The sequence below is a fragment of the Equus asinus genome, chromosome 20 (genome assembly GCF_041296235.1).
Source record: "Equus asinus isolate D_3611 breed Donkey chromosome 20, EquAss-T2T_v2, whole genome shotgun sequence".
Classification (NCBI taxonomy): Eukaryota; Metazoa; Chordata; class Mammalia; order Perissodactyla; family Equidae; genus Equus; species Equus asinus.
Genome location: NC_091809.1, coordinates 93,066,453 through 93,183,517, shown reverse-complemented (window position 1 = coordinate 93,183,517; position 117,065 = coordinate 93,066,453). Strand labels below are relative to the sequence as shown.

General features: G+C 44.3%; 2 protein-coding genes across 8 annotated transcripts; both read left to right on the top strand.

Moving 5' to 3' along the window:
* Positions 1-19,815: 19,815 nt before the first annotated feature.
* Positions 19,816-80,206, top strand: SCUBE2 (signal peptide, CUB domain and EGF like domain containing 2). 7 transcript variants are annotated; one of them, XM_070491078.1, is made up of 24 exons: positions 19,816-20,185; positions 21,506-21,628; positions 28,077-28,202; positions 33,160-33,294; positions 37,862-37,987; positions 40,437-40,553; positions 41,285-41,374; positions 44,650-44,766; positions 45,717-45,839; positions 48,271-48,387; positions 49,732-49,854; positions 50,286-50,402; positions 50,662-50,748; positions 52,485-52,589; positions 55,036-55,191; positions 55,568-55,774; positions 68,644-68,814; positions 70,936-71,103; positions 71,825-71,986; positions 72,586-72,783; positions 73,848-74,000; positions 78,045-78,124; positions 79,285-79,415; positions 79,616-80,206. In XM_070491078.1, the coding sequence occupies exons 1-24, from the start codon at positions 19,930-19,932 to the stop codon at positions 79,644-79,646; spliced, it is 3,219 nt and encodes a 1,072-aa protein (XP_070347179.1). In that variant the 5' UTR covers positions 19,816-19,929; the 3' UTR covers positions 79,647-80,206. The 7 variants fall into 7 exon arrangements, with proteins under 7 accessions (XP_070347179.1, XP_070347178.1, XP_070347176.1 ...); XM_070491077.1 differs by lacking the exon at positions 37,862-37,987 and having other exon boundaries at positions 19,838-20,185; XM_070491075.1 differs by lacking the exon at positions 52,485-52,589 and having other exon boundaries at positions 19,841-20,185.
* A 14,163-nt stretch (positions 80,207-94,369) lies between these two features.
* NRIP3 (nuclear receptor interacting protein 3) lies at positions 94,370-116,051 on the top strand. The gene is made up of 7 exons (XM_014844200.3): positions 94,370-94,610; positions 108,434-108,595; positions 109,123-109,205; positions 111,408-111,547; positions 112,210-112,262; positions 112,376-112,473; positions 113,030-116,051. The coding sequence occupies exons 1-7, from the start codon at positions 94,455-94,457 to the stop codon at positions 113,043-113,045; spliced, it is 708 nt and encodes a 235-aa protein (XP_014699686.1). The 5' UTR covers positions 94,370-94,454; the 3' UTR covers positions 113,046-116,051.
* The last annotated feature ends 1,014 nt before the right edge of the window (positions 116,052-117,065 follow it).

Genomic DNA, 117,065 nt, shown 5'->3' with positions numbered 1-117,065 from the left:
TCTATGCATGCCTATCTTTTTAAAGAAGTCTCTCCTGGACCCTCAGACCCCCTCCAGGTGGACGGTGGCTGCCTGGGGCCCACTCTCCTCCTTGGCTCTCCTTTCACCATCATCCTGGGCTCCAGGACATCCCATTGCATAGAGATTCTGGTCACTGGACTCACCCGTCGTGGATATTCTGTTTTCCTGGGTCCCATGCCTTCCTCTCTCTTCGTTTATTCCCTTGTCCTGGTGGAGTGTATCTTCCAGTAACAACCCTAGAAAGTAATGGGTTGTAAGTTTTTTGAGATCTTACATTTATACATAGGTTCTTACATATATAGGATCTTACGTATATAAAGGGTTGTTATTCTATCCTTATAGGTTCCTAGTTTGGAAAAAAACACACTTCTAGCTTGGAAATATTTCTTCTCAATTTTAAATGCATTGCCTCATGCCTTCTAGCTTCCAGTGTCGCTACTGAGAAGTCCAAAGCTGCTCTGATGTCTGACTCTTTGTATGAGAACCTGTTTTTTCCTTCTAGAAACTTGTAAGATCTTTTTGTTTCTGATGATGAAATTTCTCTAGCTGTGTGTGTATTTTCATCCATTGTAGGCACTTGATGGACGCTTCCAATTCATTTGGAAATTCATGGGCTTCAGTTCTGGGAAACTTTCTTAAATTATCCCTTGAATGTTGTCCTCCCCTTCTTTTTCTCTGTTTTCTCTTTCTGGAATGTCTATTCTTGAGATACTGTATGCTCCATATCTCATCTTACCACTTTCTCATTTATCCATCTTTTTGTTTTTGTTTTTGGATGATTTCCTCAGTTTTATTATCCAGCACTTTTCTCGTAAGTTTTTAAAATGAAACATAACACACAAATCTCAAAGTGCACAAATCACAAGTGTGCATATAGCTCAGTGAATTATCACAAACTGAAAACACTCATGTAACTCCCACCCAGGCCAAGGAGTAGAGCTTCACTAGCACCCTGCAACCCTCTCATGCCCTCCCTGCCCGCATATATACATATATGATACAGCAGAAGGCACAGAGCAAGACAAAGAAGAAGAAATGGACGTAGGAATTGATGAAGAAGAAGAAGAAACAGCAAAGAAATCTACGGATGAAAAAGACGAATTGTAAATTATACTCTCACCGTTATTATCTATCATAATTATCATTCATAATTCATAATTGTCACTCATAAGATGAATTGTAAATTATCTATCACCATAATTATACTATCACCATTTAGATCCTGTGTGGAGAGGGAATGTGAAATTTAAGTCATTTCTTTTGGGACCAATGACTATGGCCAAGAAGATGGAATGTGCTCATTTATCTCAACCAATTAGGACACACTACTGGAGATGGAATTGGGTCACTTTTCCAAAGTACCATGGGTTGCTTAGGGGAGAGGCGGATACCTGAATGAAAATCTGCTCATTGTTAGGAGATAAGGAGCAATGGATGCTTAGGAGGCAACTGAAAATATCTGCTACATTCTCCAGAGAGCACAGTGAGCTTAAGCCTTGTCTACTCTTGGAGGCCCTGTAGCACAAACAGGTGTTGGTGGACGGTGCCCTAATTCCCCAGGAACTAAATCACTTTTTCTGTGATGGATTTGTTTGTTTGGTCATCAGCACTGACTCCAAGTCCGTCTAGTATGCCTTTCTGCACTGCATAGCCTGACAAGCTAAACAAACAGCATAAACAGCATTTTCAGGCTCCTTGCCAGCTGCAGTCCTGGATGTGACTTGTATTGTGTTGGTGAAATGTACTCATGTGAGATTTGGAAAGTAGGAGTGAGGCACAGGCTGTTTTCCAATGCTTTTGTCCTTGTTTGTTTGTTTAAGCAAGGTTGTGGAGATGAGTCTATCAACCGGTTGATAGGTGTTGAGAAGCAGTTGCTGTGATGGCACCCTCCTTGTCTTGATCCTTGAGAGGTTAAGTAACTTGTCCAGGTGACATAGATAGTAAGTGGCGGAGTTCAAGCTCAGGTGTCTGAATTTGCAGCTACTCAGAGAGTCCTTGAGATTTGCCCCAGTTGTGCAGAAGTAGTGGCTTTCCTGATGGGTTAGTTTTGGTGTCTTCTGGGAAGGTGCCTTCGGGAAGGAGGCCCAGCCTGGAGCTCACCCCTCCAGCTCTTCCAATCATCTTGTAAGCTCTCCGTTCTCTCCATTATACACTTTTCGAGCCATTTCATTTCCTGCACTGAAACTTTCTCACTAGCATGATAAGGGAAACACCCTTCTGGGATCTGGACAGAGCAAGCTTATCTCCAAAAATTCCAGGTTTCCTAATTACAATCACGCCATGGCTATGGATTGATAGCCAGGTTTCTCCCAACAGGCAGGGGCAAGTTCCTGTGCTTTGGCACAGCTGTAGAAGAGCCTAAGTAGAGGAACTCAGGAAATATGTCACCAGCCAGGTTTGGCTGCCATGGGTCTGGCTCCACCCGGCGGGTGCGGAACGAGAACCTCTTTTACTGAAGGCCCACTCTGCGGCCAGAGCCTGCGCTCAGCGCTTCCTGAACGTCTCACCCGCAACTCACTACAACCCTGCACAGTGGAGTGATCACCCTCAGTTTACATCTGGGGAAACTGAGACTCTAAGAGGTTAATGTGACCTGACCCAGATCCCACAGATAACAAATGATGTGATCAGAGTTAACCTTCAGGTCTGTCTGCACACTCAGCCGATACTTGTTTACGTTTCTTAAATCTCTTCTCTTTTTTTAATTGTACAAGTAGGACATGTTCATTGTAGAAACTTTGTCGTCATCCCTTTGGTGTCATGGCAGCAAGATGCAAGCAAGGGCTGCTTTTCTTACAAACGTATTTACGTAATTATAAAGTCCCTGCTTCTTCTATCACGTGTGCTGCCCAATTTTTGATATAAGATGTGTGAACTCTATTTTCTTTCTTTTCTTTTTTTTCCCTGTGAACACTGGCATGAACAGTATTTCAGAAATAAGAAATAATTGATAAACTGGCTTGTGTTGACCTATACATAAATGAAAGGGCATTGCTAGTTACCTGCAATAAAATTGCAAAATGGATCAACAGACGATTGCAAGGAATCTTAACTTATTATCTTGTTTATGGACTCAATGAGCTAATCTAAAAGGATTACAGCATCTCTAATATCAGTAATCTTATATGACGATTTTAATAACTGACCAGAGTGTGTTTGTACTTTGATCGCCCATTCTCTTCCCACAGGCTTTAGGCAATAGTTACCAATGTGGCCACAAGAATTTCACAGATGTTATCTTTTGTCTGTTTAGCCTCAATTGGTCCAGGACGATAATTCATCATAATTGGGTGTCAACAATTCTAAGGCAGCAGGAGAAATTCAGTGATACTCTGTGGCTGAAAATGAACTATGAGCAAGCCTCACACTGAAAATTCCCATGATTTTCAAAAATGTTTGCCATCTAGATTTCATTCAATTTTAAGTTACTGTGGTGGTCATGACGAAGGCCACCTCCATTCCGTTCTCCCACTCCTTCTATGGCAATATCATCACATGGTTCAACAACTGAAAAATATACAAAGATAAGCACTGAAAACCTCCCTCCCATCCTGACCTCCATCTACCCAGCCTTCTTAATTTCTTATCTACCTTTCTAGAGATTTTTGTATATATGCAAGCAAATACGAATGGAGACTCCTGTTATTCTTTCTTCTTTACACAAAAGCTAGCAAAATATACACGTTGTTCTGCACTTTGTTTTTTTCATTTAAGAGTATATCTTGGAGATTTTTCCATATTAGAACATATAGAGCTTCCCCATTCCTTTTTCCAGCTGTGTAGTATTCCATTTTGTGGATGTCACATGATTTATATTTTCCAGCCCCCTATTGATGGCTGAGTTGTTTCTAATCTTTTGCTGCTACAAACAATGCTGTGATGAATAGCTTTGTACATATGCTATTTTGCACATGTGAAAGTCAATCTGTATTAAATATATATATATTTATGTAATTTAAATAGATATCTTAAGATTGATTTTTGTAGAACTTATGTCAATATACACTCCTATCATTAATGTTTGAAATGCCTGTTTCCCTAGCCTTGCCATAAGAACTGTGTTATCAAACTTTGGATGTTTTTTTGCTTCATATGTTGAAGTTTCATTTATATTTATTTTAATTCATGTCCTTTGCCCATTTTCTATTGGCTTATTGGTCTTTACTTATTGACATTTAGTGGCTCTTTACATATGATGGAGATTACTCCTTTGTGATCTTATATGAAAATATTTTTCCCAGTTTATTATTTATTCTTTGACTTTATAATGTCTTTTAAACATCAGAGGGGGTTTTTTTTGGTATGGTTGAACTTATTAATATTTTATGGCTTCTGGATTTTGGGTGATAGACTTCCCACACTACAAGATGAAAAGTATTTTCCCATTTTTCTTTCAGTATTTTTGAGGTTTTAAAAAAAAGTTAAATGTCTTATCCAATTGAAGTTAACTCATTGAGGCATGAGGAATGAATTTAACTTCATGTTTATCTAGGTGGCTACTCATTTGTCCCAATACAATTTATGTAATGGTCTATATTTTCTCCAATGACTTGACATATCAGCTATATTATATTGTATCTAAGTATGTTTTCGTGGCTATTTCTGGATATTAGTGCATCTGTCTAGGTATATGCCAGCATTACTCTGTTCTGATTACTGAGGCTTCGTAATAGCTATTAATATCTAGTAATGTTGATCCGTCTCCCCCACCATTGCTCTTTTTTTCCCCACACTATTCTTGCTCCTTTCTTTTTCTACATAAACTTTAGAATCAATTTATCTAGTAAAACAAAAAAAGAAAGCCTGTTGGATCACATTAAAATTTTAAATTAAGCTGTGGAGAGCTGACATCTTTATGATTTTGAGTATTCCTACCCAAGGGCATATTACATTTCCACCAGTTGAAGTTTTCTTTTGGGTAGTGTTTACTAGGGTTAAAACTTTTTTCTTCTCACAGGCCTTGACTATTTTCTGCTATATTTATTCCCAGGTATTGATTTTTTTTGTTGTTGCTATCATAAATAGGGTCTTTTCTTCCATCCCATCATTTATATTGAGAACACTTGATTTCTGTATATTAGTTTTGTTGCCTACTAGTTTGCTGTGTTTTCTTATTGCTTGTGGTAGTTTTTCCGTTGATTTTCTTGGGTTTTCTAGATATACAATTAAATCACCTCCAATATTCCCTGTCTTCCAATTTTTATACCTCTAATTTATTTTTGTCTACTTAATTTGACTCCTATCTCCTGTGAAGTGTTAAATAATATTGGAGTGATCATCTTTGTCTTGTTTCAGAGTTTAGTGGAAATGCTCCTAATGTTTTCCCATCAAGTTTGATGCTGGCTTTGGATTGAGATAGATTTTTTTTCACTTTAACGGATTTATCCCTATTTTATAGAATGTTTTAATCAAGAATACTTATTGTTTAAAATGTCCTTTAGCATCTATGGAGGTGATCATATGATTTTCTTCCTCAAATCTACTTATTATGATTAATTATGTAATTAGATTTCGTAATATTAAACTATCCTCGCATCCTGAAATATATCCCACTTAATTATGGTTCTGAATTCTGACTGCTAGTTTTTTTGTTTAAGGTTTGTTTTTTTTTTTAAGATTTTATTTTTTTCCTTTTTCTTCCCAAAGCCCCCCAATACATAGTTATATATTCTTCGTTGTGGGTCCTTCTAGTTGTGGCATGTGGGACGCTGCCTCAGCGTGGTTTGATGAGCGGTGCCATGTCCGCGCCCAGGATTCGAACTAACGAAACACTGGGCCACTTGCAGCAGAGCGCGCAAACTTAACCACTCGGCCACGGGGCCAGCCCCTGTTTAAGGTTTTTTATTGATGGTCATAAGTGATATTGATGTATAGTTTACTTTTTTTGTGTACAATATTACCAAGTTTTGATATTAACGGTATACTTGCTTCATAGAATTTGAACATTTTTTCTAGGTTCTGGAACAATTTAAAAAACTTTGGAGTTACCTGCTCTTTAAAAGTTTGTTAGACTTTTTCCTGTGAAATTAGTGGGGCCTCCTGCTTTTTCAGGAGGCTCCTGGACAAGCTTTATTATTTCTTCCATACAAATGGGTCTCCATCATTTCTCTCTCTTCCGAGGCCAGTTTTGTGTGCATGGCTCTTTTGGTATTTAGAAATCTTGGATTTTTCTTTTTGTAGCTGCCTTTATAATTATAACCTTCTATGATGTCCTTCACCCTCCATTTCTTTGGGTAGTATCTACGATTTGCCTACTATGAGAATCATAAAACTAGCTCAGATCCTAACACAGGGGCCAGACTGGCAGCAGAGGCTCTTCAGAAGAAAGGAGATTCTCTGCACGGGGGCAGCTTTGAGACTCGCGGCAGCCCATCCACCCCCAGAGCCCATTCCTCTGCCGTCTGCATAAATATTAACTCCGGCCTGAGCCCTGGGACAGGAATTGCCGACCCTCAGGCAGTAAACTTTGTCAATAAATCATTACAAAATAAAAGCAAACACGCGCACATTGTAATCAAGCATAGCAGGGAGTTAGAAAAACTCTTTGAAGAATTTAGAATCTCTGTTTTTTAAAACTGCTGCAACATTGCGAAACAAATATCCACAGGCTTAGAAAGAGAAACTAAACATAAAAGTCATTCCATTAGATGGAAAAGAACACTATTTTCACATGAAGCTTCAGGTTAACCAATTATTAAGATAATTGAATTTGATCATTGTAATTGAAGATACAGCGATGAATACATAAACAGGTGTTTTGAATTATGTACACACCATGAAGCCATTTTTGGTTGCTTATATGACCTCGACAAATTATAGGAAATGTCAAAGAAAACATTGAAATGCCATTGTATAAATTTACATTTTAAATTAAAGTTGGCTTTATCCAAAAGTGATTTGTATGAAGAGTTAAATCTTTTTAGAAAAGTTGTTCCATAAGAATTATCAGGTCTAGAAGTACTAAAATTTATATTTCAAAATAATTTATCAAAAATTTATTCCAGTGTGTTGCAGCCTAGAAAATACTCTTAGATCCAATAATAGCTGTAGCAGAAAGAAAGATCCTTCTCAAAATTAAAAATTATCCAAAATTATCTGTGACCTTTCACTTGCCAAGAACAATGGACATTCCTTCAGTTATATTGATTGAAAATGAAGATCCTAAAAGTATAAATTTGATGACCTAATAAATGAATTTGCAGAAAAATGAGCCAGGAAACAATCTTACGGTCAATCAAGATATCACATTAATAAAGTATTATTATTTATTGCATTATATAAAATTATGGTGCTAAAATATTATCTTTTTGCAGTTTATATTGTTACTCATATATCACTATTATTCCTATTATGTTTTACAAGTAATAAAATATTTATAAAGGAAAAAACTATTTTTAGTAACTTTGATGGAACTTTTCCCTTGCTTTTTGAATAAGGGGCCCTACATTTTAATTTTGCCCTGGGCCCTGCCAATTATGTAGTTGGTCTTGTCTGTGAGGTTGGCCTACAGTACAGGTAATGCAGGCGGGGGAGCATCCAAACGTTTTTAGACAAGAATGATCATATTTATACTCTGGAAGAGCTGTTGAGGATGAATATTCATTATGTCTCCTTTCTGTTGGCCTGTAAGCTCTTTGAGGGTGGGATTTGCCTCTAATTCATCTCTGTATCTCCCATAATGCCTAGCACTGTGCCTGGCACACGCACAGGCTGTGTGGAGCAGGGGTTAAGAAGGAGGGTCTGATGCCAGACATCTTGGCACTGAGTCCTGGTCTGCCACCTCCTAGCAAGTTACTTAACTGCTCTGCACTTCAGTTTCTACGTCTATAAAATAAGGATACTGATGTCATCTGCTTCTCAGAATTTCTATGAGGGTTAAATGAGCTAATGCACATGAAGTACTTAGAATAGTGTCTGATATTTAGTATTCACTCAAATGTTAACTATTATTTTTTTTTAGATTTTTTATTTTATTGATGTCATAATATAGTGTTGTGAAATTTCAGTTGTACAATATTATTTGTCAGTTACCCTGTATATATGCCCTTTAACTCCTTATGCCCACCCCCAAACTCCCTCCCTCTCTGGTAACCACTAATCTGTTCTCTTTGTTCATATGTTTGTTTATCTTCCACATATGAGTGAAATCATATGGTGTTTGTCTTTCTCTATCTGGCTTATTTCATTTAACATCATACCCTCAAGGTCCATCCATGTTGTTGCGACTGGGACGATTTCGTCTTTTTTATGGTTGAGTAGTATTGTATATGGTTGAGTATCCGTTGTATGTATATCCCACAGCTTCTTTATGCAGTCATCAGTTCTTGTGTACTTGGGTTGCTTCCACATCTTGGCTATTGTGAATAATGCTGCAATGAACACAGGGGTGCGTAAGTCTCCTTGAATTGCTGATTTCAAGTTCTTTGGATAAATACCCAGTAGTGGGATAGCTGGGTCTTACGGTATTTCTATTTTTAATTTTTTGAGAAATCTCCATACTGTTTTCCACAGTGGCTGCACCAGTTTTCACTCCCACCAGCAGCGTATGAGAGTTTCCCTTTTCACCACAACCTCTCCAACTTCCTGTTTTTTGTTCAGATGATTATGGCCATTCTAACAGGTGTAAGGTGAAATCTCATTACAGTTTTGATTTGCATTTCCCTAATGATTAGTGACGTTGAACATCTTTTCGTGTGTCTGTTGGGCATCTGTATATCTTCTTTGGAAAAATGTCTGTCCATATCCTCTGCCCATTTTTCGATCAGGTTGTTTGTTTTTTTGTTGTTGAGTTGTATGAGTTCTTTATACATTTTGGAGATTAACAGCTTGCCAGATATATGATTTGCAAATATTTTCTCCCAGTTGGTGGGTTGTCTTTTTGTTTTGTTCCTAGTTTCCTTTGCCTTGCAGAAGCTCTTTAGACTGATGTAGTCCCATTTGTTTATTTTTTCTTTTGTTTCCCTTGCCCAAGTAGACATGGCATTCAAAAGACACTTCTAAGACCCATGTCAAAGAGTGTACTGCTTTTATTTTTTTCTAGGAGTTTTATGGTTTCAGCTCTTACCTTCGAGTCTTTAATCCATTTTGAGTTAATTTTTGTCTATGGTGAAATATAATGGTCTACTTTCATTCTTTTGCATGTGGCTGTCCAGTTTCCCCAACACTGTTTATTGACGTGACTTTCCTTTCTCCATTGTATGTTCTTGGCACCTCTGTCAAAGATTAGCTGTCCGTAGATGTGTAGTTCTGTTTCTGGGCTTTCAATTCTGTTCCATTGATCTGTGTGTGTCTGTTTTTGTACCGGTACCATGCTGTTTTGATTACTATGGCTTTGTGTTACATTTTGAAGTCAGGGATTATGATGCCTCCAGCTTTGTTCTTTTTTCTCAGGATTGGTTTAGTTATTCAGGGTCTTTTGTTGCCCCATATAAATTTTAGGATTCTTTGTTCTATTTCCATGAAGAATGTCATTGGGATTCTGAGTAAGATTGCATTGAATCTGCAGAGTACTTTAGGTAGTATGGACATTTTAACTATGTTTATTCTTCCAATCTATGTTCATGAAATATCATTCCATTTCTTTATGTCATCATTGGTTTCTTTCAGTATGTCTTATAGTTTTCATTGTATAGGTCTTTCACCTCCTTGGTTAAATTTATTCCTAGATATTTTATTCTGTTTGTTGTGATTGTAAATGGGATTGTATTATTGAGTTCTCTTTCTCTTAGCTCTGTTAGAGTATAAAAATGCAACTACTTTTTGTAAGTTGATTTTGTACCCTACACCTTTGCCATAGTTGTTGGTTATTTCTAATAGTTTTCTGATGTATTCTTTAGTATTTTCCATATATAAAATCATGTTGTCTGCAAACAGTGAGAGTTTCACTTCTTCCTCACCAATTTGTATTCCTTTTGTTTCGTTTTCTTGACTAATTGCTCTGGCCAAAACCTCCAGTATTATGTTAAACAAGAGCGGCAAGAGTGGGCACTGTTGTCTTGTTCATGTTCTCAGAGGGATGGCTTTCAATTTTTCCCCATTGAATATGAGGTTGACTGTGGGTTTGTCATATATGAACTTTATTATGTTAAGGTACTTTCCTTTTATACCCATTTTATTGAGAGTTTTTTTTTTATCATAAATGGATGTTGGATCTTGTCAAATGCTTTCTGTGTGTCTCTTGAGATGATCATGTGGTTTTCATTCCTCCATTTGTTAATGTGGTTTATCACATTGATTGATTTGAGGATGTTGAACCATCCCTCACATAAATCCCACCTGATCATGTTGCATGATCCTTTTAATGTATTGCTATATTTGGTTTGTCAATATTTTGTTGAGGTTTGTTTTTTGTACTTTTTTGTGAGGAAGATTTGCACTGAGCTAACATCTGTTGCCAATCTCCCCTTTTTTTTCGCTCAGGGAAGATTAGCCTTGAGCTAACATCTGTGCCAGTCTTCCTCTATTTTGTATGTGGGATGCCTCCACAGCATGGCTGATGAGTGGAGCTGGTCCATGCTCGGGATCCAAACTCGCGAACCCCAGTCACGAAAGTGGAGCTTGCAAAACTTTAACCACTCAGCCACAGGGCTGGCCCTTATTGAGGATTTTTGCATCTGTGTTCATCAGTGATATTGGCCTGTAATTTTCCTTCTTTGTGTTGTTCTTGTCTGGCTTTGGGATCAGGGTGATGTTGGCCTTGTAGAATGTGTTAGGAAGTGTTCCAGCTGCTTCAATATTTTGAAACAGTTTGAGAAGGATAGGTATTAGATCTTCTTTGAATGTTTGAACGAATTCTCCAGACAAGCCATCTGATCCTGGACTTTCATTTTTTGGGAAATTTTTGATTGTTGTTTCAATCTCTTTACTCATGGTTGGTCTATTCAGATTCTCTATTTCTTCTTGATTTCAGTCTGGGGAGGTTCTATTAGTCTAAGAATTTATCCGTTTCTTCTAGATTGTCCAATTTGTTGGCATATAGTTTTTCATAGTATTCTCTTACAATCCTTTGTGTTTCCGTGGTATCCACTGTAATTTCTCCTCTATCATTTCTAATTTTATTTGAGATTCCTCTCTTTTTTTCTTAGTGAGTCTGGCTAAGGGTTTGTCAATTTTGTTTGTCTTCTCAAAGAATCAGCTCTTAGTTTCATTTATCCTTTTTACTGTTTTTTTGTTTGTTTCAATTTCATATATTTCTGTAATATTTATTATTTCCCTCCGTCTGCTGACTTTGGGCATTGTTTGTTTTCTTTTTTCTAGTTCTGTTAGGTGTAGTTTAAGATTGCTTATTTGAAATTTTTCTTGGTTGATAAGGTGGGCCTGTCTTGCTGTGAATTTCCCTCTTAGGACCACTTTTGCTGCATCCCATATGAATTGATATGGTTTATTTTCATTTTCATGTGTCTCCTGATTTTTTTTTGTCTCCCTTAGTTTCTTCATTGATCCATTGGTTGTTCAGTCTCTACATATTTGTCACTTTCCCAGCTTTTCTTTTTGAAGTTGATTTCTAGTTTCATGGAATTATAGTTGGAAAAGATGCTTGATATGATTTCAATCTTCTTAAATTTATTGAGGCTTGCCTTGTTTCCCAGCATTATGGTCTATCTTTGAGAATGTTCCATGTGCATTTGAGAAGAATGTGTATTTTGCTGTTTTTGGATGGAATGTTCTATATGTATCATTAAGTTCATCTGGTCTAGATTTTTGTTTAATTCCACTATTTCCTTGTTGACTTTCTGTCTGGATGATCTATCCATTGATGTAGGTGGAGTGTTAAGGTCCCCTACTATTATTGTGTTGCTGTTAATTTCTCCTTTTATTAGGTCTGTTAATAGTTGCTTTATGTACTTTGGTGCTCCTGTGTTAGGTGCATATATGTTTATAAATGTTATGTCCTCTTGGTGGAGTTTCCCTTTTATCATTATATACTGCCCCTCTTTGTCTCTCACTGCCTTTTTTATCTTGAAGTCTATTTTGCCTGATATAAGTATGGCAACACCTGCTTTCTTTTGTTTACTGTTAGTTTGGAGTATTGTCTTTCATCCCTTCACTCTGAGCCTGTGTTTGTCTTTAGAGCTGAGATGAGTTTCCTGGGGGCAGCATGTTATTGGGTCAGGTTTTTTAATCCATCCAGCCACTCTATGTCTTTTAATTGGAGAATTCAATACATTTACCTTTAGAGTGATTATTGGTATATGAGGGCTAAATACTGCCATTTTACCACTTGTTTTCCAGTTGTTCTGTATTTCCTTCATTCCTTGTCCTGTGTGTTTCTGACTGCCAATTCAGTATGGTGCTTTTCTTGGTTTTCTCTTTATCATTTGTGTCTCTGTTCTGATTTTTTTTAGTGGTTACTATGAGGTTTGTATAACAGATCTCATAGATGAGATAGTCCATTTTCTGAAAGCCTCTTATTTCCTTAGTCTAAGCAGGTTCCATCCCTTTTCTCTTCCCCATCTAAGTTATTGTTGTCACAATTTATTCTGTTTTGTGTTGTGAGTTTGTGATGAAAATGACATGGTTATAGTTATTTTTATGCTTTCCTTCCCTTTATGTTTAGTGTTATAATTGTGTTTGCTAACCCGTTCTAATAGAGAGCTGCAATTTTCTGATTTTGTCTTCTGTTTATCTCCTTGCTCAAGGCTTTGTAAACTCTTTCTTTTTTTTTTTTTTTTTTTTTAGGTATGAGGACCTTCTTGATCACCTCTTGTGTGTGGGGGGTCTTGTGGCAATGAACTCCCTCAGCTTTTGTTTATCTAGGAAAGTTTTTATTTCTCCATCATATCCGAAGGATATTTTCACTGGATAGAGTATTCTTGGCTGAAAGTTTTTGTCTTTCAGAAGTTTGAATATATCATTCCAATCTCTCCCAGCTTGTAAAGTTTATGCTGAGAAATCTGCTGAAAACCTGATAGGGGTTCCTTTGTAGGTTATTTTCTTCTGCCTTGCTGCCCTTAATATTTTTTATTTGTCATTGACTTTTGCCAGTTTTACTACTATTTGCCTTGGAGAAGGTCTTTTTACATTGATGTAGTTAGTAGTTCTGTTAGCTTCATTTACATGTAATTCCAGCTCCTACCCCAGGTGTGGAAAGTTCTCAGCTATTATTTATTTGAACAAGCTTTCTATTCCTTTCTCCTTCTCTTCTCCATCTGGAATATCTATAATCCTTATGTTGCATTTCCTAATTGAGTCAGATATTTCTCAGAGAATTTCTTCATTTCTTTTTAGTCTTAGTTCTCTTTCCTCCTCCATCTGAAGCATTTCTACATTTCTGTCCTCTAAATTACTAATTCTGTCCTCCATAATATCAGCTCTGTTATTTAAGGACTCCAGATTTTTCATTTCTTTCATTGTGTTTTTCATCTCCAACATTTCTGTTGGTTCTTTGAACAGTTTCAATCTCTTTTGTGAAGAATTCCCTCTGTTCATTAATTTTATTCCCGAGCTCACTGAACTGTCTTTCTGAGTTACCTTGTAACTTGTTGAGTTTCTTTACAATAACTATTTTGAATTCTCTGTCATTTAGATTGAATTTCTGTGACTTCAGGATTGATTTCTGGGTACTTGTCATTTTGCTTCTGGTCTGGAGTGTTAATATACCTCTTCATACTATTTGATGGGATGGACTTGTGCTGTCATATAGCGGTAGTATCTGGTCGCAGATTCCACCTGCTGCCACTGAGGGGAGTGGGGGCTGGAACTGTGTATTCTGAGCCCACTGTGATCCCTGGCAGATCCATCTGCTTTTGCCCGCTGGCTGCTGCTGCTTTACAGACATAGACACACACAGGTGCTCTGGTGAGGGTCCCCTGCTCTGGCCAACCAGCTGAGCTGGTATGCCGGGAGGAGGAGGGGCACTTTCATTTGCTCACATTATCCCCAGTGTCCCCACTCTGCACTTGTCTGCTCTCCTGGGCTGCTTGGCTTGGTGTGGATGCCCCTGTGATTGCTTAGTCTGCTTGGTGTGGAGCATTCCTATGGACTGAGAGGCAATTCCAAGAGTGAAGGCATTCCCACAGAGGGCTGCCCTTTCTCCCCTCTCCTCTCAGAGTCGCACACCACCACACGAGGTCGTATGCCCTAGATCGCTGCTGTTCAGGAGGGAGAGAGATCCCCTTACTTCCTTCCACTGCCTCCCAGGGGGTCCAGCACCTCTACCTTCAGACATGTGACTGCCTGGATCTCTCAGGTGTCTATTGTGTTGTGTGAATGTCCTCTGTTGGTTTATGAACATTCTTTTTGTTGTATCTTTGAGGGGAGAGGCTAAGGGAACAGCTCACTCCACCATGATGCTGACATCACTCTCCTATTATCATTGTTAAGTAAATATATATTGGAAGGACTTTTTTTTTTTGAGGAAGATTACTCCTGAGCTAACTACTGCCAATCCTCCTCTTTTTGCTGAGGAAGACTGGCCCTGAGCTAACATCCATGTCCATCTTCCTCTACTTTATACATGGGACGCCTACCACAGCATGGCTTTTGCCAAGTGGTGCCATGTCCGCACCCGGGATCTGAACTGGCAAACCCCAGGCCACTGAGAAGTGGAATGAGCAAACTAAACCGCTGTGCCACTGGGCTGGCCCCTATTGGAAGGATTTTTAACCCTCTGTAAGTAAAAGAGAATGTTGGTGCAATTTTTAGAACCATTGAAGAAATAAATGGAGTTCTGGCGTTTACATCAAGATGGAATCAGCTTTGTGAGTAAAATAATCATTTATTATTTAGGCTCCTGAGAGGATTCAACCCCACCCAACTATCTTTCTCCCACCTTACTCAGAAGATCCAGCCAAAGTTTCCTAATGGAGGATTAAGTGGAACTAAATAGGAATGTTTTTGGCTGTGAATAACAGAAAGCCAAATTCACAAAACCATAATGAGATACCACTTCACATCCTTTAGGATGGCTGTTATTAACAAAACAAAACAATAACAACCCAAAGCAAAAAGTAAGTGTTGGTGAGGATGTGGAGAAATTGGAACACTTGTGCATTGCTGGTGGGAATGTAAAATGGTGCAGCTGCTATGGTGAACAGTACTGCAGTTCTGCAATTAAAAATAGAATTACCATATGTTCTAGCAATTCCACTTCTGGGTATATACTCAAAAGAATTGAAAGCAGGGACACAAATAAATATTTGTACATCCATATTCACAGCAATATTACTCACGATAGTCAAAAGGTGAACGCAACCCAAGTGTCCATTGACAGATGAATGGATAAACAAAATGTGGTATACATATACAATAGAATATTATTCAGCCTTAACAAGGAAGGAATTTCTGACACATGCTACAATATGGATGAACTTTGAAGACATTATGCTACATGGAATATATATGTATGATTCCATTCACATGAGGTACTTAGAGTAGTCAAATTCATAGAAATAGAAAGTAGAATGGTGGTTGCCAGGAGCTGGGGTAGGGTGGAGAATGGGCAATTATTGTTTAACGGCTATAGAGTTTCAGTTTTGCAAGATGAAAAAAGATCTGGTGATAGATGGTGGTGATGGTTGTGCAACAATGTGAATGTACTTAATGCCACTAAACTGTACATTTAAAAATGGTTAAAAGAGTAATTGTTATGTTACATATGTTTTACCACATTTTAAAAAGTATGGATAAAAACTCAGTTTAAAAAAAGCAATTCAAACAATAAGGAAGTGTGCTGGCACATGTAACTGGAGGTCCTGATTGGGGGAATGCCTTTGGGTTGGCTTCTCAGTGTTTCTCTTGGCTTACCCTCTTCTGGTTGGTATCAAGATCATGGTTTCTCACACACCACAACCACATCACAGAAAGAAAAAAGAACCCTTTATTTCAGCCTTACAAGCAAAGTGTCTGAGGTTCACTCTGAGGGGAGTGCTGTCACATGCATACCCCTGAATCAATGACTATTGCAAGGGGAATGTAACGAAAGATATTGATTGTTAAGCCAACTCCAGAGCCTAAAGCGGAGGGTGGAGCACTTTCCCTCCTAGGAAGTGGGCTGCCTGGGGGCAGGGTGAACACCTGTTAGGGTGGAGGAAAGGGGAGATGGAATGGGTAAGCAACCAGGAAAATTTACTACTTCATATGCAGCTAAGACATATTGAAAAAGCTTTCCAGGAGATGTGAAAGCCAGCCATGGAGGAGAAATTAACATGTGTGCCAGAGAAGATGGGTTTTCCTTTCTGCATTAGTTCTTCTCAGGACCTGCTCACCTGCAGACTCTAGTCCTTTCACACAGGCCTCACTGCTTTTTGGGGGAAAGGTAAAATGGGATCAGATCATAAAAGTCTTTGGCAGTTCTTGTTTCAACTTGTTTATCGCGGTAAAACACATACAGTCAAGTGCGTTAAGTTTAAGCCAACATCTCAACAAATTTTTCCATAGGTATACATCCATATAATCACCACCCAGATCAAGATGTAGAACATTTCCAACATCCCAAAAGGTTCCTTCGTGCTCCTTTCAGTCAATACCCATCCCCAGAGGGAACTACTATTCTGGCCTCTATTGCTATTAATTGGTTCTGCCTGTTCTTAAACTTCACGGAAGTGGAATTATACAATAGGTACCTTTTGTATCTGGCTTCTTTCAATATAATGACCATGAGATGCCTCCATGTTGTTGCATGTATCAGAGTTTGTACATTTTCTTGCTCCTTAGTATTCCATTGAATGAATACTTCATAATTTGTTTATGTATTCTCTAGTTGATGGACATTTTGGTTATTTCCATTTTTGTGCTAGTGTAAATACAGCTATAAGGAACATTCTTGTACATGTCTTTTGGTGCACTTATGCGCTCATTTCTCTTGGGTAAATACCTAGAAGTGGGTAGGCATGTTTTGCTTTAGTAGATACTGCCCCACAGTTCTCCAGAGCAGTTGCATCAAGGGAGTTTTGACTTTAAGCTGAAGAAGACTGGGAATGGTATGATGAAATTTATTTTTACTCTGGCAGCCACTGCGGAAGATAAACTAAAGAGGGATAAGTGCTAGACAAGGAGACCAGTAAGGAACCCACAGACGAGGAGCGATAGGCTGGGTAAGGGGTGATGGGGCCCTGAACTCAGGCAACCTGCGTGGAGGAAGAGAACAGTTTTGAGAGTTGGTAAGAAGGTAGAGTTGGTGTGATTGTTTTGATGTCATGGGAGGGAGAAAATGGAGTCCAGGATGACTGCCAGGTCTCCAAGTTGGTGTTGGCAGAATGGTGGTGCTCTTCTCTAAGAGTAATTGGGAAGCAGCAGGTTTGGGGAAGAAGATGAACTCTGTTTTGAAGATCTTGACTCTGAGGGACCTGTGGGAGATCAAGATGGTGGTATCCAGTAGGCGATTGGCTACATGGGACTGAAGCTCATGGGAGAGATCCAAACAGGAGATTTCTATTATGGAATCAAGGAAATGAGTGAGCCATCAGGGAGAGGGTAGAGAAGGATCCCAAGAAGTTGATGGAGAAGGAATTTCCTGAGAGGTAGGAGGAAAACCAGGAGCTTACCTGCTGTGACGAAAACCCAGGGGAGGGAGAGTTTCCAAAGGCTGCTGAGAAGTCAGAACAGATGGGCATTGAAAGGTGTCCGGTGAACAGAGTTTACCTAGTCAGACATAGTGCCGGGGCGCCCAGGGGCCTCCCCTTCCACAGTCTTTCTGGAGCCAGAGCCCGCACCAGTGAGACGGGGCTGGCCGGGCTGCCTCTCCCCTCAGGCCTGGTTCATGGCCTCTCAAGTCTGACAGGGCAGGAGAGGGGGCGAGAGACTCACCCTCAGACCAGGGACAGTGCCTGCGGTCTTTCAGAGAGGTTTGTGGGGACCTCAACTGGACAACAGAGGGCAGACAGCAGCTAGCGCAGGGCCCACCAAGTCCCTCCCAACATCGGAACGCTGAAAACATCGACATTTGAACACACGTTTCCCCTGGAGCCTTTCCCCTGTGGAAATTCCCAGTTGTAAACCATATTGACTTTAATCTGAAGCGTCAGAAAGGTTGCCCAGGAGTCTGGGAGCCAACCAGCTCAAAGGACGTTTGTGTGGAACTTGGGGCAAACAAAATAGGATTCAGAACACTTTCTGAGATCTGCGCTAGAGTGAAGTTTTCCCGGAAACATCACAAAAACAGACTCCCTTGGGCAAAAAAGTACTGGGTCTTATCATTATTAATTTGTGTTCTGACTGAAATACAAACTTGGGGAAACGGTGGAGGGAAAGAAAAGCGCATGTCTTATTTCTTTACCAGGCACAAGGGGCTGGAGGAGGCTCCCGGAGCGGTCAACGGGCAGCTTTATGTATTTATATGCTTTGACTGGAGCTAAAGGGGTCTGTGCCACACAATGGGCAGTTTCTAGTTGGATTTTCAAAGAAAATAACTTTGATCATTTCAAAAGCAATGAAGCCTGATGCAGTGGAGAGAAAAGAAGGCGGTAATTTATGGCTACCATTAAGGCCACAAAGACAAAGGCGGAGGGAACGTTTCCCTAAGTGAAGATTTACAAATGTGTAAAAAACACCCTTATGACTAGAAATAGCTGAGTGTCTCTCTCTCGGCACCCAACAAAAGGGGTGGAGGGAGGGGCAAAGACAGAAAAAGGATGCAACCTGCCTGCCTTCACTGGGGATGAAAAGGTCAGAAGAAAAACAGCCACAGAAAGGTTATTTTCTCAGATTCTCCATCAGGCAGCAGCACCAGCAACCAAGGGCCAAAGAGGCGGTCTCAGCCCCTGTGCCAGGGGCTTGGGCGGGGAAGGGGCCGCAGAGGAGGGGTGCAGCGGCGAGGGGAGGGGTGGTGGGGGAGGGGGAGGGATGCAGCCCAGGAAGATATGTTTTTGTGCACAAGCTAGGTGGGGATTTTTTGGTGATGTTTGTTTTTTTCTGGTTACCAAAATGAATACACATATATATATACACACGTGTATGTATGTGTATGTTCACAAGAGAAAACTGAACAGATAGAGAGAAGCTCAAAGAATCTTAAAATCTCTGAGTGTGGTGTTTTGTTGCATCTCGAAACTGTTGCTACACTCGCTCCTGGAGTGGCGCTGGGTGTAGTGGGCTCCAGTCACCTGTGCCTAGGGTGTTTTCCGAAGGCCTTGTGCCTGTGTCTTGCCTTTGAAGGATGTCTGGCTTGGAGGGCCAGGTGACAGGCATTGCCTGTGTTTGTGGTTGACCAGACCTATGTTTATGAGTTCAGGTGGTCATGGTCACCACCTGTGCCCAGGCAAAGTTGGAGCTGTCTCTTGTCCCTGGTGGCTCACCGTGGACCTCTAGTCCCCTTTCCCTTCACCCCTTATGCTGCCCTGAAGATACATTTAACTGGATTTTAGCGAAGTGAACATTTTCTGTTGTGATTCTGGACCCAGCAGTGTGCCAGAGAGACGGACAGCCTCAATGCGCCCCTCGGTGGGACAAGTGGGACAAGTGGGCCACTGCCCTCAGAGTGCTGTGGGGTGGCCGTCAGAGGGCCTGGGTGGGGCAGAACGGAGAAGACTGCAGACTGGGTGCTGAGATGCGCAGAGAAGCTGGGGTCCCCCTCTTCGCTGACTTCTCCCGGGGATCAGAAGTCTGCGGAGTCCCTCCCACTCCAGCCACACTGCCCTCTCCCAAGTGGAGAGGTGGGACAGGCCCATAGGTTTTTTTGAGGTTTGGGGTCTCTAGGACTCTGAGCTACACAGGACACTTCCCGGGCGCCCCCTCTGAAGATTTCAGCCTAGAAGGGCTGTTTGTCCTCACAGGACGGACTGGGTCAAGTTGTAAGACGCAGCGAACAGGCGGAGCACGAGGCTCTCGGGGGCCGGCGGGGGCCGCCCCCTCCGGGCTGACAGCCGCCCTGGCCGCCGCCGCGCCCCCTCCGCGCGGGGCCGGGAGGAGGAGGGGAGGGCGCGGAGGGCGGCACTGCCCCCGCCCGCCCGGCCCGGGGAGGACCGTGTGAAAATGAGGCCGGGGCTCGGGCCGGGCGGGGCCGGGCCGGGCCGGGGGTGTCGGCGCGGCGGGCAGGGCGCCCGCACACACCTCCCGGCGCCGCCGCGCTCGCCGCCGCCTCCACCGCCCGCCGCCGCGCCATCCATGGGGGTCGCGGGCCGCGGCTGCCCCGGGGCGGCCCGGCCGCTGCTGCCGCTGCTGCTGCCGCTGCTGCCGCTGCTGCTCACGGCCGCCGTCCCGCCCGGCCGCGCCCCGGGGCCGCCGGAGGGTGAGTGTCCGACCGCGGGCGCACCTGGCTGGGCGGGCGGCGCCGGCGCCGCCAAGGGGTCCCGGGTCCCCGCGGGGTCGCCCCGAGCCGGGCGGGCCGGGCCGGGGTCTCGGCGGCGGGAGCTCCGCGTGGCCCCTGCTCCCCTGGCGCCGTCCCCCGCCAGCCAGGCCGAGGCGCCACCACCGTTTGGGCTAAAGGCCCGGGGCCTGAGCGCGCGGCCCGGCCTCGGACCCGGGGCTGATGACAGTTCCCGCCCGGTCCCCGCCGCCGGGGTCCGCGGAGAGCGCCTGCCGGGCGCACCCTCTCCGGCTGAGCAGGAGGGAGGGCACCGGAGTCTCGGGGGCCAGCCCCTCCTCGTGCCGATGGGGAAACCGGGGCCCCCCGGGGCGCAGCGCGAGGTCCGGCGGCTCGCTCCTCTTTCTCCGGGGGCCGGGCAGTTCCCCCGCGGCTGCAGGGCCGCCTCCAGGGGCTTTTCCGTGTGCGGAACAGCCGCGGTTTAAGGATCCGGGAGGGAATCCCGTGAGCGGCCACAAGCCTTGGGGCTCGGCCCGGAGATGAGTACTCTGGACGTTCTGCCCTAACTGGGCTTGCGATACTTTCAAAACTCTTTTGTTTTAATTAGCATCCTGGAGCGGTGTCAACCCAGGAGATACTTCTGCCAAGGCCGGTTTCGAGGTTGAGAGGGTGGGCAGTTGGGAAGGGGGACACCGGTCCCTCTTTGCACCGTCTGAGAGCTCGAGACGGTGTGCTTACCACCCAGGGCAAGCTTTTCCCCCCCCCCGTACCCCAGACCCTGAGAAAGCTGACAGACACTGCTCGGCTTTCAGAGCTTTTTTTGGCCAACTTGATCCTTTCTCCAGCAGGCATTTGCTATTCCCTACTCATGTGCCAGGCAGTGTGCTTGGCATCAGGGACACAGACCCAGTCTGTAATCAAGACCATCTAGAGGGGGAGACAGGCAGGAAAGCAGTGACAACGCTAGGTGATGTGCTATGAAAGGAGATAAATATGGGAGCACATCTTGGGGAACACTACACCTCACCTACACATGAGTGTCATGGCAGGCTTCCTGGAGGAGGTGGATCTGAGCTGAGTCTTGAAGGCAAGTAGAGAGGGTGAGAGGTCTTCCAGTCAGAGGGAACAGGCTGTGCCTGGAAACGGGCCTGCAGATGGTCTGGTTCATCCCAGCGGCTCCCAAGCAGTTTGGCTGGTGAGGAGTGAAAAGGGGTGGGCCAGTGGGAGATGATGCTCAAGAGAGGCCAAGGCCGGGTCACGCAGGGCTTGGGGCACCATACCAAGAGCTGCTGTGCTCTTTTGCAGATGTGGACGAGTGTGCCCAAGGGCTAGATGACTGCCACACCAATGCCCTGTGTCAGAACACACTCACCTCCTACAAGTGCTCCTGCAAACCTGGCTACCAAGGGGAGGGAAGGCAGTGTGAGGGTAAGTGACTTGGGGACCAGTGGTGGGTGGGCCAGCGGGGGAAGCCCCCCACCTGCTCTGCTCTTATAGAGGCTCCTCGTGTGGGTAAACGTGCTGCCCCTTCCCCTCCGGGAATGCATTTCAGATCCTTAAAGGACTGAGAATGTCGGGTCTCCCCCAGAGCTGATCATATGGTTTTATCTGGCTCTGAAATGTCCTTTTGTCTAGGTTCTGAGAAGGAAAAGAGGTGCTTTAGTGTCTTTTGGTCCCACTCACTTTGGGGACAGAAAGTCAATAGCCATGTTGATCAGGAGAGCCACACCTGCCAGAGCAGGGCTGATCCTGCATGCCCGCCCACTGCACCCTCCCACCTTGGGGCAGTTTGCACCCTCTCTCTTGTGTCTGAGTGCCAGAGTCCTGCCCTCCCCTGCAGGCTCTGGAGGCTCCATCCTGTCCATGGCTTTGGGCTGTTGGGCATTGTAACCTGCCAAGCTTTAGAGCTGTACTGAGAGTCTGCCTCATTTGGAGCTGCAAGTTCACCCTGGAAAGATGTGTGCAAAGGGGTGTTTTAAGCCGTTACTGCTCCAGATCTGGGGGCCCAAAATCTGGACTCTGCCCTTGTGTGTTCTGGGCCAGTGGTGTGATGAATTCTGAAGTTCAGAACTTGCGGAGACTGGCCCCTCCTAGGAGGAGGCTGTTCCTGAGGATGGAAATCGTGGCATGTTGGAGCTGGCAGGGCTCTTCAGGGAGCTCTGAGCCCATCCCATCCCTGACTGTACAGGCGGGGACACTGAGACCCAGGGGAATTGGGAAAAACACTTGTGGCCATGATCGCACAATTAGCCTGCAGGTGAAAGCATCAGATCTCCTCTGGCCCTGTCGCTGGCCCCAAATCTCTCCTATTCACTCACCCTCCTGGTGTCCCTCTTTGGTTGGGTGAGAAATCCTCTTCAGTCTCCTTTGTGCGTGAGGAGCAAAGCTCCTGCCTCTTGCATCAGAGGAGGCGTGCTCCTGGTCAGCTTCACAGCAAGTGGGGTTGGTGGTCCATCCATAAAGCCCTTCTGTGTGTCCAGGTTCCTATTTTCCCAGACTCAGACAGCCATCTCTCTGTCTGCTCTACATCATCGGAGGCCAAAGAGCTACCTCTCCCTGAGTCCTCTCTGCCGATTCCTCCATACCACACCTCACCGAATTAAACATTCCATGTAGTACTGGAAATCACACGTATTGGTACCCTGCTTGGGGAAAAAAATGTTCACTTTTTCACTGTGTCCTCCGCTCACTATATGCTCTCTGGGGGCAGAAACTGTGCCATGATTTCTTTTGGATAAAGGACGTATTTAGTAAAGGATGTTGCATCACAAGTGGCGAGAGTTCCTTTATTCTTAGCTGTTGGGTTTGACATATTACAAATGAAATTGAATTGCTAACAGTTTATAGTTGAAAAGTCTATTATTGAGTTTAAAATAACTAATGATTGGCATCGTAGCTTTTTTTTGTGTGAGGAAGATTGGCCCTGAGCTAACATCTATTGCCAATCTTCCTCTTTTTGCTTGAGGAAGATTGTTGCTGAGCTAACGTCTGTGCCAATCTCCCTCTATTTTATGTGGGATGCCGCCATAGCGTGGCTTGACGAGTGGTACTAGGTCCGCGCCAGGGATCTGAACCTGCGAACGTCGGGCTTCTGAGGGGGAGCACGTGAACTTAACCATTACACCACTGGGCCAGCCCCAGCATTGTTGCTTTTATATATTTAAATTGGTTTTAAAATAATAGATGATTATTGTTATAAAAAGTCAAATAATACAAAAATATGTAAAATAGTAAATTAAAGACCCTCCTATTCCTTTATCCACAGGTAATCAGTGTCAACAGGGAGCGTATACTCTTTGTACTGTTGTTTTAAACTAAAACCCTAGAAGGATTTGCTCTTTTGAATACCTGTAGAATTTATAAACCTAGTTAGGAAGGATGTCCCTGTTTAGTTTGGATTTCTTGGTACAGGAGGCTAGAAGTGGAAACTTTCTTCCTAGAAGGAAAAGGAGAGAAAATGAAGATTGCAAGGATTCAAAGACATGGATATTCAAGGATGTAACTCCTTTCAAAGATGTGTTTCTTGGCTTGTTAGTTTTTAAGCCTCTTGGGTCCAACCTGTGGTATATTTGTGGTGTGCTTATCCTCAGCTTCAGTGCTCCTGTTGAAGTTCAAGACTGGGAACTGGGTTTGCCCAGAGTGACCAGAATTTTATCCTTCACCGAGTTTCTTCTGCCAAAATTTTTGAGAAATGAAAGTATGGGCCCTGAATAAGTATTTTTAAAATAATGTGATTCAGAAGCGGTTTTAGATAAATGATATTTTGTTCAAAATGATCTTTGCTTATATCCTAGACTTTGGGGAGGGGATGTTTCAGTGGTCAGTATTTGTTATACGGTCCTTACTTCTCAGTTTAGGGAACTAAATCAAGTTTAACAAGGATGGATCTAAACTTGGCCTTTGTTTAAGGAGCTGTGTTATTTTATAAACTTTTTATTTTGAAATAATTTTGGACTTCAGAAAAATTTCAAAAATAGTGCAGAATTCACGTATGCCCTTCACTTATCTTATACTAATGTTAACATTCAAACAGAGGACAGTTTATATAAAACAGCGGACAGTTTCAAAACCAGGAAAATTAACATTGGCACAATATTATTAACTAAACTGTAGACCTTATTCAAATTTTACCAGTTTTTCCTTAATGCTTTTTTTCCCACCCAGAATCCAATTCAAAGTCCCACATTACATTTACATTTAGCTGTAGTATTCTCCCATCTGTAACAGTTCCTTAGTCTTCCCTGGTCTTTCGTGACATTGACACTTTTGACGAGTAATGCTCAGTTCTTTTGTTTGCCTTATGTTTCCTCACGATAAGAATTGATATGGTAGGAACTGACATGATAAGACAATGTCCTATGTTTTCTCACTATAAGATTGAGGTTATGTGTTTATAGTAATACAAAGGTAAACGTTCTGGCAAGGCTGCTACAGAAGTGCTATTGTGTGAACATCAGGGCACACGATGTCAGCATGTTGCCTTACGGGTGATGTTAATCTTGATTACCTGGTGAAGAGGCTGTATTCTGAGTTTCTCCACTGCGAGGTTACTATTTTCTCCCTTTGCAATAGAAACCTATCTTGGGGCAGATGCTTTCAGCCTATGCTAATATTCTCTTTCTTTGCAAATCTTCCTCCCCAATTTTAGCATCCAGCTGTGGGTCTTGCCCACAACAGTTATTACCATTATGTGTGTCTTTGGGTAATTTTATATTTCCCTCCTTTCTTAGGCATCTATGAATTGAGATTCTTCTGTAAGGAAGATCTGTCCCTTCTCTCCCATTTATTTATGCATTGATTTCTGTGTTTAAGTATTTATGCCAGTTATAGACTCATGGGAATTTATTTAATTATATGTATAGTTATTTATTTTGGGCTCACATTGTTCCAGCTGTAGCCATTGGGAGGTCCTTCACATTGTCTCCTATGTCCTTCTGACATGCCCTCATCCTTTTCTGAGAAACTCCTGATTTTCTGGTATCACAAGATGCTCCAGATTATCTTGTATTTTCCCCTCCCCAGCCCTGGAATCAACGACTTCTAAGGAGTCCTGCTTCTTTTATTGGAAAATGGTGTATAGAAACCACGATCTGGATGCTTGGTGTTTTCTTTATTACTGGGCAGTCATTACTCCTAGGCCCTGTCAGTGGGCAGAGCTAGAAAATATATGTATGTATATTAACCCGTGCATACATACATATCTACATTTATTCCGTATATCTATCCATTTGTATATATATTAAAAAGAGTGACTTACACTGATACTCTAAATTCCAAAGCAATACCACAAGATTCATTGTAACCTCCCTCTTTGCTTATGTAGAACTTCTTTCTCCAACAGTGAGAAACAGGGTTCTCATTATCTGCGATATGTTTACCTGTTTGTTCAATCCTAGTATACACAAAATGTATTTACAGAGTTACTAATCCATAACCCTGTGAGTGAAATACATTTACTCAGTAGGGCACAGTACATGTATAGGGCTATTTTTGTTCTTAGCTTCACAACATCCAGTGAAGGTATTATTTTGCAAAGTTACTCAGGCTAGTGCTTTTCTTCCCCATCCCCCTCGGTGTGGTTGTGTTATTCATTTATAATATAGTTAGGTTCATTTGTTTGTCTTTGTATTCCATTTTTATCCCTCCCCTCACCCCTACCGCTGCTTCCTGGTTGATTGCATGTACATGTGCATACGTATGTATGTATTCACACGTGTGTGTGAAACATCACTATGGTTCTGAGAGTCAAAGCTATACAAAACTCAGAGAAGTGTTACTCCTTCCTGCTATTCCTGTTACCTGTCCCCATTTCTCCTTCTTTCCACCCCTTTTCCCACTCAGTGTGGCTCACCAGTCTCTGTAGTTTCTGGTTTATCCTTCCCATATTTCTTTTGCACAAATAGACAGCTAAGCGTGTATTTTCTTTTTAACTACTTTACTGAGTTATAATTTACATATCATAAAAGTCACCACTTCTAGTAAGTGTACAGATCAATGATTTTGGGTAAATTAGCTAAGTTGTGCAACCATTACATAATATAATTTTCAAACATTTTCCTCATCTCAGTAAGATCCCTCGTGCCCAAGCAGTTAGACCTTGTTCCCTGCCCCGGCTCCAGGCAACCTCTAATCTACTTCCTGTCTCTCTAGATTTGCCTTTTCTGGACAGTTTATATAGATGGAATCATAAATATGGTCTTTTGTGTTTGGCTTCTTTCACTTAGCATAATATTTTTGAGGTTCATCCATGTTGTAGCCTGTACTGGCATCTCATTCCTTTTTATTGTTGACTAGTATTTCTTCATATGGGTATACCATATTTTGTTTATTCATTCACCAGTTGATGGACATTTGGGTTTCTACTTTGGGGCTATTGTATTGCTATGAACATTCACCTGCTGGTCTTTGTGTAGACATAATTTTGCATTTCTCTTGGTACATACCCAGGAGTGGAATTTCTGGGTCGTATGGTAAATTTGTGTTTAAACTTTTAAGCAACTGCCAAACTGTTTTCCAAAGTGGCCGTGCAATCTTATGTTACCATCAGCAATGTATGAAGGTTCCCATTTCTCCACATCTTTGTCAATATTTGTCATTGTCTGTCTTGTTTATTTTAACTGTTCTGTGTGAAATGATATCTCATTGTGGTTTTAATTTGAATTCCCCTAATAGTTAATGATGTTGAGCATCTTTTCATGTGCTTATTAGCCATTCACATATCATCTTTGGTGAAATGTCTATTCAAATCTTTTGCCCCTTCTAAAATTGAGTTGTTGGTCTTCTTATTATCGAGTTGTAAGAGTTCTTTGTAAATCCTTTATAAGGTATGTGATTTGCAAATATTTTCTACCAATCTGTGGCTTGTCTTCATTTCTTAATGGTGTCTTTTGAAGTACAAAAGGTTTGAATTTTGGTAAAGTCAAATTTATTAATTTTTAAATTTATGGATTGTGTGTTTGGTGTTGTATCTGAAAAATCTTTACCTAATCCAAGGTCTCAAAGATTTTCTCATAAAAGCTTTATATTTTGTCTTAAAGCTTTATAGTTTTAGCTCTTACATTTAGGTCTCCGATCCATTGTGAGTTGATTTTTGTGTATGGTGTGAGGTAAGGGTCTAAATTAATCTTTTTGCATATGGCTATCCAATTATCTCAGCACCATTTGTTGAAAAGACTATCCTCTTTGCTAATAAACTGCCTTAGTACTTTTGTCTAAAATCAAGTGACCGTAAATTTAAGGGTTTATTTCTGGACTCTCGATTCTGTTCCTTTGGTCTATATATCTGTCTTCATGCCCGCACCACAGTTTGTCTTGATAACTGTAGCTTTATAGTGAGTGAAAGTCCTCCCATCTGTTCTCCTATTTCAAAATTGTTTTTGGCTCTTCTGAGTCTTTCGCATTTCTATATAAATTTTAGGATAAGCTTGTCAAGTTCTGCAAAAAAGTAGGCTGGAATTTCATGTGTGTGTGTGTGTGTGTTTTTGTATGCCCTTATTTATCACATGAAGATAACATACTACAATCACTCTTTTGCATTTTGATTTTTTTTTTTTACTTAATAGTATATTCTAGAAATCACTGCAAATCATTTCATAGAGATCTTTCTCTCTTTTTTTTTTAACAGCTACATGGTACTGCATCGAGTAAATGTACCATAATTATTCAACTACTCTGCTACCTATGGGCATCTAGGTTGTTCTAGTATTTTGTAATTACAAATGCTGCAGTGAATAACCTTATGTATATTTATTTTCCTGTTCTTGGAGATGTATCTTCAGGATGGATTCCTAGAAGTGGGCGGGTTAAGAGGTAAATACCTGTATCTCCATACTTAAGAAATAACACCTGTGTGGTTTACTTCTGTTTTACTCCTCAGACATTGATGAATGTGAAAATGAGCTCAACGGAGGCTGTGTCCATGACTGTTGGAATATTCCAGGCAATTATCGCTGCACTTGTTTTGATGGCTTCATGTTGGCTCATGACGGTCATAATTGTCTTGGTAAGGAAAATGGTTGGAAATGGCAGGTCTCCTTGGCCTACTCTTCGGCACCCCCACCCCTTTCTTTCCTTTGATGAAAACATACTCATTAAAACAAGAAGGGGATCAAGGACTTGTGTTGTCTTTTTTAAAATTTGTTTTAAAGACTTTATTTTTCCTTCTTCTCCCCAAAGTCCCCCAGTACATAGTTGTATATTTTCAGTCGTGAGGGCTTCTAGTTCTGCTATGTGGGACACTGCCTCAGCATGGCTTAATGAGCACTGCTAGGTCCGCACCCAGGATCCAAACCAGCAAAACCCTGGGCCACCAAAGCAGAGCATGCAAACTTAACCACTCTGCCAAGGGGTACAGCCCCCAAGGACTTGTGTTTTCTGGCCCCCTAGAAATCAGACTCCCTGATAGAAAATCAGGTAAACTGTTTTAGGTTTTATGTGATCATTCATAATATAAATCCTCCATTAGTCCAAGGAGATGGGCAGACATCATCATTACTACTTACTGACTTTCTAACATTGATTTGTCACCTTTAAGATCTTTGGTCTTGTATTAAAAGAGTCTTAGGGGCCGGCCTGGTGGCATAGCAGTTAAGTTTGTGCACCCCACTTCGGTCATCTGAATTAGATCCTGGGCACTGACCTATGCACCGCTTATCAAGCCATGCTGTGTCAGGCATCCCACATATAAAGTAGAGGAAGATGGGCACGGATGTTAGCTCAGGGCCAATCTTCCTCAGCAAAAAGGGGAGGATTGGCAGCTGTTAGCTCAGGGCTAATCTTCCTCAAAAAGAAAGAAAGAAAGAAAAAGTGTCCTAACTTAGAACCACTTTTTTAATGCTGTAAGTTTCTCTATTCTAGAACTAGGTAAAATCTTTGTCCTGATGACTCCAAATGTGTGCCTGGATTTCAGCCAGGTAGACCCTTCTCTTTTTTTGCTTGAAAGGGAGAGAAATTCAAACAGAAATCTTCCATTAACATCCTCCTAGTATTCCACAAAACAGAAACAGCTGTTGGAATTTCAGTCCCTGAGTTAGGGACTGCCAAAAGCATCGTTTACATTGGTTCCTTATGCCAGGAATAAAACAGAACTTAGAAACAGCAAGCAATTGGATATGGTTGAGTGTTGGATAGTCTTAGAGGATACAGCACACCCGGGAGGCAGATATCTGTGGTCTGTTTGCATTTTAAGGCTGGTGTTATCAGCTGTAAGGGAGGACATCATGGGAGACAGACGGCATCAGATTCCTTTGACACTGATGACCCTCCATGTGGCTGAGCCACTGATGTCCAGTTGGATGACCAAGGAGCCATTTGAGCTAGGCCCTGATTCTGCGGGGACAGCTATTCAGATGCCTCCTTATGGTGCAGTGGGAATGGCCACTTGATCAATTGCTTTGAGATCAGCATAAAAGTCACTAGATAGGAACTTGTGTTTGAGTGCTGGGGAAGGAGGGTATTTCCATTTGGGACTCACTCCTCATATGACCTTTGTCTACTTTGCTGTCACCTGGTGCCCCATTCTGAAGTAGACTCTGTCCCTTCCTATCTGTGCCCTGTGTGGGATGTCAGGCTTCAGGTCAGACCACTCGGCCTTCCAAGCACACAGCTGTCAGGAAGACTTGTTGGAGGGCTGAGGGATCACCAACCCCTTTGCAGACTTTCTAGGCCAACAGTACCACAAAAAGACATGTTAGAGAGAAAATCCTGAGAGCAGCAATAAACTGAGAGTCATTAAAAACTCAAAAAAATGAAATCACTTTTAGTGTGTGATTTGTTGGGAAGCATACAGTATTTGTTTTTTTTTTTTTACTATTTTCTGGGGGAAATATCACATTTCCCTTTGATTTGCCAACCATGGCATTTTGAGGATTTGTATCTGGTGGCAGACTCAGTCACCATAGTTGTGCCCAAACTCACAGCCTGGGGGAAGTGTGAGTTTCCTGAGAACAACAAACCAAACCATCCAGGAGTTAGGGACCTCGGCCAGGGTTGGGTGTGGTGGTTCTGAGGAAAGGCCTGCTCAGAAACCCTGAGGCCTGGAGTCTGTCCTTGCCTTGGCTGCTAACACAGATATTTCAGCAGACTACCTCCATTTCCCCTCCTTGAGGTGTCTTTGTGGGTTTGGTAGCAAGGATCTGCCTTGCAGAAAGGTCCTGAGCATCCACTGAATATATCTGAAGGGGCTAAGGATTCTTTCAAAGGAAGTCACAAGAAAATAAAGTGGTACATTGAGAAGAGCAGGTCCAGCCCACGTAGAAACTTCTCTGTATTTAGACTTGAAAGGACTGAAGCATTTTGTGACCAGAAAGAAGCTCAAAGCCAAAATGTTTTGGGAGCGGAGTTTCCTGTGTTCTGTGGGATGACCCCTTACCTCTCCTTGGCCCCTAACCACATAGTAGCCACAAATATACTCGCCAGAATTTGCAGAGTACAAACACCACTTAGCTCTGGCACTGAACCCAGCATGCCCCAAGATCCTGAATGCCTGTGAGCCTGAAAAATGAAATACAGCTCTCCGTGCAGCTCACTCCACCTGAATTCAGTTTCTATTTATTGAGTGTCTGGGAGTACAACATAGCCATTCGGTTTTGTGGCAGTGCTTCTCAACTCTGGCTGCACGTTAGAATCACTTGAGAAGTTTAAAACAACACCATTGCCTTGGTCTCAGCCAAGACTAGTTCTAGCAGAGTCTCAGGAGGCGGCGACCAGGCGTCAGGGTTCTAACACGCAGAGTGGTGAAACCCTGTTTTATAGTCTGGAGAAACTCACCAGCCTGGTGATATATATTTGTGCATGTGAACACACACGCTTTTGAATAATTCAGTCAGAGTATATCACCCAACTTAATGACACAGGTCTAATTGCTTTGGGGGAAAGGAATGGTGGGTTCAACATGGGATGGGGTGTGGCGGCTCAGAGGGGGGCATGTTTTACTCAAAACCAATCCAGGATTTGGTGTTCAAGGAAACAGACCTCTCCTGCTCCCCGTGAGTCCTCACTGTGGAACACCTAGGCCAGGTGCGTTCCAGCGTGGCTCATCCTCTGGAATGTGCTCCCTTCACCCTTTGGCATCGGGAAGGGCAAGTTTGTTAGGCTCTAGGGGATGGCCTGAGTCCCATCAGTTTAGAAAGGCATCTGCCTGGTAGTGTGGGAGGACGGATGACTGTGAGATCTGAAGCTTGAAACCAGATAACAGATATTTAAATGTGAATTTTCTTGTTACGGATGTGCCCAGGAGCTAGTGACAGGCACATGGGAAATCAGGCTGGAGAAAGTAAATTGCTTTTATATCAGCCTTCTCCTTGAGCCTCTTTCGTGTCTGAAAGCTTTCTGGAAGGTTCCTCTTCTTTGGCTCTGGTGATGCTATGCTCTGCTGCTTGTTGGTTCATGCAGTGAACAGTTAATGTGCACCTGCAGGTTCCAGAGCTGTGCTAAGTTAAACAAAAATCTCTGACCTCAAGGAGTTTGCAATCTAGTGGAGATGGATAAGTAAAAGATTTGGGGGGGGGGGGTCAAAAGGTACAAATTAAAAAAAAATGATTTTGAGAATGCAATGTGATAAGTATATTGATGGAGCTGTGCACAGGGTAGTATGTGACACAGTGGAAGGACAGTCCCTTAACCCTGCCCTGGGGACATGGCACTGAGGAAGGCTGCCTCTCCTCTGTCTTTCTGATGGCTCTTTCTCTGGGGCTCCTGCTGTCTCGTCTACTTGCTCCTACCCTTAGTATTCTCCCGAATTCTGCCCCTGGCCATCTCCTTTCTGTGCCCCTTCTCTCCCTTCTCACACTCTGCCTTTGGCTTTCTCATCTACATCCACCACCTTACCAGGCTATCACAAGTAAATGGTTTTCAAGGCTGTCTGTACAACACCAGGCTCAGCTTTCCCACCACCTGGCAGACATAGCCCTGAATGTCAGCATCTCACACTCTCACCTCCCTCCCACAGTGGTGGCCAGCCGCGTCTCCACCCCCTTTTCTGTACCCAGCGCTGGTCGTCTTCCCACGTTTCAGCCACCCCACCCCACGCCCACATGGCTTTCTGCCCTACAGACAATTTGTCCACAGTCCTCTTCTATTTCTTTCTTCCCAGGCATCCCCCCTCCCAGGCCCCAGGTCTGGTCCTCTGCTGGCACCAGCCGAGGCTATTTCAGGCACACAGGTGAAGCCGGCCTCCCAGGCTTCCCATTCCTCCCTGAGCTGTTGCCTTATTCTTCGCAACACGAGGGACTGACCATGTCACCCCTGCTCCAGTGGTTCCCAGTTGCCTCCCAAATGGAATAGGAACTTCTTTGCCTGGTATTCAAGGTCATCCACAGTGTGACCCCAATCTTTCTTCCCAGCTCTGTCTCCTGTGACTTCTCTGCATGTGCCTGTACTCCAGCCAAATTGGTGACCCACTGTTATCTGAATAAACTCCGTGCTCCCCAGCCTTCATGCCTGTGCTCATGCTCTTTCTTCTGCCTAGAATCCCTTCTCCTGATTTGTAATTGAAGACACCCCACAGGGCCCATCCTTCACTGGCTTTTCCATAAAACCCATCCTGAGACCCACAACCACATGTGACCTCTCTTTCCTTTGTACCGCTTTTCCTTATCTCATAATTCCTTGTACTTTTGTCTCTTTCCCTCTGCTGAAGGCCATGCTCCTAGAGTAAAGGAATTTGATCTTACTCATCTGGATTTTACTGTCCCCTCTAGCACTGTGCTTTGGAAAGAGAAGGTGTTTACTGAACTGATTATCTTTTGTCCATGTGGAGGGCCTGTTTAAGGGAGCCCCAGACCCATGAGGGCTGGGTTAATCATCTGGGGGCCCCATTGGCTTAAATTCTAAGAAGTTCTATGATGCAGGGCCAAGAAGAGGAACCTCATCTCTGCTTAGTACGGGTCCCTAAGCTGCTGGGCTAGGTGGGGTATTTGAAACAGTCACAAAAGCAAAGTCTAAGCCTTCTCCCCCTCCAGATGTGGACGAGTGCCTGGACAACAATGGCGGCTGCCAGCACACCTGCATCAACGTCATGGGGAGCTACGAGTGCCGCTGCAAGGAGGGGTTTTTCCTAAGTGACAATCAGCACACGTGCATTCACCGCTCAGAAGGTACCTCTGCTGTGCTGTGGGTGGGGGGCAGGGTCACATCTGAAAATCTCTCCCACCGTCCGTGACTTTAGAGGGGAAGCTTGGGGTATAGGAAGTCTGGAGGCCTGAGGATGAGTCCAGACGCTGCTACTGGGTAACCGTGGGCAAGTTCTTTTAGCTTCAGCTTCTTCACCTGGCAAAGTAAGTGGGTTGGATAGGGTGAGCGCTGAGGTTGCTTCAAACTCTCACATTCTCTGATTCTAATCTTTAAATAGAGTACGTTTTAAACATGACTAGGTGTCTCAGGAGAAATGTAATGGACGATCTGCCAAGTTTTTCAAAAAGGTGCTGCAAACCACAGCACCAAATAGGAGCCTGCTCCTTGCTCTGGGTGGGTGGGGAGGGGGCTGGAGCCTTCCTAAGGAGACGCAATAAATTGCCCTGTTTTCATCCCCAGGCTAGATCTGGCCTTCCCTGTGTTTGGCGTTGTTGAACTCTGAGCCTCTGGGGTTCCCAGGGGCAGGGGAACCCCCTCCCCAGACTTGGGCTCTCTGTGCTATGGTTTCCTTCATCTATGTCGCCACCTCCCATTCCTCCATAGATTTGCAGAAAACTCTTCTCTTCTGATGGGCCTCCCATTCATTCTCTCACTTTGGGTTTATACCTTTTTTATTCCTCTATAGTTCAGTGGATCCTTGGGAGGCAGAGGCATTAAGTAAATGTTGGCCAATTGTTACTTTTACCCAAGTGACGTGCTTTTAATTCTTCTCTGCTCTTTCTTTAGCCCAAGAACCACATTTTGGTGGCTGTATTTCTCCCAGGGTTGCCTGTGCCTGTATTTTAAGGGAAGTGCCCTAAATATCAGACTATTAACTCCTTTCGGCATGTGCTACTGGTTCATTCTCATAACTTAAGAATGAGGTGATTTTAACTTCTTCTACTATTTAATCAGAAATTTTTAGATTTATTGTTTTAACCATGGCTTTAGTACTTTTCAAACGTTTCTTTGTGGAAGATGATTTTTGCCTCATTGTCCAAGAATGATGGCTCTTTCCTTATACCTAACTAGAAGGCCTGTTTGGGTACCAAAAAGAGTGGCCAGAGAAGACACCGGGGGCCTGTGGGGTTGATGGCTCTTCTCCCCCAGCCCGCTCGTTGGCAGTGTTGGAGCATGGAAGTCTCCCACTGGCTCTAATCAGACGGATCTCTTATCTCATGCAGATGTGGCCCTTGATAGAGTAGCAGTTGGGTTTCTTTTTCCTACAGGGTTCTCTGGACTCTTCTGTGAGCTTTGCATTCAGTTCCAGGCAGAATTGAGATGCCAGTGGCACAAGTGATAGGATCTCAGGGCCTCTCCTCTTTGGTTTTTCAAAGCTGCTTCTTGGGAAGTCACCCTGGCGTTCTCTTCAGGTGGCAGGGAGGGAGGTGGGGTCCTATAGGTGAGGCCGTCGCTTGAACACCCCCAGTGGATCCTACACCCTCTCGAAGCCACTCCTACCCTTGTACTTACTTACTGCGCAGTAGCTCAGCCCGTCTCCCCTCCGGCCAGCCCCCCAGATGATTACAGACACACACTCTTCACAACAGAGGTAAATACAAAAACAGTTCCTTTCTCCAATCTGTGTTTTCTAAATTTTCTACAATTCAGACATTCTTGGAACCCCTGAAGAGTATTTAAAATGAACATATTTGTCTGGAGCTAAAACCAAAATCCGAGAATTTGAGTTGTGGTCTGGAAGGGCTCTCTGTCATTCTCTGTTGTCTTCCAACCTGTTGGCCTGGTGAATTCACGGCAGCTGAGCCCACAGATTGTAGGGCTCTGTGACTGAGACCCCTTCCATCCTAGGGCTTTGACTCTTCAAACAGAACAATCTGGAAACAGTGTTCCTTTAGGATTTCCTCCTTAGTGTGCACGTTAAACCCTTAGAAACTGTATTAAAACAGACTTTAAAACCCACAGCTGATACTCGAAAAATGGTTAAAAGGAGGTAACAGAGCAAGCTAGGATTTTCTAGTGTTGCTCTTGTTGTTTTTAATAATTATTTACCGAATGTTCTTCAGTGTAGGGGATTGTAATAGCTGATTCTGAGGGAAAGCTCAAGCTATTGATTTCTTTTATCCTCAGAGACCCCAAACCTCTGCTAAAGAGACTGTGTGTTTTCACCCATGTAATGGGGGTAGGCCGGAGAGAGACGCACTGCCCCAGCCTGCCTTTGTCCCTATTCATGGGTGCTCAGGCTCTCAGAATGAGCATTCCTCTTTTGTTTTGTCTGCTCTGAGAATATTCTTAGCTGTTTGTACTGCTGCCTTTTCAGGGCAGTGGGGAAGGTGTCGGCATAGTGGGGAGGGGGCCCTGCTCTCAGCAGGACCTGTTGCCCCTTTTATGGAAGGTTTCTTGCCCCGTTCTCAAGGCATATTTTTGTTCGGTTTCCAGAAATATTCTTCAGTGAGACCCTGAGCCCAGGGACCACCAGAATGGGCTGTTTCGAATGTTTCTGAGCTGTTTCCCTCCTGGTGAACTAATGACCCTAAACAGGACTGCCAGGACCGTTTCTGGGGCGAGCCAGGACCGTGGCTGACCTCTCAGTTTGGACCAGATCCTTCTCTCTCCCCTAGTAGTGGCCTTGTTTTGAGTCACAGTACTCTGAAAAGCTTTGGGGTCACCTCTTGAAAAATCCTCAGCATTTCCAGAGCCATTTAAACCTCCATTATCTCCTGGTAACTTTAGGTCTAGCTTGATATGACATCAGGGGGCAAATTTTTTTGTGTATCCCCATAGCATCTGGCACCCAGTCAGTTCTTACAAAATATTTCTTGTGTAAATGGATTGCTCTGAGATAGTAAAGGTCACTCTGCAAATGTCTTAACAGACTCGTAAACAGAGTGAAAAAGAAGCAGCTGCAACAGCTGACCTGTTTGGGGAGCGAACTTTGCAGGTGTTATGGCTGCCTTTTCTTGGGCACTGTTGTGTCAACCCCTAGGTGCTCCTGGTGCCTGTTCTTTAAAATGCTCTGCAGACCCAAGGACAGATGTAATGCTCACTGGGCCTTCCTAAGAGGACAGGACGCTGCTTCCCGAGACAGCCCTCACCTCCTGTGCCATCTCGGTGCTGGGAGCAAACGACGTCTTCAGAAATCATCTTCCAGAGCAAAGAGAGAGCTTCCCACCAATCTAGCACAAGCCTCGTTCTGTGTTCATTGACAGCAGCCCTCGGAATGGGTGATGAATCCCAGCAACCTCCAGCAGATTGAGTGCTGGCGTTCAAACAGCTTGTAACTGTCAGAGGAAAAATGAGATGGTTTTAAGAGAGTATGGGATGTATTAACTGTTGCACTGTCTGTTGGAATAGAAATGACATCTGTTGTATCAAAACAATGATTCCAGTTAAGCATGCATCGACGGCTCTGTGGTGAGAGTTGGAGAGAGGTGACTTTTGACTTTGTTAGAACCCATTGGCTCAGGTTTCAGGGGCACAATACAGAACAGGCTTGGATCCTAGAGAGGTTGAATGAAAACTTTTTGTACTCGGGTTTAAAGCAGTGCTGCTTCCAGTACTAGAGTGTCTTGTTAGTAGAGAACCACTGAGAACAAAATCCCTACTCTTAGAGGTGTTTTAGAGTTGCATTACCCAAATGCAAAGGAGCATCGCGTGAACACATACTTAATAATGCAGTGCCAACTGAGCAGAGGTTTTGAGGATACTCTTGGGTGTGATAATAGTTCCTTCAGAGTGCTGGCAGGTGGCATGGGTTTGAGAAGAGGTGTGATGCTGCAAACCATACGGATGTATACTTTGCTATGACCACGTCATTTAGATGCGTGTTTAACCACCCGGGCAAATAATCCCTTTCCCACCTCTGTGATCACAAGATGGGGCCTAATGAAAATTCTAGAATACCCAAAAAGAATTTTACAGCAGGTAAAGGAAACCACATGTATGAGGTGTCTCTCCATTCTGTTGTTGTGTTGTGCTCCGAGCCTGCTGAAGGAAGGCCCAGGGACTAAGTGAGGGTGGTCACATAGAGAGGTCGCTGGGCAGGTGTCCATGTGGTGAAGCCAAAATACAGTAGTCACAGTCACCTCCGAAGTATGGATTTGGTGGGGGTGGAGAGAAGGTGGAAATTTTCTGAAAATCATCTTCTAGAGTATGTGAAAAGGTGGGACTCTTCATCAGTCCTTTTGCAGATTTTCTTAGGGAGATTCTCCTTGTCTCATTGCATTCTCCATCCATTCATGGGTAACAACGTGGCAGACATCAGAGTCTGAGTACCAGATCCTGGGGTCCACAGGCTCTGATTCCACTGCCAACAGAGAGTTCCCGATGGGTGCTTTCTTTTCAGTGTAGTGGGAGGACTCCTACCATTTTAGGAGAGTTGGGACATCATATCTCTTGGATGACATAAGACATTTTTTCATGTCCCTGTCAATTGACTTGGCTTGACTTTAATGACATAGTCTTTTAGAACGTGAGGCTGATGGAGACCCAGGCAGGCAGGTCTATGGCCCACCTCCTGTCCCCTTACGGCACCCCTGGGGCTCAGGATTCTCGCCATGGCGTGGTCACCAGCTGCATGCTGCTGTTTTGCAGAAGGTCTGAGCTGCATGAATACGAATCACGGCTGTAGTCACATCTGCAAGGAGGCCCCGAGGGGCAGCGTCGCCTGCGAGTGCAGGCCTGGGTTTGAGCTGGCCAAGAACCAGAGAGACTGCATCTGTAAGTACAGACTGGCGTACAGCCATGCTGGGAACCACCCTACCCTAGAGGTTGTCTTCTGCAGCCCGGCGTCAGAAACGCCACCTCATGGCACAGCAGCAGCCTCAGGGAAGGCAGCTGGCATGAGACACTGACCTCCACTGAGTACCAAGTTCGTTGCACAAGGGTAGTCTCCCGTAGGGGAGGGAAAGGATGTTTCCTAAAGGAACCAGTTAGAAATGAAATTCAGGAGTAAGGAGTATGAATGTTGGGGGCCAGGTCTCCATGTTCCCATAGAATAAAATCAAATTCTTCATCTGTCAGTCACAGCTCTTTGCTACCTGGTTCCTGCTTCTTGTACAAGCCTCACCTGCCTTCTTTCCCCAAACACCAAACTCCTTGCCTTTCGGAGAACAGCCCATATTCTCTCATGCCTCCAAGACTTTTCCAAGCCCTCCTCCCTTCCTGGGTTGGTGAATTCTCACTCAACCTATAATATCCTGCCTGACTTCTAATAATGATAAAGATAATAGCTACTTTGGGGGGAGCATTTACTATGTGCAAAGGCTTGTCCAAAGATGTACCATATTCCATTGAATTCTTACAGTCACCACCCTATGAGCTAAGTATTATTATCCTCATTTTCAGTTGAGAAAATTATGGAGAAGGCAAAGCAATAAAGTCACACAGGGAGTGAGTGGAAAATTAGGATTCAAACGTAGGTCTGCCTAATTCTAAGGCTGGTGCTCTTAATCCCTATCTTCTCCTACTTCAGAAGCCACCGCCATGGCCTCAGACAGGGCAGTCATTTTGTATTTTGGCTCCCACAGCACTGTTTATTCCTCAATTACAGCGTATGACACTCAGGGTTGTATTGTGTATATATGTGTCTGTCTCCCCAGCTATGACCCCTCTCAGTTAGGGACCTTGTCTTATTTTTGCCTCTTGGTCTTCCTCTGGTGTCAACCACAGGATGTACTCAGTTCACATTTGTTTAATGAATGGATCAATGAATGCTATATGCAGCCACACAATGATGAAACACAAGAATGAAACTTCAATGGATCATAGGAAACAATCAGCCATTAAAGGTGTTCCTAAGTCACTATTTATGCCACAGGAAACATTGAGGGTTTCCCTTTAGGGTCTCTTCCTGAAGCCGTGGACCTTCTGGAAGACCCCCTCCAGTTTGCTAGAGCTGGTTGTTTACAGTGAATAGACTTTAGCCGTTAAGAGAGGAGGAAATAGTTTTGCTGGTGAGAGACTTCTCCCCATGTTTCCATCACAAAGCAAAATGCAGCCTTGAAGCTTGCCAAGCCAGGGCTGGTGCCACCATCACATGCAAACAACAGGTTCTGGCAGCTCTTAGGGCCCCTAAAAGTGAGACTGTCCCTGAGGGCTTCAGTGGGCTGAGCAGAGTGGAGACCACTTATCCTGGCTCCAAGTATCTTCAAAAGGAGGACGCAGGTCCTCTGAGAATCGCCTATGGAACGAGACTCTCAGTCTTTCAGTTTTTCAAGGGCCAGTAGCATATCTGAAAGTTTATTTTTAAAAATTTAAGATGTTTTTAAGATGTCACTACTCAAGTAATGTAATCACTCTGGAGAAAAGAGAAAGAAAGATCCAGAATTCCATCACATAACCAGTTCTTTCATGTTTTTCATATTCCTTTTTAGTTGTTCATAGGCGTACACAATTTTTACATAACTATAGTCACAGAACAGTTTCTGACATTGCAAAAGTGTTTTTATTCTTTTAAATTAGAAAAATTACAAATGCCTATGTAAGAATTCAAATAGCCCAAAGTGTGTAAGGAAAACATATAACTTTCTCCCTCCCATTTCCTTTGCCAGGGGTAACTGCTTTTCGGTTTGATGAATAGATAGTTTTGTCGTTGGGTTTTTTTTTGGCCTGCCATCAATGGGTTCATACATAGTCTTCATAATTATTGGTTAATGTTGCATTAACTGTGTGCAAAGAGTCATCATTTCCTCTGATTACCCTCCCTTCTAACCTAATGCAGATGCAATCTGATGAGAGAAGTCCTAACATATATGTACAAATTAAATATTGTCTGTTTGTTCCAGACATACAGGGCTATAGCATTTCCCAAATCCCCAGGAGAGCTGTATTAGCTGCAAACTTCTCCTGATAGAGCAAAGCAGTAGTCTAGAATTGTTTGGTATAATTTCCCTTAAATAGTGAAAATCCTCCCCACTCTCCCATCTCCTTCTTCCAGTGTGACTTTGCTCAACTGCGTCATGCAGCATTGCTACCATTCATATTGTGACTATCTGTGCCCATAGACAGAGACAGGCGCTGAGTTGGGGCTATCTCTTTTATGCACAGGGCCTAGCAGGTACTAGGTGCTCAAATCCTTGCTGAATGGAAATCAGAGTTCTTCTGGAGCAAACATGGCCCTTGTTGTGGAAATTTCAGTGCTTTATGTGTTGATTCATTTTCCTCACAGTGACCTGTAACCATGGAAACGGCGGGTGCCAGCACTCCTGTGAGGACACAGCTGAAGGCCCAGAGTGTAGCTGCCATCCACAGTACAAGATGCACGCAGATGGGAGGAGCTGCCTTGGTGAGTGGTGACCCCCACACTGGGTGAGGGTCTGCCCAGCCTGCCCACCCCAACCCCAACTCTTAATGGTGTTTAGCACCAGATGCAGGGGGTTTCCAGTGCATTTGCCCCCAAATGGGTCCCCTACTGCTTCACATATGGCAGTGGGAGTGGTCTAGGCCTGGCATGGCAGTCCCTCTCTCCCTGTGCGACCTTGGAAAGCCCTTTCTCCTCTCCTGGACTAGGCTGCTCCTGAAGCTGGTATTCTGGAGACTGGGACAACACATCCCAAGAAACCAGGGTGACACGAAGTTAAAGCTAGCCGTTTGTGATGACACAGCAGCCTTTACGGTCTGCAGAAGCCATGGATGCATATTTCTGGCAGGACACCTGCCCTGCCCTTTATGGTGTGTCCTTTGCTAGCTCTGTTTTAGAGGTTTCCAGGCCCAAGATTCTTTTTGTCCTGGACTAAGGGTACTGGAGTGATTAGGAAGCTTGCATTCCCCAGTGTTTCTGGTCAGTGCAATATATTTCAAAGATCTTTTCCATGTTTGTTGTTTACTAAGGCTCTGCAGCCGTTTAACGTGTTGTGTTTCCCGCAGAGCCTCGCTACAATGCATTTTTATTGAGTGAAGAAAGTCACATATCTTACATTGTTCTCATGTCTGGGATTTCAGCAGAAGTGGTTGTGCGGAGGATGAATAATCTGGCTCATTCAGTCTGAGAACTGTGCTCTTTTGCATTTCTTGTAGAGCCAGAGGACCCTGCCCTGGAGGTGACGGAGAGCAATGCCACGTCAGTGGCGGATGGGGATAAACGGGTGAAACGGCGGCTGCTCATGGGTAGGCGCCTCACCCACCCTCCCCTGGCCATGGCCGTTGTCCCTTTCCCTCCCAAACTTTCTACATCAGGCCCGAACCTGGGGCCCATGTGCCCTCGACCAGCTGAAGTGGGGTGAGCAGCTCCTGTCAAGCCAGGCTGTGTCTGTCCTTCACTCCCTGCTCTTCTCAGTCCCCATTGAGACCCCTGGTATGGTGCAGACAGCACTGGCCCAGCTGTCAGAGTTCATGGGTTAGCATCCTAGTGCTGTCCCAGCCAGCTGTGAAACTGGGGCATCTGCCTTGAGCCTCTGTGTCCTGGTCTTTCTTTAAAATTGGTGTAATAAAATCTACCTCTTAGGGTTATCAGGAAGCTCAGCTAAGATAATAATATCCAAAGTTGCCCCGAGTCCAGTGCCTAGGACTTAGTGTGTGGTCAGGGAATGTCAGCTCCCTTCCTTCTGAGTAGCTGTGACCAAAGGCATTTTGGGCAACCCCTAGCTTACCGTGGCGATTTGGCTGGTTTTTTTGTCCACTGAGACTTCTGTTTCTGACTCAGACCATGTTAATGGCAGAGGAGATGAATGGAGAAGAGTGGCACTTGGCTGTGGGACATGGGAGGGTCTGCCAGCAGGTCTGCCAGTAGAGCTGGATATGAGAGCAGAAGTAGAGGCGGTGGCTGTGGGGGTTGGGATCAGCCAGATCCTTTGACTTGTTCTGGAGAAAACTTGGCTTGACCTGAACAAAACCGACCTTTTGATAGCTTCTGGATTTAATAGTCAGGGGAGATACTGAGCAACCATTGGTTACCAGGCTCATGACATTTCTGAGCTCTTTTCTGCCCTATTAAAATGATTATTTTTAATTGCATTAAATTAAAATAGTACATAGGAATAATATAAAAACTTCAAAAACTTAATTAGTGCTGTTAAGCTTGTAATGAAGCATATCATTTCCTTTGTCTCATGTCCTCTCATTCCCTCATCCCTTTTGCCAGAGGCAATTATTTTCCTTTCTCCTAGTTGTTTCTTCTTCTCCTGACTCTCCCTCCCCCATATTTCAGAAAAGCAAAGTGTATACGGTTATATCTTGATGTGCCAGTGTTAGATACTAGCTTTCGACTTTCTACTACAGAAGTCTAAGTCTTAGCTCTCTTCTGCCTCCTCCCCCAATACACGCGCACACACTCTCCCCTGCTCCCCATACCCTTAATATGATTCTATCACGATTTAAATCAATACATGCGTTTATATTATTGTGACTATGCGTATCTGAATATGATTCACCCCTGAGTCTTGTAAGGGGCTATGATTATATTTTCTTTATTTGCTTCATTTTCTAAGTACCTCTTACTGATTCTTTTGCAAATTTCTGACGGAGCTCTAAAACCCTTTTCAATGTGCTCAGATACAGCAGGTAACTTGTCAATTCCATTTCCTTCTTAAAAAGTCTCTTCTGAAGCTTCCACTCTGCTCTGGTGGGGCTGCCTCCCTGGGCCGGCTGTACAGCTCTCCTCCGGGCCTTGCCTTTAGCAGCAGCCTGGCAATTCCCTTCACTACTTTCCTGTTTCGGTGGACCCCATGTCTTCAATTTTGTTAGTTTATATGGGTAGATAAAGATTTTTAAAAGTTTTGCACGCCTGAAAATGCCTTTATATGCCACCTTCACCCTTCTTTGAGAATTTGGCTCAGTATAGAAGTCAGAGCTGGAAAGAATCTTCCATCAGAGTTTGGAATAGTGCTTTATTGTTTTTGGGCATTCAGTGTCGTTTCAAGTCTAAAGTCATTTTTAGTCTTGAGTCTTTGTGTGGAACCTATGAAAGCTTCTCTCTGGATGTTTTCAGGGTCTTCTGGTTGTCCCTGGTGATCTGAAATTTCACAATAAGATCCCTCACTGAGGGACCTCTCCCACCTGTTATGTTGAGTACTCAGTGGGCCTTTTCAGTAGGGACATTTAAGTCCCCTGGTTCTGAGAAATTTTCTTTTTTCTTCGGTAATTTTCTTCTCTCCATTTTCCCTAATCTTTCTCTCTGGAACTCCTATTAGGTGGCTGTTGTAACTCCTGGATTGATCCTGTAATTTTCTTCTCTTTTCTCTCCTTGATATTTTTGTTCTACTTTCTAGGAGGCTTTTCATTTTTTTTTTCCTTGTAATCCCTTTACAGGATTCTTTTTAAATTTCTGCTTTTATATTTTAACTTTTCAAGAATTTTACTTTGGTCTTTTGTTGTAGGAACCTGTTCTTATTTCATGGACACTTTTCTTATCTCCCTGAGGAAATGAATTGTAAGATTGGGCCTTTCTGGGATTCTGTGGCTCATATGAGATTACTGCTTGTTGGCATCTCCTCTGCCGACTGCGAGGGTTTAGCTTTCTGCTCTGCCAGTTACGGCTCCTCCATCAACACGCAACTTCCAGAAGATTTGACGTCTCTCGTCTATTGTCTTCTATTTTATTTGTCCTTAAGGATTTAAACTTTTTAAAGTCTTTTTCCTCTCATTTAAGTGATATTTTAGGAGGCAGCAGAGATAAACATATATGTCCTATTTAATCAGCACTAAGCTTGTCCCCCAAGCCTCTACAGTGGCGTAGCTATGGAGGTAAAATCCGTTTCTAGATGCCTAGATGCTGACAATTGGGTGAACGTTAAATAGCATTTGTTTATTATTTGGAATAACTGTAGGAAATGCAGAACTAGAAGGCCATTTGCTTATTGTTCTTCATCTTGATAGATACAATTTAACAAATGTGGCTGATTTTTCATATAGTTATGACATCTTTCTCTTTTCAGGGAAAGGTACACTTCTAATCTGAGTTTGTTGGCAGTTGCAAAGATAAAGTCATTGGTGTGCAGGAAGAGAATGGTTGGGGTAGGCGATGCTTACCCTCTCTTGCTTTGCCCAGTACTCATGCTGAAGGGCTTCACATTGAACCTGCCAGATGTGGTCACACTTAGCAGGTCACTGGCTGTTGGTCAACAGGAACTTTTAGTGGCTTCAAATCTGCCAGTAGAGGGGCAAGGCTCAGCTGGTTGGGAGAGGCATCTTTACCCCTCTGGTTACCCTGTCAAGCTTCCTGGGGAGACGTCACCTATTTAGGCGGGTGGGAGGGGCTGCACCTCGTCTCCCTGTCTCTCACCTGCAGGTGGCAGAGACTTGGGATAAAACCATGAGTACCCCACTGTGCTTCTTGGCTTTCATGAATTTTGTCAAGTATTAACACTACACCAGTATCCCTTTCCTTGCAGCTGTATCAGCTCTTCTTTAGGAAGCTGACTGCCTTTTTCTTACCTCCTTGTCAGAAACCTGTGCTGTCAACAATGGAGGCTGCGATCGCACTTGTAAGGATACTTCAACAGGTGTTCATTGCAGTTGTCCCGTTGGATTCACTCTCCAGTTGGATGGAAAGACCTGTAAAGGTAGCCTGTGCCTCTCCATGTTGCTACTGTGTGGGGATCTAGGCAGCTCTTCCCCTCCACACCTCCTGAGTGACTCCAGATTTGCTTATGATTCATATTGATGGAAGCTTTTCTTCCCTGGGCTCGTGGAAGGTTATAATTGAGTAATCTTAATTAGAACCGACTTAATTACTCTAACTGTTGAGAAGGTCAACTTCTGTAAGCATCAAATAATCCATTTCAGGCAGTGGCCTTGTTAGAAAAAGGCGGAAGTTCAAGGAAAAGTTCATTTGCAAGAGATAATATCAACATATCATAAATAACAGCCTAGAGATTATTATATAAATAACAGCCAAGATTATTATCTAGAGACTTAATGAATAATGTACCATTAACTTTTACTGATGATTAGGGACCCCAATGACTTGCTAGTATTCCATGGGCAAGAGTACAAAGGCTTAGTTCTTTAACATGATAAAAAGTAGATAACCAGTTACCAGATGAAACTGAGAAAAGATAAGCTTAATTTGAGTATCAGGAATCATTTAACAGCATCGAGGCTATTTGATCGTTGTGTAATTTGCCAAAGCAAATGTTCTAGTTCCTTATAACTTTAATCATTAAACTGGGATGGAAAGGATACCGAAGGCAGCCATCTTATCTTGAGAGAACAGTGCAAGGATGAGGACATAACGGCATCACCATTCTTTCCCAGAGTTTGTTTCCTTAATGGTAGTCAAGGGCAGAGTTAAGCAGAGTTCTCAAGGGGATGAGGCGCTTGTCTTTCAAAACTGGTTAAGCCAGACAAGAAAACACGTGTAAGATTAAAAACATCAGCAAACATTCTTAAATGCGTTTAAGGGTCTGTTTTTGTTTCAGAGGATAATGAAGCACACACAATAGCACTTCAGGGATTTGTGGGGAACGGGGCAAGTATCACTGGCTGATTTGCTGATGCTTGCCTGTTACAGATATTGATGAGTGCCAGACCCGCAATGGAGGTTGTGATCATTTCTGCAAAAACACCATGGGCAGTTTTGACTGCAGCTGCAGAAAGGGATTTAAATTATTAACAGACGAGAAGTCTTGCCAAGGTATGTCCCGAAACATAGCTGTGCTGTGCAGTGCCCACTGGTCAGAGCAGAGAAGATGAAACCCCACCCTGGCAGAGACTGGCTCGCTGGGCTTCTTGATGGAGTCATTAATCCAACCTCTAGCCCATGCTTCACTCATGTCGTCTGTTAGGTAGAATAAAATACTGATGTAGCTCACAGGTCTATTTTGGAAATTAAGCTGTTGATGGTTAGAGGACACTTCAAAGAACCCATGTGGTGTGACTATAGCAGAGCTCGCTGCTGGACATGGAATGGATCACAGAATGCAAACAGGATTGCATTAGAGTGTTGAGATTATGAATAATTTTCCTTTTCTAAAATTTCCTTTAATGTTATGGATTTTATAACAAAATTTGGTGGCAGAAAGCTGTAGATTTAGTTCACCTACCTTTTCCTAGCAAAAAGTTGGGGTCAACCCATAATCAAGGTCATGTACCAGTTGACGTCTTCCTTATAGCCCTTGTTTTCATGACCAGCCTTTGCTGCTTGGGGAGAGAGATGGTGGAGAGGGAGGGAGGGGACTGAGTGGAGGAGAGGCTGGTCGGTCTTTGGGCAGGATTGCAGTCCCCTTCGCAGAAGCATCCCTCTCACATAAGGTGTGCATCAATGGAGCCTCTCTGAATAGCAATTGTTGACGTTAATAACTGTTTTGGGCGGTGGCAATCTGTTTTGGGGGGGCATCATGTATATTTTCAGATGAGCATATTTTATGCCCTGTTGATAATCGTGAAGAAGCTCTCAGGAAAGACGTGCTGTCACTTATTCCTGTTCCATTTCTGGGAATAAGAATAGCTTAACTTATTTTGCTAGAAATCCCAGAATTGAATCAAAATTGGAAAATAATATCTGATTTCACTTCAGATTATAAAGATGTAACTACCTTTTTTTAACCTCATGGTGTCAATTATATTTCTCTCTTGGTTTTTCTTCTTAATATGTAATTTGTCAGGCGGTTCGAGCATAGCCCCCTTTAAATTCAGCAATTTTATTCTACATGATTATTGCGTGGTCTTCTTCCATTTGACTTGGAAAGCAAATTTGCTGTTCCACATAATGTTTCATAATGTATAGAGCATGAAATACTGTTTAAGCTGTGTAAACACATTAAAAAGGAATTAGAAAAGCGATCTCATTATTTTTGGCAAAGCGAAAACGCATCATGAGCAGCCAAAGTCAGCTACTGAATGAGTCCACTTTCTCGGCAACTGGCTGATAGTAATAACAGAACTCATAGAGTGACATCAATTACTATGGAAGAAACTGAATTTTTCTCATTTTTCACTGGTCACTCTTGGTAGAACAAATATTTGCACAGAATAAATTTACTGAAGAAATTGCCAGGATTTCTGGGAAAAGTTAGGGATGAAGAGGTTTTGTAAGAATTTGCCCTTTTTTGTTTCATTTTTTCATTCCTCCAGTTCCTTCCAAATGTTTGGTTTTTATTACTGTAGTTTCTCATGGCATATTTGGTGTTGAAAAAGAGGTCAAGCAATCGTCTAGTTGGCTTCCAGTGAGTCCTGCACTGGTCCTGGTTTGTCCATTTGGAGTCGCAAGTTGTAACTCTGTTAAAACCCTCCAAAGAGTTGAAGAAGTGAAGCACTGAAATTCTAGTCTGCAGCAGAGATGTGAGGACCAGACCAGGAAAGAAGAGGTGATTAGATTGGCAAATGCAGCCTCCTGAGGCTAGTTTCCATGACCTCAGCTGAAGCCAAGGATGCCTCCACACTGAACAAGAAAGGGAGGGTCCCTGTGGGACCGAACCATGGGGGAGGAACGAAGCCAAGAGGTTGGCCAAGAGAATCTAGTTTGGAGCTTAAACATCAAATTCCAGTGTCTGTAATAGAAAATCACTATTTTATGTTAATGTTAATGTATTCTTTTAGTGCAGAGGGCATTAAAACCTAGGATCAACTGGCCAGAAGACTAATTCTGGAAAGATCCAAAAGAGATAGGAACCAGACTTATCTTCAACTCAAGTATTTTCTCCTTTTAATTGGCCATGGCTTATAAGATTGCTATTGCTGTTTTACCAATAGTAATATAACGATAATGATGCATAGGTAATGCCTTATAGTTTACACACCTTTCTTAGGTATGTTATCTCATTTGCCTTCATTTAAATATTTTGAATTACTCAGCCCTGCAAATAAATATGAGTGAGAGAGACCAATTGAGCTTTTAGGCAGGTGCGATTTGCAATAGCATTTGGTAGTAAGGGTCCTGACAGTGAGTATACTTCTTGTGGGCTGCTCAGCACTTTCTTTAGCACAAGCGAATGGGAGAATTGATAATTTTTTACTCTGTGTTGTTTTTGTTGTTGGTCAGTAACTGGTGTGATTATAAATGTGTTCTTCTCTCCATGCATCCAGCAGAGTTGGTTTCAGCTCCCCTCTCCCTTTGACAATTACAGATGTGGACGAATGCTCTTTGGATAGGACCTGTGACCACAGCTGCATCAACCACCCTGGCACATTCACGTGTGCTTGCAACAAAGGGTACACCCTCTACGGGTTTACCCACTGTGGAGGTGAGCAGAATCCCTCTAGAGTTGGATGAGACTGGGCCTGCCAAAGAGCGGAGTCTACCCCTAAATTTTCCCCAGATTAAGGCCAATTTTCCTACGTTGTGGGTTGAACAGAACATTCCAGTCCCTGTACAGCAGGAGAGAGTCCATTGATTCAAGGGAAGCATCGGCTGAGGGAAATCTCCCCACATTTATCCTTTAACACGTTGAGTGTGAAATGGAGCAGAGAGAAGAGCTGAGCTCTTTCAGCTGTGAATTCATTGTTGACTTTATCGATGCACTTGTACTCAGAGAATGGAAATGTCTCTCAGGAGCTGATACTCTATCTGTTGGAACTTCCCAGCAGATAGTAAAGTACAATCCTCAGAGAGGCTTGGTAGGTCACCAACCAATTCCATAGCCCTGCTGTGCATAGGAACTGGCTGTGGAGCCTTGGTTCGAGCTCTTTGAGCTGGTCTTCATGCATGTCTTTGAGCTGGAAGTGGAACCATCAATTTTCTCTCTCTGCTCTGAGCCCATGTAGCCACATATCCTGATGTCTCCCGATCTTATGGTCAAGTAGACCATGGCCTAAATCAGATTTGGCACCAGTCTGCTCCTCCTGATCCTCAGATTTGTTCAGCAATCTTTGAGAATACAGATTCGGATTCTGATTCAGAATGTCTAGGGCTTCCAAGGTGGTTCTGAGGGTCTGAGGATTTGGGAACCGCTGGCCTAAATACTTCCTGCCCAATCCTTGTGAACTGTGCTTAAGAAGAATGGATAGTAGTGATTTGCTATAGATAATGTCTCTCTTCTCCTTTTCAACACATCCTTGGCATAGCTGACAACGTACTATCCCTGTCCATCAAGAAACCCCAAAGAAATGTTCCCTGAATATGTATGTGTATCTGGGTTTTAGTTGGAGCTGCCTTCCAACCTGGACTCGGTCTCAGCTTGAGGGGGATTAATGCAAGTCATTTTCCTTTTCTATACCTTAACTATATGAACTGTCAAGTGGGGAATCCTGATTCTGTCTATCTCCCTTGATATGTAGCCCAGGAAGATGGTGGAGTTTTAAATTGGAAGCTTGTGCCGTGTCTGCGTTTGAACATCTGAGAGTAGGCTGAGACCCCTTCTGAGTGTCTCTAATGGGGGAATGGTTTGGTCAAGAATGAGACCATCTTGTGAAGCTCATGGCAGGAAATCCACTGAGTTGGATCAGCTGCACATTTTGAAGGCAGTCAGTACCTTCTTTGTTTAGTGAGTTTCAACCATGTGACTCCCTCTTGCTCCTTCCTCAGGGAGGGATAGTGTCAGCCAGGTCAACAATGGGCTGCTGTGACAGGAGAGTGTTTTGTTCCACAGACACCAATGAGTGCAGCATCAACAACGGAGGCTGTCAGCAGGTCTGTGTGAACACGGTGGGCAGCTACGAATGCCAATGCCACTCTACATACAAGCTCCACTGGAATAAGAAGGACTGTGTGGGTAAGGGGCGCCGAGGCTCATACTCAGTCAGTGGGCTCACCATTGGCCCAGCAGCACTTTCCCACGTCCGACTGGACCCGGAGTGCAGCTGACCATCCCTCCACTGAATTCTCCTCTCCTCAGCTGCAGCAGCCATTCTTTAAATGGTTCAAAAACAGGAGATACTTTTGCAGGCTCTTTGGTGTTTCCTTGTGCTTCTGCGTAGGTTGGAACTCACTTCTGTTTTCCTGGTTGCTTTTCCGCATGAAAAGAGCAGCACACAAGGAGCTCCTTTACCTTCATTGGAAATGGTGCCTGGTGTCTGTGTTCTGTGCTGGGTGTCAGCTCTACCTTCTTTCCTTGGGGCCTTTGATGCACGGGACTCAGCCATCCTTGTCACACCTGAAAGTGTCCTTCTCTTTCTGTAAGTGTCTGTGTTTTGTCCTGTCTAGAAGAGAAGGGGGTCCTGCCCACTAGTGTGTCACCCCACGTGTCCCTGCATTGCGGTAAGAGTGGTGGAGGAGAGAGGTGCTTCCTCAGATGTCACTCTGGCATTCATCTCTCTTCAGGTGAGTGGGTCCCAGTCCCTGGGGCAGGTCCTCAAGCCAGGGCCAGGCCTTGCTGGCCTTTAGGTGTTAGATGCCCTCAAAGGGCTTCCAGGTCTCTGCCCAGCTGCCCCCTGACCACCGGAGGCCCAGGCTTTGAGACCGGAGGTGCTAGGTGTTTTTCTAGTGGTCCTTGTGGAGTGGGGGTGGAGGTGATTTTAGCTGCTACTAGGAGAGACTATAACCTTGCTCACATGTTGACAATCCACGTTCTGTCTGTCAGGACTGCAAGAGGCCTACTCTGTCACGTGCGGCTCTTCCTCTCCTCTCAGGAGCAAACAGCAAAAATCAAATGACTCTGCTTTTGGGGGTAATCACCGAATCTGCGTATTCTCTCTGGGGCTCACTGTGTTCAATGGGCTTCGTTCATGGGGTGCTGTCCTTGGGCGTTGGCTTTGTTTTCTTTTCCCTTAATCTTCTTGATACTGTAAGCACATTACAGGATGTTCTTGCCTGTAACCTTGGTGCCTGAGATCTGACTCACCATGTAACAGACACTGACTGAGTGTCCACTGTGTGCTGGGAGGCTCCGTGTTCAGTCCCGGTGGGTCATCATATTAGACAGAGGCCCACAGAGCTCTGGGACCAGGAGACTTACGTCTCCCAAACTCCCTGTGCCCCAGAGGACCTCAAAGGCCCAGCAGGAAATGTATGCCTGGGGAGATAGTCATGGGCATGACAGGGGGAACAAGGATTCTGTCCAGAGAAAGGGCCCCAAACCCTTTCTGGTTTGTCAAAAGATGAAAAGTGAAATTTAACGCTTTTGGGAAGCCTTGTCCTCCCAGATTTAGACACCTCTGTGATTATGTCATGAGAACATCTGAATGAGGAAATGGTTCTTGATGTCCACATTACGTATATGAGCAAAGCTCAAAACCCAAAGCATGATGATAACAGCTTGCGTAAATTGATTGAGCAGTTAAAATATGCCAGCCACTGTACTGCGTGTACTGCTGATTTAATCCATACTCTGACCCCCTGGGGCCATTTTACTGTTACCCTTGTTAACCAGGGATGAAGAAACTGAGGTTCAGAGAGGTGAAGTAACATACCCAAAGTGACTCAATAGGAAATAGTGGAGCAAGGATTTTAACCAGGCAGTCTGGATCCAGAGTCTTAAGCGCTATCCTTTACTGCTCCTCTTGCCTGATGTTTGGACCCAACCAGAGCAGTCATCATGGTCTGTTTCACCAAATCTCTCAATGATGGTCGCTTGGAGATTTAGGCCACCCAAGGATGGGCAAGCAAATAGTTATTCAGTTCTTACTATGTACCAGATAATAGGCTAAACATTTTTTTGGGTTTTTTTTTTTTTTTTTTTTTTTGCATCTCGTTTAATCTTCACAACAGCCTGGTAATTTAGGTACTATAAGTATGTCTTTACAGATAAGGTAATTGAGGCTTGGGAGATTAAGTAACTTGTTCAAGTTCTCGTCACAAGTTGAAGAGCTAGAGTTTGAATCCTGGTCATTGGCTCCAGAGCCTAACATATGGTTAAGACTCACCTTGGGAGGAGAGCAGACTTTTGCACATGAGGCCCTCAAAGTGGGACCCTCTCTCCCTCCCAAACCCTGAAAATCCTAGCCACGTTTAGTGAGTGCCATCCTTGTCTGGAATGGTGGCTCCCTGAGCTGTGTCCCCTTCCAGGACAGGCTTATTTAGGAGAATCTGCCCTTCACCACTTCTCTCTACAGTCTCATCCAAATTTGAACTAGGTGATTCTGGTCTCCTTTCTCAAGAAGGCACAAAAATGACCTCACATTTCATCTCACCGTTGAGGTTGTTTTTGGCCCTCCTTGTGTTATATTTGAGCACTGGCTTCATCTCAGATGGAGGGTTAAGTGTGACTCTTAGGAGGCTCCTGACGTCCCCGGTCCCAGGGTAATGGGCGCTCCATGATCTAAATCTTTCTTGGTCTCAGAGTAAGAGAGGGGCTCAGGGTTTGCCATGCGGTGGGACCCAGCCAGTGGATAGCTCGCCATTACCCAGGGTGTTTCCATTCCTTTGCCTCTAAAGGTAACATCTCTCACTTGTTTCTTTCTGAAGATGTCGCCACCGTCAGGACAAGTGTAACCTTTAAGCTAAATGAAGGCAAGTGTAGTTTGAAAAAGGCTGAGCTGTTTCCCGAGGGTCTGCGACCAGCACTACCAGGTATGGAATCAGACGGCTGGTGCAGGGAGATTGCCTGCATGTTGGGAAAGGGCCTGTAACAAGCCGAGCTCTTTAGATGGGATCCAACAGCAGTTCAGAATCTCCAAGGAGCCTCTTCCCAGGAAGAAGAGGAGCCAGCCCAGCACCTCTCCCAGTTCTGGGGTTATACTTCAGAGCTCCCTTTGCGAGGTACAGATGTTGAAGCTCTGGGGAAACCTGGGAGTTCACAGGAATCAATAAGGGCTTTAAGATGCATTAGCAATTGGTGATCATATTGGGTTAAATTTTCTAGATCTTAGAGTTTACTTGAAAGATAAGCCAAAGAAATAAAACAAGGTTTGGCTCAGAAAGCATAATCTTTGATGAACAAAGATGTAATATCCAGCTTTCCTGCTGGATCTAGTTTTTGGAGGCAGTGACTCCATTGGCTTTGGCAGAACAGATACCATCTGAGTAGAACTGTCCTTGTTGAAAAGAGCAGAACCCAACACTCCTCTTTCTCCCCCGGCTTGCATTTCCTGTATTATTTCATAGAATAATTTTGGAGATTAAAGTAATCAGGATTCATGTATTAGGGAGGCTTGTTTTCCTGGTCAACCCTCAAATAAATCATATAACAAACAAACATAAAGTTTACTGTAGTCGCTTTTGACTGCCTATTTTAAATAACTAACCAAGACTAATTTTGGTTCTTCCATATTATGTAGCTATTAATTATATGTCTTCAAAGAATGTTCAATGACCTAGGAAAATGTTTTTTGTTGTAATGCTAAGATGGAAAAAGAGAGAGTAGCATCTTGTATATCTACTACAACCCAAATTGTATAAGAAAAAGTATAAGTAGAAGGAAAGAAACCCTCACCATATCGTTAGTAGTGGTTATATCTGGGTAGGAGGATGATGGGTGACAAATTTTTTTTCCTGTGTTTTCCAAATTCTCCACAGTGAGCATTTGCACTTTTAGATTAGAGGGGAAAAGCCTTATTTAAAAATAGATTTGGTCTTTATTTAATGGTATTATACTAATGTTAATTTCTTAGTTTTGATAAATGCACATGCTAATGTCCAGTGTTAGTTAACATCAGGGGAAACTGGGTGAAGAGTCTATGGGAACTCTCAGGACTATATTAGCAACTTTCGTACAAATAAAAATAAAAAGTTTTTTTTTAAATTAGATTTTCACTCTTTATTTTATTTATTTATTTTTTTGCTATTATTATTTTTAAAGATTTTATTTTTCCTTTTTCTCCCCAAAGCCCCCCGGTACATTGTTGTGTATTTTTAGTTGTGGGTCCTTCTAGTTGTGGCATGTGGGATGCCACTTCAGCATGGCTTGATGAGTGTTGCCGTGTCCACACCCAGGATTCAAACTGGTGAAACCCTGGACTGCCGAAGCGGAGCACATGAACTTAACCGCCCGGACACCGTGCCGGCCCCCAAAATAAAAAGTTTTAGAAATAGATCTCAGAAAATTGAAAGGGAAAAAGGTTCAAAATGAGCATGTGTTCAGAGTGAGATTTCAAGGTAGCCTTTTGAAAAGGTAAGATAGATCTTTAGGGAAATATATAGAAGGGAGAATTAATTTGCCTCTTCCTTTCTTTGGCCCCTGATGACCTGTTGCTTTGAACATCCTTGTAAGGTTGAAGAAGAATGTGATACAGATGATACGTCAGTTCAGTAGAGTAAGATTTTTAAGTAGAGACAAATTAAGTGTGTGGATGATACGTGGGCCTGCTCTTTGGTTCAGGTTAACAATCATTAGTTAAAAGAGTCCCTGAAAGCTATGGCGGGAGGGGACAGCCAAAGTCAGGAAAAGGGATGTGCAAGGCCCTGCCTTACGAAACACCGTCCCTCCCATCCTAGACGCCTTCATGATATTGTTTGGTTCTGTTGATTCTTTGTGCCTTTTATTGCTCCTGGTTATTTCAAAATGAGGCATCACTGTTATGTACTTGACAGCTTCCCCTTCGGGTTGGAAGTACAGCAAGGTCAATTTGCCTAAAAGCAGGAGTTGGTTTCCTTCCTATTCCTGTGCTCATTCTTAGTTGAAGCCTCAGCTCCGGCTTGGGACATCACAGTCCAGCTTAAAGGAAACCAACTGTGAGAACATGAGCACACCTTAACAAACTGTCAGTCAGGAATGCAAGACGCCCCCCTGGTTCCCGTCTTCCACGTATGTGGCCGGTCAGTCGGAAACATCCGGCATTTATCCATGATAATGATTTTCAAGAGCTAAATTGTAAAGTTAAATAAAAGGCAACACTGGCTCTTCAAAATTTAAATGTCACTGTGCTCCAAGCTGAGGGCTTGCAACGTCTTGGCATCTGGAGTTAATCATTTAGTCCCTTGAGAATTGTTTTAATGAAATGTTTACTGAGCTCTAGCGAATGTTCAGCTGAGTACTCTGCCAGGATTTGGCTTCCGATAATCTTGTTTCTTCATACAGAGAAGCACAGCTCAGTAAAAGAGAGCTTCCGCTACGCAAACCTTACATGCAGCTCCGGCAAGCAAGTCCCAGGAGCCCCTGGCCGACCGAGCGCCACTAAGGAAATGTTTATCACTATTGAGTTTGAGCTTGAAACTAACCAAAAGGAGGTGACAGGTTGGTTTGAAAACAGTCTACAATGCCAGGCTCCTCACAGCTTCTCCTTATTCCTTTGCCTTTCACTTTTCCTCATTCTTGGGGGAAAAAAATAATGCAACCAGTGAAGTATCTCCTGTTTTTTTTCACACCCAAGCTAAACTGAATTGGTTTGGAACCTGATAATTTTATCTTCTTCGTAAAAACCCAAAGGTACCATTTTGGTCAACAAATTTCTGTTCAAATCAAATGCTGCCCAGCCTGCTAGGTGCCCTGCTCCAGGTGTCTCCCATTCTGTCCACAGGGAACGTGGGTGTTGGTGGGTCCTGCAGTCGGTCCGGACATCCTCACATGCTGCAGCCTGACATCCTCTCCCTCTGCTGTCCCTCTTCTGTAGCATCTTGCGATCTGAGCTGCCTCGTGAAGCGAACAGAGAAGCGGCTCCGGAAAGCCATCCGCACGCTCCGGAAGGCTGCCCAGAGGGAGCAGTTTCACCTCCAGCTCTCAGGCATGGACCTTGAAGTGGCTAAAAAGCCTCCCAGAACATCTGAACGCCGGGTGGAGTCCTGTGCAGTGGGCCAGGGCCACGTAGGAAACCAATGTGGTGAGTGGCCCACTGGCCGGGACATTCTTGCTAACAGAACTATCTTCAGCTCTGTAAACACAGAGAATAACCAAAAGTCTGGCCCATCCTCCCCTCTCCAGCGTCACCCCAGAGAGCACCCTGGACACCTACTCTCATCTGGGGCCTACATGTTGGCGTCTGTTGTACCTGCTGGACTAGGAGCTCCCCAGCACCTGGCATAGTCCCTGGCTTGTGATGGGCCCTTAATAAATGTTTGCTGAATTGAGGGACAAAAAGGAAGAGGCAGGGTTGATGTGAAGAGAGAATGTTGCCCTTTAAGGGTCTGAGGGTCTTCAGAGCACTGTGGTCCCCCAGCTGGGGCAGGACTGCAGGTGTAAGGCACTCGTGAGCCCCTACACACTCCACTGTCGCAGTTCCCCTGTCATCTCCCTCGGGCTTGACTGATGGTAGCAATGAACAATCTCCTGTCCGTAGTTTGGTGCAAAGGCAAGGCTGGGGGGCCGCTGAGCGGCCTTGTGAGTTCCCTGAGCTTCAGCCCAAGGCTCCTGGTAGTGTCAGTTCCATGTGTGTTGTGTTGAGTGAACATGTGTGTGTGTGTTTCAGAAGTACATTTGAGACCCGCATATGAGCAACATCAATTCTATTCCTCTGATGAAGTTCCAGGCAAGTAGAACCTGGGCAAGAGGTTCTAGGGTGCTCAGTCTTGAGACTGGTTTGTTGTGAAAGGCTGTTCTGAGCAATTGTGTGAAATCCTATCTGAAAAGTCTTAGATGGGGAAAATTGGGGGCGTCACTTTATGGTAATAATGGTAAAGAGTGAGTTCTCACCTGTCTCAAGTACGACACTAAGCACTGTTTCCGCATTATCTCATTTAATCCCAACAGTAATCTTACCAGATAGGTATTATTATCTCCGTTTAACAGATGAGCAAACTAGAGTTCAGAGGGCTAAGTTCTCTTGCTCAAGACCACATTGATGGTCCGGCTCCAAAGCCTGTGTTCTGGTCCCAAGAAAGGTGAATCCCAATAATCAGACCCCTGTAGAATAAATTGATCTCCTTTCTGAAATGTCATTAGAATCACAAGGCCCCAGAATGAATCCTGAGCCAAGGAGTAATAAATCAGTGTTTCTAAAGAAGCAAAGCTGAGACCAGGGGGCACCCATTCAGGAGAATTGTCAGCAATAGCCCACAATCCAAATCTGTTGCTTTACCAAAATGTAGTAAAAATCAAGTGTAAAATCAAGTATAAGTGTCCACCCAGGGCTGATTCTCAAATACTCTTGACTTTTATTCCATCTGACTCTGTTAAAAATAGAGAAAAGAAAGTAAAAACAACCCAGCTGGTTGGTTGGTTCTCATTTAAAATCCTAAGAGTTCCAGTTTCCACACCAAAATGGTGGTGACAGTTGGCTGTTGCTGCCCTGCTTTCTGGGCTGAGTTGCAGAAACTGTCGGAGCCAGGCAGGCCAGTCTTCCTTCTGGCCTCTCAGAGCTAAATTCCACTCCTTTGCCCATTTGCTATCCTGTCAGGGAGAGGCCTTGCAGGCTCTCTGGGGAGCCTTTGTGGCCAGTTAAGGATCCAGGAAAAACTAGCATCAAGGCCCCTGTGGCCCAGCTCCCAGGGAGGGCATTACCAATACTACCACGAGCGTGTGTCTGGGGAATAAAGACCCAAGAATGAGGATCAGAAGTTCCTTAACAGAGGCCTCATGACCATGACTACTTATGAAAGACACTCGACATGGGGTTTATGTAGCTGCTGTGCGCGTGACTGTGTCCGGAGATGCTTGTCATGCTGCGTTAGGCTGGATTTGTGGCTGAGGGAGGCAATGTGTCCTGTCTCACGGGCTCCCTCTAGCAATGAATGAATTTTGTAGCCCACGTGGGACGAAATCAAGTTCACTGTGACAGCAGTGTTGAAGATTGTACCATGTAGAAAAACAGCACAAAGAATTACCAGTAAAATTCCTTCTGCTGGAAGGAGGAAGTGGGTGTTAAGAGAGCTTGGGTGTGTTCATTAGAAAGGCTTTTTACCCAGCAGACACACGGCAGGGGCAAGCCACAGTGTGTGTGTGTTTGTGTGTGTGTGGGTGTGTGTGTGTGTCTTATATTCCTAGTCTGTCTGATGGTATTAGAACTTCATAATGACCAGGCTTACTGGTATTTTCTGAACTCAGGATGGAACATACTGTGGACACATGCCTAGGATAGTTCTTTTTGAAACTTACGTTCAGTCTGCAGAAAGGAGCCCAAAAAAGTGTTTTGTGTCACCTGGAAGGAGAGATGGATCCATTATGTTTTTCCTTTAAAATATTTTTTATTTAGTTTTTAATTACCAAAGTAGTATGTTTCCAATGGTACAGAAAGGTACAGCATGGGTGTATGTTCTCCCCTTAGCTCCCAATCCTACTCTCCAGAAGTAATCCCTGTCAGGAGTTTGCTATGTATTTTTCTACATCTGTTTTTATGCACATATGAAAATGAAGTTTTATTTAGTCATTCACTAAATATTAAGCACCTACTGTGTGCCAGGTGCTATTCTAGGTGCTGGGAATCCAGTAATGAAACAAAAAAGCAAAAATCTCAGCCCTCATAGAGTTTACAGTTCTAGAGGAGGGAGACAGACCACAAACCAATAAAGGAGGAAATCCACCACGTAGCAGATGGTGGCGAGGGGAAGTGGAAGGGAAAGTGCCAGGGCAAGAGGACGGGTGAGGGGGCGCGACTCCCCCAAACGTCGACTACGGTCAGGGACTGTGGTTGTTGTAAAGTGTCATTTGGGCAGAGATGTGAAGGATGGAGGAAGCGAGCTATGAAGATATGGGGGAAGAATCCCGGGCATAGGAAACAGCAAGTCCAGAAACCCGGAGGCACTGGAGAGAAGGCTGGGGTGAGAGCTGAGGGAGGCAGGGGGAAGGCAGGAAGTCGGAGCAGTAGCCCAGGGCCACTCAGTGGGGACGGAAATCGTGGTGAGGACTCTGACTTTGAATCTGAGTGAGAACTGAAGCCAATGAAGAGTTGTGAACAGAGGAGTAACAGGGTTCTGACTTACGTTTTAAAAGGATACTCTGCCTGCTATACATTTATGTGTGAAAAAATATTTTTTAAAAAATATATTCGGGGCCGGCTCCACGGCCGAGTGGTTAAGTTCATGCGCTGCGCTGCGGCGGCCCAGGGTTCGGATCCTGGGCGCAGACATGGCACTGCTCGTCAGGCCACATTGAGGCGGTGTCCCACATCCCACAACTGGATGGACCTGCAACTAAGATATACAACTATGTACGGGGGTTGGGGAGATAAAGCAGGAAAAAAAAACAAAGAAGAAGAAGATTGGCAACAGTTGTTAGCCCAGGTGCCAATCTTTAAAAAAAAAAAAATCAATACAATTTGAAGAATGTTATGTGTTGTTTTTAACTATAGAGTAGATCGTGGACATCCTTCCAGGTGAATAGAGGAGCTATTTCTTTTAAAGCTTCCTAGTCTATATTTGTTATAATTTGTTTATTAGCCACTCCCCTATTGATGGACATTTAATTAAGTTATTCCTAATTTTTCTGTTACAAACAATGCCGCAGTGAATATTCTGTTTTGTGCACGTGGCCAATATTTTTAAAAGATAAACTTGAAGTCCAATTACAGGGTCAAAGGACATGCAGATTTAAAACTTTAATAGACACTGCCAAATTACCCTCCAAAAGACCAAATTAATATATGTACGTTCTTCCTCCAACATTGTGTCTAAGTGTTTATTGCCCCACATCATTGCTAAAGTGGATTATTTATTGTTGATCTTTTTAACTTTTGTCAATCTGATCAGCAAAAATGATAAAGTCAAATTTTAACTTGTTTTTCTTCAATTATTAGTAAAGCTGAGCATGCTGTCATATATCTGTGGCCATGTGGAGTTCTTCTTCTGAGAACATCCATATTCTTTGCCTATTTTCCCATTGAATTGGTTTTTTAAATATAATTTAAAAAAATAGATTTTAAAGTCCCAAGTGGCATCAAAGAACATAGTCACTTCTGACCAATTAAACACTTTCTTTCTTATAGTTATTTTTACATCGTAAAGGCTCATTAGTTTGGCATTAAGGACTTTGAGGCTAGCCTGCTCTGCAGGTGACCTTTGTACCATCTGTGATCAATTCCAGCAAGATGGCAAAAAAAAAAAAAAAAAAATTAGCGAATTTATTCTCCAAGGAACCAATTCCTTAAGCTGGAGAGTAATTCATGAAGTCCTTCATATCTAAAGAAAAATTAACGATGACATGGATTTCTATTTTTCTTTCATAGCTATTTACCTTTTCATAAAGGATAATTTAAGGACTATACTTGTTAAAATATGTATTTTTGTCTTTGGTTATTCTTAAAACTTGCTGAAATTTTTAAAAGACCCAGTCCAGGCAACTGGCAAACTGGGAAGTATCTTCATGCCTGGGTTCTGGAGAGACTAGGAAAGTTTAATTCAGCTTTTAACAGCAGCGGCTTTCCTCTGCAGCAGGTGGGAAAAATTAATTCAACCTGTATTTATTGAGATCCCACCTGTGCCATTCTACGAACTCAAGACAAAGTAGTGAGAACATCATAGATGAGGAGCCTGCCCTTATGACGTTCACATTCTAACAGAAGAATAGGGACAAGAAAGAAAGAAGATAATTTCAGAAGTTATAAGAGTGTTATAAAGATGATAAGAGAGAGAGGGTCAGAGAGGAGGAGGGATTACTCTCCACAGGGTGTTCAGGGAAGGCGGTCGGAGCAGGAGACATTTGAGCTAAGACCTAAGTGAGAAGAAGGAGCTGGCCATACCAAGCTCTAATGGGGGCAGGGAGCACTCTGACAGAGGGGGGATCCACAAGTGCAAAGGGCCTGAGGCAGGAATGAGCCAGGCATTTTCTTCTTAATTCTTTCAAAATTGAGAAATTATCTGGAATTTAACAGGCAGAAATTTTCTTTTCTGTTTTAAATCAAGGAAAATATAAAGTCTGTATTAGCAATTTAGACCAATATTTATACACAGACTTGATAGGAAATTCTTTTAATTAAAAAAGTCTAAAAAACCTAATTTAGTAAACTGTTGACATTTATTGAGCATGTACAATGTGTTCAGCACTGTGATAAGCACTTTACGTGTATTCTCTCACTGAGTTCTCATCACTACTCTGTTCTGCATCGTGACCTTTTTACAGACAAGAAAACTGCGGCAGAGGGAGGTAAGCAGCTTTCCCAGTGTCACCCAGCAAGTAAGTGGCAGAGCCAGGATTCAAATCCAGGTCTGACTCAAGAGCCTCTGGTCCTAATCTCTCAATTTGAATGCTCATGTCTCCTGGGTACGGCCTGTGCCCTGTGATTATCTTACTTGTACCACACTCATGTGGAGAATGCTTCATGGGCCAGCTCTGTGGTGGGTTCTGAGGAGGTCTGGATAAATAAGACACCATCCCTCAATTTGCACTTAGCCCTCCCAGGGAAGAGTTAGAGAAGCCTTCCCGAAAGAGAGAAACCTAAGCGGCATTTGGAAGGATGCACAGATGATGCGTAAAAGGGAAAGAGTATTCAGGTGAAGGAACAGCCTTGGGGAATGAGATGGAGCAGGGTGTGCACAGAGGATTATTGACAGTTTGGTGTCGCTAACCCTGGAGTACAAGGTAGGATATGATGGGCAACCAGGCTAGTGGGAAAAGCATGGCCAAGTCATACGAGACCTTGAATATATTTCTAAGGAGCCTTGACTTTATCTCCAGGTGACGAGGTGCCATTAGAGGATTTAATCAGGAAGTGTCCTGGTTGTATGTGTATTCTAGAAAGATCTCTCTTTCTGAATTGGAGGTCAGGACTAGAGGCAGAAAAGCTGATTTAGGAGATTTTGAATGCTTTGGATAAGAAATATTGAGAATATGAAGGCACTGGATGGAATAGGAAAGAAGCAATGGATTAGAGAAATATTTAGGAAGAAACAGAGCAGCATTTGGTGATAAATTGGACTGGGGACTGAGAAGAGGAAAGGGTTGGGGTGAGCTCAGAGGTTTCTGACTTGCCTCTGATCTGTCACTTGCTTCCCATATGTCCCTAATCTCACCCAACCCTGTTTCATATGCGGGAGACACTGAGACAAAGCCTGCGGGTTAGTTGAATGGTTAGATGAATGTGGTCACTGGGGAAGAAATAATCAGAAAAGATTTATAGGAAAAGCAGAAAAAAAAATAGGCTTTTAAGAGAGCATGGGAAAGAATGAAAACTCGGATACAGAAAGGGAGACTGAAGACTGAGTTTTGAGTCAAAGACACTAAGAGATGTGCCAGGAGTCAAGTCAAGGAAGTTTTTGAGCCAGGGAGTGAGGCAATCAGAAAAGACTTTAGAAGGGTGAATCTGATGATGCGATGTAACAGACCTGAGGCAGGGAGGAACGAAGGCAAGGGAAATAGTTGGAGGGTTACTGCAGTAGTCTAGATAAGAGATGGTGAGGGTCAAAGCACACGCATGCTGTGGGGATGGAGAATACGGGATGGACAAAAAGGGAACAACTGTAGGATGCTGCAGCTGACTGATGGAGCAGGGAGGAGAGAAGTCTGGGATAATAACTGTGGGTTGGACTCCAAGAGTTGGAGCCTTGGTGACTAGAAGAGTAGAGATGCTATTTATGAAAAGAGCAAAGCCAGAAGGGTAGGAAAGACTGGGCAGGGAAGGGAAGAGAAGCATTCCTCTTGGGCAAGTTGAATTTGAGTGGCAACAAGACTCCCAGGCAGAGATGTCCATGGGCATCTGGGAGTCTAGGAAAACGACTTCATCTCTCCACGTGCAGACCAACCCTTCTGTCCTGTGTGTGTCTACACATGCTCTGCTTGCCTCCTGCTAAAGTGGATGAAGAGCCTATGCTCCTACCCAAGGCCAACTCCTCCACTTGGGCTCTGGAGCTGCTCCACTTGTTGCCCCCACTGACCCCTCATCTTAGAATTCTCCTTCTCTGCCAGATCATTTCCAATAGCACACAAACCTATATCCTGTCTTAGAAACCAAACAAACCTTCCTTTGACTTCACGTTTCTTACCAAATACTGCCTCATTTCTTTTGCTCCCTGTGGAGCAAAACTCCTTGACAGAGTTGCCTAACTTACTCTCTTTGCTTCCTCATCTCCCATTTTCTCCTCAGCTTTAGCCAATCTGGTTTTCATTCCCAGCCTTTCCCCTGAAACTGCTTTTTCCATGATTTCTAACAATCTTCTTGTTACAAAGACCAGTAGCCAACTCTCCCTCAGATGCCATTGATCACTCCTGCTCTTGGAAACCCTTCTCATGGGTTTCAGACACCACACACTTCCGGTTCACCAACCTCACTGGCCACTCCCTTTTTGTTCTCCATGCTGATCCCCTCCCCCCCAATTTTTGATCTCTAAACATCAGGTATCCCAGGGCTCAGTCCTCTATCCCCCTCCTCTAGCTTCACACTTTCCTAGGTGACCTCATCCAGTGCCATAGCTTTAGATACCATCACATACTGGTGACTCCCAAACTGCCCTCTCTGGCTCTGATCTCTGTTTTGAGTTATGGACTTCTCTATCCCAGAGGTGTTGAACATTTCTGATCACACATGACACACACACACGCACGTGCTCACACACACTTAAAGTAAAATATTTTTGAATTTATGAAGGTTTACTTATTTAGAAATTGTATACTTGTACTATTGGCTAATATAGTATGTACATCATAAAAGATAGAAGAATGAGATACAGATTAAATAAATAAAATTTTAAAATAACTGGCTAGCATCTCAAGGTACCAATTTACAATCTGGTAAGGTTTGTTGTTAACAGTAGTGGTTGTAAATCCATTTTTCAAATAGTCTTTTTGTTAATTGCTAGTGTTTGGCTCAACTCTTGTCAGAACTGATTAAATCATTATTGTTTCTCTCTCATGATGTGGTTTGGCAAAGAACTAGAGCTGGGAGTACAGCTGTGTCAGCTCTGGCTCTTCCTGTTGCTCACCCACGCTTGCATCATTGCTTCTACCTTGAGTCCAGATTTCTACAGGAATTGGTCAAAGCTGCTTTCTATTTTGTGACAATTAGTTTGGTTGAAACTAGATAATATAGTCAGGAAAGCTATTCAACCGGGCACAGATAAACTATAATTCTTTTCAACACCTTGAAAAGAAGCCAGTCAGTCAGTACCTCCCCATCCCCAGAGCTGTGGAATGCCTGCTCTTCTCTTTTTTTGGAGACCTTGTGTCTTCACATGTGTCTGTGACTCCTGGAGATGTGGATTGACTGAGGGGCCAACCTAATACCATATACTAAATCAATGAAGCTTTATTTCTTATTTTTTAGGTAAAAATTAATATACATAGATGTGAAGATGCTTTGTGCACACCCAGTGATCATCCCCTGAGGTGTGGTATTCTATTTTGGAGACCACCAGTATAACCAGTGCCTTCTCAGTATCAACACCGGCATGGCTAACAAGCATCTCAGACTCAATGTGTCTAAACAAAACGTTTTATCCTCCTTCTCCCTCCCAAATAAAGCCTGCTTCTCCCTCATCTCGGCAAATGGCACCTCTATTTACCCCATTGCTCCAAGTTGAAAACCTCAGGGTCTTCTTGACCTCTCTCGTTCTGTCAAGCTCCTCATCCAATGCGTTAGCGAATCTGTCAGATCTGCCTTTAAATTATAGCCTCTCTAACTCGTTTTCTCTCTCTCCATTGTTACCACTCTGTTCCAAACCACCATCATCTCCTGCCCAGTCTACTGTGATAGGCTCTCAGTTCTCCTTACCCTTGCCTGCCTTCAGTCTCTTCTCCACACAGCAGCAAGAAGCTCTTCTGGAAACGGAAGTCAGGTCATGTCATTCCCCCATCCAAAACTTCCAACACTCTTTGAGTAGGGTCTGATTTCCTTACCATGACCTTCAGGAACCTACAGGATCTGCTCCTTGCTTGCTTTTTAGATTTCATCTCCTGTCACCCTGCCCCGTTCACTCTGTCCCTGCTACACCAGCCTTTGTGCTGTTAGGCAATACCATTAATAGCATGGCAGGGCTACTTCCCTCATTTCACTTGACCTCTGTTCAGAGAGGCCTTTCCTGGCTCCTCTTCTAAAATAGCTTCCACACAAATGCCATCCCCACCACTCTTGATCTTATCCTCTTAACCCTGTTTTAATGTTCTTCATCTTACTTACCTCTAGTTAGCATTCTCCTATATGTTTATGTGTTTGCTCATTTACTGTCCATGTTCTCCACCAGAATGAGAGCCCCTTCAGGGCAGGGCCATGTCTGTCTTCTTCTCCACTGTATTGCCAGCTCCTAGAACAGTACTCAGCACATAATCAGTGCCAAGTATTTGGTTGAACAAACAGATCTGCCCAGGGACAACAGAGGAAATCCCAAGGATAGTTGCCAACATTAAGAGAAAAGAGGGCAAAGGGCAAATCTGTGGGGTTATATTTAAATTGAGGGCAAAAATTGGTACTCTAAAGGAAGTGAAATCTCAGCCAGTTAACTAGGCACGGAGAGGACATAACCTGCTTTGGGGCACCCAGCAAGGAAGGCATCAGGCTGGACTCATCTCTCTGCCCCAATGTGAGAATGTTTTCAAACAGCAAATCTGAGCACACAGCAAAAACCTGGACAACCCGACACATCAACCTCTCAGCCCAAGGGCGTGCTGTCTCCTGTTATCTCGAAACACTCATTTAAAAGGGGTTCAAAGCAGGGTCCTGAGGCCACAGCACTGCCTGGAGCACCGTCTCCTCTGAGCTGTGACAAAGCAGGAGCTCCAGGGCACCCTGGGAATCTGCGTGGGCCGCTTGTGGCTCTCCTTCAGAAGTCAAGGCGTGATTCTTAAGAAAATAGTCAGATGCTGGAGAGTGACCTCGTTTATTAGGTCACCATCTTTGCCACAGAAAGACCATAGTGTTTGTCCATAGCCTGAAATACTCAAAGGCCACGGTGTTGAAAAGAGGGCGAGCCTTCAGGTCTCTTTGTCACCATTAATAATGGTCCCCGCTGGTCTCTTCTTTTTGCATCAGAAAAGCTTTCTTGTATTTTTTTTAAAAGAGGGGGAGAAAACAGCTGTGTGGGATTTGAGAATGGGATTTTAATGGTCACTGAAGACACACAAAAGCTTTGCTCTGATCCTGAAGTGTTCTGGGGCAATTGACTCCTTTGTCTGGGGCAGCAAAACAAGCTGGCTGCTCAAGGAGAATAGAGAACCAACTGGAACGTGTGATTGAGGTCTCCTCAGGCCAGATCTTCAGCACATTTGCAAAGAGCTGTTTTCAAGCGTCTCTTCATGACATTTCGGAATCGCTTTTTAGTGTTCGGCTCATTTTTACCTTGTGAAAGAAACTAATTTGGAAGGTGCTTGGCATGAATTATTTCTGTAGGTCTTTTTCTCTGGCAGGAAAATGGAAACCGTGAATGACAATATGAGTTTGTTTATGTGAAGCAGAGCTTTCACTGTGAGAAAAAAGAACTGGTGCCCTCTTTTCCTCAGGGCAGCCCAAGGGGCATTTCTCAGCCCTTTGCTCAGTTAAGAAATTGCAACAGATGTGGGATATTGTGAAGCTTCTCAAAATGTAACCTTGAAAAGGCTTTGGGGGAGTTAAATAGTTCTGAGGAGGGGTGGGCACCCAGAGCAGTGGGAGCCCATCCAGTTACTTTTTTCAGTGAGAACCAGGTTCCTTCTTGTCCCCCCATGGACATCACCCATGGAAGGATCCGTTTTCTGCCAGAGGAACGCTGATGGAGCAGACCATGCTGATCCAGCTCTAAGTTACGATAATAGGGCGGTTGGAATCATTGCCATCACATGAGCAGTTTCCCCTTAGGCGAAGGAGTGTTATGGAAACAGCTGTTCCCAAAATGGAACTGGCCTGGGCTCTAGGGGGCTCTGGACAGCCTTGGTTTTATTTACTTTCTGCCACTCTTCGTGACAGTTGGCTTCTTAGAGCCATGAAGGGGTTATTCTCATTTACTGGACTGCTTGCTGTAGGCACTGGGACAGTCAGGTGGGACACAGGATAAAAAGTCATGACTTCCTGGTACATAATTCAGCCCAGCTTTTCATGGGAGATGAGCTGAACCCAGAGCAATTATGGAAACCATTATCCAGTAGGGCTGCATTTAGAAAATAAGTCTGGAATTATAGGCTCTGTCTGCCACAGATCCATGCATCATACTCATTATAATATTGTTTGCCAAGAAAGCAAGAGTTTAGTCCACTTTTAATTTGTTTAAAAATCGTAGAATTAAATAAAAGTGATATGGGAATATTGTAAAAAAAATACAAACAATATAAAAAAGTATTAAGACTCAGAGTATACTTTATTGAATGATTGCATTTAATTTTAGAAATAATATTTGAAATGTGGCATATTTTGGCTTACTATGATTAAAAAAAAGCCTCATTTCTGTTTTTTTAGATTATGGAGTGAATAATGAAAAGACATTTCTATTGCTGGTAATAGAGAACTTTGTCATATTTAACCCTAAAAGTATATATGCAGATTCCATTTGCAGGATAGGATGAAAACGAATGTTCCCTCTTACAGACTTTCAGGAGATTATCATAGCTAATTTTATCATGCAATATTTTGTCTTCTATTTCTTGGCAGCTTAACTATAAAAGAGAATGTGTTTATTCCAGTCAAACTCCCCTAATACCCCGGAGAGAATCCTTGGCAAAGTCTTGAATTGTGATTCAGTCTGCTCTTTTGTTAAATGACCTTTTCCCCCTTAAACCCAAATTCTTGATCTCACCGTAGGTATATTTCACAAACAAGCTGTGGGTCCTTGGCCAAATTATTTAATGTCCCTAAGTCTCTGTTTCTGTAAAATGGAGCTAATAATAGCACCTCGCTCCTTAGGGTTGTTTTTCGGACTAAATGAGATAACGTATGTGGGGCTTTGGCACGGTGCCTGGTAGATCGTGAGTACTCCACAAATGTTAGCCAGTAGAAAGGCCATTTTGATGGTTATGATGACGATATTTGAATATTATACCAGGGAACCCAATTCAGTATATTCACGTTATCTTCATATCCTAAAATAAGATATAAATCCACATTTAACTAACAACACCAGAAATATAATCAGAAGCATAGTTTATTAATTGCCTTGTAGTTTATTCTTTCAGGAGATATTTACCAGGGTTTACTCTTTGTAACATAGTAATTTTGTTACAAATATGAAGTGTGCTATCTTAGAGAGCTTGTAAGACCCTTGAGATCACCCTCCCCATAGCCACCAGAGAGTGACCTTTTCAAAACACAGCTTCTGGTCATATTCCTTTCCTGTCAATGGTTCTTTTACCTACAGAATAAAATTCAAATGCCTGGCACTCAAGAACTTTTTCAATCTATCCCCAACCTTCCTTTCTTCCCTCTCCACCTGTATGTCATGCATGAATCTTCACGACCTTGGGGAGATCCTGTTCATCCTTCAAGGCCTGATAGAAATGTGGCCTCCTCTAGGAAGCCTTCAGGGATGCCACCGGCCAGAATTAATAGCACCCTCCTCTCTGTTCTTTTAGCACTAGACTTATGTTCCATGAAGGGTTTTCACCTTTATAATTCTTCTGACAGCCCTGTGAAGTAGGAGAGTCCTTGAGCGCTTGCGCTAAAAAATAATAAGGACTGCTGTGATCCCAGCCCCCAAGGAGCTCATGGTCTAGGGAGAGAGGTCCTGTAAACGCCTCTAACAGTGGGTGACAGGGATGCTGGCAGAGGGGTGTGCACAGGGAACCCAGAGGTGGTGCACATTCTGTATTCAAGGGGTGTGTATGGGGGAGTGTGGGGTCAATGCCATCTGTTTACCTGCGTCTCTAGCACTCACCTCATCCTTGCTTGGCCTCTGTCCCCTGACTGACCAGATCGTTTCCCCCTTTGGCTAGTCAGTTGCAGGGCTGGGACGTATTATGATGGAGCACAAGAACGCTGCATTTTATGTCCAAATGGAACCTTCCAAAATGAGGAAGGACAAATCACATGTGAACCGTGCCCAAGACCAGACAATCCTGGGCCCCTGAAGACCCCAGAAGCTTGGAATGCGTCTGACTGTGGAGGTAAGGATTCCGTCTGCCCCTTCTTACTCCTCCAGTCTCCAATATCATTGTTTAGACAGAAGGCATAAGTAGCACTTCAATGCAGGCAGTACCCACTGCACCATGGGCTTCCTACGAGCAGGGTCCATATTGGGTTCATCTTTGGCTCTCCAGTGCCTAGCTCAGTGCCTGACACATGCTGGGCTGATGCTCACTTGAACAAATAAATGAAGCTCTGCTAATACATTGGCAGAAAAAAGTGTAAATGTTGCAGTTGCATGCTTTATGCACTGTAAGTAAATATACCCTGAGCCCTGAGTGGTCTCCCAGTGTGTAGGGACTATCTGAAAGTGTTAAAATGGAGAAAGTGGTTCTGATTGTTTTTCCACTTTGGTCTCAAATTCATAGCTTATTGATTTTTAAAAAGTATCCATCTGGGGGCTGGCCCCGTGGCCGAGTGGTTAAGTTCGCGCGCTCCGCTGCAGGCGGCCCAGTGTTTCGTCGGTTCGAATCCTGGGCGCGGACATGGCACTGCTCATCAGACCACGCTGAGGCAGCGTCCCACATGCCACAACTAGAGGAACCCACAACGAAGAATACACAACTATGTACCGGGGGGCTTTGGGGAGAAAAAGGAAAAATAAAAATCTTAAAAAAAAAAAAAAAAAAAGTATCCATCTGGCTATTTTGTTAAAACTCTATGAAGAGTTTTTAATTGTCTCTTATAAAATGTTAACTCTGAAGCCAAGCTCACTTAAGTTCCATGGGCTTCTTTCCTACTTATTAGGAAATGTCTCCCCTTTTATTAAATGGAATAAGGGCTGGCTATGTTGACACTCTGTGGGCTCAAATGGAAGGTGTGATCTGACACGGCGATTTGTAGGTGATGTCCACAGCGGAGTGCACGGGACCCCCGGCGGACCCTGCCTCTCCTTCCAGTGCCTCCCAGAGCCAGCTTTAGTTCCCACCTAAATGACTCCAGACTCTACTGCAGGACCTTTTCAGGTTTAAAAATCAGATCCTCAGATTGACCGTGTGATGCCTACCATATCTTTGGCCTGTTGTGAAACCCCAGAACTAAATGCAAAGTTGATAAAGAGGCACTTTGAGGCATCTGTTCACACTTGTTTGTGACCTTATTAAGATGTATTTATAGTACTAAGAATGTTAGTAATAATAATTGCTAACATTTATTGAATACTTACCTATGCCAGGCATCATGCTAAGGGTACTACATGAATTATTCATATGGCGGTTGTGTCACTGCAACAATTCTATGAGGTTAAAATGATCCCTTGAAGGTCACACAGCCAAGGAGTGGGGATTTGGAATCAGAACTCAGATTTGACAGACTCCAGACTCCTCCCTTAGGTGTGTGTTCGTTAAACACTATTATATCTATGACTTATGGGTAGAAAAAGACCATGACAATTAACAGAAGAGAGACGATTAGGAACCCAAGAGACAACGGATTTTTATAGCATCTTGTCAATGACAAGCTAATTCCTAAGAAACATGTGCTTTTAGAAATCCTTTTGTTTATGGCTATTCTTCTTGTCATAAACTTAAAAAAATAAATAAAGTAAGGTGCCTCTGGCCCCTCTGTCAAGCTGGGTTGAATTGCCTGGATTTAGTAGACTAACTGAGGGAGGTCAGGAAACGCCTCAGTGTAAGGAGAGGTCACTTAGTAAATATAATTGATAAAACAGGGGAGACTTCCGTGACCCGAAGAGTCTTCATTTCACTAGGATGTCATCAGCTGGGTGAGGGTGATTTCTGGGTCGAACTACCAAATTGGTTCCAGAGCAGAGAACTGCCTCTCTCAGGGCTCCTGTGTTGCAGGGGCTGCCTGAGCACTGTGAGTCCTGATTCTGAAGCGTACTCAGGCGGGCCCCAGACTTTGGAAGTAGGTGACACTTGGCTCCTTGGTTTCCATCATTGCACTGTGCTGTGTAGCCCTGTGGGTAAACATCAGGTGCTCACATTGCCACCCATTCAGGGTCAGTGGCAGGGCAGAACAGGGCTCATGTCGCTGAGGTGGGAGTTAAGTCAGCAGAGGGTGACAGGCCTGACCAACGTCTGATCTCATCTGCAGAAAGATGGGAAAGGGCCTTGCTCACCTCGGGTCATTGGTGCCCCCAGGTCTGTGCCAGCCTGGTGAATACTCTGCGGATGGCTTTACACCCTGCCAGCCCTGTGCCCTGGGCACATTCCAGCCTGAAGCCGGCCGTACTTCCTGCTTCCCCTGTGGAGGAGGCCTCCCCACCAAACACCTGGGAGCCACTTCCTTCCAGGAATGTGAAACCAGAGGTGAGGACTTGGCAGCCTGCCTTTTTCCAGAACTGAATTTCCCTTTTGAGAACCACGGTAGTCTGGTAAAGCTCCAATCAGGCCCAGCCCAGAGGTGATCTGTGTGGTGCCCCAGTGGCCAGGAGGTCAGGTGCCAGCTCCATCCACCCCTGCAAGATGTGCAGGGAGCACAGGACCTCCCCAGGCATGTCTCCCCCAGCTGCCTTGGCCCCTTCGGACGGGCTGACTAGAGGGACGATAGGAGAGATGAGCAGGTTTTGCACACAAGTTCCTCAGCTCCTTCCTTCCAGCCTTCCTCCATCTCAGCTGCCCACTCCAGAACAGGTCCTACCCCTTCTCCAGAGCCCACCCCTCCTGCCTCTTACAGGAGCCCAACTCCAAGCCCAGTATCAGTTCTGCGCGCCCCCCCCAGTACTCACTGACGTGCTCTGCGTGGAGACTGGAGTTTTGATCATTTATGCCTTACTCTGCGTGGACCATGAACTCTCTGAAGATACCTGTGCCTTGCTCCCTTTGTCTTTTTCTCAGTGTCATGAGTCACAGGTCCCACCCAAGCTGGCTATTTAGGGAATTGTTGATTAGCCCCAGATTAGTAGGGAAGCAGTACTTCACTTGGGCATAAAAATTTATTTCATAAACTGTGGAACCTTTTATGTTGCATTTGATGCAAATACAGTCTTTGGTTTTTTTTCTTTCTTTCCATCTTCCCCTGCCCCCACAGTTCAGTGTTCCCCTGGACATTTCTACAACACCACCACTCACCGATGTATTCGTTGCCCGGCAGGAACATATCAGCCTGAATTTGGAAAAAATAGTTGTGTTTCTTGCCCAGGAAATACTATGACTGACTTTGATGGCTCCACAAACATAACCCAGTGTAAAAGTAGGTTTCTTTCTAACGCTTTTCACAGTCTTGAGTAACAGGGCAAGTGCCTGGGTCCACCTGGGGACGGGGGGTGGCAGGGGTCCCAGGTTCATTCAGAACCATGTAGACACTGTTAGCCCAGCTCCCGGCTCTGCAGAACAGCTCTGGAGGAGAACAGAGCTTGACCCCTCGCTACTCACCTTTATTGATCTTGGCTACTTCTCCAGGCACATACACAGGCTGTACTTGCTGTAATTTCCTCCTGGCGGCAAAATTTCAGTCCAGCCCAGTTCAGCAAGCATTGTCTGAGGACCTGTTATATGCCAGGCACTCCAAGCAGAATAAGTCTCTGGCCCTGCAGGCAGCACAGGCCTGGGATTGCAGAGGAGGAAGCAATTCACTCTGTCTGGAGAGATGAAGAAAGGCTTCTGGAGGGCATGAGAAGGTTTTGATGGGGAGGGTGGAGGAGAGCAGGAGAAAGAGATTTATGCACAAGAGAGCAGCTGGGAGGAAGCACAGACTCAAAAAAGTAAAAGGCTTTTGGGGAAGAAGACACAGGCCATGACAGAGTGACGACTGTGTTGTGCCTTCATGACTCATGGCATTTGCTCTTCCAGACAGAAGATGTGGAGGGGAGCTGGGAGATTTCACCGGATACATTGAATCCCCGAACTACCCAGGCAATTACCCGGCCAACACTGAGTGTACGTGGACCATCAACCCACCCCCCAAGCGCCGCATCTTGATTGTGGTCCCTGAGATCTTCCTGCCCATAGAAGACGACTGTGGAGACTACCTGGTGATGCGGAAAACCTGTGCGTCTCACTCTCTGCTCCCCTCCCCTTCTAAGGGCATCCGGGAAGCCTGACGGCATGTTCCCCAGCTTTAAATGTGAGAAGCAGACCAAGAAGGTCACCTCCATATTAGAACAGAGATGGGACATGAATTTGCAGAGTTTGCCAAGAAACAAAGTTTAGACAAAAACCACCTGTTGAAGTCTCTTGCTGAGCCCCAGAGGTAGTGATCCTGCAGGTCAGCCTTCCCCTCTGTGCTCACTGGGACCCTCTTCCACAAGGACACAGAGTCAATGAAGCTCGTCCAGGCCTGGCCCCAGACACTTGCCTCACCCTGGCAGGCAACTCATGGCCTGGGGACTGACCAAGGCCAAGGCACAGTCCAGCTAGGAGGGACCCTCCTCTCATCCTGACATGTGACTCAGTGTCCATAAAGGGACGCTGCCATCCACACAGCGTAAAGGCAGTGTAGTGAGTGGGCTCTGCAGCCAGACAGCCTGGATCTGAATCCCAGCTCACCTCTTATTAGTTCTGTGATCTTGGACATACATTCTGACTCTTTCTGTGCCTCAGTTTCCTCATCTGTTAAAATGGGGGTAATAGTTGCTACCTCCTACGGTTATGACCCTGGGCGAGTTCTTAATCTCTCTGTTAATGAGGTAACAACTGCAGCCACTTCCTATGGTTTATGGAGGGTTAAGTGAGATAAAGTCCATAAAGTGCTCAGCACACTGTCTGGTCTTGGGAAGCTGCAGTAAATGGCGGTGATTAATGCTAGATTACAGCAGGTCAGCTCTGGAACGTGAGGGCCCTCTCCTCAGCTTCTGCAGCGAATGCTGTGGCCCGGGCTGCTGCTGTTTGCAGAGCCTTGGGCCTTTCAGTTAGCTTTCCCTGGGGGCCCACAACCACCAGCTGCATCTACTCTATTTCCAGGACTTTGGCCCTTATGATGGCTCAGCGGGGCCTGAAGAGCTCTTGAGCGTAACTTGTTTTATGGCGTGAGCGTTTGAAAAGATGAGCGTTCACTGTCTGCCTGCGCAGTGATGAGTCTTGAACCCCACCCCCCCTCCAATTTCCCTTGGCAGCTTCGTCCAATTCTGTGACAACATATGAAACCTGCCAGACCTACGAACGCCCCATCGCCTTCACCTCCAGATCGAAGAAGCTGTGGATTCAGTTTAAGTCCAATGAAGGGAACAGTGCCAGAGGGTTCCAGGTCCCATACGTGACATACGATGGTAAGCACTGTGAAGCTCAGGCTGCAGAATGTGGAAGGAGCTTCTCTGCTTTGAACAGAACCGACTTCTGGGCCAGCTGGTGGATTGCTGACAAGCACACACGCTCAGAAAGGCAGGCAGGATAAGGAGAAAGGACATTGCTGACTCACAAGTGCCAAATTTTAAACAGGCATTTGAGGACACATAGTAAGTGCTTCTAAAACATGAAAAGATGTTTTAGAAAATAAATAAGAGTGAGCAGAGCTTGGTGGGTAAGAACATGGTGTTGGAGTCAGCCAGCCTGGGTATAATCTCTTCTGTGACTTTGTGTATGTTACTTAGCATCTCTAAGCCTCATTTTTTAAATGTGTGAATGAGGATAATCATTAGACTTAATGTGAGATTCAATGGGATCATCTATAAAGGACTTGGTGCAGTGCTCAGCACATAGTAAATGCTCAGTGAATATTAACTTATTATGACTGTGGCTTTTATTATATGGAATCCTGAGTAGGGGGAAAAAGACCCAAGTTCTGGTCCTGTCTCTGCCACTAGCTCACTGTGTGATTTTGGGCAAGTCAGATGACTTCTCTGGTTTCATTTTCGTTTTGTTAAATGAAGAGGTGGTCCATCTGAGCCCTGGGGCCCTACCCAGCTCTGAGACTTGGTCAACCTCATAGTCTTGGAGGACCTCACAGTCTAGAGGGGGAAGAGTCATCTGTTCATTCATGAATTTATTCATTTATCTATCCAACAAATATTTAATAAGCCTCCTGTGCCAGGCACTGGGTTAGGTGCTAGAGACACAAAAAAGTACATTGTCATAGATGCTATAACAGGGCATATACAAAGCTCTGAGTGAGCACAGAAGACAGGGTAGCAGTTAACTTTGCATGGGTTTTTAGAAAGAGCAGAGCAAAGTCTCAAGAAATTTGGGTCTTGAGAGAACATATGAGTTTTCTTATAAATGGGAGGAAGAGCATTCAGGAAGAGGGAACGACATAGACAAAAGGATGGAGGACCTGGCATGTTAGGGACTGATGAACAGCCTGATTTGGCCAATTGGTAGGGTGCATGAGGCTTAGCAGTGAGGAATGGGATTAGAAGGTGGTGAGGTTGGGCTGTGAAGAGCCTTGAGTGCCAAGCTCAGAAGGGTAGATCTAATCTTACAGGGAGCCCTTCAAGGTTTTTAGGCAGACAAGTACCAAAAGGAGATGGGTTTCCTAAAAATACTTCACATGGTTTATTTCTACCATGTGACACAAGCTAGAATCAGCATCCCTGTGCCTGAAGCCACGTCAAACACCCAAGACGAGGGCTCTTAGTCTCGGACTCCTACGTGGACACAGATGCCTCCCATGTGGCTGTGCTGAGAGAGACAGAGCACCTCACCTACCTGAAAGCAGCCAACGGACAACCTCCCCCATCTAGAAATCAGGATGGAACCAAAAGCCAATGAGACTCGAAAATAAACATCACCAAAGCTCACACACTTCAGTCTGGCTGTTCTCAACCCTGCCTTTGTGACACACGAAAACGTCTGGGCATTTGTTTTATTCAAGAAAAGAGTTGTAGCTTGAACCCAGGGAAATTACACATAACCCTGGTTAGGCCCATGAGAGTGTGTCTTGCACAGCAGAAAATAGTTGAAAACTGCTGCTTTGGCCACTGGGCAGGCAGAAGCCCCGAGGTCTTCACTCAGAGCCTATTTAGTCTTTTTTTTCAACATAAATCTCAGACAAGTTTGATATCTTGTTTCCAAGCCCAGAAGAATAGAAATCACATTTCAAACGGGCAGGCGAGGCTGCTACAGACCAGCCCCCTAACCGCTGGAGAGCAGGGAGAATTGTAGTGGAGGCTGACATGTCCTGAGCATTACTGAGTACCAGGCATGCGCTCAGTGCTTTCGACGTGGCACGTTCCTCACAGTCACTCTATGAAGTGGACACAGTTGTTTCCTGATTTTTCAGATGAGGCCACTCAGGCTTAGAGATTTACCAAACTGGCCCAAGGTCACAGCAGGACAAGGTTGCAGAGCTGGGACCGGCCCAGGTCTGTGGGACTCCAGGGCCTGAGTTCTTACCTACAACATTTGACTGCTTTTCTCATGACACTTGGAGCAGGTGAGGAGACACAGGAGTTCTTAAAAGCAGAGGAGCTATTTTTTAACAGACAGCAGTCTGGAAGCATTTAGTGTGGTGGCAAACAGCTCTGAGTCCTCTCTTACACCAGGACGCAGCACAGCAACTGGCGTGCCTAGTGCTAAACTTCCACCATCAAGATGAGCTGACTCTCTGCGGTAGAGACTCTCCAGCAGAGGAATTCCAGATAAAAAACTTGTACCCAGGGGCCAGTCCTGTGGCATAGCGGTTAAGTCCAGTGTGCTCAGCTTTGGCAGCCTGGGTTTGTGGGCCCAGATCCCGGGCACAGACCTACACCACTTGTCAAGCCATGTTGTGGTGGCGACCCACATACAAAATAGAGGAAGATGGACAGGACACAGATGTTAGCTCAGGGCTAATCTTCCTCAAGCAAAAAAAGAGGAAGATTGGCAATGGGTGTTAGCTCAGAGTGAATCTTTCTCACAAAAAAAACCATCAAAAACAAAACTTGTACCCATACTCATATTTTATATCGACTGAACTAAAAGAATAAGAAGAAAGATGCCACATGAACAGAGTACCAGTGATATTGTACATGTATTAAATTAGTAATTATGAGTATTATACTATTAATTTTCATTTACCATCCCTTGACTAGGAGCAACTATTCAAGAACTCCTCCCACACAGTTCCAGTGATGTTCTTATGATTTGTTGGGTTTTGTTGCACATGATATGCACACAAAGTCATTTTTTTCTGCCTAGAATTTGAAAAAGATTGCGTTTTGCATATGCTTGATTTGAATTACAACTATAATAAATAGGCTAGACTTTGAAAGGGGGATTTGGTTTACATCGTGTGCACTGCATTTAATGTGTATGTCAGGACCAAAAATTATTAATGAGAAAGCAAACACAGCTTTCTTCCCTCCCCAGTCAGCCAAATTCTCCCCACCCCCAAACTCATTCAAAAAAGAGGAGAGAAGAGTCTTGCTAGGTGGGTAAGAGGATTGATTGTTTTACATAATACAAGGACAGAGAGGGGGAAAAAAGGGGAGAAAAGTGGAGAGGGAGAGAAAAGCCAGGAGCCCAGATGAGCTCACCAGGGAATGAGTACAGACAGAGAAGAGGAGAGACCCAAACCCTGAGCCCTAGAACCTCCCACAGTAAGAGGTCAGGGAGAGGAAAAGCAAAGGATTCTCTGAGGCCAAAACCAGTGGAGGAGGAAGAAAACCAAAGAGCATGGTGTCCTGGAAACTGAGTGAAGAAGCGGATCAAGAAGAGGTGACCAGCCAGGTCAAGTGCTACTGATGCCTCAAGGACGATGAGGACTGGGAGCTGACCTTTGGGATCTAGCAACATGAGGGTCACTGGTGACCTCGACAAGCAGTTTTGGAGGAGTGGTGGGGGCCAAAGCTGACTGGATTGGGTTTGGGAGGGAAAGAAAGGAGAAGAATTGGAGAAAATGAGTGTTGACAATTCTTTCAGGAGTTTTGCTGCAAAGGGGAGCAGAGACGTGGGATGGAAGCTGGAGGGAGAAATGGGATCAAGAGAGGATTTTTTTGGATCAGAGACATAACAGCATGTTTGCATGCTGACGGGAAAGACCAGTAGAGAGAGAAAATTTTATCATGTAGGAAAGAAAGGGCAAAATTACTGGAACAATGCCCTAGATTTGGTGAGAGAAGATGGAGCTGGTGAGCAGAGTGGAGGCATGGGCCTTGGCTAGTGCATGGAGGGTTCACCTGAGGGAAGCGGGAAGGAAACATGGGTGCAGATGCTGGTAGGTGGGGGGTGGAGGAGTCTGTGGAAGTTCTGATTGCCTTCTTAGTATCAGAGTGGTCATTGTTCTGATAGCAGTGACAGAAGGGGTGTCTCTCAGAACTTATAAAAAAAAGAAAGAAAGAGTGAGTTTGGAAATAACTAAACCATACAAATGCAAAATATGTCCTTTATTCCAACAGAGGATTACCAGGAACTCATTGAAGACATAGTTCGAGATGGCCGGCTCTATGCATCTGAGAACCATCAGGAGATACTGAAGGTGAGTACAGACCTGAGGTGGACATGGCAGTCACCCACAGAGCTCCCCAAGCACCGCTGAGAAAGGTTTTCTTCTTGTTGCACACTGCCGCCTTTCAGACATCGAGCCTGCTCTGGGCTGAGGTCAGTTTTATATCTTCACGAGACATAATTTTAAAAAATCCAGGTAGCTGTTTTCAGTGTTGTCAAGTGAAGTTGTATTTTTTTTTTCTTTCTTCTTTTTCTCCCCAAATTCCCCCAGCACGTAGTTGTATATTTTAGTTGTGGGTCCTTCTAGTTGTGGCATGTGGGATGCCGCCTCAATGTGGCCTGACGAGCAGTGCCATGTCCACGCCCGGGATCTGAACTGGCAAAACCCCGGGCCATCAAAGCGGAGTATGCAAACTTAACCACTCAGCCACTGGGCTGGCCCCTTCTTCTTCTTTTTTTTTTTTTAGGAAGATTAGCCCTGTGCTAATATCTGCTGCCTATCCTCCTCTTTTTTGCTAAGGAAGACTGGCCCTGACTTAACATCCATGCCTATCTTCCTCTACTTTATATGTGGGGCTCCTACCACAGCATGGCTTGAGAATGGTGTGTAGGTATGCACCCAGGATCTGAACTGGGGAACCCTGGGCTGCCAAAGCGGAATGTGTGAACTTAACCGCTGCACCACTGGGCCGGCCCCTGAAGTTGTATTTTTTAATTTGGAAATGGGTGGGGAAGTAGGGGAAAACTTGTTTACCATAAATCCAAACCAACCACAAATAGTATTTTCATATGCATTCTCCAAATAGTTGAAGATTCTTGGCTCCTTGTTTATCCTTCAAGCCTAAAGTTTACCAAATTTTAGATACTTACAAGTAATTATCAATAAACACTTGCCACAACACTAACCTTATAGATATTCCCAAAATTCCAATGTTGCATCTCATCTGGTTTAGAAAAAGAAAACAGTTTTTTATATATTAAGTTTTCCTTTATAAAAGTAATACGTTTGTTGTAAATAATTAGGAAAAATAAAAACTGGAAAAAAAGATAAAAATCAGAGGAAACAATTTTCACAAAGAGTTTTTCAGCTAGTCAACCTATTCCCTAACAGTGGGTCATTAGAGTTCCATTGGCAAAATGTCATAATGTTTAAATATTTTGGTCCAGTAACAAAAGTTCTGTTCTTTTCAGGATAAGAAACTGATCAAGGCTCTCTTTGATGTCCTGGCCCACCCCCAGAACTATTTCAAGTACACAGCCCAGGAGTCCCGGGAGATGTTTCCAAGATCCTTCATCCGATTGCTACGTTCCAAAGTGTCCAGGTTTTTGAGGCCTTACAAATGAGTCTGCCCACGTGCCACTCAGTACAGCATTCGGCCTGTGGGCTGGTGGGATGCAGCCGTCTGCTTCTGCAGCCAGCATAGTCGGATATCCTGCCTCCAATAGCAGTGACTCGTTAGAGTTCAATTTTTATAGGTAATACAGATATTTTGGTAAATTGAACTTGGTTTTTCTTTCCCAGCATTGTGGATGTGGACGGAGGATGGCTTTGAGGCGCACCTGCTTCCCATTGCTGAGGGCGGAAGTCTTGGCTCCATCAAGGGCTGGCTGAGCTGGACTTCAGTCAGCTCAGGTGAGACTCGCCTGTCCTTCTTGGTTCTCACTCCTCCTTGAGGGGCTGTGCTGGAAAGGAGGCCACAGGAGGGGCTGCCTTGTCTGAAACTTCAGCCTCCTCCAGCCCAACCCTCCCTAAGGGAGCCCTCTGCACCCGGATGCAGGCTCTGACCAGGCAGGGTGAGAAAGGAGGAAGGGAAGGAGGGAGAGCCCTCCAGGTGCCACCCACCCACCTGAGACCGGGGAGGACTCTGTTTCTCCACAGTCTCTCCAGCCTGTGTGACCTAAGTTTGATCCCAGGAGCTTGAGTTCTAAGCAGCGATCATTAAAAATACTTAGAGCAGATGGGGCTGGCCCCGTGGCCGAGTGGTTAAGTTCGCGCGCTCCGCTGCAGGCGGCCCAGTGTTTCGTTGGTTCGAATCCTGGGCGCGGACATGACACTGCTCATCAAACCACGCTGAGGCAGCGTCCCACATACCACAACTAGAAGAACCCACAACGAAGAATATACAACTATGTACCGGGGGCTTTGGGGAGAAAAAGGAAAAAATAAAATCTTTAAAAAAAAAAATACTTAGAGCAGAAAGAATTAGAAATAAAAAGATAAAAACTAAGCACTTCCACAGACATAATAATGCAGGTCTATTGACGGCCTTCCTGGTTGCCAGCTTCCCCCTGTAGCAAGTGCACGTGCTGGTTAGCACCTCCAGCTGTGCCTTTAGACCCTCTGATGGGCACTGCATTTGGGCCTCAAGGGCTCAGCTCAGATGTGATCTCGTTGGTGGATAAAGATCTTCTACCATCGTGAAAAGGAGATTTCACAAACCCTGAGTCAGTACTGCCCAGAGTCTGGCTTCCATGGTGGGCTTCCCACCACAGGGCGTCCAAGGTCCGGGAGGACATGGTGCAGAGCAGCCTGTCAGGGACACCTTCCTTCCTCACTCTCCAAGGTCAGAGACTGTGTCAGCTTGGAGGACAGGAGCAGTGCCACTAACCGTGGTCTCACTCTCTTCATGGTCACATCACTGCCGGAAGCAGTGACACAGATCTGGCCTCTAAGTCCCGCAGAATCATCTCACTTTTGGTCAGCACAGGGGGGGCCTCACAATCACTTTCTCCCATGGGAATTTAAATTTTCAATATTATTGAATTTTAAAAAATTTAAATCCACAGGCAAAAATCTCATTACAGTGAACAAAACAAATCCTATCAAACAAGCTGCCATTTCCCTAATGAATGGGCTGACGACACACAACCATAGTCTTTTCTTATTTCAGTAAAAAACTAACTCTGTACACAATCAATTCTCTACAGCAGAGTACTAAAAAAGACAGTTAACAAATGTTTTTGTAGAAAACAAAGACTATTTCATTATTGTTGAACTCACTTTTCACCTTGTGGTTTTGTGGTTTTTTAGCCTATTAGTAACACTGATTTCTTTTTAAGCCCTAATCAAATTTTTCTTCTTTATTTGGATGAGTCCTAAATATCCATTTCCAAATTTCTCTTCAAAACTTGGAACATCGTCATTTTTTAACATAACCATTAATGCAAGCACTTGGAGTTTATAATACTGGAACTTGGCCTACCTTTCTGAGTCTAATCGTAAGATGAAAAGTCAAATGTAACATAACCTGAGTCAGTGACCTGACGGATGTGGCGGTGGATGAGCTGAACTGCACCACCTGTCCAAGCACGTTAGTAACTTTGTGCTCACGACTGTCTGATTCTGTATTGCTGAGTTCACAAGGCGGCTAGGGATGGGAAGACACAGGGGGTTGGAAGGAGGCTGCAGAAGCCTGGTCTCTGTGAAGCATCCTCTGGGAAAAGGCCCATGTACCAGAGCTGTGTTCCTGGTATGGGCACAAGCCGTGGAGGCCCTCCGGAAGCTTCCTCTTTCTACCTGTCCACCACCCTAAGAGATGCTATGGTCCTGCTGGAAGGCTGACTGACGGGCTACTGCTACGACCTGCTGAACCAATAAATATTTATTGAACATCTGCTCTGTGCCAGGCAATGTTCTAGGCCCTGGGGATGCACAGTGACAAGATGGACAAGGTCCCTGCACTCACAGAGCTTACATTTTAGAGGGAGGAGACAGTGAACAAATAAATTACCATGAAAAGTATCAACCAGTAGTAAGTGCTATGTTGAAAATTAAAACAGTTTGCTGTAACAGATCACTGCATGGCTCCTTTAGGTTTGGGGATTGTGGATGACTTCTCTGGGGAAATGATATTTCAACTGAAAACTAAATGGCAAGAAGGAACCAGCCTTGGGAAAATCAGGGGGAAGAGCATTCCAGAAAGAGGAAAGCCAAGTGCAAAGGCTGTCGGGCAGGAACAAGCATGGGGTGGATCACAGCCTAGTGAGAAGGCGAGTGGTATAAGATGGCGCTGGGGAACTTGACAAGGGCCAGAGCACATCGAGCTTTGGAATCCAGAATAAGGGGTTGGGCTTAATTCTAAAGACACTGTGAAGCTTTTGGAGGGGTTTAAGCAGAGAAGTGGGACGATCTGATTTATGTTTTTAAAAGATAGCTCTGGTTACTGTTTGAAGAATGGATTTTAGAAAGCAGGCATGGAGGCAGGGAGCCGCTAACAAACTACTGCGACCAGCCGAGCAGTCATCCAGTGGGAGATGAGGTTGTCTGGGTGAAGGTGGTGGTAGCGGAGAGGAAAGAATAGAAGGATTCTGGATGTGTTTTGGAGGAAAGTCAACAGAACTTCCTGATGAGGACTGGATGGAAGGGGAAGGGAAAGATAGCAATTAAACATGACTCCTAGCTACTGGAGCAACTGGTGGATGGAGAAGACTGCAGGAGAAGCAGGTTTGGGACAGTTTTAAAATATGTCCACAGATTCTTTGATGCACCTTCCATGGAAAGTTGGGGGTCTTCTTCCCCTCCCCTTGAATCTGGGCTGTGACTGCTTGACCAATATTATATGACAGAAGTAGAGTTTTACCAGTTCTGGACCCACAACTTAAGACACTGGCAATTTCCACTTCCTTTCCTTGGGGAACTCACACTGGGAACTCTGTCACCATGCCTTAAGGAAGCCATAAAAGCTTGTGGAGAGGCCATGTGAAGAGGAACCAAGGCCCCCTGCCCACAACCCAGATGAGCTCTCAGGTGACAGCTAGCAAAACTTGCTACATGAGTGAGCCACCTTGGGAATGGATTCTCCAGGTGATGCTTCCTGGAGCAGTCCCCGTTGAGCCATACCCAAATTACAGACCTGTGAGCAAAATCAATGATTATTATTGTTGTAAGTCACTAGGTTTTGGGTGATTTCTTGTGCAATAATAAGACACTGGAAAAGAAGAGATCGAGAGTTCAGTTTGGGCCATTCTAAGTATGAGATGCCTATTAGACATCCAAATGGAGAGTTCAAATAGGCAATTGGTTCTGTGAAGCCCCGGGAGATGTCAGGGCTGGAATATGAATTTTAATGTCACAGAATAAAGACATGAGACTGGTTGAGGTCACTTCAGAAAAGTATGTAGGTGAAAGAAGACCAGGGAGCTCTGAATCCTAGTATTCCCTGTGTGGGCTCAGGGACCAGGACTCAGAGGAGCTGCTTATGAAGTGAACGGGGAGAGGTCAGAGCGGAGCTTCAGCTTCCCTCCAAGAGAGCTGGTTCTGTGGGAGAACTCTGAGTGGGAGTGGAATCTGTACAAGTCCTTCCTTGCAGCTGTGGCTACTGCTCCTGAACCATTTACTGAACTGCTGCCTTCATGGATTTAGCAACGTGTCCCTTGAATTTCCAATGCTAATAAAAGAGTGTTTGCCTTTTCACACTAACAGATGATTAGTTTCACTTTGGAAAATTGCTCCCTCTGAATCATTCTCTGAGTTGTTACGTGTGTTGTCTGTAGGCACTCACTGGATTTAGGTTTGCAGGTGACTTTGTAATTGTCATGTGGTAACTTGGGAAAGGCGGTGGCTGCAGCGTGCAAAGCAAGGACTCACTTGCCCTCGGGCAGATCTTTGCAGGAAGGTGCTCCATGGCTGTTGTCTACTGCAGAACTGCTGCAGCCGGTGGGCCTGTGCACTGGGAAACCCAGGGGCCCACACCAGACCCAGCCTCGATCTTCTCATCAACCCACAAGAGATGCCTCTGTCTAGGGCTGCCAGCATCTCTGCTTCCTTTCACACAGCAGGATGGGTCCTCAGAGCCCTACTCAAGTCTACATCACTCTTAGCCAGTGTTTGAGAGGCAAATGGATTAAGTGAGACTGGAGTAAAGCAGTTCCTCATCACATCGAGGAAGCCTTGTTACCTATGGCCTTCTTGCTAGGCAACCCATCATCTGCCTCCAAATCCAGGTCCTGGGCCTGGCCAGTGGATATCCATCCACGGGAAGTTAGAAGCCTTGCTGAGGCTCCCTTTCTGTGATGTCTTCTACTCCAGGGCTTGTGAACCCAGCTCAGGGGAGTCCTGAGTATGTGTGGTACCCTGCTTCCTTCTCCCTTCAGGCAGTCCTGATCAGCCTGCGGGAGACCATCCTCAGGGGCCTGAGGGACCTGTGATCGACAGCCACAAAGACATAAGTACGCAGCAGGGATCACTTTACAGTGAACACAGTCGGAGCAAAATAGATTTAGAAAATAAAACCACTCTCATTCACAGGCAGGTCGCTCTAGCTAAATAAAACAGATTCAAATTAAACCCACCTACTGCAAACAATGATAATAACTCACCATTGCTCGGTTTTCAGAGTATCTCATTAGGGGAATGTGACTACAGACCTTAGTTACCACTAACTCTTTGTTATGTGTTTGTGCATTCATTCATTTATGCAACATATTTATTGAGGGCTTTCTGAGTGCTAGGTATTGTAGGAGCTGGTGATACTGTAGTGAGCAAAATGTTCTTGTGGAGTTTAGATTCTAGTCGGGGGAGACAGAAATAAATAAACATCTACTGTAAAGTCAAGTGTGATAACTGTTAGAAAGAAAATAAAGAAGGGCGAAAGGATAGAGAATGAGGAGGCAGTGGGAGGGAGTAGCTATTTTCGACAGGTGAGCTCATCATTGGAGTCATGAATCCACTGGCTCTTTAAACCAGGCCTGGCAGCCCTGGCCCTGACAAGCTCCGTAACTCACCCAGCAAGAATCTGACATTTCATCTCATGCTGGGCTCAACAAAGCTCCGAGTTGTGAACAAGCCATTTTGCAATTCCTAGAACAAGTGCCACCTAGTGGTTGTAAAACCTACAGCCTTGGAGGTTAAATGCCCATAACTGGAGACAAACTATTACCCATGCGGTGTTGGGGACCAGGGCTATGGTTTGAGAACTGATTGATTGGATGTTGTTTGAGACAGCCCACATTCATTCATTGATCGTTATGGTCTAGGCACTATGCTAGGCTGGATACAGATCGCTGAGACAGGAGGAAAAAGGAGCTGAAAGGATGAGGGGAGAAAATCACCCTCAAATTGTAATCTTGTGTAATTTTCACCACCTGTAGTTCCAGGGGCTGCCACACGCCCCTGACTTGGACCATCCGCTGATCCTATATTCTATTCTAGGACTGAAGGATAACTTTGAGGTATAGTTTGGAGTTTTCTGTCTTTCCCCTACACAGTACAAAAGGTAGAAATACAAACCTACCTCAAATCTGAGATTTCGTGCTGGCTTTGCCTTGTTATACACATTTTGTGGCTAAAAAACAATTAATAGTTGCTGAACAGGAAATGGAACCGATGCCCCAGGGAGGACAGACACAGCAATGTGTGGCTGACGTGACCATGGCCAGCAGAAGACTGTGGCGGTAAAGACTGTGAGCTCATGGTGAGCCCTGGCCGGGCCTGCCGTGCTCAGCCCTCTGCAGCCTTGTGGGTAACTCACTGTGCGTGACCACAAACTGGCCATCGACACATGGTGCCAATGCAGCTGCATGCATATGATGCCTGGCCATCATATAAAACTGTGGAAATAGAGCAAAATGGTAATGGTGGCAAAGCAAGAATAGGTGCCCGGAACCCTATGTTAGATCCAGGTGACTTGGCTTGAGGAAGGCAGCTTCCAGCAGCCACATCAGGTACCAAATCTGGAGTTGTGGGTGATGTGGGTGCAACTATAAGAGGCTTGGTAAACCCTCACTCAGGGCTTCCAATGAGGAACTGAGGTGACTCAAGCAGCATCACTTACCCAATATCCCCCTTCTCTATTCCTAATGTACTTTTCTAAGAATGCATTCTCTCTGTTTATCTTAGTGAAGGATTTCTCTAAGATTTATGTTTCATAGTGCTCATTTTCTCCAAGACTTCCATTATGTCCTCTGCAGTATCTGGATTTGTATCCCAGAACTGCCACTAATTAGCTGTGTGACCTGGCACAAGTTAATTAACCTCTCTGTGCCTCAGTCTCCTCTTCTAATAAGTAAAGATAATGATAGTATCTACTGGATAGGGTTGTTGTGGGAATCAAATGAGTTCACTTGTCGAAAAATCGTGGAACACTGCCTGGCATGTAGCAAAGCCTCAATAAATGTTAACCAGTATCATCATTATTATTGTCTCCCACTTCTTGAGACCTGAGAAGTTAAATCCAAGATACATTTTTTAAATGGGTTCACACTCTGCTGGCTTCTCCCATTTCACTGAGACATGAAGTCCTTTAGTTATAGGCTTTCTAGTGGGATGTGTTGTAGGAACAGAAGAGTTACAGCTTAAAGCAGGAATGAAAGACTATCTGAAAACCTCTACCCTCTTGAGCTGGCAAGGGTGAAAGGCACTTTTCCAATCTCCAAAGATGGTTTCTCTCAGGTCAGGAACAGCACACGCACAGAGACCTGCCACCCCTTCATCTGTCCTTGTTTCCAGTCCTCAGCCCTGATGTGTGAGGATGGCAATACTTCCTGCTGAGCCCAGAATCACACATTCTCTAGACATGTTTATCTCAAGTTGGATGTCTCCAGCATGGAAAAGTCCAACCTCTGACTCCAGGGAGGCAGGACTCAGCGTTGTAGGCAAACAAAGCCAACGAAGACACTCTCTAGGGCAGGGTGTGAACTTGGGGCCCAAAAGGATACAGTGAGGAATTTGCACGAGCCCTCATACTCAGTGGGACAAAGTCCCTGAAGAGACGTGAGGACACAGGCCTGGCCAAGGTGGATCTGACCACCGTGCAGCATGTGCCTGGGAAAGCACAGAACTCAAGGTGAAATGTGCTGATGGAGAGTAGACAGCCTGAAAAGAGAAATTCATCTTTTTAAAAATCATAAATGGGAGAGAAAAAATCCCGTAGTTCTACAGTAGAGAAATCAGGCAATGCCTTGATCAGATGATCAAAATTATCATCTCCACCAAAGGACAGATTGACATCATGTGGCTCTAGATACCCTGAGGAGAACAGAACATCATCTAGACAGTACTCAGGCCAAGAATGCATAACCTCAATCTCACTACAAAGAAACTTTAGTTAAAAAACAAAACGAGGAGTACTCTATTTTTAAAAAGGGAGGAGAGTTGAAAAACTTGCACACCAAAGAAACTAAAAAACATTTGTGTTTCAAAGGGCACTGTGAAGAAAATCAAAAAGCAACTCATAGAATGGGTTTTTTTTTTTTTTTTGGTGAGGAAGATTGGCCCTGAGCTAACATGTCCTAGAGGAAGATGACAATCTTCCTCCAAAGCCCCAGTACATAGTTGTATATCCTAGTTGTAAGTCATTCTAGTTCTTCTATGTGGGGTGCTGCCACAGCATGGCTTGATGAGCGGTGTGGTGTGTAGGTCCACACCCAGGATCTGAACCAGCGAACCACAAGCCGCCAAAACAGAGCATGCGAACTTAACCACTCAGCCACGGGGGTGACCCCTGGGAAGAAAATTTTGCAAATCATATATCTGACTTGTAGCTAGAACTCTTACAACTCAATAACAAAAGGACAAATAACTCAATTAAAAAATGAGTAAAGGATCTGAATATTTTTCTAAAGAAGAAAACAAATGGCCAATAAGCATATGAAAAAGATGCTTGCCATCATTAGCCATCAGGAAAATGCAAATCAAAACCACAATGAGACACCATGTCACACCCACTAGGATAACTATAATCAAAGAGACAGATAATAGGAAGTGTTGGTGAGGATGTGAAGAGATTGTAACCCTCATACACTGCTGGTAGGGATGTAAAATAGTGCAGCCACTTCGGAAAAGTCTGGTAGCTCCTCAAAAGGTTAACAGTTACCATATGACCCCCCCCCCCAGTGCTACTCCAAGAGAAATGAAAGTGTATGTCCTCACAAAAACTTTTGTGTACACAAAAGCTCACAGGAGCAGTAATCATGATAGCCAAAGGGAGGAAACAAATGTCCATCACCTGATCAATGGATAGACAAAATGTGATCTATCCACACAATGGAGTATTATTTGGCCATGAAAAGGAATGTAGTCCTGATGCATGCTACAACATGGATGAACCTTGAAAACATTCTGCTAAGTGAAAGAAGCCAGTCACAAAAGACCATATATCATATGATTCTGATTTTATGAAATGTCCAGAATAGGCAAATCCATAGAAACAGAACCCAAAATTACCGGTTGTCAAGGGCTGTAGAGCATGGGAGGAAATGGGGAGTGACTGCTAAAGGGTACATCGGGTCTTTGGGGTGATGGAAATGTTCTAAAATTGATGTCGTGATGGTTTTGCAGCCAGTAAATGTATTAAAAATCATTGAATTGTGCACTTTTAAGTGGATGTACTATATGGTATATGAGTTATATCAATAAAACAGTTATTTTTTTAAAAAAAGATGAGGGCTGTATTCTTCAAAAATGTCAATGTCATAAAAGACAGAGAAAGCTGTGGAAATGTCCCAGATTAAAGGAGGCTAAAGAGACATGACAATCAAATATAACACGTGCCCCTCGCCCAGATCCTATACTGGAGGAAGATGTCATTAAGACCAGTATCTGGGGGTCGGTCCTGTGGCCGAGTGGTTGGGTTCGCGTGCTGCGCTTTGGCGGCCCAGGGTTTCACTGGTTTGGTTCCTGGGCGCGGACATGGCACCACTCGTCAGGCCATGCTGAGGCGGCATCTCACATGCCACAACTAGAAGGACCCACAACTAGAAATACACAACTATGTACAGGGGGGCTTTGGGGAGAAAAAGGAAAAATAAAATCTTAAAAAAAAAAGACCATTATCTGGTCAACTGACAACACTGAAACGTGAACAGTAGTTTAGATACAAGTATTGTATCAGTGCAAATTTATGAAGTTTCTATCTGTACTGTGGTTATGTAAGAGAAATATTTAGGAAATATACAATGAAGTGTTATTGGTAAAGGGTCATAATATACGTAACTTATCCTCAAATGGCTCAGAAAAAAATTTGCGTATGCATATGTGTTGAGGGAGAGTAAATTATGATATAGCAAATGGAGTAAAATGTTAATAATCTAGTTAAAGGATGTACAGGTATTCTTTGGGTTGTTTTTATTTTTACAACTTTTTGTAAGTTTGAAATTATTTCAAAATAAAAAGCTTAAAAATAATCACAAATGACTTTTCTCTCTGGGCAGTGCAGAGCTCTGTGAAAAGAGGTCAATAGAGTGAATGCTGTGTGTGTGTGTGTGTGTGTGTGGTGTGCAAACGTCTGCATGCCTGAGTGTCTGCACACGTTCCACAGAGCGCTTAGCCTCTCTGCTGCCAGTTGCCCCAGGCCTGAGGCTTGCCCAGAGGGGACTACTGACCTCTCATCGTCACACCCAAGTGGCAGGCTTAGTTACTGCGGGGGGGAAGGTGGTGGAACCCTCCACGCTCCTGAAGTAGACCGAGGTAACCAGTGCGAGCTGCCCTGCAGGCTTTCTCGCCTTTGGCTGGATCCGACACAAAGAAACGGGGAGCAGCGGGTCGGGCCTAGGCTGTGCGGCATGCTGAGGGGCTTGCCATCTTCCGAGGTCTGCTTCCAGACTGAAGAGCCCCCAGTGGCCTCTGGACGGCAGCTGTTTCTCCAGGTTCTCTACCTATCTCTGAGAGGGGAAGGAAAGAGGAAAAGGACTCATATTTATTGAAGGCTCATTTTGTGCCAGGCTCTGTGCCCTCCATGTTATCTTATTTAAACCACACAGAGCCCTGCCAAATGGGTAAACTGAGGCTCAGAGAGCTGCAGTAACTTGGCCAAGGTCCCACAGCAAGCAAGGAGTAGAGCTAGGATTCAAAGCCAAGCCTAGATTCCCCTCTTTCCTCCAGACACTCTTGCTTCAGATACCGAGGTTTTTTCCCTCCTTTCTCTCCTCCTTGCTATCCAACTTGAGGTCACAACCTGTCCTCATCCCAGGAAGTAAAACAAAATAATTGCTGACAGGAATGGATCCAAAAGACCCAGCCAACTTTGCAAAACACCAACGGGGCTGCCATCAGCCCGGTTTTACAAGGCTAAGATGACGTTGGGAATCACTCTGAAGGAAGAAGACAGAAATATCTCTTGTCCTTGCTTCAACCTGCCAAAGTAGACACAGTCTTCAGGGCTGGGTGCCAAGCTACGAGCACTGTGTAGCCAGAGATCCTGGCACACATATGGTACCTCGGAAGATGGCAAGGGACAGCTGTTTGAAGAATCTTCCTGCCAGAGGGAGTTGGGATGGTGGTGAGGACTTCAGAGGAGGAAGGGGACTCTGCAGCTACAAGGATGGGGGTAATGAGTGAAGGGGGACCCCGGGCAGCAGCCATCACTTCCAGGGTGTACCCAAAGGCAAAGTCAGAGTGAAATACACAAGTGGGACGGGAAGAAGGAAAAAAATTCCTTGGCAGTCTTGCCTTTCTCCTTTGTTCTTATCTCCTTTTCTGGCCTCCCAGCCCCGGTACTCATCCTGTACTCATGATGGCACTATTCCCCATTCTCAACGGTCTCCCTGTTAGCTGAAGACCCAAAGGAGGCTTGCTGGGAGGAAGGTTTATAAGCTTGGAGCTGCTGACAGTCATGAGACAGGAAGAGCCCGTCTACAGCGGCATTAGCTTAGAACTGAAACATTGTGATAATATCCTTTGAACCCTTGGATCCAGCCATGCCTGAAATCCCTGCACTATTTAATTACGGGAACCAAAAAGTTTGCATTTTTGCTTAAGAAATTTTCAACCAGGCTTGTCATTTATAATAAAAACAACAAATAAAATCCTAACTGGAACAGCATCAGCTTGTCTAGTACAATTTTCAAGGACAGATTCTCTGCAACAGCCAAGGCAGGATGCAGAGAACTTTAGAACAGAGCCACTGACATGATAAATTCAGAAGCCAGAAGCACCAGGGAGAGGAAGAGGCCAGCCCCTTCCTCAAGAGGCCTCAGTCCACGGAGGGGTCAGATGCTCAGGTCTGACTTGCATTGCCTGGAGCTCTATAGGGCAGCTTGGAGGAGGCACAGGCCAGGGCCGTGACTTACAGGTTTTCCTGACGTGTCCCAGGGAATGATGGTAGCTGCCTTCTGCTGAGTTCTTACTGCATGCCACAATGTGCTGTGTGTGTTATTTCATTTAATCTTCACAGCAGCCCTGAGAGGCGGATGTGTTACTGGCATCATTTTCTAGATGAGGAACTGAAACTTAGAGTGGGGAAGTAACTTACTAGTCACACAGCCAGTAAGCAGCAGAGCAGGAATTTAACTCCAGTGTATTGGACTCCAAAACCTGTGCTTTTAACAACCATATTATACTTCTTTCAAGATGGGTCAATGGGGCAGGGAAGGTCGGCTATATGGAGAATTAATAATGATCTTTTCTGTTGATACAGCCCTCCAGAGTCTATGAAGCCCCATTTTATATGCAATCTCACTGCATCCACTTTATAGATATGGAAACTGAGGCTTAGAGGTAGGAAGTGACTTGCTCAAAACCATTTGGGCAAACTAGATAAACTGCCCAGAGGTGATGCTCCTCAAATGAAGGCAGCCGGTCTGCAGTCTGCAGAAACTCAGCGTACGTGCAGGGGAGGGCTTGGCCTCACCACACTGACCCATGCTTGAGAGCAGTGATGGTATCAGTCTGGCTGAGGAAGAGCTCTGAGAGATGAGGGGACCAACTGGTGTTGTGGCCACAGATCCAGTTGCAGAACACAAACCCCACTACTGCAAAGAGCTCTGCATTCACAAAAAGATTCCCAGCTCCAGCCAAGGCCCTGTTTATTTTTCAGCAACACTTGATATGGACAAATTCCAGTTTGAGCAGAGACATTCAGCTTTCTGGTGTTCCCGGGGGGTGACGGGGACCTAGCTATGAAAAGAGCCCTTTTCTTCTGTCGGGCCATCCTCAGCAAAAAGGCTGCACACCTGAGCTGAGCCGCCTGAGGAGTGGGGAGTTGCAATCTACCTGCCTGGCCTCCTCTCAGAGGAAAGGAGCTGTCCCAGCCCTGGCCCCAGGGGCCCTCACTGTTGGGCCTGTCCTGATGCTTTGCCAAGCTCAGAGGTACTGTCCTAGAGAGACAAGGCAAGGCTGTCTTTTACCGTTCCCTGGGCGACTCGCGCCTGGAGGAGTAACCAGGCAGTGATCCAGGCGACAGGACAGAAGGGGCCAGGGCAGCCACTCTTGTTCACTGCTGGAAGTGTACCAGGGGACTAGAAGGTGAGCTGCAATCCCACTCCCACTTCCAGCCCTTGCTTCAGGAGACCCTGCCCTCCTGCGGGGGGTGGGGTGGGGTGGGGGGAATCCAGCCCTGGGGCTTCCTTGAACCCAGGTGAGCAGCCTCCAGACCTTCTGGATTTATTTTCCCACAAGCAGTCTGTGAGCTCTGAATCTAGGACAAGAGTTAAAGGCAGGAACGGAGGGAAAGAAGCAGGTTCATGAGGTCAAACTCAGCCCTTCCAGGTCTGGGAAGTTCAGCAGAGGTTCTGGGGGCAGATGGTCTGGGTTTAAAATCCCAGCTCTATACTTGTTTTCCTTGGGCAAGACCTTAACTTCTTGCCATACTTACACTAGTATTCACTGAGCACCTTCTATGTGCTGGGGATTCAATGGTAAGCAAAAAATGGATTTAGTTGCTTTCTTGGAGCTTACAATTTGTGAAGGAGATAAATATTAATCAAACAACCAATAACATCCCCACCACTACCACCAAAAAAGGGAAACTCCAAGAGAGATACATAGTATATAATTAGGGAGAATTCACCCACTCTGGGAGGTCAGAGAAGACTTTCCTAAAGAAATGATAATGGGGCTGAGGTCTGTTTCCTGAACAGGGCAAGAGGGGCATTCCACACAGAGGGAACAGGATATTTAAAGGCAGGTCATTTGGCAAGAGGGTGAATGGCTCCTCCAAGGAACTGGAAGAAGGCTCCTGAGGCAAAAGTACAGAGTGGAGGTGGGGACAGACCATGCAAGAACGTGGGTCTTAAGAGCAATAGGAAGCCTTGTGTGGTGGTGTTAGCAGGGTGGTGAGATGATCACACTTGTAGTTTGAAAAGATTACTCCGGCAGCAGCCAACAAAGGATTGGAAGGGAACCAAGGCACACGGAGGAGACTGGTTAGGAGGTCTCAGATATTTGCCTGTAAAATGGGGATAATGATCATAGTATCTCTTAAGTGGTTGCCAGGATTCAATGAGATTCTGCATGTTCCAGTACCTGGCACATAGTAAAGGCTCAGTAGACGTCGTTATTGTTACTTCTCTTGGTTCTCTTCCGAGAGCAGATCTTTCTGCTTCACGCCTGCTCCTGTGAGAGAGGGTGGGAGAGGGTAGTCGTGGTGGTTTCGAGGGTGGAAATGCGGTTTGTCCTAAGTCACAACGTCGAGGCCAGAACCCAGGATACCTGAAGGCCCCATCAGAATGGCTGGAGAATATGAAAGACTCACGAAGAAAACCGGGTTCCAATTGCTCCCGGATGCATGACGGAGAGACAGGTGAAAGACCCTCCCAACGGTAAGCCCTAGAGTTGGCTGAGAAAAACGTGCTTTTCTGCCCAGTGTTCCGAAGAACGGGTGTAGGACCCGCACTCATGTGCAGTCCCGCGGAGGCGGGGTCCCTCGCCACTCTTCAGCCCCAGGCTGACCCGCAGGCTTCCGCCCGGCCCTGCTTCCCGGGGCGGGCGCGGATGCCGGCCCCGGGCAGAGGGTTCCAGGAGGAGGGAGGGTCCCCGGAAGGCCGGCTCCAGCCCGCCCGCAGGGGCTGCCCCCTCCCCAGTCACGTGGCCTGGTGGGTGGCGACCGACCTGAAGTTGGAGAAGTCCTGCCCGATCCCAACGCCGGAGTGCGCCGCCCGGGCTATGGGCGCTGGGGCTCCGGGACGGGGCGCGGGGAGGCGAAGTTGCAGAGCCGAGCAGCGGCGCGGACGGCAGGACGCGGGGTATGGCCCAGCTGTCGGTGGTCCCCGGGTCGGCCACGGCGTGGGCAGGTGAGGCGGCGGCGGCTGGGGTGGGAGAGGCTGCTCAGGCATTGGGCCCCCACACCCCATCCCGGTCGGGGGATGCAGGGCAGCCACAGTGGGAAGGGGCGGGGGGTAAAGCGGCCGAGGAAAACCCTCGGCGCTCCGAGTCAGTCCTGCCAGCACCGCCCTTCTTCGCCGGTTCTTTACCCCCGGCCGGCGGGGCGAAGGACAGCTGACGCGGACGCCGACGTCCGGGAGCCGCAGGCCTAGCGGGGGCGCTGTGCCGGCCCCGCCTCCCGCGCGCGCACTGGCTGCTCCCCGTGACGTCACGCTCGGCTATAAAAGCCGCGGCGCGCGGCTCTTGCGGCGCTGGAGAAGCTCGAGGCTGAGGGCTGGCCGGGGGCGGAGGGGGCTGGGGACGCCGGGCCGCGAGCGCCTCTGCGATGTTTTACTCAGGGCTGCTCACCGAGGGCAGCCGCAAGGAGACCGACATGCGGCAGCAGCGCCGAATGAAGCAAGCCGTGCAGTTCATCCACAAGGACTCAGCCGACCTGCTGCCCCTGGACGGCCTCAAGAAGCTGGGCTCGTCCAAGGACACGGTGAGCCCCGCGGCCGCCCCCGCCTCGGAGCCCCGCGCGACGCCCTTCGCGCTGCGCGCTCTCCCGGGCCGCCCCTTGCCGCTTTCACTGAGTCACCGGCCCCCGCCCGCCGCTGTCCCGCTATGTATTGCTTTGTTTCGGGGTCCTCTCCATCCAGCGTCCCCCTGCTTCAGCTCTCACGATTCCGTTGTCGCTTTTCTAGCTCGCGCGCCCTTCCCCTCTGCCTCCTCCCGTCGTGTGTCTCCCTCCCCAGCAGAAGAGACCCTGCCCTGCTTCTTACCCTCAGGTCGCCTTTCCTCCCCGTTATCAGCAATACCGAATTTGACTGCATGGGGCTTGAGCCTCGCAGCCTGCTTGGCCGGTCCTGTGACCCAGACAGAGGTCATTCCTAATGGGTGGAAGAAGGAGTGAACGAAGTGGGGAGCAGGGGTTGGGGCAGTCACCGTATCCACATGCCCTTGTTGAATTCCTCTTCCCCCTATGCAAAATCTACTTGTCCGTTTGATTTTGGTCTCCTCTACCTTTGACCTTCCATCCCGAGAGGGGAGAGAGAAAAAGGGTCCAACGCGAAGATTTGCTGAACCGCAAGCATCTCTTCATCATTCTCATCCCTCCTCCTACCCCACTCCGACCCCCAAAGAGTGGATAGAGGGAGGAAGCCGGGCTGCTCCATCTCACCGAGCAGCTAACGTGGGGAGCTGGAGGTGGGGCTGGCGCAGGCTTTTTTCTAGCAGGGTTGTTCTTCGCGTTAAGAAGGATGAAACTCCAGCGCTGGAGGTCTGGGTTTAAAGACCGTGCTTAGCCTGTATCTATAGGAGGGAGAGGGATGGCTAAGGGTTACTAGTTTAAAGAACTGTATCTGACTTTCATGCCTCAGTCATTGTAGTGGTGCTGGGCCAAATGTATGTTTAGCTTTGTAGTTTTATGTGGAGTTTTCTTGTAGTTTACTTGTTTTCTTGAATTTTGGTCACTTTATTCATCCTGGCAATAATTTATGAAACATTAATCAAATGTTTATTAAATGAAGTAGATGCTCTCTATAATTTTTCCAGTAGTTTTTGAGCTTTTGGTATGTTTAATTTGGCAGGGAGAGGAGGGGTGTCAGCCTGGTTCACTGAAATTGACATTTCCAGCCCCAAAATGTCTGTGGAGGGCAGAGCTTTTAAATCCACTTCCTTTTTTTTTTTTAACAACTCTAATGACGCACAGATAACCAATATCAGATTTGCCCTCCCACATTGTGATAGACAATCATTTTTAGTTATTTATCTGCAGGGGATGTCTACTCAGTTATCTTGCTCTGTTTTTGCAAAGGTATTTTTCCTGCACAAGCCACAAGATAGTCAGTCTGATTCATGCTCACTCAGAGTGGTGAGTGACAAACATATTCCTAGAAAAGAGATAACTCTTCTTCAGCCCTTCTTTCACTTCAAAGCAGTCTAGATTCTTTTAGCAAATCAGGTCCAAGTCTTCTTACTTTCAGGCCAAAATAATCCTAGTTCCTGGAAGCCTCAGGAACCAATAAAGAGGGAAGTGTTAGGAAAATAAGTAAAATATGGAATGTTTTTCTTCCCTTCATGCTGGATTTAAGACAGGATTGACCTTCGGTTGTCCTGGGCTGTCAAGGAGTTCCCCAGCCCTGAGGAACTGCCTCTCCATCCTTCTGCCTAGTTTTCCTTATACTACTACATCCTGTGTAGGAAGAATTCCATCTGCTTTTCTGACTCTAGTCTGTCTCAGCTGAGCCACACAGGAGCTGGTAGCATAGAACATAGGCAGTAGGCTGGAAGGAGGAAGCATCCTCCAGAAGCAGGTTATTGCCATGGATGTGACACACAGCAGTTTACTGTGAGACTGTGAACCATGGTTCACACTTTCTCTTCCCCACCATTGCCAAGGGGTTGATATCCCCCTTGCTGTTCTCACACTTTTAATGTGCAAATGATTGCACAGAAGAGCTAGAACAGGTCGCAGAAGCCAAGGCAGACTGATAGGGCTAGGAGAGCTGTATACTGGGGTGAGGTGGCGTGCTTAAGCTCTCTTGGAACTGATGCTGCTGCCTCAGTACAATCTTAGAAATAATCCTGGAAGTACTCTATTGCTTCACTTTATCCATCTGGTAGTGTAGACTGGTGCTGACTCAATTTTCTCTCACTGAAGTGAAATTTTGAGGATGCCAAAATGATTGAATAGGTCTATGGAACAAGAAAAGGGAGGGGATGGCCCCAGAGGGAGATGGGGGAGAGGACAAATTAGTTTCAGTTGACTCTGGGGTTTGTGCCAGTGAGAAGATTATGGGTTGCTTTCCTCATACTGGTGACCTGTATTAGAATTATACTGCTGGGTTTTCTGAATTATCTGCCTTTTACCATGCTGTTTCTGTAACATTCCCTATTTGATACCAGCCTGCCAACCTTTTTGGATTGGCAAAGAGCATCTGCAGGCAATCAAATGTGGTCTTGTTCTCTTGGCCCCGGGGAAGTGCCTTTGCCCTATTCTTGTTTGTGTGTAGCTAGCTGCTACAAAGTCTGCTGTGGAAATTAATCTTATTTCTCATGTCTGGCTCTCTTATTTTGTTTATCCTTTCATCTTGTGCTATTTTCTTCTATATTAGATTAAGAACAAAAATCAGAGATATGAGTGAATAATATTTTATTTTATTTTTATTTTTTTAAGTTAATGAGACTGGAGGAAAAAAAAATCTCCACCCTTGGAGTTTTGTCCCTTGTAATTTCTTTTATCTTACTACCAGGTTCATAAATTTTCTTCTCTTTGAGGTAAGGACTTTTTCATTTTTAAAAACAGTTCTGTCATGGGATAATATGCTGTCTTTTCTATATGATATTACTGACCATCAAGCCTTATCCTTACTTGTCCAGGAATAGAGAGAGAGCTTTGCTTTCCTATCTGTGATTGAGTCTGCGTATAGCCAAATACTTTAGCAAAACTCACTAGAATTAGGAATGAAGGCCAGGGGAAGGATGGTAGAACACAGCAAAGCCACCTGACCGTGAAATGACTAGCCCTATACTCTGAGTATCTGATCTACCTAATCAGAATCTCTGTCAATTAGAGCAGGCCTGGTTGGTACCCTAGAGATTCATAATGCCATAAGACATTCATAATGCTGCAGGTTTTGGAGCAGAGAACTTTGAAGCCTTAGAAGAGGAGCATGAAATACCAGTAAAACACCAGGATCTGGTACAAACTGAAGATTTTCAGAACCGTGATTGCCTCCTAATTATAGCAAACATTATTTGAACACCATTCAAGACACAACACTAGGTGCTAGGAGCATAAAGAAGAAGATAGCAAAGTTTCCCTCTACAAAAAGTTTATAGATTGGGGGAAGGATAGGTCAGATTAGTTAATTTATTTCACAAATATTTATTGGACACTTATTACATGTCAGGCAGTTATCTAGGCATTGAAGATATAATAGTGAACCAAAACAGAGTTCCAGCCCTCATGGAACTTGCATTCTTGTTGGGGGGAGAAGGAAGAAAGTAAAAACAAGTAAATATATATCAGGTAGCAATCAGGGCCGTGGAGAAAATAAACCAGGGTAAGGGAAATAGGGAGTACAGTGACCAGGGTAGGGTGGAGTGGAGCCTTCTGTTATATATAGGGTGGTCAGGAAAGGCCTCTCTGATAAGATTACACTTTAGGAGATACTGAAGGAAATGAGAGAGCAAAATATCTTGGGGAAGAATATTCCAGGCAGAAGGAACAGTAAGTACAAAGGCTTGAATTGTCAGTGTGCTTGATGTGATTGAGGAACTGGAAGAAGGTCGTTGTGGCCAAAGCAAATGAGCAGGGAGGAGGGTAATAGGAGATAACATCAGGGAGGTGGTGGGAGGCCAGACTACTTAGGGCCTTATAGGTCATTATACAGATATTTGGCTTTTACTCTGGTATGGGAAACCAGAAGACTTTGTGCAAAAGGACGACGTGACTCATTTTATAAAAAGATTGCTCAGACTACTGTACAGATTAGGCTGTAGAAGGGCAAGAGTAGAAACCTGGAGACTGATTAGGAGGCTGTTATACAGTACCCCAGGGGAAGGATGAAGGTGGCTCAGAACAGTGTAATAGCAGTGAAGGGGACAAGAAAAGATCAGGTTCTGGATGTATTTTGAAGACAGATCTGACAAGTTTAGTTGATGGATTAGATTAAGGGTCTGAAAGAAAGAGTAGTCAAGAATGACCTCAAGGTTTTCGATCTAGCAATTGGAAGAATAAAGTTGTCATTTACTGAAATGGGTAAGACCACAGGAGGAGCAGGTTGGGGATAGGGAATAAGAATCAGGAATTTGATTTTTGAAAAAGTTAAGTTAGGGATGTCTGTTAATTAGTCAAGTGTAGTTGTTGAGTAGACAGTTCCACAAGAAGATAAATAACACCACCAGGAAGCCTATACTAGTTGCCAAGGTGTTACAGTCAATAATAGCTAGAAGAGTTCAGTAGAAAAAGTGATTATTTTGGCCTGGTGTGACAATAGTGATGGAGACCAACATCTGATTACAGCTTCATCATTCTCTGGTGAGTCAACTGACTATGAGTTGGTATGGAGAGGAGGCTGCCTCCAGAGTTTGCCTCATGAACCTCAGAGTAAGCAGAACTTAATAGCTTATCTGGTCCAATTCCCTGCCTGTGTGTGAATCCTTTATAACACAAGTACAGCCTGCCATGGGCAGCTGAGAAACCACCGTCTCAGACCAATCCACAAAGCAGATAACAATCAGGAATAATGCTATTCTCTTTGAAATAACAAGTCCGTTGGGTCACAAGGCAAAGGCAGAGAGACAGAACACAGAAGGCCTGGGGCAATGTGACACCCTGCCTTAGGTAGATTCCCATGTGTTTTTGAACAACTGCAAACCCAAGGACAACCTGCCTATGTTCCCATGGGGTAGAATGGGTCTTATGTTGTATATCCAGCTATCAAACAAAGAGAAGACACAGATATTAGTGCTCTTTCAGATTTCCAAGGCCAGATAGAGACATGTATATTGGGCTCGAAATGAGAGTCAGTCAGGAATCCATGTTTATCTACAAATTGTGTATGAGGGCTAAAATGGAGTCAGATGATTTTATGCCCTTTTAGGGAGGAAAAAAAGTGAATGGTAATCAGCTTCAATTTTACGCTGAACTTGAGAATTGAAAATACATATATACACATACATATACTTACTAACATTTGAGTGCATATTCTATACCTGACCCAGTATTAAATGCTTCACCTGGATCATCCCATTTAATCTTCACAAAAGTACTACCAAGTATTTACTATCTTGGACTCAGCTCTGTCTGACTCCAAAACATATATTTTTAAACAGTACTCTAAGTCAGGGGTTGGCAAACTTTTTCTGTAAAGGACCAGATAGTAACTGTTTTCAGCTTTGCAAGCCGAGCAGTCTGTGTCTCAGTTACTCAGCTCTGCTGTTGTAGTGCAAAAGCAGCCGCAGATGGTAAATGAGTGGGGTTGGTTGTCTTCCAGTAAACCTTTATTTACAAAAATAGTCAGCAGGCTGGATTTGGTTTGTGGGCCGTATTTGCTGACCCCTATTTCTAAGTGGTTCTAGTTGTGGCTCTATTACTGGCTAGATACCTTGTGTTTCTCCTCTGGGAGTAAAACGCTACAAAGAAGGCAGACTTCAGTCATTCCCCCTGTTTTCCAGTCTGGTCCATTCTGTGGACCACAACATTCCATTAGGTTGATTCTGTCTGCGTTCAATGCAGCATGGATAAAGGAGTACGCTTGTTTAAAGCGTACTTCTGTGGCATCCTGCAGTATAATCTGTTTCCTCTCACCTCACTTTTCTTCTCACTCTAAAGCCTGGTTAGAAGAGGTATTTAAGCAGACTGGGTGCCACATTGAGGAACCTCAGCTATTTCCACCAAGAATACAGCACTGCCCGTAGAACCCATTTCCTTCAGAAGCTCCTGACGATGATGAAAGCACCATATTTGAACGTTCCCAGTTAGGGTTTAGCAGCCACATTTCAGGAACAGTAGAGAACCAGAGACTGCTTAGGTTAGTACTTGCCTTGTTGAGCCAAAGTGTAAAGCAGGATCCATGTCATGAGGATGACTTGAGAGTTATGTCCAAAAGGCCACCAGAGTACCTGCAGCACCTGTCTAGCTAATTGCTAGTGTATATGTTGAAGGACATCAGGAAAGTAGAAGACAGCCCTTGAAAAGTCAAAATTTCAGTAAACATAAAAATAAGCCACTTAAGCAAATTTACAAAGCAAAAGTCAAGGAGTGGGAATTCAAGTAGTACAAACTATGTAATGTAGAAGTATTGAAGGGATTCTGAGAGAAAGAACTAGGTGGTGTTAATCAAGAAAGGCATTTGATGAATTAAAGGATAGAGATTTGTTTTTTTGGTACTATGTCAAGAGCTGGGCATACAGCTGTGATCAAGACAATCAAGGTCTCTTCCCTTATGGAATAACACTCTAGGAGGGGGAGTGAAATAGTAAACAAGTAAATAAGCAAAATAATTGTGGATTTCTAATTATTATGAAAGAAATAGTGGGATATGTTAGTAACTACAGAGGTGGGGTACCTACTCTAAATAGTATGGTCAGGGAAGATGTCTTTGATGAAGTGACATTTGAGCTGAGACCTGAGATGAGAGTAAGCTAACTTTTTGAAGTGTTAGGGGGAGAACATTTAAGTAGAGGGAACAGTGGTGCAAAGGCGTTGGAATGGGAAAGAGTTTTTGAGTAAGGAAGTGTGAATGAATAAAGGGGAGAGTGGTATGTATATAGAGGTTGCAAGGATGGACGGAGACCAGATGCTGCAGAGCCCTGTAGACCGTGGTAAGAAGTTTGAATTTTGTTCGAAGAACAATAGGAAGCCATTGAAGTGTTCTGAGTAAGGAAACATATTATCTGACATATTTTTAAAAGCTCACTCTGGTTCCTTGTAGATAATGAATTGGAGAAGGGTGAAAGAAGACGCAGAAGACAAGTTAGGAGCCTGTTGCAGTACAGATAAGAAATGATGAGCCAGGGTATAGAAACAAAGTGTCCATCGATGGATGGATGGATAAAGAAGATGTAGTATATATATACACGATGAAATACAATTCAGCCATAAAAAAAGAATGTAATCTTGCCATTTGTGACAATATGGATGGACCTTGAGGGTATTATGCTAAGTGAAATAAATCAGACAGAGAAAGACAAATACCATATGATCTCACTTATATGTGGAATCTAAAAAGCAAAACAAATAAACTCAAAAAAAAACCCAAGCTCATAGATACAGAGAACAGATTGGTGGTTGCCGGGGGATGGGGGCAAAATGAGTGAAAAGGGGTCAAAAGGTACAGACATTCAGCTATAACATAAATAAGTCATGGGGATGTAATGTACAGCATGGTGAATGTAGTTAATAATAACTGTATTGCATTTTTGAAAGTTGCTAACAGAGTAGATCTTAAGTCCTAGTCACAAGAAAAAAAATTGTAACTGTGTGGTGACAGATGTTAACTAGACTTATGGTGTTCATTTCGCAGTGTATACAAATATGGAATCATTATGTTATACACCTGAAATAGGGTTATCTGTCAATTATACCTCAATTTTAAAAAACCATTGCCTTAAGATAAAAATAAAGCTTAGAGGATGAGGACAACTAAAGTTACATTGCGTTTTTAAGGTCTAACAAACTTCGAAACTTTTAAGTATGAGAGAAAAGGAATGATGGTGGCTTGGACTAGATTGGAGGTAGTAACGAAGAGAAGTAGATCGAGTCCGGATATGTTTTGGAAGAAGCAGCAACAGTACTTGGGATGGAAGGTTAGCGAAAGAAAAGAATCAAGAATGGGTAGGAGTATGGAGGTGCCATTTTACCAAGTTGGTGGAAGGGTGTAATCCAGAATGTTAACACTGAATAGGACTTTGGAGCTCAAGCCTCTTTTATTACTGATGAAAGGGAGGCTTAGAGAAAAGTAATGCTTAGAAAGATTAGTGATTTGCCCAAGATAGTATGTGACAACCGGTCATTTGCTGAAAGTAGAAAGTCTCATGGAAGACTAAAGATCAGATTGGGAAGGAGGATGAGCGGTGGTTAGTGGAAGATCTTAAATGCTAAGTTGGAGATTTTGTGTCTGATGCAGCTGTTGAGAGAACCACTGTGGGGGAAGGAGACTGCGAACGGCATGTTTTGGAGATTGCTTGAACTTAGCAGTAACAGTAGGAATGGAGAGGAAACCGTGAGGTATTAAAGAGGCAGAATTTCACTCACCAAGACAGACAATAAGGGAGAAAGGACAAGTTTTCTGGGAAAGATCAGTGGGACAAGTTACGTTTGAAAGTGCCTGTGGAATGTCTAAGTAGGGAAGTTCAAAGAGGAAGTTGGATCTGTGGGTCTAAAACTCACAAGTGAGGTCTGGGCATGAGACAGAGACATCATTATAAAAGTAGTAATTTATGTCGTGAAGGTAGGTAAGATTGTCCTGAAAGGAAACGTAGACTGAGAAAAGGGCCAGAGATAGAGCGATGAGGAACACTAACATTTAAGAAATGAGTAGAGGCAAAGGAACCAGTAAAAGATGGATGCAGAATAGACAGAGAGGTGGTTTTAGAAGCCAGTGGAGGAGAGTCAAGAAAAATGGAATGTTGACTTTACTGCAGCATTGTTTCTAATGCAAACGTGGAAACAACCTAAATGTCCATATGTCCATTAGTAGTTACAGAAATTGAGGTAAGTTTGTACCAGAAACTCAAATGTCTGCCGAGGATGTGCTGTTTTAAAATGCAGAAAGCAGGGCAGATGTAAAAACATAGGTGCTAAGGTGGTCATAGGGTAACCTGGCATTATACCTGCCTAAATTAGTTACATTGTTGGGGTGTTTGTGTGCATGTGTGCACACTTCAGTTTTTGCATGATTTGGCAGACACCGTTAGCTAAATCATCACCCATTCTCAGCCTTTTCTATCTGCCTGACTCCTCTGTAGAGATTAGAAAAGCTAAATTCTCTCCCAAGCCCCATTGCAGCTAGGAGTGGCCATGTGAATTCTAAGAAGATATAGGCAAAATACTGAGGGAACTTCTGGGAAAGCTTTGCTTTCCTGATAAAAAGGATAGATGGCACAGAGTCACTTCCTCCTTTCTTATTCCTAGAATGTGGATGTAATGCCTGGAGCTGGGGTACCCATCATATGACCCTGAGGGAATATCCAAGAGAATTACAGAGACAGTAGCCCTGAAATTGTTAAACTGCTGAATTATTGCCAGCAGCTGCCTACCTCCAGACTTCTTATGTGAGAAAAAATACACCTCCCTTTAAGCCACTGTAAATTGGCTTTTCTTGTGGCTGAATGTTTTCCTAATATATGGGGTATATTTTTTACTTTATTTTTATCAAAAAATACATGTATATCACTTAAAACTTTAAAAAATTTTAAACTGTTCCTTGTATCAGGAACCTCCATATTTCTAAGTAAATGATGATACTGCTATTTCTTGATTTATTGATTTTACCATTATCTGTTGATTTTCTACTGTAATAGATAAGAAGGGTTTAAGTCTCTGACACCTTTCCCCATCATGTCCCCTCCCCTTTTATACTAATCTTCTGTTAAATGACTGTTTTGGGTCAAATCAGCATTCACTGCTTACATTATTATGACTATGTTCATATTATTCACAGCTGAGTCAAATAATGTACTATAATTATTTTTCTTTTCACATACAAATATTTATTTTTCTCAAAATTATTAATTGGCTGTTTTTTCTCTTTATTTCATTTTCTCTGTAAAATTTAAATCTCCTCCAAGTGCCTTAAAACTGTAGATGATCTAGCAGACCCATTTTTTTTTTTTTCTTGGCAACATCCTTCGTGGAGCCCTCTATCATCCCATTTCATTTTGGCCTGGTTGCTCTCAAGACCTGCTACACACCCTATATCCTAGACTTTTTTTTAACACCATTCTCAGAACTCCCTGTCCCTCTCTTCTCTATTGGATCCTTTATTTCTTGGATCCTATGCTTTTTTATCATTGGTTTCCCTTACTTTGGTGGATCATATCCTTCAATAACTTCTTGAGGATGACTGGGAATTAACTTTCCTAAGACTTGATTGATAGTTTGGCTAGGTTTAGACATTATGTATTGTCAGATTTTTTTAAGTATTATTCCATTGTCATTTAGCTTCCATTGTTACCATTGAGTAGTCCTATGCTTTTCTGGTTCCTAATCCTTTGTATTTGGATCTTTTTCTCTTTGGAAGCTTTTGAAATCTTTGTCATCCGTGATATTGCAGAAATTCGTAGAGATGTGAAATGTTGGTATGGGTCTTTTTTCTTTCATTGTGTGGGCCCTTTCAACCTTTAAACTCACATCCTTCGGTTCTGGCTTAGTATGGCACTCCACCATCACCCTTAGCTCTTCTAGAACTCTGACAGCACATAATTTCTAACCCTAGCCAAACTATCAACTAACTAGAGTCTTTCGATTTACTCTTATAAAAACAGTAAACTTCTGGCATTCTTCCCAGTTGTCTGGGTCAAGTGGGAGTCTTATGCAGGCTGTACACTATTTCCAACCTTTATTGTGCCCTCCAAATGTAGAGGTTGTAATACCTCTAACTCCTCAGCCTTTCCAGGATTTCAGTTTGAATAGAAAAACTGCTTTTAAAGCTAGACCCCGAAATGTGTAATAGCTCAAACATAATAGTTTATTTTTTCTTGAGTAACAGTGATACTGCTACTCAACAGTTTGACTGGAAAGGTCCAGTTTTGCTGGAAAGGTCAGCAAGACAGCCCTCTTCTATGTAGTTATTTAGGGATGCAGGCTGACAGTGGCTCTTCTGTCTTCAACACGCGACTCCAAGAAAGTTACCCTAAGGGGCATCTCCATTCCAGCCAGTCAGAAGAGGAAAAGAATATGGAGAAGTGTGCACGGGAGATTTTTATGGGCCAGGTCTAGAAGTGGTGCATGTCACTTCTACTCACATTCTCTTTGCTAGAACTCGGTCATATGGGCATGCTTCACTGCAAGGAAGGCTGGGAAACATAAGCTGGGTGTCTGCCCAGAAAGAAGAGGAGAACATGGGTTTTGATGAGCACTTCCAGCATTCTGTGAAGTGGAATGGTCTAGGTCAGTTACCACTTTTCTGTCTGCTTTTCAAATTCCAAAATTGTGTCAACATCTCTCTTTTTTTGTTGTTGATTCTTTCCTGTTCTCTTTGTTCATGTAGGTTTAGGCCTTCCTTATTCCTTGACTATCATTTTAGTGATATCTTGGTTGGGAGCAGAGGTAAATGTGCAATTATACTGTCATTTAAAACATGTAGGCATAATAAAATGACCACATAAAAACATCTCTGAGGTTCATATGGGTTTATTGCCTATGAATTTTCAACACTTGAACTATACTATGAATACTTTTACTTATAAAAATGATTGAAGAGAGTTCTATGTACTGACATAGAAAATTGCTTTTCATATATTAAAAATAGAAAATTTTAGACAGTGTTATAGTATGATCTTATTTTTGTTATGTTTGTAAATGTATTAAAAAATTTGGGAAGGCTACACTTCTAAATTTAATGGTTGTTAATTGTAGAGAGTGGAACTGAGAAGGGGTTGAGAGGTTGGGGAGGCTTTCTTTTAAAATTTTATGTACTTCATTGATATTTGAATAATTTACATTAAGCATGTATTTTGTTTTTTGGTTACTAAAGAACAAATAAAGAAATAGTCAGCAGGGCCAAATGCCCTAGAGAAGTCAAGTAAAATGAAGGCTGAAAAATATCTATCAGATTTGGAAATTAAGAGATCATTATTGGTGTTGTAGGATCAGAAGTAATCTCAGTGAAGATAATATAGGATATCAGGAAATAGACATAGTGATTTTGACTTTTTTTAAAAAGACCAAGACAAGGGTGTGATTAGAGGAGGATGTAGAGTTGAGGAGGCAGCGTCTGAGGTTATGTGGGGGAGTTTTCTCCCCAATGTGAGAACTTGGAGTATGTTTCGTAGTCTGTAGGGGAAGGGTCCAATAGGAGGGGAGGAAAATTCAGAAGAGAGATGTCTTCAAGAAAAATGATTTGAAAACTTCCCTCGTTTGCCGCCTCTGTCCAGTGATGATTAGACTTCTCTGCAAGATTAAGAGTAACCAGGTAAAGTGGTATTCAGCAAGACCAGTGTAGAAGGAAAGCCCCAAACTTTTGGTGAGGAGGGCTTTGGTTAGATGGCCTTTGAAATCCCTTCCAATCTTCAGTTCTACAAATCCAACTTATCTTAGTTGGTCCTGCTAAGCATGGACTTGACAGAAACAAACACCCTGCTTTAGTGTGACTTGAGCTAGGAATCCAGATTTATTAGTGAAAGAGGTAAGAATGAAGAATTTCTGTTTCTTTTGAGAAGCACAGCATTCTCCCAGTGTCACATCAAGAAATCTAACAGAGTCAGCACTTCCTCTAGCTCCTTATCAAGTTAAGAAGCTCTCATTTTCTTTTAAGTGCCTGTCTTTCTCCTTTTCCCAAGGATACTAATTTAGAATCTGCTTTGCCAAGAATCAGTGTATTTTGGGAAGCCATTTCTTCACCTCACCAGGGTTACAGTGAGTCATGGCTGTGACTCCCTTCTTCCTCAGAAATCTGTAAGGTGGCAGATAATGAAGACCTTCTTTAGTTCTACCCCCTTCCCTGGGAAGGTTCTGGGCTCTGGACTCTTCCCCCTAGAATTGGTGTGCCATCTGGTATATGTTACGTGGAAACTTGTGGCTAGACTCTATACTTGGAAGGATTTTAAATATTATTGTAAACAGAGAATAATATGCTTGTGTGTAGAAATTTCTCAGGTGAAATGACTTCTTATCAAGAAGTAGCTTATACTTTCTGGAGGCCACTTTGGGTAGAAACAGTAGAGCATGGATATGTCTGTGCTAGGAATTCTCCTAAGCTCTATCAAAGGCAGACTTGAATTCATATTCCTCGTTCTGCTTCCTAACATTAGATAGCCTGGCACAGATAAGGTCTAATTATTCTAATTCTCCTGACACAGATAAAGTCTAATTAAATCCCTTGCTTCTTGGTCAGTCTCTGCCCCTTTTATACTCCCACTTTTTGGCCCATTGAAGAGAGGGGGAATGGATGACAAGCATATGGCGGGAGTTGCCTTATGCTCCTTGAGGTCCGGAGGATGTCAGTAAGGATGATTCCTGTGGGTTCTGCCAGGTTACAAAGTATGTCTCTGAGAGGTTTACTCAGCTGGTATGAATTCCTGTCTTCCCAGTCTATCCACCCCATGGGTGACTCAGCCCACAGGAGAGCCAGGCCACCAAGGCATATGCAGACGGGGTCCAAAAGATAAGACTGTAAAGGAGTGAGACTTGAAATAGAAGTAGGCAGAGCTTCTGACAACCAGTGCTTGGTAGGTTTCTTTGGCCTGGGAGAATGAGCTGCCCCTTCTGTAAGTCATCTGGGAAGATATACTATTCTACTTAGACTAAGGCCACTTTTCTCCTAAAATGCCCGTGTAAGGGGAGGGAAGGCAGCAGGCCTAGGTGGTTCAAGTCACAAGGGTCCCTCAGTTCTCTTTAGCCATAGAATATTCATTGGCCCTATCCACATTTCCCGGTGTCCCATCTTGTTCTTTCATTCATTCAGTGGCCTACTGCAAATTGGTTTATAGTACCCGCTCTGACAGTGCCAGTGAAGTCCCTACTTGACGGAAGAATAAATAAGAAGCAAAAGTAGAGCTCAGTTATGTGAGGCTCCTTCATTATTTCTGTGGGGGACAATGGGAGAAGAGGGAGATGACCTGTCTCTAAGAAACCTCTGCTTTCTATTCCCCAAGCAACCTCATAACATTCTGCAGAGGCGCCTCATGGAAACCAACCTGTCGAAGCTCCGAAGCAGTCGTATCCCTTGGGCCTCCAAGACCAACAAATTCAATCAGGCGAAGTCTGAGGGACTAAAGAAGTCTGAGGATGATGACATGATTTTGGTTTCTTGCCAGGTAATGTTCTGAGAACAGCTTTTCCAGGGTTTTCTGGAGAGTAGGATTTGGGCCCATTATTATGCCAAAAGGGGGGCCCTCTTCTCCAAACTGTATAGAGTATGGGTCTTATCATGGAATTCATAAATGAGTTTCAAGGGGGGACTCCATACAACACAAGAAGTGTATGTAATATTTTGATGCATGTGCATCTTTATGGGAAAAAGGACCAAGGTTTTCATGAGACTTGCAAAGGGGTATGTGATACACACACACACACACACACACACACACAAAATTCAGAGCTACTTGGTATATAGAATGAAACGCCCCAAGTCCTTTGGGATCCTCTGTCAGCTCTAGATTCAGAAGAAAAAGAACCTCTCAAAGGAGGCTCAGCCATGAGTAAAGATGGGATGCTACCAACCCATAGCTGTGAGGATGCTCTCCAACCCTGCCTTTCATATGGCATCTGCTGCTTGCTCCCTGGATCTTCTTTCCCTTTTGCTTCTCTGGCTCCTGCTGAACAGTACGTTTTCTCTCCACAGTGTGCTGGAAAGGATGTGAAAGCCTTGGTTGACACAGGCTGTCAGTATAATCTCATCTCTTCAGCCTGTGTGGATAGACTGGGGTAAGTAGCCACTTGTGCTGGGTGGAAGTCAGATGCTAATGCACTCTTTGCCTGAATCTGTTTTGAGGTTGGAGACAGTGAGGGTCTCCACAGAGGCTCCAAGAGAAGTGTGCAGAGCTCAGATATCAGCTGGAACCAGTACTTATTAAAGGGGCAGAATGGTGGGTTCTCAGGCACCTGAGAGAAATCAGTGAGCCAGGAAAGCCTCAGGCTTTCCATTAACTCCCACCTACTGAATTTTGAATAAAGACCTTTGGGCTCTGGAATGAGAGTGTGAGATCCTTGGCTCTTTGAGGCTGTGCCCTGATCCTGATTTGTGCCCTGCCCAGACAACAGATTAGAAGGAGCTGTCCTCTTGGTATACACTAGGTGAGGAAAAGCAGGGATGTGGTTGGCCTTAGCTTACTCGGGGTCCTTCTGGAGGCCACGCTGCCTGTCCACAAAGCATCAGTCAGAACTTGGAATAGGGCTGCTATTGGTGCTGGGCCTGAACCATCATAGGGTGATTAACAGTAGTTTCTTAGTGCCTTTCCTCCCTGTGAAGAACATGTGAAATCAGATATTATTGCTGCCCCTGCTGGGGACTGGGTGCAAAGCAGACACCTCATATGTTGAAAGTCTTGTTCTCTAACAGCTGGAATTGGGTTCTCCCTCTTTTAGTCAGAGAAAGCCATTTTGTATCTTTCCTCCTTTTCACTCAATCTGTACTTTTCTTTCTTTCCTTCTTCCTTCTGTTTCCTTCTAAGTACCAGATGAGCCCTGAGGTCTAGCCCAGAACTGGGAGGATCAACCCAGTATCCCTTTCCACTTTTCTAGCCCTGAGTCCAACAAATCGTTCCCCAGCCCAAATCTCTGTGTTGAAACAATCACTAGGGTAGATATAATGGACCATTTTAAGCTACTTTCAAGATGTCCATATTCTTAGGTAGGACTTGCTTAAAGCTTGATTTGTATAATCAGTGACCTCTGCCATATGATCTGTTCCTTCTTGTTTCTACCTTGTCCTCACCATCACTGTGACTCCTTCAGGCTGGCTCTGTGGGTTTTGTACATTGCTATTTAGGATGCTGGGGGGAGTCCAGACCACAAGTGCTCCTGTGGGAAGAATCCTGAGCTTTTTTATGTGGTGAAGAGATGAGAGAGAGTGCACCATCATGTTTCCGGAAAGACTAATAACGTCCTGGTACATAATTAGGCAGCAGACTGCCATGATTCCAGAGGAATTAATAACCATCTGTAAAACTGCAATTATTTTTCTTTTGGATGGGCTGTAACACCAAAAGAGAGGAAATGGAGTAAAGCAGAAGTATTGGCACAGACAGTCCATAATTAAGTATTTATCCACCAACCCATAATAGCTTGGGTGTTAGCTGTTCCAGTCAGCTTACATAACTGTGTGAAACCTTGGTGCTGTTCCTTTCCTGCTTCCCCTGCACAGACAAGTTAAATTAGTTAGGACTTTGTCCCCAATATTCCTTGCTGATACCAATATCAATGCACTTATCAAATAAATACCTGCCTCCACTAACCTTATAGCCTAACTGATGAGGATAGACTAAAATAGAAAAGACAAAGAGAAAATTAGACATTGAACAAAGCATCTTCTAAAATTAAGATTAACTTGCCCTGGGGCTGGCCCTGTGGCTGAGTGGTTAAGTTCGCGCGCTCTGCTGCAGGCGGCCCAGTGTTTCATTGGTTCGAATCCTGGGTGCGACTTGGCACTGCTCATCAAACCACGCTGAGGCAGCGTCCCACATGCCACAACTAGAAGGACCCACAACGAAGAATATACAACTATGTACCGGGGGGCTTTGGGGAGAAAAAGGAAAAAAAAAAAAGATTAACTTGCCCTCTTTGAGATCTGTTACTCACAGATGGGTAAAAGGACTTGTTAACTAAACTGCCTTGCACATGGGTGGGGGTGTTAGGATGCAGAATAGGATTCTCTGAGTATGTCAACTCTCATCTTTCACCAGTGCAGAGAGTGACATAGCTTTTTGAGACCAGGAGCTGAATCTTTAGTTTTTCATATCCCCTGGCATGTTTAGGACAAAGTGCTGAAACAAGAAGTATAGGCTGGCTAGCACTTTTTTTGGTAAATTAATCCCTGGAAAATTCCAACTGTGAGTCAGAATGTAGCATTGCTAAATTCCACCAGAAACCTCTGCCAAGGGGATTCTGATATCATCCTCTCTGGTGCAGACTGAAGGAACATGTTAAATCTCACAAGCATGAAGGAGAGAAGCTTTCTCTACCCCGGCATCTGAAAGTGGTGGGCCATATTGAGCACCTAGCGATCACACTGGGCTCCCTCCGCCTGGACTGCGCAGCAGCTGTGGTTGGTGAGTAGAATTGGGGACTGGATGTATGGACCCCTAATGTAAACTCTCTCCTTACGTGCACCACACCCTCATGAGATCTCATGCTTATAAATATTTCCTTCTTCAAAATCCCAGGTTTCCACTTCTCTGTGCTTTAGACCTTGTCCCAATTTTTGCCCTCCAAAGTACCAGATGGGCCCTGAGCTACATTCAAGACATGTTGAGAATCACTCAGAAAAAAAGTGTGTAACTCATGATTAAAAAAAAAATCAAGGGGCAAGTAAACAAATATTTTTGTGTGCTGGTGAAAATGGCCCCTGAGAGCTTTCCATGAACTAGTTGGAGGTAGAGGGCAAGATCCTCTTACTCCTTTGCCACAAACCCCTTAATAATTCCCACCATCGCCTATATTTTCCCTCATGTACTCTATTCTAGATTACTCTTAAGTTCCTGTTTTTTGTCTAAAGGCCTTTGTCCTTTAGAGTTAAAAAGACCTGGGTTTGAGTGTTGGCTCTATCACCTTTTAGCTATAGTGATCTTGGAAAATTACTTATTATAACAGATGCTTAACACATGTTTATTGGATGGATGGATGCATGAAAGGTTGGATGGAACCTAATGGCAATAAGGCTGACTTCTAAACCAGCATGGAAATGGCTAAATCTTAATTATTTTTTTGTTAGAGGACAGTGAGAAAAACTTGTCCCTTGGCCTCCAGACGCTCCGATCTCTGAAGGTAGGATGGATTCTACTCTCCCTTTGGTACTTCCTCCCTGAGGCAGGCCTCCTCCTACACAGAAACCCCATAGTGGGATCACAGACAGTGACCAGTGATGCTCTTGTTTTTAGTGCATCATAAACTTGGATAAGCACCGGCTGATCATGGGGAAGACAGACAAGAAAGAAGAAATCCCTTTTGTGGAGACAGTTTCCTTGAATGAAGACAAGTAAGTGCCCAAATGGGTCAGGTCAAGTCAAATCCATTTGTCATTATCTGGAGGGTTTCTCACACAGGATATTGGGCTGTGTCCTGCCTTTGGCCTTCAGTCATACACAGGTACCCCTCTCCCCACCCCCAGAGTTCATCATCCTACAGAAACTCTCTAGCTCACATTTCAGAATGAGCAGAGAGGGGCCGGCCCCGTGGTGCAGCGGTTAAGTGCACACGTTCCACTTTGGCAGCCCAGGGTTCACCGGTTTGGATCTCGGGTGCGGACATGGCACTGCATGGCAAGCCATGCTGTGGTAGGTGTCCCACGTATAAAGTAGAGGAAGATGGGCACAGATGTTAACTCAGGGCCAGTCTTCCTCAGCAAAAAGAGGAGGATCAGCAGCAGTTAGCTCAGGGCTAATCTTCCTAAAAAAAAAAAAAAGAATGAGCAGTGATGATACTGCACAGAGTGGTGGGGAAAATGAGTAGCTTTTGTAAACTAAAATTGTACTTGCCTACAGCCTAACTTCTTTGAATTTGGTATCATTTCTTCTATTTCTTTCTCATTTCAGCACTTCAGAAGCATAACTACAGCCTGCAGCATGTCTGCACGTATGCACACACGCCAGGTTGACAGATTGAGGAAACTGAGTTTGAACCAAATGCAGTAGCAACTGGCCGTGGACCAAGTCCTCTCCTCTAATAGAAGCTCCAGGGGCTCCTTCCCACCCAGACCTCTCTAGACTTTAGTCTGTGCTTAGAGATATTGTCTGGTTATAGCCATTGTTTTTTACTCCTTCAATCACTTGATTTATAGACCCTTTTGACACTGCCAGGTCTCACTAATGGCCTATTTCTCTGCTTCTTCCAAGAATTTGCTTTTATTAGTTAAGTATAGGGGCTTCCAGGTTCTATTTCTTCATAGATACACTTGCTTCTTTTCCTATAGCTAAAATGTATAATAAACAGGAACCTGATCTTTACCTTTCTTCAGCTGTTTCAAAGAGGTGCAGTATACCTATGTCTCAGAATTAGTTTCTTCTAAGTCATTCATTGATTTCTCAAGTATGAATTGATCTGAAAGAACCCAGAGAGATTATCTAGTCTAATCCTTTCATTCAAAGGTCCAGAGAGGCAAGTGAATTGTGTAAGCTTATATACAAAGTCAATGGAAAAAGAGACTTAGAACTCAGACCTGACAAGCCAAAGCTATATGTTCATTCTCTCATGCTGCTGCATTTTTCTTCAAGCCGTGAGAGGAGGATGAAGAGGTGAGGGTTTGTGAAAAGGGAGGCAAGGGGAAGAATATGCTTTGGGAATGGATGTTAGAAGGATCTGAGTAGCCCTCTTTGCTGTTTGCTAAGCCCACTAAAAGCCCCCTGCTTCTAACTGTCACATTTAGGCCCTTTCTTGGTGCCTAGAAGCCAAGAGTACAAAGATGAATGAGATGGTGTCTCACGTTGAATTCTTTCAGGGGAGCAGGTGGAAGGAACCACAGATAGAACATTAATCACTCTCTGAGATGGAACTGAAGGCTTCAGTGAGTAATCTAGCCATCACTCTCAGACACTGATACCCCCAAGATCCAGTCAGTGTTTCTGCCTATCTTGTTATTTGTCTGACGCAGATTCAAGTAGCTGGGAAGAGGAGAAGGGAAAGGAGATGAAAAAACCCAGAGTAGGTCCAAAATAGAAGGGAGTGCCAGGTAGAATCAGTTGGTGGGAAGGCCTACCAAGGGAATCCTTTCTGGGATGGAGGTCAGAAGTGAAACTTCCAGGCAAGGAACTGAGGGTTGAGAAACTCACCTCTGTCCTGGTACAAGGAAAGAGGCAGGGCAGGAGCTGGCAGTATTAAGGACAACTTTTCTGACTGCCCAATATTTCCTGACCCATCTCAAAGGGTTGGAGATCACAGGAGTTTCTTGAAGCTTTTTGTTAGGGTGTCAGTTTGGGCACAAAGATAACTATAATGGACTCTCTCCTTCAATTTAGTTGTAGAAGTGCTCAGAGAAGTCAAAAAAAATAGCCAGCTGTGGATATCCCTTTAAGAGATTCCCAAGTCTTCCCTTGGTTCACAGCAGTAGTTCCCAGAGTATTTAATGGATCCCACTTTGAATTTTGCCAGGTTCCACCAGCAACCTCATCTAGTGTTCAGCTACTGTCCCAAACAACTCTTTGGAACTCTGAATGTTTTCAGCTTTATAGAAGCTCCCTAAAGACTGGGAACTTGGTGACCCCCATTTGAACAGCTAGGCAGCCGCACTGCAGCCAGCTGGCACTGGATCATCCCTGGCTCCCTTCCTATCAGTCCCCAAAGAGGAAGCAAGATAGAAAACTAAGCACAGCAACAATAGAGGCCGCATCTCAAGCTCATTGGGGGTGATCCCAGCTTACCAGCCTTCAGTGCTCCCTCCAACTCCACCCCATTTTCTTATTCAGGGGGGACCTGCACCTTTCCATTGAGGCCTTTCCATTCTCCTCCCCACCCTATCATGGCACCACTTTGGCCTGCTTCTTCTCCTAGGACTGAATTGAAATACTTCACCCCTTCCTTCCCTAGTTGAAAGTTCCATGCCAAGCCCTGACTCTTGGCCACAAGTGAGGCACGTTGGAAGTTCCTTGCCTTGGTTTATCTTTATTTGGATTCCCTGTGGACCAAGTGAGGCAGGAATTCTCAGGTACTAGAAAGATGTGACTGATTCTGGCTCTTTGAGTTCAGGATTATATGGCATCAGAGGGATGATCAGATGGCCTTGGTGATCTTTCAGGCCTCTGAGAATCAGTAATTTTCCAATTTTGGAATAGAAACAATTGGGGTGATCTGAACTTAGGGCATCATAATCTCACTAAATGCAGTCAAATCATTTGAATTCACTAACCAAATAATTGTGCTTTAAACCTCAGGCTTAATAGAGGTACCTAAAAATGTCTAAAGATAATTATGGGAAGTCTTGAGCTTTATTAATCGTCTTTAAATACTGCCAAGTTGATTACTCTGATAGCCCATACCGCCTTGATATTCATGAGGGAGCACTGGATCTACTTTTCAAGGGCTGGCAAGGTAAACAGGTAAGGTCAGTTCTTCCCAGAATCCTAGAAAATTCTCTCTGGGGCGTCTGATTGAGGGTGTGGGAAGCAAGTGTCTACCCAAGTCACAGTTCTGAAGACAGGCAGTAGCAAAAGTAACCCTGTAGAACTGGTACCCCTCTCATTCCTTATTAGATGTCCATCTCAAATACAGGGAGTTTGAAAAATATTGTTTTTGTCATTTGGTATTTTTATGCCTGACTTATTTGAGGAACAAATGTTTTCTGACTTTTCTATTTCCTTGCCCTGCATGGACCCCACTTGGTAAGATTTTCTATTCTTTAGTTCAAAGTGTCTATAGAATGGATTGCTTGGTATGTCAGAGGCCCTCACTCTTGTATAGTAGAAATATCTTTCCTGGCTGGGGACATGGAGGAGATGAACTGGATTCCTCCCTCCTTCTGTTGCCAGGCCTGTGCATTGGCACTTTATCTGCTCAGTGTTTCTGGCTGTGTTGGGTTTCTTTGTGAGATTGATGTAACAATAAAGTGAAATCTTCCCCTCTGTGTGCTTGTCTCACGAAGTCTCTGTGTCAGGGCCCCTGGAAGTTGGGAGAGCCCAGGCACAGCCTAATTATGTCAGTGTTTCTCTCATAGTCTTCTGAACACAAGGCTTTGTGGTCCTCCTTTCCTCCATTGCTACCAGCCCTTCAGCTCCTTCTTACTGGCTTTACCTCCTTGGGCAAAATAGTGAACCTCTCTGAAATTGGTTTTGTAATCTGTAAAACAGAAGTGACGGTAGTGCTTAGTTCACAGTATCAAATGAGATAATCCACGTAAAGTGGGTGGCATATGGTAATCCCGCAAAGCTTTAACTGTATAGAGAACAGTCTTGTATGGTGGGTCAGCAGTGTGTGAGAGAACACTTACCTCTAGAAAAGGAGATATTTATTTAGTTCAAACAAGTAGGAGAGGTTTGGGAAGGGGAAGGATTGCGTGAAGCTTAATATATAGTTAAAGCCATTGTCTAAATGAGATTCTAAAGAAATGCATTTTACAGATGATAGAAACATTCCCTTTAAGTGTCACTATTTTCAATAGTTAAGCAGTATGGTTAACTAGTCAACAGGAAACTTTCTTTAACCATGATAATGGTTATCACAATGTAGAATTATGGTTCCACTACTACTCAGATGATACTACCATTCCACCTCAAATGGTTTTCTGTCTTATTTTTGTCCATTTATTCTAAATATAAAAAATGTAAAGAGACTTACCCAACCTATGCAATGGGCAACAGAATCAAAATTCATAATCATCTTAATAGAATGAAACCAACAAAATTGTTTTAAAAAGAGTTAAAAAAAAAAACCCATCCTGACTTTAATTTTTAAAAACCTATTACAGTTACACAGTAGGGGAAAACTTGGGTTATTGGAGGTTCATGTGAGGGCCTGGCCCAGTGGCGCAGCAGCTAAGCTCACACGTTCTGCTTCAGTGGCCTGGGGTTCGCCAGTTCAGATCTCAGGTGCAGACCTATGCACCACTTGTCAGGCCATGCTATGGCAGGCGTCCCACATATA

What these genes read in the sequence shown, in the direction of transcription:
- SCUBE2 (XM_070491078.1), top strand. Translation starts at nt 19,930, where the DNA reads ATGAGGCCGGGGCTCGGGCCGGGCGGGGCCGGGCCGGGCCGGGGGTGT. An exon ending in GAATAAGAAGGACTGTGTGG is followed by an intron (nt 49,855 to 50,285) that starts GTAAGGGGCGCC and finishes TGTCCTGTCTAG; the next exon opens with AAGAGAAGGGGGTCCTGCCC. An exon ending in CCCATACGTGACATACGATG is followed by an intron (nt 74,001 to 78,044) that starts GTAAGCACTGTG and finishes TTATTCCAACAG; the next exon opens with AGGATTACCAGGAACTCATT.
- NRIP3 (XM_014844200.3), top strand. Translation starts at nt 94,455, where the DNA reads ATGTTTTACTCAGGGCTGCTCACCGAGGGCAGCCGCAAGGAGACCGAC. An exon ending in TGGGCTCGTCCAAGGACACG is followed by an intron (nt 94,611 to 108,433) that starts GTGAGCCCCGCG and finishes CTATTCCCCAAG; the next exon opens with CAACCTCATAACATTCTGCA. An exon ending in GCCTGTGTGGATAGACTGGG is followed by an intron (nt 109,206 to 111,407) that starts GTAAGTAGCCAC and finishes TCTCTGGTGCAG; the next exon opens with ACTGAAGGAACATGTTAAAT.